Source organism: Monodelphis domestica, chromosome 1 (genome assembly GCF_027887165.1).
Source record: "Monodelphis domestica isolate mMonDom1 chromosome 1, mMonDom1.pri, whole genome shotgun sequence".
Lineage (NCBI taxonomy): Eukaryota > Metazoa > Chordata > Mammalia > Didelphimorphia > Didelphidae > Monodelphis > Monodelphis domestica.
The window spans coordinates 227,726,857-227,871,035 of NC_077227.1; the positions used below are offsets into that span (position 1 = coordinate 227,726,857).

The 144,179-nt window shown below is 40.1% G+C and overlaps 3 protein-coding genes, 1 long non-coding RNA gene and 1 pseudogene across 9 annotated transcripts in view; 3 read left to right on the forward strand and 2 right to left on the reverse strand.

Moving 5' to 3' along the window:
* CCDC197 (coiled-coil domain containing 197) overlaps positions 1-19,181 on the forward strand; it is a 42,178-nt gene extending 22,997 nt beyond the window's left edge. For 4 of the 5 annotated variants that reach the window (XM_056810505.1, XM_056810507.1, XM_056810506.1 and 1 more), the window contains 3 exons: positions 807-917; positions 2,336-2,452; positions 5,703-8,947. In XM_056810505.1, the coding sequence (XP_056666483.1) occupies positions 807-917; positions 2,336-2,452; positions 5,703-6,104 (630 nt within the window). In that variant the 3' untranslated portion in view covers positions 6,105-8,947. Of the gene's footprint in view, positions 1-806; positions 918-2,335; positions 2,453-5,702; positions 8,948-18,638 lie in introns of those variants that run through there. The other variant, XM_056810509.1, reaches the window with a different exon arrangement.
* A 5,072-nt stretch (positions 19,182-24,253) lies between these two features.
* On the forward strand, positions 24,254-25,211 carry LOC107650705 (60S ribosomal protein L36-like; annotated as a pseudogene).
* Positions 25,212-40,281: 15,070 nt separating this feature from the next.
* OTUB2 (OTU deubiquitinase, ubiquitin aldehyde binding 2) lies at positions 40,282-72,640 on the forward strand. Of its 2 annotated transcripts, XM_007472577.3 has the most exons (7): positions 40,291-40,491; positions 41,317-41,401; positions 57,982-58,077; positions 61,397-61,515; positions 66,457-66,541; positions 70,983-71,177; positions 72,381-72,640. In XM_007472577.3, the coding sequence occupies exons 2-7, from the start codon at positions 41,321-41,323 to the stop codon at positions 72,588-72,590; spliced, it is 786 nt and encodes a 261-aa protein (XP_007472639.1). In that variant the 5' UTR covers positions 40,291-40,491; positions 41,317-41,320; the 3' UTR covers positions 72,591-72,640. The 2 variants fall into 2 exon arrangements, with proteins under 2 accessions (XP_007472640.1, XP_007472639.1); XM_007472578.3 differs by lacking the exon at positions 41,317-41,401 and having other exon boundaries at positions 40,282-40,491.
* Positions 44,089-62,415, reverse strand: LOC130456295 (uncharacterized). Its single transcript, XR_008914930.1, has 3 exons — positions 62,087-62,415; positions 59,328-59,453; positions 44,089-51,404 (listed from the first exon to the last, which is right to left on the reverse strand). It is a non-coding gene; the product is annotated as an uncharacterized LOC130456295 (long non-coding RNA).
* Positions 72,641-79,365: 6,725 nt separating the features above from the next.
* Positions 79,366-116,173, reverse strand: DDX24 (DEAD-box helicase 24). The gene is made up of 9 exons (XM_007472581.3): positions 116,065-116,173; positions 109,237-109,956; positions 99,899-100,282; positions 92,735-92,888; positions 91,136-91,651; positions 89,246-89,321; positions 86,470-86,658; positions 84,903-85,032; positions 79,366-79,856 (listed from the first exon to the last, which is right to left on the reverse strand). The coding sequence occupies exons 1-9, from the start codon at positions 116,090-116,092 to the stop codon at positions 79,612-79,614; spliced, it is 2,442 nt and encodes an 813-aa protein (XP_007472643.1). The 5' UTR covers positions 116,093-116,173; the 3' UTR covers positions 79,366-79,611.
* Positions 116,174-144,179: the final 28,006 nt, after the last annotated feature.

A 144,179-nucleotide genomic window follows, 5' to 3' on the forward strand; every position in this document is an offset into this window, starting at 1 on the left:
GAGAGAGAGAGAGAGAGAGAGAGAGATGAATTAATGTGTGAATAGATAAATTAATAAATTAATAAATAGATTGATTAATTAATTGATGGTTAAATTAATTAATAGATGAGTAAATAGATGAATAGATGAACTAATTAGTAGATCAATGCATAGATAAATTAATTAATGGATAGATTAATTGATGAATTAATAGATGAACAAATGAATGTATTAGTTGATGGGTGAATTAATCAATTAATAGATAGATGAAGGAACAAATAGGTGAATAAATACATAGGTAGATAAATTGATAGATAGATAGGAAGAAAGGAACTTTAGAGGAATATAAGCAAAGAACAATGGAAATACAGAAATCACATGAAGGGCACTTATTGGTGTTCCAAGAGGGCAAAATTTGGTCCAATAGGAGGAAATTACAAGGACACAGATTTGAACTCAACATGAACAAAATTTCATATTTTACAATTAGAACCTTTCTACTGTAATCTATCTAAATATCTTCAGACAAAGGGTAAGTTATAATGCAGTGGATTTGTAGACAAGATTCCTGTTTGAATATTTGTTGGACTAAATTAACTCTGAGGTCCCTTCCAGTCCTGGAGCAATATGATTCTGTAGTATCTGACTGGAAAGGATCCAGAAAGGCTTAATGGGCATTAAAGCAATCAATCAACCTTGTTATAAAGCAGAAATTTAGTTCCCTCCTAGAGGAAGGAACTAAATATTTTTGTTGATGATGATGCTAAGCATCTTGTGTAACCTTTAGATGTCTTAGGAGTGAACCCATTTTCATCTGCATATTCTAGATCCTGACTACTGAGCTCTCAAAGTTGCAAAAGAAGTTGGACGACATTAAGATAAAAAACAAACAGTTGAAAGCAAGAGTTCAATGGAATAAAGATTTCCCAAAAGATGAAGTAAGTCTCTGGGATCTGTGGGTTACCCATAAAATAGATTGCATTTATAAAGAACTTTTCTCATAGTAATTCCATATGAGGTACAAACAACAGAGGCTCTATGGGTATTGCTAGAGGACCAGCACCTCTGGTGTGAGGACTTTCTGAACCATTTTCAGGGCTGCTCATCTGCCTTTGGTGTCCACCTCTCAGCTTTCACCTGAGGCTCCAAAAAGCTATAGTCTGTGCAGCAGCCTTGCTGTGGTAAAACCATCTTGTAAACAAGCTAAGTAAGGTTGATGGTAACTGACAGGTTTCAAATCTCTCAGTGAGTTCGGGGGATGTCTACCCCAGGCATATAGAGAAATGGGCAGACAAGAACAAGTTGTTCCAGTGGCCATAAAGCTGACAGAAAAGGCACTGTGGAGTGCTTAGAGCTTGGTTGGAAAAAGAAAATGCCACGGTCCTACACTGCATCCCAGGCCATCACCAGGCATCCTGAGTTGCCTTACCAATGGACTTGGATGATGCTGGAAGAGAGAGTGAGGCTGAGGACTTTGTGGAACTCTGACTCACTTAAATCCAATTTATCCATAAGACGAGAGAGTACAATCATGGTGCCATTTGGTCCACTTTGGGTATAAAGGATGAACAATGAATGGCAACACGGTATACATTTTATTCCCATTTTATAGAACAAAGTGAGCCTCAAAGAAACAGCACAATTTGTCCACAGCCACACAGATAGACTTCAAATGCTAGTCTCCTGTGCTGAACGCTGAAATATTCTCCACTACAACATTCTCCTTCCATATAGCCCCTTAAAATCCCTATCAGATTACCATTGCAAATTAAATAATAATCATCCTTACATTGTTAGCACCCTTAACTTTCCACAGCACCCTCATATCCGTTATTATGTTTTTTAAACCTCATAATAACTCTATAAGGAAGGCAGAGCAAAGATCAACAAAACTCTTGCCTCTTTATGAGAGCAGGAAGATGAGATATCAAGTGTTTATCGAAATGGCAGGGGAAACATGCTCTTTTTCTTTGGCATCTTCAAAAGATTTTCCTGGGGCAATGAAGACTCATTTGTGTAAAGGACAAGGGTACTCTGAATCACATCCACTCTTTTAGGGGAAGGAGAAAGAGCGCTGCATTTAGAGTTAGCAGTTACAGGTTCTAATCTTGGCCCTGTCTCTTACTCTGTAATAGTTGAGCAACCACCACTGTGGCCCCATTTTTCTCATCTATAAGATGAGAATGGACTAGATCACATCTGAGGTCCCTTCCTACTCAAATGCACTAAATTCTAATCCATGACGTTAATTGTGATGAGAGTTATAGATTATAATCTATAAAGTGCAAATGATTCTGCTATGATCATTTTAGCTACCCTTTGCACCCATTTCTCATGTTCCTTTTTCTCCCCACAGACTCAAGATCTAGGCTGTATGCTGACAGTCATTTCCCACCTGGCAGAACAGTGCAAAATTGAGCACTATGGCCCTATAAAGCAATTGGACTTGACCTGCAAAATGGATATGATTCAGGTGAGTGAGATACAATCTGCCTTGGGCAAAGTAGCATAGCAGAAAAGAGTAGATTCTGGATTCAAAATGCCTGAATGGCTTTGAATCCCATCTCTGATCACCTGGCTGGCTAACCATGGATAAGCCTCAGTTTCCTCATTTGTAAAATGGGGGTTAGAAGGTTCACATTGCTACTACACTGGTTTGTTTTGAGTAAAGCTTTAAAAGATTGATACATCTGAAAGGGCTTATATAAAGTTGAACTCGGCAACTGTCTTCAGACAGTGATAACCCTACAAAGTTCTCAAGATATACAAAAGTATCTGCCACCATCCATCATCAATCACATTGTACAGCCCCTTGTCAAGCCCCATCCTGTGTGCAACAGCCCAATCCTTGGGCACAGAAAACACATCTTATTTGTTTTCTTTGAATCCCCCTTAACCATGTCAACAGGGCTTTGTACATATAATGGGTTCTTCGAAAGGTCATGTTATACATTGGAAAAACCACAAATTCTGAAGAGACAGTTCAAACTCTGCCTCTGACCCATAGTATCTGGAAGGCCTTGGGCAAGTCAATGAACTTCCCTGGGTCTCAGTTTCCTCATTTGAGAAATGAGTAGAATTGGACCAGATGGCCTCTCAGGTCCCTTCTAGCCCTAGAGCTAGGATAATCTGATTAACAACTCATGCTTCCCACAATTATGTTTTTGCCCTCTGAGGAGACCAAAGGGAAGAATTTGTGGACTCATAGACCACAGAACATCATATCAAGAAAAACGCTGAGTACCTACAAGTCCTTCCTCATGGGGGAACTCTGAGCACCAAATGACTGAATGCTTTGTAATCCCAAAGCTCTACAGAGATGGAATTGTATTTTCTCTCTCTTCCCTCTGGTTGGTTCAACTTTGGCAACAGGCTCTGAGGACCCTGATCCCCACCCCACCTTCATCTCCTCTTCTTTCAACTCCATTTCAACTAAACATTTTTTACTGGATAGACACTTAATTTAATCCTGTAAGAGCCAGAAAGATTAAGAAGACTTGATCCCTACCCTGAAAAACCAAATAATCTTAAAAGGAAGCTAAAACATGGATACAAATAAGGTGTTCAGTCATTTTTCAGTCATGTATGACTCTTTGTGACTCTATTTGGGGTTTTCTTGGCAAAGATACCAGAGTAGTTTGCCATTTTCTTCTCTGGCTCATTTTACAGATGAGGAAATTGAGGCAAATGGGGTTAAGTGACTTGCCCAAGGTCACAAAGCTAGATAAGTGTGTGAAGCCAGCTGAGAACTCAGGTCTTCCTGATTTTAGGCCTGATGCTCTATCCCCTGTACCACCTTGCCCAGGGCAGAGAGAAGAAATGAAATGGAAGAGCAGGGCCCTCCAGCCAAAACAACTTAGGGGGAAATATTTGAGTGGAAAGAGAAGAGAAGTAGGGAAAGAATTTTATTTAATGATTTGAGTTGATATAAAAAATTGGGGCAGGATGTATATATACATCTACATGTGCTTGTGTGTATGTGTATGTGTGTGTATGTGTATGTATATGTGTGTGTGTGCATTAACAGAGGATTTAAGTCCCAGACAAGCCACATTGTACACTACCACAAGTCTTTCCCCCCCCAAAAAAAAAATTCCACCCATAACTTTTATTTGGATAAATGTTCATCATAATTAGGAAAGAAGTATTGTAGAGTAGAGTAACATAGAGTAATACCGAAAGAAACAGCTCAGGGAACCGACTGGTCCTGAACCGAAGGAGTGGTGGCTGCTAATGGTTTGCACCCTTCCTTACAACTTCCTTTGGCTGCCCTCCAAGTAGGGAAAATGGACAATACCTACCCAGTTAGTCATTTGCACGACAAACCTTTGCTACATGCCTACAAGGCCCTGTGTTTAGAGAAGAATAAAGACGATTATGGTTGTTAATAATAATTCATCTTTCAATAGCACTTTAAGGTTTGCAAAGTATTTTTCAATCAATAACTTTGTGAGGAAGGCAAGCGTATAATTATCCTCATTTTTACAGATGAGGAAACTGAGGCTTAGGGACATGAAGAAACTTATTTAAGGACATGCAGCTAATAAAATGTCATAGTCAGAATTGTTATCAATGTCACCACTTTTCAGGTCAGTGTTCTTCTCAGCACAACACATTGTCAACACAGAATAAGAGAGTATCTCTGCTCTTGAGAATGTGGTTTAGTCAGGAAAGATCAGATCAAAATGATATTACAAATGGGATGAGGCTGGATCTGTGATGTGACTGAAATAGAGAACTTACATATGAGGAAACTCTCTCTGGCAGGTAGATCAGCACCTTCTCTGCAGTTAGAGAGTGACCAGGAACTCTAAGAAGTGACTTGATCAGGGTTATATAGCCAGTATGATTCATAGATGGAACTTGAACTCAAGTCTTGTTGGCTCAAAGTCAACTCCACCCATTTTGCCACCTGCCGCACAACTTGTGTGTGAAGCACACAAGGATATGATGCCTTCCTTCAAGTTGGGCTCTCTTTCCACTATGACACACTAATATATAAGTTAGAATGTAATGAATGGAGGCAGCTAGACCTCTAAGCAGATGGAGAGCCAGGCCTGGAATTGGGAAATTCTGGATTCAAATTTGGCCTCAGACACTTCTTAGCTGTGTGACCCTGGGCAAGTCATTTAACCCTAATCACTTAGCCCTTATCATTCTTCTTCCTTGGAATCAATACTTAGCCTCAATTCTCAGACAGAAAAGAAGAATTTTTTTAAAAAAAGAAAGAAAAGTAATGAGTGGATGACTGGATAGAATGTGAAGACTAGACTAGTCTGATCCTAAGCCAATTAGAAATACATGGACAATGCAAGTTTGATGTTGTTTGGTCTTATCTGACTCTTCTTGATCACTTTTTGGGAGTGTTTTCTTGGCAAAGAAATAATTTTCCCTTTGTTTCCTCACCTGCAACGAACCAGGTCTGGACTAGATTATCTAGTTACAATTCTAACATCTTATGTCCTCTGTTCCAACTTTCTATATTGTAAAGTCACTTTCAACAATAATGTGCCAGGTTCTAATAGTGTGTGTTCTAAATTTCCTGCCATCCCTTAACAGTCTATCTCTTCCCCATCTAAAGTTTTATGTATTTTCTATAACTTTGTAATTCTAAGGGAAAGGAAGAACGGTGAGTATAGGCTAAAGTAACTAGGGAAGATTTCACAGAAGAAACTACACATAGATAAAATCCTATGAGAGAGATGTTTCTTTTTCACTCCCAGGAATTTATATTGGATAAAATGATGACCCAAAGATTAGCTGAATCTCGAATGTTATGGACTGGAGAAACAATAACTGATTACCGGCAGAAGATCCAAGGACAAAACAAAGGGAAACTAAGGGACAATTTTTCATATCAAGGTTCTTCTAGATCCTCTATAAGCAAAATAACTATTCCCCAAGAAAATGAAGTTATACTACCCATGTCACAACAAAGTCACTGCCTCAAGCCCCTGAACCTTCCCAAGAGCAAAGAGGTCCAAAATCCTGTTCTTTCCTTTCCTCGGGGCCATAGTTTAGGCTACCCAAAGCCTACTCCATGCCCTTCTAAAGTCTGCCCAATTGAACAGGTCAAGAAGCTTGAAGAAAGACTCCCAAAAACCAAAAGTAATCACCTTTTCTAGGTAATAATAAATTGGGGGCTCAGCCTTGGATCAAAATATCTTTCTGTTCGAGTGAAAGAAGTCAGAAAAACAATATAGGATAGAAGTGGAGACGATTTGGGAGGCCCAGGTTCTAGTCCTATCCACTTCCCCTAACCAGAACCCAAACAAATCTGACTCACTTAAATCCAATTCACACACATCATCACCCAGTAATGTCACTGGTCTTCTCCAAAAATGAAAAATGCACAACAACTTCCCCTAATAACAGTTAGTCAGTAGTCAGATTTGATAACCCCTAAGCTTCCTTCTATCTTGAGAACATTGAGAAGTAACTTGCCCAGTGTTACATAGCCAGGATGGTTCAAAGTAGAACTTGAACTTCTCAAGTCTTATTGGCTTGAAGTCAGCTCTTTACCCATTATACCACTTTCCTCCATACCTCCTAAGGTATAATTTTGCCTTCAAGAATGACTCTCTATCCCCTAGGTCACACTAAAATAGAAATTATAATGCAGATGTAAGAATTTATAGATAATGTATTATAACATATTGTAATATAGAAATTAAATATAAATTAGAATATAGTCCTAGTCAAGAATCTCATCCCTTAGAAGGCTGTCTTTGGGTTTTAATAAGTTTGCAAAATAATTAGAAGAGAAGTAACTTACCTGAGCCAGAGTGGTATAAGCCAGGGTGAATGGTGTTGATCAGATGTCCTATGAATCTGGCATGGGAGGACTTGGTCCTTCCTAGAGAAAGCTGACCTCTTGCAAAGGAGCCCCTAGTAATAGGGCTGCTGGTGAATGTCCTGTCATAGATACGGAGAGCTGCCTCAGAGTTTTTTTGACAGATGTATGGCTGATTGGGAATGTCCGACTGAGTCATGGGACCTCCCTTTTTCCACCCTTGGACAAAGATAATCCAAGTTGCCTCCTCCACAAGGGTCTGGCAGTAGAGAAGGGAGAAGAGGACCCAAAGAGACTACTCATCTGCAATTCAGAGAGTGGAGCATCAAATTAACTCTCCCCCCCCTCCCGTTCTGATAGTACCTGAAATACTAATCTCTCTCTTTCCAACTTTGTATCCTGAATGTTATTTCTAAGGTGTCCCTGAGAGTCAGCTGTGGAATGAAAAAATCACTGAGGAGCTGAGAATGAGAATGTCCTGGTTCTATACTAAACAACTGTGTAACCTTGAGCAGATCATTACTTCTCTGGGCCTCAGTTTCCTCTGGGGCTAGATAAATTATCTCTAAAGAGACCATTCCATCTATATCCCACAGGTATTCTTGATTCTGTGTTCTAAGGCTCCCCTCAAGCTCTGACATTGAATTATTGCAGGATTCTACAATTTTCCTGATTGTTTCTTAGGTGCTTTCCCAAACATCTTTGGGAGATTGGGGGAGGAATACTTCTGCCATACTTCATGCTTCCTTACACAAACTCCAATGGGGTTAAGAGCCAGACTAGAGGTTAACCAGTTGAGATGCAGTCCTATAGAAAGTTAGAGGGAGACATCATGTCTGATTGACAGGACTGGGGAGATAATAACTGAGCCAAGTTATGAAGGTGGTTTAGAATTTCAGCAAATAAAAATGAAATCAGTAGAGTTCAAAAGTCTTTCTGTTCAGTTACTTAGGATGCTTCTCCCGTCTTGTCACACTGTTCCTAACTGGCCACCAGAACTCCAAAACACACCGCATTTGGAGTCAGAGGACCTATGCTCAAATCTCTGCTCACCCACTTATTTCATATGTGAGTTTGGGAAGTCATTTAACTTGTCCAAGCCTTAGTCTCCCAGTCTGTAAAATTGAAGAGTTAGTTGGACAACTCAAAATCCATGATACTCCATTCTCTATCACATGATGACTGTCCCTGGAGAAAAATTGGGATATACCTAGAGATGAACGCTTTCATCTGGTGAGTAAATAGTACTAATACCACCCAGAAGAAACAAACATAAGGAAACACCAATCCCAAAGGGATGTCCAGTCTAGCAAGGGAGAGGAGAATTTTATGATACGACCAGTAAAGGGCAACATGCAGAAAAGAGAAATAAGAATAATGCTGTAGGAATTCAGAAGGAGACACAACTGAGGGGATTGGGGAGACAATAATATGGAGCTGAGTTGGAAAGGTGGCTTAGAATTTTGACAAATAAAATGAGAAGAACTTAGTTCAGCATAATAAAAGAAATAGAAACAAAGAGACCAGTTTGACTGATGCCAGAGGTGCATGTAGGAGAGACCAGTGGGAAATAAGGTTGAAAAAGCAGAATGAACCAAATCAAAGAGGGTTTTAAATGCCAGTTAAGGAGTCTGTACTTTATTGTGTTATCAGTAGGATACTCTAGAAGCCCAATTGTACAAATGAATGAATGAAAAATTATTAAAGACCTCACTGTATGACATACATTGTACTAAGCCCTGAGGATACAAATAGAAACTCTCTCTCTCTCTCTCTCTCTGTCTGTCTCTCTGTCTCTGTCTCTACTGTCTCTCTCTGTCTCTGTCTCTTTCTTTCTGTCTCTCTATGTCTCTCTGTCTCTCTGTCTCTCTCTATCTCTCTGTCTGTGTGTGTGTGTGTGTATCTCTCCCCTTTCTATTTCTTCTTGTCCCTTTATTTGTCTTTTCCACCACCTGTCTATGTTTGAGTACTTGAGTCACATGGAGAAAGTTCCCACACTGATGAAATCACAGGGTGTTTGATACTTCAACAGTTATCAGTAGAACAAGTTTTCTCTAACTCTTGTCTTGAAAAATTCCTTAACATATTTTTGCATTCAAGTCAATTGATTAAACATTTACCATGGGTCTACTATGTGCATGAAAGGTAGTGTTACACAGTGGATAGAGGATTGGGACGACCTGTGTTCAAGTCCTGTGTCCATCACATACTGGTTGTGTGAACCTAGGCAAACTACTAAACTCCTTATTGTCCTAGGCAACGCTGTCAAAATAAAAGGTGCTAGAAGGTTTCCTTACCTGGAATTTTCCAGTGCCAATGAAATCAATATGTCTTGTCCCTGCCCTTATTATATGCATGAAGGAGAAAGTACCTTGAATCACTAGGAATTTATATCAATTATTCTTGCTAATTAAGTACAAAGCTCAGTTGTTTCTATTTGGCAAAGAAGGAATATAAGTACTATTTTCACCCTCTAAATTATGGCATCCTAGAACAAAGCCCCATTGCCCTGCCTAATTATGACTCTGGCAGGCTCACATGGACATAAGAATAATGATAATTAGCATTTATCTGCTAGCTGAGGCAGCTAGGTGATAAAGAGGATAGAGTGCCAGACCTGGAGTCAAGAATATTCATCTTCTTGAGTTCAAATGTAGCTTCAAACACTTCTTAGCTGTTTGACCCTGGTCAAGTCACTTAACTCTATTTGCCTCAGTTTCTTCATCTGAAAAATAAGCTGGAGAAGGAAGTGTCACACCATTCCAGTATTTCTACCAAGGAAACCCCAAATGGGGTCAAAAAAGTGAGAACAACTGAAACAGCTGAACAAAAGCATAAGAATAATCTGAGATAACATACATAAAGTGTTTTCAAATCTTAAAGAGTTCTATTAGTGTTAGCTATTATTATTGTTATTATTATTCCAACTCAGATTCCTCTTCAAAGTCCTCAATAAGAGCAGGCCTAAATGAAGAGGTTTTGGCTAGGTGGCACAATTGATTGAGTGGTAGATCTGGAGTCTGGAAGAACTGAGTTCAAATGTGGGCAAATTTACCAGTCATGTGACCCTGGACAACTTGCTTAACCTCTGTCTTCCTCAGTTTTCTTATAAATAAAATGGAAATAATAAAAAACACCTACTTCCCAGCATTGTCATGAGTATCAAATGAAATAATAATTGCAAAATGCTTAGCATAGCTCTTGGTCCATGGTTACCAATGTATAAATGTTAACAACTACTATTATTATTACTATTACTATTACTACTATGCTGGGCAATTCATTTAACTTCTGTCTGCTCTTAGTTTCCTCAACTGTAAAATGGCAACCATAACAGCAATACCTCCTAATGATGTTGTGAGGATTTGATGAGATGGTTTTAAAGCACAAAGTACCTTGTTAGCATTTAAAAAACGTTTCTTTTTTTCCCTTCCATCAATGCATGACATGTAGTAGGATCTAAATAAATCCAATTTCTTCTTTTTCTTTCCTTCCTTTCTCCTCCTCTCTCTTTATTCTGTTATTTCTTTCTTCCATTCCTTCCTTTCTTTCTTCATCCTTTTCTTCCTTCCTTTCCTTTGGTAATTGATTGAAAATAGTCTTGAATAGAAAACATCAGGAAAGATCATTCTAGCTACAGCCATCAAAATCACTGGCTGAGCATTTTTCCTACCAGCCATCTCACTGCTCCTTTCCCTTTGAGGACCACATTGGGGTGCTGCATGTCAAGAATCTATTGGGTTTGCCTCTTGCTCTTCATGACCCCACTTGGGGGTTTTCTTGGCAAAAATAATAAAGTGTTTTGTTGCTTCCTTCTCTAGCTCATTTTATAGATGATGAAAATGAGGCAAATAGAGTTAAGTGACTTGCCCAGGGTAAAACAACTAGTAAGTGTTTGAAGTCAGATTTGAACTCAGGAAAACAAGTCTTCCTGATTCCAAGGTTGGTACTCTATCCACTGCACCACCTACCTGCCCACTTGTTACATTACTAGTCTTTTAAAGATGTACCACAACACCTGAAAAACCTGTGGCCATTGCTTTAAGTGCTTGGGCTGTAAATGTCAGACCTTAAGAGGAGTCTAGAAAATTGGGACATCAATGCATTGTTAGTGGAGTTATGAACTGATCCAATCTTTCTGGAAGGCAATTTGGAACTATGCCCAAAGGACTATAAAACTGTGAAAACCCTTTGATCTTGTAATATCACTACAAGTTCTGTATCCCAAAGAAATTATAAAAAGGGGGGAAAGTACAAAATATTTGTACAAAAGTATTTATATGAGCTTTTTTGTGGTGGCAAACAATCAGAAATTATGGGGATGTCCACCAAATGGGGAATGGCTAAACAAAATGTGGTATATGTTAGTGATGTAATCCTATTGTGATAAGCAAAATGATTTCAGAAAAAGCTGGGAAGATCTATATGAACTGATGCAAAGTGAAATAAGCAGAACCAAGAGAACATTATACATAGTAACAGCAATATTGTATAATGATTAACCATGAAAGACTCAGCTAATCACAGCAATACAATGATCTAGGATAATTCTAAAGGACCCATGACAAAGAATGCTATCCACCTCCAGAGAAAGAACTGTTGGAATCAGATACAAATCAAAGCCAACTGTCTTTCACATTAGCTTTTTTGTGGGGTTTGGGTTCTATATGAGTATTCTCTTACAACAATGACCAATATGGAAGTATGTTATGCATGATAATACAAGTAAAACACAGATCAAATCTTACCATCTCTAAGAGGAGGAAGGGAAGGTGAGGAGGGAGATATTTTGGATTTTATCATTTCAGAAAATATATGTTGAAAATTGTTATTACATGTAATTGGGAAAATAAAATATCTCTGAATAAAAGAAAAAGAAACTGCTAGAAAGAAGTAGCTAAAGTAAAGTCCTAAAATCTCTTCTAAGAATTGGTTCTAAGGCAGAAGATCAGTAAAGGCTAGGTGATTGGGGTAAGTGACTTGCCCTGGGTCAGACAGGTAGGAAATTTTTGAGGTCAGATTTCAACTCAGGAATATGAGTCTTCCTTGACTCCAGATCCAGCACTTTATTCACTGTGCCACCTAGTTGTTCCTGTGCACTTTTTTTTAAACCCTTACCTTCTATCTTGGAATCAAAACTAAGTAGTAAATATGAGAAATATAGATTTCTTTATGGGCCAGTCATAGGATTATTTACTCAGATAACTATGTGTTTCCAGAAGAGACTGGTGTTATTTGTGATCTCCTTTTTTCATGACAGCTTGTGTTTAAAAAGCACTTGTCTCTGATAGCAGAGTGTGCCCTATTATTATCGAAGTCGTAGTAAGTGTCCATGACAGGCAGGGTGCTACATGGGACAGAGATGCTGGCTAAGCTCAGGTTCAGACATGAAATGGTCTGATATCCCACAGCCTGACCCACCAGATCTAACAGCAATAGTTCCCATGTTGGAAGCATTCCTTTGTTTGCAAAGTATTTTCAAACCTATTGTCCCTGTGAGATGGGAAGAAGAAACTGAGACCAAGAGAAATGAAATGGCCTATCCAAAGTCACACAATAAATTGCAAAGACAATTTTTTAAACCTTTACCTTTGGTCCTAAAATCTCTTCTAAGAATTGGTTCTAAGGCAGAAGATCAGTAAAGGCTAGGTGATTGGGGTAAGTGACTTGCCCTGGGTCAGACAGGTAGGAAATTTTTGAGGTCAGATTTCAACTCAGGAATATGAGTCTTCCTTGACTCCAGATCCAGCACTTTATTCACTGTGCCACCTAGTTGTTCCTGTGCACTTTTTTTTAAACCCTTACCTTCTATCTTGGAATCAAAACTAAGTATCCCTTCCAAGGCAGAAAATTAGTAAGGACTAGACAATTGGTATCAAGTGACTTGCCCAGGGTCACAGAGCTAGGAAGAGTCTGAGATCAAATTTGAACCCAAGTCCCCCTGACTCCAGATCTGACTCTATCCACTGAGCCACTTAGCTGCTCCCATAGACAAAAGTTGATTGTAGATCTCCTGATTCAAAGTCTACTTTTATTTCTACAACATAAATGCAAAATACTCTCCTTGTTGGCATTAAAAGCGATTGGCATTAGAAGCTCTCTTCTCGACACTCATGTAACTTGGAAGGTAACCAAGTCTTTTAAGGTGGAAGTGGGTAAAGGAACAACAGCATACAAAGAAATAATGGTTCAAATTCTGTCTGTACATAATAACATCATAGGATGCTAGAATTGCAAAGAAACAGATTATCTAGTCTACCACACTTGTTTTGGAAATAAACTAATACCCTTAGTCCAATAAACTTGCCCAAAGTCACACAGAGAGTAACAATAGACTTAGGACTCAAATTCAAGTCCATAGACTTCAAATTCAATGTTCTTCCTACTAAAGTAGGTCAATTGCTAAGCATCGGGGTGGTACCATGGAAAGAGCATCAGGTCTTGAGTCAGGAAGACTCATCTTCCTGAATTCAAATCTGGTCTCAGATACTTACTGGCTATGACTCTGCAAGTCACTTAAACCTATTTGACTCAGTTTCCTCATCTGTAAAATTAGCCAGAGAAGGGAATGGCAAACCATTGCAGTATCTTTGCCAAGAACATCCCTCCACAAAGAGTCAGACGTGACGGAACAAGAAATACCAATTTCCTCCAGAAACGGGAAATTTGAGGATGTTCTTCATACTTCCCTTATAACAAAGCTGCTACCAGTCTTTCCAATAAAGATCAATTTCTGAATCTTCTCTATCAATTAACCAGTCAACAAACATATGTCACACTGTGCACTGGGGACATAAAAAGAGACAGAAGATAGTCCTTGCCCTCAAAGAGCTCACAGTCTAATAAGAGAGACAACAAGCAAAGAGATATGTACAAACAAGCTGTGAACAGATAAATGGGAAATAATTATGAGAGGGAAAGCACTAGAATTAAGAGGGGTTGAGAAAGGCTTCCTGGAGAAGATGGGATTTTAGTTGAGACTTAAAGAAAGCCTAGATGCAACTGGTAATAGCCACCTCTAATAAGGAGTTATAAGTAATCGTATCATCTAAAGAGTTTTTGATAGGTCAGTAATAACTGTCTCAATGGAAAGCGTTTCTGACCGATCAATTCCATGGGCTCAAGAACAAGAAGAGAAATGGGTCTAGCTTTTATATGGAAGATGACTAGTGCAAGGTGCCAGATTTAAAGGCTACCTTCCATCTCAGATTAGAGAGACTAGCTGGTGGCAAAGTGGACACATGGAATTTTGAAAAGCAGACAGCATTGTTTGGTGCAGAGGATGACAAACTTCATGCAATGATGTCCCCATCTTTTAGGGGGAAGTTGTGCACACTCCCAAACACACTTTTAATTCTTAATTTATGAAAGAAATTTTTTCTTGTTTTTATTCAGATAAAATTAAGAGATTATTACATCTTTATAGCAACATACAAATAATCTTAAATGTGCAATAAAATGATGTACTCTGTAGAGATATTTTTACTGATAAATCTTGAAAGGAAAAGAATTCCCAGATTCCCCTAGCAGGGGGCAATTAAGAATTCTGCACACTCTTTGAGTTTGTTGCTCAAGGGTAGATGGTTGGAGTTTCCTCTGGAAATCTTGCAAGAGTTGGTGACAGTTAGCCTGGGAAACATCTTGAGAGCTGAGAAGAATTGGAGAGAGATTAATCTGACAGAGTGAGAGAGAAGCTCGGGCTGTTCCCCGATTATAACAGAGGGAGCAGAAGAGAGCTTAACTTCTGTGAACCTGCAGTGCTGTGATCTTGTCACAGCTGGAGCTTAGAGACTGGAGAGAGAAACAGAGAAGGCTGAATTGAGTATTTGAAGACATAATATATACATACACATATAATTAATTTATCTCATACTTTCCCTTTCCCTTTCCTTTCCCTGAATTCTTAGAGTTATAATAAATAGAATTTTTCTATACCAGTCTCAAATGGATTTCCTCAACTGCCAAGTACAGTCATTTCTCCAACTGGCATCAACTGGATATTCTTAAACCTAATAGCCTACCAATATCTATCAACAACTACTGACAACTATTGATACCAATACCAATCAATATCAGGGTCAATATTCCCCATAACAATCCTTTAAAATGTTCATCGTCTAAACTTAAAAAATAAAGACCATAATGCTATGAATATGATAGATGATTGGGGGGGGGGGGGTTAAACCCTTACCTTCTATCTTGGAATCAATACTGTATGTTGGTTCCAAGACAGAAGAGTGGTAAGGTCTAGGCCTCCGGGGTTAAGTGACTTGCCCAGGGTCACACAGCTAGGAAGTTTCTGAGGTCAAATTTGAACCTAGGACCTCCCATCTCTAGGCCTGGCTCTGAGCCACCCAGCTGCCCCCTTAGATGATATTTTTAAAATATAGTATCAATCTACTATTCAAAATGCTGCTACTTAAAATTTTTTTCAATTATTAATCATGTTATATTTTGTCTTTACAATGACTGCAGCAAAAAAATTCCATTTCATGTAAAAAGCATTAAATCTTGTGTCATTTTGTATGATAAACCAGACAACTATCTAGTCACTTTCAATGTACTATCATAATTAACATGTCTATTAACCAACCCTTCTTGTTCAACTGGAGTAAGACCAGCTGTATCACATTTCCATCCATGGCAAGTGTGCTTCTTATATAATAATATTTAGAAATATCTAGATCTTTAAAATTAAAAAAAAAGAATTCCTTCTGCAGACTGGCCAAGTAATTAATGAATATGCCTTTCTTTCCTGTGATTTGATTTCCTAGGTGGATGATCTTAAATTAGGAAACATAAAAATACAATTTCATATAGTTATTATCTTTGATTCTCACAAATTCGGCCTTTTCTGGATCAGAATATGAATTTGAGATCTTTGCATTAATTTATCAAAATGCTCATTTTCAAAAAAAATACCCATCATATGCACAAGTTTCAGGAGGAAATTTTCATTAAAAATGAATATAAAATTCATATTCAGAATTATTACCAAGAAAAAAAAATAGTGTCATTTCCTTTTTTTAATTAAAACATCATTCAAAGCCCTTTGGTATGAGAAAGTCAGTATGTTTCACAATAGTATATAGGTGCCCTATGTTAGTCCCTCACAATATTTGCAAAGATATTTATTGTTCTTTAGATATTTATTTCTTTCTCTTTTTTTTAAACCCTTACCTTCCATCTTAGAATCAATACTGTGCATTGGCTCCAAGGCAGAAGAGTGGTAAGGGCTAGGCAATGGGGGTTAAGTGACTTGCTCAGGGTCACACAGCTGGGAAGTGTCTGAGGTCAAATTTGAACCCAGGACCTCTTGTCCCTAGGCCTAACTGAGCCACCCAACTGCCCCCTAGTGGGCTGTTTTTTAAAGTTAATTATTCTTGTAAATCAGCTTAGAAAATCATGTGAAGTGCCTCAATATTTCTCTGTTCAAGTACCTGTAATGCTTGTAAAACATCCAAATTGCACATAGGGCTCTATTTGTGTGTGTGTGTGTGTGTGTGTGTGTGTGTGTGTGTGTGTGTGTGTGTGTTTCATGGTCTGTTTATTATTTTAAAATCACAGTAGGAAGTTTTTTCCTCTCACTGTCAGTTTCTCACACAGGTAATGTGGACAAAGGGAGTGCAGGGGTGAAGGGAGAGTGGTGGGGTGGAGGGCAGAGTTATGACCAAACCCACCGGGAAAACAGGGGAATAATGCTTTGCTTGGGGAGCCTCTAGTCCTCCTGGGTAGGAATCCAGTGGCATAGTGTATGCCTGCTCCTGTGCCCCCTTCCAGGTATACCTTGCCAGGACAGGGGAGAGTTTGTGGACCAGGCCACAAAGGAATTCAAACCAAAGCAATTCAAAACCAAAACCAATGCCAAACATTTAAATGAAAATCCAAACGAGAGAGAGAGAGAGAGAGAGAGAGAGAGAGAGAGAGAGAGAGAGAGAGAATCCCACAAAGCTCGAGTTTTGACTTTTTTCTCACTTTGGAAAAATATTAAGTTTCAAGTCTACCCCCATCCCCTCCAAAAATAGTTACAAAACTCTAGGAATATGATGCTCACATCTGGACATGAGGTGTGGTTACAACATGGGAGTGGGGGGCCTCTAGACTGCAGGGGGGATGATCAGTGAAGTCCTGGCTTTCCCTACTGGGAGCAGGATTGAGGAGGGGACACAGATGGTAAAAGTGGGGAGCAGGCTATGGAGGGAAGAACAGAAAAGGCAGGGGGCTGACCCCAGACAGCTCCATCTATCTCTATAAAAAAATAAAAATGAAATAAAAATGAAATAAAATCCATTGAAACGGCCCCATGGAGAGGGAGCTTGGGAGGGAAGAGAAGCCTCCAACCCAATCCCACCCCACCCCTGTGCCCTCCAGCCCTGGCATCTATTTGTCCCCTAGGAGCTATGTGTGGCCACTGGGGTGGCAGCAGCAGCAAAGAGCTCAAGAGGGGAGAGGGCTCTGAGTGGTGTGTGGTGGTACTGGATAGGGCCATATTTTTAACCAGCACTTGTAGACCTGCACTTCATCTTGGCATTCTCTGAGTTCTTTCAATTCAAAGTCTGGTATAATTCTTCCATAAGAAATCATTTTCAATGAAAAAATCCATCAATTATAGTAAAATTTCTCTAGTGTTGCCATCAATACATTTGTAAAGTAACAAATTTTCCCTAGCTACAGTTTCAATAGCATATTATATATAATCAAATGAACTTCTTTAACTACTTTGATTTTCTCCCCTTGAATTGCAAAATAGGAAGATTTTAGTTTCTCTATTAATTAATTACAAAAGAACCACTTGAAGCTGCTTTGTATGATTCAGCTGCATTTCAACCACACCAGTAGCTATAGATAGCACCAGCATTTCTCCTATTGAATAAGGCTTTAAACCAGTGATGGCAAATGTTTTCGAGACTGAATGCCCAAACTACAACTCTCCAGCTGAATGTGAGTCCTTCCCCCCACCTTACCCCAGACAGGGGAGGGAGGAAGTGCTCCCATTAGGCTGCTGGGCAGAGGGGTGGGTCATGAGAGAAATGTGCTCAGGCACATGGAGAGGAGGAGGAGAGAAGCCTCCTCTGGCACACATCCCATAGGTTTGCCAACATGGCTTTATATACATAGCAGTTCTATAAGAAAAATGTATATGGTGCCAGTAGTCTTCTTGGTGTCACATTTTTTTAAATTTATTTTTCTTGTTGAAAGCACATCATTTTTCTCTTGAAAATTTCCATTATCTGCCAAAATATTCTGCAGATACATTTATTTACAACCTTAAACACAAAGATCTTTACTCTCCGTCAATGATATTATTTGTGGAGACAACTAGATGGCTCAGTGGATTCAAATCTGACCTCAAACACTTCCTAGTTGTGGAACCCTGGGCAAGTAACTTAATCCACATTGTCTTCGGCCTTAGAACCAATACACAGTATTGATTCTAAAATGGGAGGTAAGGGTTAAAAAAATAGTATTTGCAAATCATAATGATAAATATAATGGGTCATAATTTCTGAATTAGGGTCTTTTATTCTGTGTTTTAGGACACTGAGGAAGGGCAATGGATAGAGCACCAAGATTAGAATAAGGAACATTCATCTTCATGAGTACAAATCCAGCCTGAGACACTTACTAGCTATGACCTGGTCAAGTCACATCATTCTTTTTGCCTCAGTTTCCTCATCTGCTAAGTAAGCTGGAAAAAGGAAATGGCAAACCATTACACTATCTCTGCCAAGAAAACCCCAAATGGAATCACAAAAAGTCAAATACAGTTGAAGCAAATGAACAACAAAAACTTTGTTTTCTCTACTTAAAATATCCTATTTTCTTTATATTAAATTTATATTATATCTTTATGTTTATATTTCAGCTTCTCAAGCATATTTTTTCCTGACATCAGTTCTATATCTGTCTATCATCAAAGATGTTATCTCATTTTTAAATACTGGAGACAAAAATGAAGAAAATTAAATTATTGAAAGTTTCAGGGGCAGCTGGGTGGCTCTGTGGATTGAGAACCAGGCCTAGTGATGAGAGGTCCTAGGTTCAAATTTGATCTCAGACACTTCCCAGCTGTGTGACCCTGAGTCACTTGACCCCCACTGTCTAGCCTTTACCACTCTTCTGCCATGGAGCCAATACACAGTAATGAATCCAAGACAGAAAAAGGTAAGGGTTTAAAACAAAATGTTTCAGACAATTGTCTATAACCATTCTCAAGTTGTTTCCATTTTTCAAAGTTAAAGAATGTTTCTTTTTTAAACAGCACTTGTAGACCTGTACTTGATCCTGGCATTGGCTGAGTTCTTTCGGTTCAAAGCTTGGTAGGATTCTCCCATATGATATCATTTTCAATTAAAAATTGACACATGTAAAACCCAGAGGAATTGCACATCGACTACGGGAGGGGGGTCAGGGGAGGACTATGAATCCTGTAATCATGGAAAACTATTCTAAATTAATTAAGCAAAATTTTGAAAACATGGCATTTTTGCCAAAACCAAAGACATTTCAAACTCTAGACTCTATTAGGATACATTGAACTTCCACACAGATTATTTCATTATGAGTTCATCTACTTTGTGGTCAAATGTAACAAACACTGCTGCTACAACCCGTGTCTTCTGTGTCATGAGTCTAAGCTAACTGACAGCAACAGGGGCAGATTCATACCCATGTCAAGATTAGACATGGCCAAGTTGAGTGTGACTTCTTTTGCACATACTTTGTTAAGTAATCTCTGTGCCCTAGTTATTGTCCTTCAAAAAATTTCTCCACGTCAGTTTCGCTTTAAATAATTTTGAATTAAATTTCATTTTCACCAGAAAAAGCAAATGTATTTATAAAAGTGTGATACTCAAAATTATCCTATAAATTTGGCCATTGACTGGGACATACATCGCCCTCACCACTGCCACCACCACCATCCCCACCCCAAAGAGATTCTTTTCTAACCCAGGGAATTGCCCTACTCTATGGAAAACTGATTAGTGAAAGGGGGGAGGCGGGAGCTTAGGTGTGGGACCTGAACCTGTGATTCATCAGTATATGGGATTCCTGGGGAGGGAGCCAGGCTCCCTCCCCCAATGTAGATCAACAACTTCTCTATAATTTCTAACGCTGGAGATCTAAGGCACTGCAAGTTTAAATGAATTGGCTAGAACCACAAGCCTGATTTTGTCAGAAGCAAGATCTCAAGGCATCTTATCTTCAAGTTCAATTCCTTATTCATTACAAAAGACAGAGGGAGCCAATGATTGTGGTAGCGCCTCTTCTAATGTGATTATTAGACTAAACAATATTTGGGAAATTGTCCTTTGACAATCTGTCAACCCAGGAGCAAGAGATAGGATGAGGAGATTTGGAAATTCGCATAATACCAGGTATAGGCTTTCAGTTACTCCAGTGCTATACTTTAAAATAAACAAACAAAGGAACAAACAAGAAACTCTTTGGATTTCACTTCAGGAAATGCAAATTAATTAAAATCCCTATCTACTGAATTCTTTAGACCTCCACAGAAGAAGGGGCCCAAAACTGGGGACCTCTGGAGGAGAGGGAACAAATGAGCTCAGGGAATTCTGAGTTTTTATTGGAATATCTTTATCCCAAAACTAGAAATCTGGAATTCCATCAAGTCTCTAGGAGAGGAAGGTTGATGCAATGCATGAATTGCTACATCTTGCTCATATTTAAGCAAGAATTGAATTGGCAAAGTCCAAGCTTTGATCACCATCTGGTGGTCTATATAGATATAGCTCCCTCATTCAGTCCTGTCTGACTCTTCCTGTCCCTATCTGGGGTTTTCCTGGCAAAGATATTGCGGTGGTCTGCCTTCTTTCTCTAGCTCATAGTATAGATGAAGAAACTGGGGCAAACAGGATGAAGTGACTTGTCCAGAGTCATACAACTAATAGATGTCTGAGGCTGGATTTGAGTTCAAGAAGATGAGTCTTCCTGACTCCATATGAGTCTTGTGACTGTGCCACTTAGCTGCCTCACAGCTCTAAGCTGCTAGAAACCTTTCCCCTTCCCTCTTTGCCCCCATCATGATGCCCAACTTCCCAATACCCACCTTGGAATTTGTTTGCTTTTGCTATGGAGGACATTGTTTTCCATTGGTTTATAGTGGGTAAAGAAAGACTTTATTGAGTAAGTTTAATGTGAAGATATGTGTATAGTCCTCTAATTCCCATTCCAATGTTTTATCGTGGCATCGAGGTGATCCTAGTTTCTCAAAGGCTATTGAAATATCTTCACCCCATCCAGAAAATCAAAAGCTCTGGCAAGTTCTTTCATTCTGAAAAGACTTCGATTATCATCCCAGCAACAGACTAAGTCTGTTTCCTGAGAATAAGCCTTAGCTAAGTATAAATAATCCAGGAGGCTGGCCATTTTGGTGATGAATTCTTTGATCTTGGCTACTCATGAAACAAAGGAAAACCCAAGGTGACCCAGAGTCCATCCTGAGTGGACCTACTGCTATGTCTTCAGTGATGGTGGCAGAATATTAGAAAAGGGGAAGAGGGTGCTAAGAATCATCCGCAATTTTTAGATTACTTGTAAAATTTAACAGTCACTGGGTACGCTAAATATGAAATCATTGTCCAATCAATGAATGACCAAGTCTGGGGGGCAGCTGGGTGACAGCTGGGTGGCTAAGTGGTTGAGAGTCAGGCCTAGAGACAGTAGATCCTAGGTTCAAATCTGGCCTCAGACACTTCCTAGCTGTGTGACCCTGGGCAAGTCACTTAACCCCCATTGCCTAGCCCTTACCATTCTTCTGCCTTGGAGCCAATAGACAGTATTGATTCCAATATGGAAGGTAAGATTTAAAAAAAAAAATGAATGACCAAGACTGGAGGAACTAAATGGTATCAGTATTAACATTCTCACTATAATCAAAACTACAAAAAAAGTTGTTACTAATAGAAAGATGGTTCATAGATTCTTCTTGGACAGGCAAATAAAGGAAAGGAGTTGGCAGATTTGGTTTTATAATGCGCCCAAAGGCAGCAAGAGCAGCTGAGTGTTACTGGGTACAGAGTGGTGGGCCTGCAGTCAGGAAGACTCATCATCCAGAGTTCAAATCTGATCTCAGGCATTTCCTGGCTGTGTGACCCTGGGCAAATCACTTAACCCTGTTTGCCTCAGTTCCTCATCTGTAAAATGAGCTGGAAAAGGAAATGGCAAACCACTCTAGTATCTTTGCCAAGAAAACCCCAAATGAGGTCACGAAGAGTCAAATAAGACTGAAAAACAACTGAACAACAAAGATAACTCATGGGACATTTAGTTATCTTAAATTGTACTGCCTATGTACCAATATTTGTTTCAGAGGATGAAAAGGTAGACCAATTCCAGAGTTCACAAACTTTTTAGTCTTGGGATTCTTCACGCTCTTAAAAATTAATGAGGACCCCAAAGAGTATTATTCACCACATTAAAAATTAAAAGAAATACATTTAAATGTTTATTAATTTTAGCATAATAATTAATCTATTACCTTTTAACATCAAAAACATATTTTATGAAAAATATTTACCAAAACAGAAAAATTAAGTAAGAAGCATGACATTGTTTTACATATTTCTGTAAATCTCCTTAATGTCTGATTTAAGAGAAGACAGCTGGATGCTCACATCTGTTTCTGCATTCGATCTCTTGTGATATGCTGTTTTGGTTGAAGTATATGGCAAATCTGGCTTACCCACATGCGTACTTGGCAAAAGGAATATTTTAACAAGCAAATAATGTCTTAGCATTATGACAAAAATTGTTTTGAAGTCATGGACACTCAGTCTTAATATTAAACATAAACTTTATTATTCAAAATTCACAATTCACAAAACTAAATATAAAGGAAACTTAAATAATATTTTCAAATAATATCTTTTGAAATTTTCTGCCATTTATATATCTGAAGTTATTAAAGCTTAAAACTTTGCTTAAAAGCACCAAGACTTTCGAGACATCCTACAAAAAAGTGACTTTGGTGGGCCTTATGGTATTTTGGCAGGGAGACAACAAGGTCCAAAAGTCCTGCAAACCAAATGGCAAATACCTGAGGGTCCAGAGCAGAAGACAGTTTGCTTTGTTAGCAATTAAAAAAAATGTAGTAGACATTTCAAGTATATACATATTTACTTGTAAATTATATGTACATGTGACTATATTAATTGCAAAACATACACAAAAGAAATTTAAAAGAATGAGAAAGGCAAAATAAATATTATTAATAATTTGCAATTAATGAGTATATAAACAATAACATTTATTAGTTATATTTTAGTGAAATCAATGTAATTAAGGATGATTCTTTTTTTTAATCTTGGTTTAACATATAGTGATTCAAAAGCTAGGGTCTAAGTTTAATTTATTGCCATGCTTTATTTTAACAACTGTCATAGCTGGAACCTCACAAAAAATGTGGCTACAAAAGGGGAAAGTGCAAAAGTACATCGTTGGCCAAACATTAAATGATAACATTCATATTTAAATTTTTGGGTTGTTTCCAATTACATACAAAAACAATTTTAACATTCTAATGACTAGTATGCAAATATAAGCAAAAAAGAAAGACAGTCTCAGTCTTTAAGAAGGTAACATATAAAAGGAAACTTCAAAGGGAAAAAGGGGAAGACTTCTGTGGTGGAGTGATCTCCCAGGGTGAGAAGGCTGCTGCAGGATAATGGAAGAGTTGGAGAAGAAGTCAGGAATGGAGTCCAGACAGGAAGGAACAAGTGAATGTGCCTAATCTGGGTATTTTCCTTAAAGTGAAGATTACAGAAAGAAGAGACCAATCAGAGAAAAGGAGTTACAAGGATGGAGAGATGTTCCAAATTGAGAAAGATACTAGGACATGGTGAAGAAAGAAGACTGAAGAGTCAAAAGCAGAATCTAGAGAGGAAAGAGATATTTCTGACAAAGATCTACTTGGAAGATAAGAGAGGAAGACTCATTCTTATCAAATGGAGAGTTTCTGTGACTCCAGAGGTTAGCAGAGGAGTGCAAGGAAGAAAGCCAGTCCACAATCCCCATTATGACATTGAGTTACAGCTTAATACTGAGAAACCAAATGTCTCCAGGCAAGACAAGGGAGCTCTGGGGTAGCCTCTACAGCCATTATGGTGAATCTATGGTACTCATGCCAAAGATAGCAGAGTCCTCTTTGTGGGTTTGCACTCACTAGCCCACCAGTTAGTTACTAAAAAGGCAGAGGGACTCAAGTGGAGCTAGTCCCTTCCCCCTCTCCACCATGCCTTCCCACCTCTCTTCCCAACAGCCCAATGGAAGCACTTACTCCCTCCCCTGAGGAGAGCAGGGATCACTCCCCTCCCCCTCTCCTCAAGCACTTCTCCCTTCCCTGAGTGGAGCACTCAGGGCAGCACTTGGTCTGTTGGGGGGGGGGGGGGATGGCATGCAGTCTGAGGGGTGGGGAAAGGCACACAGTCTCTAAAAGTTTCCCCATCACTGCTCTACAACATGGGTACTTTTGAGGCAGGAAGGCTTTTATTCAGGTGTAACCCTCCCAAAACAGCTAAATAATTGGGAGGTGTGGCAACTACAGGAGTAACAATTGATGCCAACTGCCAGAGAACTGCAAGTAGAGTAAAATGCAAAAAATGTGCAACCAGCTGGAAATATGGAGTAGAATGCCAGTATGGAGCAACCATAGGTGCCTCTACTGGGTGCTGCAGAGAGACTCTCTAGGAAACATCCACTGCTTGAGATCATGTCTGCTAGGACATGATACTCAGGGAATGGCTCCAAATTGTTGAAGCTATTCAGGCCCCTGAAGAAGAGTTCCTCAAAGATGAGCCTTTTTGACTTTTTTTAGATCTACTAATAAACCTCTCTCTCCTCCTCCCCACCAGGTGGCACAGTGGATAGGATGCCAAGCCCAGAGGTTTTTTGTTGAATTCCTTTTCCTGAGCCCAAATTTGACCTCAGACACTTACTAGATAAGTAACCCTGGGCAAGTCACTAAACCCTATTTGCTTTGGATTCCTCATCTGTAAAATGAGCTGGAGAAAGAAATGCTTCAACATTCTCTCTTCCCTTCTGCTGTGGCTGCCACTGGAGATTCAGTTGAGCTGGATTCATAGCCACCTGCTACTTCATGGCCATGGGCCTCAATAAGGGCCACAAAATTACCAAGAACATTTTGAAGTGGCAACACTGGTGACCATGGGCATTTGACTCAGCACACCAAGTTTCTGAGAGGTATGATCCCAGAGTTTGCCCCCTGTAAGAGGCAGGTCATGGAGTTATTAAAGTTCTCCAAGAATAAAGGGGCTCTTAATTTTTTTTTTTAGGAGAAAAGGAATAGGAACTCACATCCAGGCTGGGAAAAAGAAAGTTCAGCAACATCCTAACTGCCATGGGATAAGCTGCTGCCAGAAAGGACCAAACTGGACCTTGTCTCTCTAAAGGCAAATAAAAGATTTGGCAAATAACTAAGTGACGTGAGGCAGGGAAGGGAGGAAGAAATAAGAGAGGAGAGAGAAGAGAGAGAGAGAAAGAGACAGAGACAGAGACAGAGACAGAGACAGAGACAGAGACAGAGAGAGACAGACAGAGAGAAGGAAATGGCAGACCACTCCAATATCTGTGCCAGGAAAACCGCTAATGGGGTCACAGTCAGATCTGACTGAAAAACAATGGAACAACAAATTTCTTCTTTCAATCTTTTGAACTATGCATTTACAAGGAGAGTTGATAATGACATGCTAGAGTGTGTCAGATAATAAAGATCTAAGAAATAGGGAAGTAGGGGAAGAGGGAAAGAGCCCTTTATGTCATGTATGAGCCTCTGACACAAGGGTTATGGTGAGAATGCCAATATCTGTCCTAGCCAAGTTACAGAGATTTTGTGGAGATTTAAAAAAGCAACTCTCCTATATTTAGTTTTACAAAACATTTTATTCTCAATAGTCTTGTGAGATAGTGAGATTACTATTATTCTTATTTCACAGATAAAGAAACTGAGGTTCAGAGAGGGGAAGCAACTTACTGAAAGTTACAAAAGAAACTTGTCAGGAGGCAGCTAGTGGCTCAGTGGATAAAGCACCAGATCTAGCAGGAGGACCTCGGTTGAAATCTGGCCGCAGATACTTCTTAGCTGTGTGACCCTAGGCAAGTCACTTAACCTTGATTGCCTAGCCCTTGCCATTCTGTCTTTTGTTACTAAAACAGAAAGTACAGGTTTAAAATAAGTAAATAATAAAAGTGATATAAAGTCCAGGTCCTTCATCTCCTAGCTCAATGTGAAAGCACTTTGCAAAGCTGGGGGAGGGAGGGAATCTACATAAATGGAAATGATTTTTAAAGAGGGAAAGAATGTTGAGAAATCATAATACTTTATACTTATGTAAGAGGAATGTCTTTTTCAGAGGTGGCCTTGGGGCATTTGGGTGGTATTTTTCCAGCTACTACTGTTCCTAAAAATGTTGCCAATAAAGCATCATCAGTGTTTGTGGGGCCTAAATAGGTTGGTTAGGCAGAGGACAGTGAAGGTGGCATCAAGGTTAAACTGTGGGAGCCAAGAAGAAACATAAAATGAGAAAAGTAAATGAATACAGGAAGCTAAGAGACTCCTGCCAACCGCATCATCTCTAGTCTCATCTTGAGAAGAGGGCAGATTTTCTGAGTCTCCTCTTTCTCCTGAACTAAAGTTTAGTGTTGGGAAGGTTTAAGATTGGGGCATACTGGGAACAGTCCAAGTTTCCAAGACCATAAAGGAAGAAGGGAAGAAAGCTAGTCTTTATGTCTTATTCACCCATTAGCTAAGCATGGGAGAATCTCTGAAAGTTCTGGAAGGCAACCCCAGCTCCTTTGTTTCCATCATACTATAAATGAATGAGATTCAATTAAATGAATATTTATTATTATTTGCCCCCTCCCACTACCATGGGAGACAGAACCTATAAAAGCAAAGAAAACCCTGATTTCTTCTCCTGACACCCAGGAGTTGTAGAAGGGCAAGTAAAAGGATCCCACATGGGACAAGGGAATGGAGGAGGGAAGAAATGGAAAAGATGACAATTTTTAATTAATGTGAAAGCTGAGAACAGAACTTTATGAGAAGTTATTTCAGTCATTTTTTTATTTGTATTCGACTCTCCATGATCCTACTTAGGGTTTTCTTGGCAAAGATACTGAAGAGGTTTGCCATTTCCTTCTCCAGCTCATTTTACAGATGGTGAAACTAAGGCAGAGTAAAGTGACTTGCCCAGGGTCATACAAGTAGTGAGTGTCTGAAGTCAGATTTGAACTCAGGAAATTGATCCTTCCTGACTCCAGGCCATGAGAAGTTGGGAACTATGGTAACTCTCATGGCAACTTTGGCCTTGGGAAAGGAATTATGCCTACTAGAAAGTATACTACTTTCATTGACATCTTGGCATTATAATGGTTTTCCTAGCTGAACTGTTTTACCTCACTACAATATGAGGTATATATGATTTGTTAATGGATGTATTAAATCTAAAAGACATAAAGGGACAAGGAGTGGGGGGCTAAGCCAAGAGTTAACTACCCCCTTGAAATAACAAGCAAGCAGTGCTACCAGAAGACTATATTTTATGGGTTTATTATTTATTTTAACCTTTACTTTATGTCTAAGAAGCAATACTAACCATTGGTTCAAAGGCAAAAGAGCAGTAAGGACTAGGTAAATGAGAGTAAGTGACTTGGCCAGAGTCACACAGCTATGAAGTGTCTGAAGCCAGATCTGAACCCAGGACCTACGGCCTATAAGTGTGGCTTTCTTAGTTTTTTGTTTTTGCTTTTGTTTTTTTATGGTACAATATGTACCGCTTTTGCAGTGATCAATTTATTGCTAGAATTTTATTTGGTTGTTAGAGAACTGATAGGGACAGGTATATAAAACAGGGTCATAGGCATGGCCAGGATGGGGCATCTCAAGCACCCAAGAGGGTTCAGGCTACTTTGAAATGGGGTTCCAAGAGCAGATCAAGTATTCCTCCTGGGCAATAGCAATGGCCAGAGGGGGATGCAGGGAAAGGAGCTGGCAGCCAGATGTCACTCACCCTGGCAGAGAAGGGCTTCAGCCTGTTCATTCATTGTTGAGCTTCACAAGCCTACAGAAAGTTATTATTAACCAGCTAAGTCCAGGATCATGCCAAAGGAACAGTAGATATCCGAGGAGGTACAAGGCTTTACTGCAAGGCTGCAAAGAGCTCAACACCAAGTTTCAGAGACATGTCCTGTAACCTAGAACAGCACTCCCCAAATAAGGGCACCAGTGATGAGCAAGGACGCTTCCTCCTCTGTGATCCAGAGACCACTTTTGGGAATGGCAGATGGGCAGGTCAAGAGAATATTCCTACCAGCACCAGACACATGTCATCTGCCCCACCTAGAAGGGCTGGGGAAGAAATGATATTGCACTTGCTAAGATTCAGGGGAATTCCAGCTTTCCTGTCTCATCAGACACTTCTGACATTTCACTCTTTGAACTTGCTGCCCACAGAAACTTCCCAGAAGGAGGCTCTGAGACCAGCTGGCAGCAGAGAAAAGGTCCAGGTGAGCAGGCTGAGACCAGCCTGTGTCCAGCCCATCTGCTGGAAGAGAGGATCTGGCCTAGCTGCTGCTACAGGTTTGGGAGGGGACAGGCAGGGCTGGGAGAGGAAGGCAACATCTCAGGAAGAGGAAGAGAATCTACACCATTCTTTCCTGTAATCGCTTTAGCTAAGCTCGTCAACCTGAAAGCATCCAGCAAGGTTGGGAGGGCACCCAGGGACCTTTTCTGACTCTGCTGGTCAGACCTGGGTGAGGGGGCAGGGTGATCGCTTAGGGAGTAAACCTGGGGGATTCAGCAGCTTTCTTACCCTCCCTTCTTCCTTTCTGGGCCATTGGGGAAGGGTCTGGACATGAATGGCTGATTCTAAACCATTTTCTCCCATCCCACCAATGTACATAATTCCCTGCTCAATGTCAACTACTGACAAATGCTTGGAAAAGGTCTCTTGGACAGAAAAGACAAGATTTTTCTGATTTTCTATAAAGTGCAGCTAATTTAAGGCAAATGTATGTAAAATAGAAAATAGGGGTTCCTCTCCCTATGTACCTCTTTCTCAGTTTAAAGACATGGTTGTTCCCCTCAAGAGGAACTGGAGAGGAAGGAGGGTTCCCTGGACTGGTGGTAGTTTTAAAAGTGACATTCTTATGGGTGCCCTGAAGGCACCTAGCTCCTGCTGAGCATCTGACCAGAGGGAAATAGTCTCCTCTTTAAAAAAAATAACCTTTATATAGAGTCTCCAAATGATGGGGGGAGGGGGGGGTGCTACACAGCTTTGAAGATGTGGGAGGGCTGAGGGAGGACTCACTTGTCAGGTGATGGCTGACTAGCAGGAGGCCTGTGCTGGGTTTCCAATACTAATTCTGTTCCATTTGCTCAATGCCTAAAGCCAATCTCAGTTCTGGGAAGGAGTATCTCCCATCTCTGTCCATATCCAACTCTGCCATGCTCTGGGCAGATGGGATGGCAGGGCCAAGCAGGTTCTGAAGATCCTGGTAGGACAGTTTTCCTTCAGGCCCCTGGCCCATCCTTTGAAACAAATCCAGGAGATCTGCCAGGCTGGAAATTCCTGGGATGGAGACAGGTCTCAGATCGGCAGCTTTCTCCACCTGGGCTCCAAGAGATCATGGGGAAAACTTTGGAGATGCTGATGGCTTTGATGCAGCACTCTGTGTTTTCCCACCATCACTGCTGATGCTACATCATGCAAGAAGAGAGGCTTTCTTAGTTTTTAAATGCCTTTGTAGACATATTATTTGCACTTCACAGTAATCCTGTGTGGTAGACAGGACAAGGATTGTTACACTCATTGAGGAAATGCTGAATGACTTTCTCTAGGTCATACAAGAAACAAGGAACAAAACACTTTCTAGCTTGGTAGATCCTCCAAGTCTTTGCTTTGATGGTGCAGTCTTTGACATTAATAATTATAGCATTTACATAGTACCTACTATGTGCCAGACACTATGCTGAGCACTTTAAAAATATTATCTCATTTGATCCTCACAACAACCCTGGGAGGTTGTTATTATTATCATTCCCATTTTACAGTTGAGGAAACTGAGGCAGGCAGTGGTTAAGCAGTTTATCCAAGATCACATGGCCAGTAATGTCTGCAGCCAGATTTGGATTCAGATCTTGAATCTAAGACCAGTACTCTATCCACAGTGCCACCCAGCTGCCATGTTCATCTCCATGCCTCCAAAGATAAGGGTGCTAATCCTGCCATCTTCCTTCTTGGTCAGACCACATATAGAGTTATCATTCCTGGGTTCCACATTCTAGGAAGAAAATTGACCAATTAGAGTTTGTCCAGAAGAGATGAACCAGGATAATAAGGGGAGTAGAAACCATATCCTACAAGTAATAGGAATTTGAAGCATTTCTATACATTCTGGGCTGACCTGCTGCTACATGGTTAAGAGCAGCCTTTTTTTTCCATAAGCTGCACAGCCAGAACTGTCTGCATCTTTAAAACTTCCTGACTAGACATTATCAGGGCTTCTTCCCTGTATTTACATCTGAAAATGAAGGAATACTTCATCCGTAGCTAATTATATCAGGCCAGGTTAGCATCAAGAAGATAAGAGCTAAGAGCTGCCTTTTCCCACCTCTGTAGCTCATGCGACCCTGAGAAAAGGACTTGGAGTTTTGGCCTTTTCCTTTAATCTTTTCAATTCTAGGAGCCTGGGAGCCAGAGCCATGGAGATCCAGGTGTTCAATAATCCAGTCAGTCCAACAGCAAAGGCCTGACCAGTAAGGGTCTAAGGCACTGCCCATTCAGACTTTAGACTCGGACTTGAACTAATACTTTGTAGGAACTTAACCTAAGCCATGAGCCTAATGCCCCTCCCCTCCTTAGAGAACCAATATAGCATTTGAGAGAGAAAAATTATGTCCCTGAGATATTGGGGAAAATATTTCTATGTATGTTCTTGCTGAATCTTTGAAGCAAATATCCCTTTGTAAAAGCTAATCTGATTTTAAGTGGCTAAGTGAAATAAGGTGTTCACATCTCTAGATTCCTAAAAATCAAGGGAACACAGACTGTGGGCACTTTAGCCAATTGAAAAAAAGAACTTCCAACTCCTGGGCCCCTGAGAATGAGACTAGATATAGTGATGGTGAACCTTTTAGAGACTGAGTGCCCAAACTGCCACCCTCATGCCACATGCAACCCCAACACCTTACCCTAGGCAGGGGAGGGATTAAGCACTCCCAATAGGTTGCTGGACAGAGAGAGAAGGAGGGGAGCAGCCCCCTCCAGCACACATGCCATGGGTTTACTAACACGGGACTAGAGCAATCCATGTCACCTATATTACATATGGGGTTTTGTCTGGGATAAAATTACACCCTTCATATTTTCAGGGATTCCTGGAGAGATTTCCATTCTTGAATTTTGCATTTTGAAGATTCTAGTTTGCAAAGTCCTAGAGAAATTGCCTCCCCAAAAAGTAGATTGATATGATACAATCAACTTTTTCCCCTAGTATATGTTCCCTTATGAGTCAGTTCCACTGAGGTTACTTTGCAAATTTTGCATTTATTAATGCTTGAATGTTTAGATATTGGCACTATATTAGCATAGATATTGAGTCTAAAGTAAAAAATATAGACTTTACATCACCGAGACACTACTACATAGTTGAGAAATTTTCTCTTTTTTCTTTTACATTTAAACAGACCTGAGATCTGCCTCCTTCCCTCCACTTTAAGCTGTATGGCCCCATGAAATGGGTCTGGAATTGTCCTTTCCCTTCATTCCTTCCATTCAAGGTGCACAGAATTGAGTCTCCATGCCAGGGGGATCCAGAAGTCCAAGAATCCAGGCCAAGTGGTACAGACTGCCTAGCAGCAAAACCCTAGAGATCAACACTCTAGGATAGGGCTGCAAACCTGATCCCACTGCCTGCCCTCTTATCCTGAGAGACAGAGGTAGTGGGGGAGGTAGAGGAATTATATCCCCCAAAGTGTTAAATGAAATATCTGTAGGCCTGCTTTTGCTATATCTTTGAAGTAAATATCCCTTTGTGAAGGTTAACTTAATGTGAAGTGGTTAAATGCAACTGGGGTACTAATTCCTTGGCTCCTAAAATGAGGGGAACCCAAATAGTGGGGCTCGAGCTGATGAAAGAGAAAAGAAAACCTCCAATCTCTTCAGTGTACTAGAGAAACCTAAGGCAAGATAACATGTATCACAGCTAGCCCTCTGAGAGTGGGGCCAATGCAACTATAGTACACAAATGTAACAGAAATGCAGGGTATGCTAATAAATGTTTAACAACATGCCCTCTGGAGGAAAAATGTGTGCCTGATACATTTTAAAGTTTAATCAGCATTATTAACATTTTTCTCCATCATTTTCTTAAGATTATACAATCTACAAAACAATAGATCAAGTCCTGACTGACTTGTGACATTTGCTGATTTGTGGGCTCATAATATTCAGTATACCCCTGCAGATATGTCTTCTAGGAAAAAGGATTACATTTCCCAGGATACCTGGACCCAGATGGCACAAGTGCTCATTTGAGAAATAATAATAAGAGCTCACATTTACCTAGAGATTTGAGGCTATCAGAGTACTTCAAATAAATGTTCTAATTTTATCCTCCCAACAACCCTTTGAACTATATGCTTTTATTATTCCCATTTTAGAAATGAGGAACCAAAGGCTGAGAGCCATCATTTAATGACTTGCCCAGGATTACACAGCTAGTACCTATATGAGAAAGGATTCATAATCAAGACCTCTTGGCACTATATCCAACACCCTATTCATTCCTCCATGCTAATTCTCAAAAGGACAAGAACTACACTTTCCATGAGGTCATTTGCCCATGGCACAGTTATTGATTGATAGAATGAAAAATTGTGGGAAATGAGAAAGTCAAAAACGTGTGGATCCAGATGGAACTTGGAGTTCCATCCCAAGGCCACAGAGCAAGAAGAGACATCCTTAACTTCAAAAGAGAACAAGGCAAGCTTATATCCAAGTAGAGTTGCTGAAGCTTCCTATATCCAACTCTGATTGCAGAGACAATTCACCCAATTTTTTTTCTGGCAGTCATATGTCTTTGGAGGCCCTAATATTACTTTAGGAAGAGAAAGATAGACTTTACACTAGAAGCAAGATAACTAGAGATGTTTACCAGGACTTTTAAATCTGGATAGAAGCATTAAGTAAGCCAGAGCGACTTTGAGCAAGCCAAAACATGAATCTCTCAAGTGGCTTAAGAGGAGATCCAGACCTTATGGGTTATTCCAAGATCTAAGGAGAAAACTGAAGAAGTTTGGCTTTGAGAGAAGAATAATGACAGACATCAAAACTTTGAGTTATTTGGAGACTTCTTATGTAAAGGAAGGATTCGATTTTTTCTACCTGACCCCAGAGAACAGATCTAGGCAATGGAGATAGAATGTTGTGAGATCCGATTTTGATTTAAAGTAGAGAAAGATTTTCTAGCATTGAAATTGCCTGAAGGTGTCCTGGGAGACTAATAGGAGGTCTGAAACTGGTGGTCAGAAAACAACTCATCAGGGATGACAGAGGAGATTTTTACTCAGGCAGATTATATTGCGGTCCCTTCCAACTCTGACACTCTATGATTCTACCCCAATTCATGTATTTCCTAGTCTAGTATTTTTTCTCTCCTTTGACCTAAAACAAAGGAATGAATCTCAAGTTAAGGATTTTACGAACCAATGGAAATCATAGAGGAGATAAATATTGGGAAGGGGGAGTCCTGTGGCTATAAAATCATTCACTATTCTGCTAGACAAAGGCAGACCCTGTCACCTCACCTCATGGTAACCTTGGTCTGTGTGGTTTTGCACTGGCTTTCTCCAGGCCTGGAATGCTGCCCCTACGTGTCCAAATCTTGGTTTCTTTGACTTCCTTCAGGACTCAGCCCAAGTCTCACCTTCTGCAGGAAGCTTTCCTCCCAAATGCTAGTCCTTTGACTTCTCAGATTGTTGTTGCTGAGTCCTTTCAGTTGTGTCCAACTCTTCATGGTCCCATTGGGGATTTTCTTGACAGATACTGGAATAGTTTGCAATTTTCTTCTCCAGCTCATTTTACAGATGAGGCAAATAAGGTTAGGTGGCTTGCCTAGGGCCATATAACCAGTTGGAATCTGAGGCCAGAAAGATGAGTCTTCCTGCTTGCAAGCCCAATGTTCTATCCACTGTGCCATCAAGCTGTCAGTTAGCTGCCCCCTTCTCAGATTACCATCCATCTACACCAAAGGTTCTTAACCTTTTTTGTGTCATGGAAGGTTTGCGTCCATGGAGGTCTGGTAAAGCCCATGTATCTCTTTCACAGTGTAACGTTTTTAAATATTTGAAGGAAATGCCAAATTTCAGTTAGAGGTTAGTAGAAAAAAATGTCATTTCTTCCCAAAAAATTTACAAGTGCCTTGACATTCACAGACTCCTCGGACCCTAGGTTAAAAAACACTTAAATTATCTGTATACTCTTGTATGAACCCAATTATTTATATGTTCTCTTCCCATTTAAACATATGCTCTTGGAGAGCAGAGACCTTGTTTTGCCTTTCTTATCTAAAAATTTAGTAAAGTACCTGGAACACAGGAAGCTCTTAATAAATACTTGTTCACAGGATACCTAGGATGCTCAGTGGCTAGAGCACAAGGCCCAGCGATGGGAGGTCCTGGATTCAAATTTGTCCTCAGACACTTCTTAGCTGTGTGACCCTGGGCAAGTTACTTAATCCCATTTGCCTGCCTCTTATCCTTTTATGTTAGAATTATTACTAGGACAGACAGTAAGGGTTCTAAATTTTTAACTTAATTTAATTTAAAAATACTTGTCAACTGACTGGCTCGCCTTGGACTGTTTGACCTCCATCCTGAGCATGCAGAGAAGATGATTCTAAGGCAAGATTTAAAATCTTCTACAGTTGCTCCTAGGGTCAGCTTTTCCAAACCCAGAAAGAGTTTTACAAGCTTCCTATGAGATTTATTTTGGAAAGATAATGATCTCCTACTCTCCGCAGGCTCATAAACCACAAAAATATTCAGACAATTTACTCTGAGCCCACTGCTGGGATTTCAGTTTGGAAATAGAAGAGTATCGTAGAGCCAAAGAGAAAGTCAGAGGTTAAGGCTCCATAGGCAACAATTCAGTCCTTTGAAACCAGTTACTGCCCATCACCTTAGTAGCATACAAAAATCTTCCTCTGAGAGCCAACAGATGAATGCCCTTCTCATGAGATTAAAAAAGAAAGAGCCAGGCTCAGGAAGCTGTGTGTTCAGGATGGCCTAGTTCAAAAGGCTTTCCAGGGGCAGTTTCAGGTTTGTTCCCTCTATTTCCAGCCACAAGGAGGAAAGTAAGGGGCACAAACCCCCTCCCCAATTCCATAGGCTACAACTGGCTCCACTTTTCAAGGTTAGAATGTATGGTTATACATTATTTTATACAGTGACTATCCCTTCTACTCCTGGAAGAATTCTCCAATTAGAAATATGTACAAAGAATTTGAGCTAGTTAAAAAAATCATTCTTCCAAGGGCAGTTAGGTAGCTTGGCAGACAGAGAGCCAGGCTTAGAGACAGGAGGTCCCGGGTTCAAATCTGGATTAAATACTTCCTATCCAGGTGACCCTGGACAAGTCACCTAACCCGAAGTGCCTAGCTTTTACCATTCTTCTGCCTTAACCAACACACAGTAATGATTCTAATATGGAAGTTATGGGGTTAAAAAAAATGAAATTATTAGAGCAAATTTACATATTCTTTCAGTGTGTTATTTAATTTCATCCTTGACAACCTTTAATCGACACAACTCTGTGAGCTATGTAGGGTATGTCTTATATCCCCCATCTTATAGAGAATGAGAGTGGGGCCTAGAAAGTTGAAATGACTTGTCTGTGTTGATGTAATAAATAAGTGGCTTAGGTAGTATTGAATCCCAACTCCTAGTTCAGCACTCCTTCCAGAAGACAAGAGCACAGGCTTTCACAAGAACTATTCAACAATGGGCCATATTTTTAGCATTTCACAATAGACAAAAGACATAGAAAATATAAGGTCCATTGTACTTTATATTTGTTGATTGTGAAAACAATCACTTGATTTATTAGTACAAAAAAGCACTTTGAAGGCTATATGACATTCATAAAACAAAAGCATGTAGCATCCTTGGGAAAAGGCTGAAGTAAAGGGACTAAATGTGCACTAGTAAAATTGGAGGACACCTTAAAACCATATAATGTTATAGCTGGAAGAAATCTTAGAGATCACCTATTATAACCTTTTTTTTTATTTTGTGAACAAGAAAACTGAGACCCAAAAAGTAGAAGAGATTTTTTCTATCATACTGGCTGGTAACAGAACCAAACTTTATTGTTGTTGTTATTGTTCAATCATGCCCATTGTGATACCTTATCAGATTTTCTTGGCATGGAGACTGGAGTGGTGTGCCATTTCCTTCTCCCATTCATTTTACAGGTGAGGAATCTGAGGTAAATAGGATGAAGTGACTTGGCCAGGGTCACACAGCTAGTAAGTGTCTGAAGTCAGATTTGAACTCGGGAAGATGAGTCTTCCTGACTCTATGCCCCATACTCTATCCACTGCACCCCTAGCTACCAACATTAGGACCTGGGAATTCCAGTTCCTAGGTCTATGTGCTTTCTACCATACCACACAACCTCTCCTCATATGAAAACAAATCAAATCTCTCTAGAGGACTAGAAAAGGGTGATATAGATGGGTAAAATCATTCATTCATTTAATGAAAATGTTCCAGATGCTATGCTAAGTGCTAGAGATACAAAGACAAAAGTGACATCAGCCCTACATTCAAGAAGTTTGAATTCTATAAGGGATTGGGAAATAATGACACCAGAAATACTACTTTATATAATAATATAATAATAATAATAAGCATTAATGTTTAAGGTTTGCAAAGCACTTTATACCTAATATCTCATTTGATCAAACAAATAAATTATCCTAAAATCATGCCAAAATCAATTTAGAGCTGTTTTGTTCATTTTGTTTGTTTGATTTGGCCTTTTTTTTTTGCTTTTACAGATATTTAATTTGAAAATATAGGAAAGAAAGAAATATAAACAATTCCCCCCAGTACCTTAGGGGAATACTCAATCCTGTACCACTTCTGTCTATATAGAGAACAAGCTCACTTTCTACAAAGAACTGGTTCTTCCAAGTTCATGTACAAATGCACCATTGTTGTTTGTATCCTTGTCTTAGCTACAGCTGAGCTGGGCTCCTGCAGATCACTCCATGGTCCTCTGGGAATTGATGCTGAGTTGGCTATAAAACCCAGATACTAGGACACTTGGAAGTTCCTCTCCTGATCTTTCAAAACTCATGAAATCAAAGTCTCCAATCCCTTTACCTAAAACAAGCAAACAAAACAAGCAAGCACTGAGGGAAATTACCAAAACCAGTTATGTGTAGGCTTCAGAGGGTCCAACTTCTCTCCTGGTCCTGCTTTTTTCACCATGCATCAGTTCATGTAAGGCTTTCTATGCTTCTCAATATTCTTCATATCTACTGTTTTAGTAAAAAAAAAAAATTGGACATTCATGTACCATAATTTTCTATCTCCATTTATTCAAGTTCCTTCCTTTCTTTTCCTTTTTAAAAATAGTATTTTATTTTCAGTTCCATATTCTCCTCACCACCTTTTACCCATTAAGAAGACAAGAAGAGAGCCTTCTGTATCACATGAAGAACAAGATCGAAGACCAGACATTTTCTCTGATCCCCAAGACCTCTCAAATCTCTCCAAAGCAGAAATTAAGATAGATTATGTATATACATATATCACTATGTATATATATATATGATAGATTAAGATAGAAAATGAAATAACAATTTTAACTTTCTCCGTGGTCTAGGAATCAAAAAAAAGGTTTTAAAAAAACTAAACCATGAACTGATGCTCAGTGACCCTGAGCTCACTCAGCATCCCTCCCTGACCTCCCACACTACCAGCCACAAAGCTGCACAAGCAGACCCAAGGACCTGACAAAGGCTTACAATGAAACCCACCCCCATATTACAGTATCTCCTTCTCTTTCCAGTGTCATAGAACCCCCAGTTCCAGTCTGCAGAAATTTGCCTCAGCCATAACAGACAACCAGAAGAGCTACAGATGTTCTGGAGCAAAAACGTTCAGGGGACGTCAAACCTAGAGGGCCAGTGCTGTACCACAAAGCTTTGAACCATCAGTTGCCACAGCAGACTTCCCCATAGTTCCAATGCAGGAGCAGTCTGAACTGCCAATGCCAGGTCAGAGAACTAAGGAAGAGTTGGTGAGACAGGACACCAGAACAGGACACTGCAAGAGAGAGGGGGAAGGACCCTGTGCGGGTAGCACACTCCACTAAGCCTAAGAGAAAGCAGAACATCCAACTGGAGGCAGTTTGGACCACTCAAAAGTCAATTAGATGGAAGAGCTAGGCGGCTCAGTGGATTGAGAAGCCAGGTCTACAGATGAGAGGACTTGGAATCAAATTTGACCTCAGATACTTCCTAGCTATATGACCCTGGGCAAGTCACTTAACCACAATTGCCTAGCCCTTACTTCTCTTTTGTCTTAGAACCAATATTTAGCAATTCTAAGACAGAAGATCTTTTAAAAAGAGTCTATTAGAGAGTGAGATGGAAAAGATAAAGGAGAGAAATAGGTAATGGCATAGATATTCCATGCCTTGTTGACAGATACCAATATCAGCAAAATGTTAGTAATGAAGAGATAGGCCTTTGCTTTCATGGGAAACTTGAGTTCATTAAAGGAGCTTTGCAATCAAGGTTTGCTTTCTTCCTTCTATTTAGTTCTGAACAAACTTGATTGTCCATCTATACTGTACCAGATATGGGCAGCTAGGTGCTGGACCTGGAGTCAGGAAGACTCATCTTCAAGTCTGACCTCAGACACTTACTAGCTGTGTGACCCTGGACAACTCTTGTCACCCTGTTTGCCTCAGTTTCCTCATCTGTAAAATGAACTGGAAAAGTATATGACAAACCATTCTAGTATCTTTGCCAAGAAAGCCCCAAATGGGATCACAAAGAGTCAGACAGGACTGAAATGATGGAATAACAACAATTGTGCCAGACACACATCCTGTTGGACAAGTTCTTTAATGCATCATTCCAATCCAGGCACTAGACACTCTTCATCCACTGGATGAATGAATAGGACAAACTACTTTGCAAGATTACAGATTGCTTTCCTTTCTTCTGCAGTGTTTAAAGGTTTGATTCAATCAGCACAATATCATCCACAAACAGGAGCATCTAGATAACCTCAACCCCACCCTGGATCATTTCCCAACAATCATAAAATACCTTCAGAGATCATATATCTGATAGTTATGATTATAACAGGGTCATTGAACAGGTTGTTTCTATTATATCTTTGTTACACATCTTTAAGAGGTATGGCTCTTTGGGCAACAGGGAAAGGATATATTTAGGAAGATGATGTAAAAACAAAATACACTCAATAAAAAAGTTTTCAAAAAATAAAAACAGCCATTGGTTTTCTTTTTTTGTGTGCAGTTAGTTCTTTCCATTTACATTGTTGTAGTCATTGCATATGAGCAGTGATCTGTTCCAAGACTGATATGCTTTCCACTATTCCAACAAAGAAAAACACTCCAAAATCATATTGCAATGTAAAAAAAATAATAATTTGAGATTGGAGTCTAGAGACCCGAGCTCATTTTTTTTATCACTATCAGTAACCAATGAGCACATAGAACCTATCCTAGAGGAGGTCCTCAATAAATGTCTGTTGAAACATTCTTTAGTACACTGACCCGGAGTCAAGATTGTCCTGGGTTTGAATCCTGTCACTAACACTGCTTTATAAACATAATCAAGTCACTTAACATCCCCGAGCCTCAGTTTCCCAATCTGTAAAATAGGGGAAATTATTTCTGTTATCATTATTCAATTTCATAAGAATACATGTGAAACCTTGTGCAAAGCTTGAAAGACTGTATAAATGACTTATTATTGAATGAACATAGATTAATAGCAATTCATGAGACAGGAAAAGAAACTATAATTTGGGAATAACACAAAGCTAAATACTAGCTAGATAGCCAGGACACTAAATACTATTAGGCAAGCTAAGTTCCTGGTCTTCTGATCTTGAGTAAACACTATTTATTTAAACCTGTTGTTCACTGAGAAATTCAGAGGGCAAGGAAGTATTAACGAATGTTATATAAAATAAACTACAGAGAACATCATTTACATTTTATTTTAAAAAACACACAAGTTCATTCAGTCTTTCAAAATGGGACCAGTCCTTTGAGATTACCTCTTCTAGTTGAGGTTTCTGTCTTTTTAAAAGAGGGTGGCATTCAGTTACTGAAGGCCTAAACATAGGCTAAAGGCAACTGAAATCCCGCCCTCTATCTGTGACGTATATGCTTCCCGGCTTCTGATTGCATCCTTTAGGCGTCAACCCCAGGGTGTGTATCTTACTGGGACACTGTGGAGATCTCACCTCTTGTTTGCTGAGCGGTCGGGTGTATTGCTCTACACGCCGCACCCCCAGGGGCCCCCGACCGGTCTGAACTGGAGATATCTTTCTGTGGCGCCCTCCCGCGCCGGATCTCCTTCTCCCTGGGGCGGGACGATTTCCAGAGTCTCCGGTCACTATGGTCAGTGCAATGGGTGGGAGCGGAGGGGATATGGGGTTCCCAAGCCCGGGGCGCATGTGCACACTCGGGAAAGGGGGCGAGACATAATAGAGGGGGTGGAGAGGGGGCTGCAGAACTCCTCGTCCATCTCTACTCCAAGCCCTTCTACTTGAGATCCCTTTTTGCATCCAGGGCCCTCCTTCCCATCCCCCAAATTCGGCTCACCCGTACCCCTACTCCTCGGACCCAGGAATTTCTAAGAGAGGAAGTCCAGGGGACTCAGACTGTGCACCGCCCATGCTTGAACCGGGGCGCTAGGAGCGGGATGAAGGTGCCAGGGATGGATTTTGGTAGTGAATGGGAGGGCGAAGGTGGCCGAGCTGGGGGGAGAAAGAAGACCCAAACCGGGAAACTCATTACCTCCTTTACCACATCGGCCTCCCAGAGTGCCCCGCCTCCCCTCCCCTTTCCGTCGTCCCCTAGAAAATTTGGTTGACCCTACCAGAACCCTCTTGGGAAAGAGCCCTGAATCTGCTGGAAAAACTGGAGCACCTGGACTCGAAAGGAGACCTGTGTGTTTACTTCCTGCATGACCTTGGGCAAGTCGTATGACCCCTCAATCTGAGTTCCCTCATCTGTTAAAAAAGGGGGGGGGGGCGTTTGAACTATTTAGATTCTATGGTTTCTTTGAGCTCTAAATCCGATCCTATGAATGAATCAATTCGGGTATAGCTATAACAGGAGCCTACTGTGTGCCAGGCATGAGCTCTCAGTCCTAGAAATACCCTCAAAAATCGACCTCGCCCAATCAGGTTTGAATTAATGCCTTCTTTATTTCGTGTTCAGGCACATGCCCCACCAGTTCTTTGGGGGCAAGAACAAGACGCCAACCCCTTCCTCCTTGCCATCGAGACACAAGTACCAGGGCTTGGTGCGTTGAAGCCAGGGGAGGGGATTGAAGGGCTGGGGAAGGGGTTACCCCTATCCCAGACACTCTCCACTAGAGTCTGGGTGGTTGATCGGGGAGGCATTTATCACTCGGGCCAGTCCGGCTGCATTTCTTTTCTCTTTGCTGAACACTTTCGAGACGGGAGCCCTCCCCTCTCCACCCCTCCTCCGAGGGGTCTGCAGCTGCGACGGGATTGGGTTACTCTCGTGAGGTTCACACCCAGGGCACGAGTGTAGTAGGAGGCTACTGAGAGCCGAGTGTAGCGTTAGGGGTGGACTGGGAGAATTAGGGGAGACTCCGATTGCCTTCCCCCTCCTCATCTACAGTGGGGAGAAGAAAAGAGCACTCCCGGTACTTTGAATCGGGAGAATCGTGACTGAAATGGACCCTCCTGTGGGACTGTAGCCAAGTCCCTTTACCTGGATGAGAATCATTTTCTTCCTCGGTGAAATGGAGAGGTCTGGCTATTTCCGAGGGACCCTTCCAGCCCTAAATCTTAGTCTATGAACGGGTCAGTTCAGAACAAGTACTTAACTGTGCCTGGGAGGTCGCCCCTAGCCAGACTCTCTAGCCTTGAGGTATGTGAGGGTCAGGTTCAGCTGTGGCGCATTCCAAGCTCTGCCCTGGCGTGGATCTGAGTAATAGCGTGCCCAAAGAGTCAGTCACCCAAGCTGTCCAGGACTTGGGGTACCGCCTGGGGCTTGACTAGCCAGGCTGTTCCTTACCACAGCTTGCCGTGTGCTTGTCTAGGAACTTTCAGGGAGGCTTGCTGGGCGTCTCCTGATCAACCTGAGTCAGAGGGCAGGGATTAAACACTATTTCCTTTGCTTACCGAGATACTAGGGTACTGGGGAAGTGGCCCCTTTGGGTATCCATTCACTTGAATGGAAAATGAGGAAAAATAAGCCAGGTGATGAGAAGTCAGGCGTTGGATCTTCTAGCACCATCTAGTGTTTCTCTGAACTTAAGGACTGGACCTGGGATTTCACTGGTAGAATAAGAACCTCATCTTGATTCAGCCAGAGTTGAAGTTACTTGTCCAGCTGGGGTCACACAGCCACAATTAATCAAAAGGGGGGTTTCACCCCAGGTCTTTCTGACTTCAGGGGTCCGCTTTCTATCCACCATACCAATTGCCTTTCCTAACATTAGCATCAGAAAAAAGCCATCCGAGGCAGTTTTCTGCAGCCCCTTTACTGCATCCCATATCATAGCCACTGATCCTACCTCTGGAGAGAAGGGAAGAGAAAGTAGAGCAAGGAACACAGGAAAAGGACTTGCTTTAGGGGCAACATAAATAACAATTATATTAGAGGGAATGATAAGTAACACAAGAAGGAGGCTGCATCTTCTGCCTATTCTGTATAGCCCACCTAGAGGAGGTAGGATCCCAGACAATCACAGAATTATAGAACTGGGAAAGATGGTATACACTTTCTTTTCCAACTCCCTCATTACATAGAGAAGAAATAAGACCTGGAGAAATTAAGTGACTTACTCAAGGTCAGACAGCCCTGAAGTAGCAGAGTCTGAACTAGGTCCTTTGAATCTCCAAAGCCAATGTAGTTTGTTTGGTTTTTTCCTTAAACTCTACAGATGGCCGGTAGCTCTTAGTAAACATGAATTGTCAAGTAGAAGGCAGGTGTACTTATTCAGGTTTTCAGTTAGACAATTGTCCATTATGTGTGAAGCTTTGTGTGGGGCGAGAGTAAATAAGTTTAGTGAAGAGAGAATCAGTGTCCTTTGGGAACTTAAAGTCAAGTGAGGAGCAATCAGTTCCAGTCACAAATTAAAAACATATTAAATAAGTAGAACAGAGAAGTGCTAACATCTATTTGAAGGCCAACTTCTTACCAATAGGGGACTTCCTGGAAGGAATGGTATTTGAGTTCCAGTTTAAAAAATGAATAGGAATTGAAGATGCAAAAAGGAAAAGGGAGTCAGAGAAAGAGAAAGACATGGAGCAGGAAAGCACAGAAACTGCCCCAGGGAAAGAAGTAGTCTACTTTGACTGAACTCTATCCACAATGAAGCTCTTACTCTGCTAAGTACTGGTATAATATGAAGTAAAGTCAGAAATCTGCTGGTTACTAGATTGTGGAAGGCCTTGAATTCTAGGTAACAGGGAAAGGAGGAAAAGCAAAAAAGAAAATAAACATTTATATAGCACCTACTATATATCAGGCTCTGTACTAAGTGTCTTTTTATAAATATTTCATTTGATCCTCACCTTAGCTCTGGGAAGGTTGATACTGTTATCCCTTTTTTATAGTTGAGGAAACTGAGGCAACCAAAAGTTAAGTGATTTTTCCCAGGGCCACACAACCAGTAAGTATATGACGTCAAATTTTAACTCAGGTCTTCCTAATTGCAACCCCAAACCATACCTACTGCACCCTCAGCTGCCTCTAACAGAGGCAGAAACAGACTTTTAAAAAAAACCTTACCTTATCTTAGAATCAACACTACATATCAATTCCAAGGCAAAAGTGTAGCAAAGGCTAAGCAATTAAGAGTAAAATGCTTTGCCCAGGGTCAAATAGCTAGTTAGTATCTAAAGTCAGATTTGAACCTAGACTTGATCCACTCAGTCGCCTAGCTGCCCCAGAAACACATTTTCTTTTTTTTTTTTTATAATGCATATTTATTATCTTAGAATTTAAGAATAGTAAAAAAGTGCATGGTTCAAACCAAATAAAATTGTAATTAGTAAATGAGAAACAGATTTTCTAATGTAATCATTAAGCAGTAGGGAATCACTGAAGATTTTTGGATAGATGAAAGAGTGACTTCTGGGATAATTTCATTAAGCTTTGAATGCTGTGTTTTAGAAGTGTGATCCAAACAAGAACAATCAGAATAATGAGAAAACTCAAAACATAAAATACCAAGAAATAGGCATTGTCTTAGGAGAAAGAAGAAGTGAAAGCATCAAGTAATTTAAAAAGAAAAATTAAAAATCGCCCTCATCCTCTCATCCCTAATTTGGTAGTAAAGTGTGTCTGTATATAAAGGAGAAATAGACATCTGGCTGGGGTATTCGCCGTATATTAGGCTACTGGAAGGACTGGAGAGAGGATCTGGCTTTGGAATAAGAAAAAACTTGAGTTTAAACTCTGCCTCTGATGTATTTGAGCAATATGAATATAGGCAAGTTGCTTAACCTTTCAATGTTTCCGGTCAGTCTTTTAAGACAGTAAGTTATTTATCTATCAATGGAAGGAGTTTTCACACTAAGAATTCTCCACACCAATAAAAGCACTCACTAATGAGGATGATGCAGCAGAGTGGAGAAATGGGAACCAAAACTTAAAGGCTGTCATATATATTAGACTATTATGGTTATATTATTATAATTTGAATTGTACTTGGGGCATAGATATGAGTTGGGCCCCATTCTAATCCCTTTAATCGCTCACTATGTTATAATCATGTTAATCAGGTAGCATGCTGTTGTGGAAAGAATGCTACACTTTGGGTCATGAGAACCTGAGCTGGGATTCCAGCTTTGATATTAATTTGCTGTGTGACCTAAGGCAAATTACTCAACCTCCCTGAACTTCAAAATGAACTCATCTGTAAAATGTAGGGAATAATACTGATCCTCCCTCCCTCACGAGGTTGTTGGGAAAATATTTTGTAAACCTCAACTACTATGAGTGTGACCTATTATTATTCTACCAGGCTGTGTCCTCAGTATTGGATCTGACCTAGCCAGTCACTGATCCCCTTAATTAATTAACAGAAAGACAACTGACACTCCTGAAAACTGAAGCTGCTCTCGCCATGAGTCACCAAGCTCATTAGATGGGCATCCGGGATGGAAACCCAGAATTCCACATTCCAGCACACTTCTGTCTTCTTAGAAAAGATACTGGCAGTTTTAGAGGCTTTTAGAAATCCTTTTGGGAAATGGCTCCAAGCCTTTGGGACTTAAAGATAGGGAGTCATTGACTCAGATCCAAACTCTATACTTTCAAGCGGTCAGATAGGTGGATGAAAGGACCCACATCTTAATAGAGGAAACATAGGAGATCACCCACAGGTAGGACAAAGATTCAGGACCAGAAATCAGCCGTAGTTATGGCTCCTGAGAAGAAGGTAATACAAAGACTTTGGAACCAAGTTCACAAGACTGACTCAAGAGCTTGTGATGACTTGCTGAGCCAAGGAAGATACAAGGAGTGCTATGGCCAGAAAAAAAGTACAGGTCAGCTCAGTTTTTCAGACATACAATATCTGAAAATGCAGATTTACAAAACTGAGAAATCAAGGGGATGTTTGAATGACCAGAAAATCTTTTCATCTAATAGCTAGGAGTAGCTAGCATTGAAATAGCATTGAAAATTGAAATAAAAGTCTTTAAGACTTTTTAAATGCTTTCTATACTCTGTCTCATTTGGTCCTCATAAAAGCTCTATGAGGTATGTGCTTTTATCATCTCCCAGAATCAATACTATGTATTGGTTTCACTGCAGAAGAGCGGTAAGGGCTAGGCAATGGGGGTGAAGCGACTTGCCAGGGTCACACAGCTGGGAAGTGTCTGAGGTCAGATTTGAACCCATGACCTCCAGTCTCTAGGCTTGCCTCCCAATCCACTGAACCACTCAGCTTCCCTCTATTATATCCATTTTATAGAAAAGGAAACTATGGCTGAGGGAGTATTTGTGACTTGTCCAGGATTACACAGTTAACAATTGTTTGGAGGGCAGCTGGGTGACTCAATGGATTGAGAGCCAGGCCTAGAGATAGGAGGTCCTGGGTTCAAATATGGCCTCAGAGACTTCTTAGCTGTGTAACCCTGGGCAAGTCACTTAACCCCATTGCCTAAAGCTTTTCTGCCTTAGAACCAATACCAATATTGATTCTAAGGGAAGGTAAGGATTTTATTTGCTTGTTTGAGGCAGAATTTGAACTCAGATCTTCCTAAAGCTAAGACCAACATTCTATCTACTGTACCACCTAGCTGCCTCAGGATTCACCCAAAGAAGTTTTAATAAGTAAGCAAAGGTTCAAAACCTAAAGAACTTAAGTGGATAGCATTAGAGATTGCTGACAATTGAAAATTCATTCATTGGAAAATGAAAAACATCTTAGAGAGTATTGTATAATGTGTCCCAAAAGTCTTTGTGTAGTGTTTAAACTATTAAAGGCTTCAGCTTTTAGCTATCAATATTTTAAGCTATTTAAAGCTTAAAACTATGCTAAGACTTTGGAGACACTGTATATGTCAATGGGGAAAAAATGACTCAGCCTACCAAAAGACCATTTTCTTGAATATATGCAACCTCTCTGGAAAATACCAGATGCAAACAGCAAATGAGAACACTATTAATATAAGGGATTGAGTTAGCTTGATGTCTAGAAATGTGGGAAGGAAGATATAAAATGTTGCTATATATCTTTGAGTTATCAGTGTATTATAGCAACGTAAAGAGGCAAACTTGACCTTGGATCACATTGAGGGAGGCAGAATGTCTAGGATGTAGGAGGAGGTGATGTTAGTCTTGAGGCTTTTTCCCCCAGTCAGATCACATCTGTGCTCAGATCTGAATGCCACAGTGGGAAGGACATTGACTAGTCCTCAATGAGGACAACTAGAGGCGGAGGTACAGGAGGATACCCAGGATGACTAATGGACTGAAGATTGTGCCCTATGAGGATTGAATGAAGGGAGTGGTGCCATTTAGCCTTGAAAAGAAAGGACTTAGTCAAGACACAAGAGCTGTATTCAAATGTATAAAGAGCTATCATGTAAAGGATTTTTAGTTCGTACCAAAAGGCAAAACTAAGAACAATGAGTGGAAGTTAAGAGGTAGATTTTGTTTCGGGGAGGAGAAGCATCCTTACAACTTAGAGCTGGCCAAAAGTGAAATGGATGGTCATCTCAAGGAAGTAGTGGGTGCCCCATCACTATAAGACTTCAAGGGGAAGGTGCACAACCCCTTCTAGAAGGGATTCATCTCTAAGCTTTAGTTTCGGTTGTACTAATTGATTTCTAAAATCCTTTCCAGCCCAGGTTCTGATTCTATAATTGAAAATTATACATTGATTGAATTAGAAATATTTATACATTGGTTGTTTGGAATGTAGAAAATATCTCATAAAACACAGTATGATGCATCGTAATTAGTTTCCTAATTTAGCCCCCAACATTGTTTTACCCAGAGTAAATGAATGAACAAAATGTTTGCTATGTGCCAAGCTCTAAGGATATAAAGACAGGCCCTGCTCTCAAGGAATTTACAGAAGACAACATATAGAGGACAGTGGTAGCCATGGAGGGGAATTTTGTTTTGGAAAATTATAGGGATGATGAGTAGAGTCACAAGGTAGTAGCCTTAACTCTTTCCAGGACCAACCGAGAGAATTTATTTGATCCTCTTTCTACTGAATCCTTGGAGGGTGGGAGAGAGGAGGATACTCATGAAGGTGTGGCAGCAATTGAGAAAATAACCAGGAAGAGGGAAGTGAAGCATAACTAGAGCTAGGCCTAGATAGAGTAGGAGACTGAGGCAATCATCTACCCAGACACTGGGGAATAAGTTCCAGGGTTTAAAGATTTAAGCCCTTTGGTTAGCATAGTCGCTGTTGAGGAGATAACTTAAGAAGTGATGATATATGTGGGGGCAGTGAGGTGGCTCAGTGGATTGAAATCCAGGCCTAGAGACTAAGAGGTCCTGGGTTCTAATGTGGCCTCAGACACTTCCTAGCTGTGTGACCCTAGACAAGTCACTTACCCCCACTGTCTAGCCCTTACTCCTCTTCTGTCCTGGAACCAATACTGATTCTAAGATGGAAGGTAAGGATTTTTTTTTTTTAAGTGATATATGCTAGAGCTGGACCTAAATGTGTTTGTTGAGCAACCAAGGCAACCAGCCCCAATGGGAAAGGGAGGTACAAAACTGTACTAATAATACTATTAAAATTATATCAAGAAATATAAGGAGCTCATTTATTGAAGAAGTCTCCTATCTTTTTCCCTGCCTGTCTCCCTCAGGGGCCCCTCTGAACATTTGAGGAACATTTCTAAAGTGGGAAAAGCAAAGGGAAGAAGGGACAGGATCTCTAGCATATGGAACCAATGAGGAAGGAGAAGGATCTCCAGTAGCTTCCAGGGGGCACAGATCTTTTGCTGAGATTGATCCAGCAGAAAAAAGGGTGGATGCCTGGGTTTGGAAGGGGCTGGAGAGGTGTTGAGAATGAATGGACAGTGGCTAACTGTTGATATAGATCAGTGATAGTGAACCTTTTAGAGACAGAGTGCCAGGCCCTACCCTGACCTCACCCCCAAAACTGCGCCACCCTCAGAGACCTTATGCTGTTCCCCTCCTCCCAATCAAGTGCTAGGCACAACCACCCCCTTACCCCACATAGGGCAAGGAGGAAGCACTCCCATTGGGCTGCTGAGTGGAGGGGTGGGTAAAGTGAGGAATGTCCTTAGCACAAATGAAGAGAGTGACCTGAACACTCTGCTCCCCTCCAGCTCTGCTGCCTGTGCACTCCCATTGGGCTGCTGGACAGAAGAGTGAGAATGTGAAAAAATGTCATCAGACTCAGTGGAGAGGGGGAGAGGAACAGCTCCACCCAAGTCCCTCTGCCTTTCTAGTAAAGCATTCTGTGTGCCATTTTTGGCACCCGTTCCATAGGTTCACCTTCACTGATATAGATTGTTCAGAAATTGTGGTAGATGAATAAGGACCTCCTAAATTTCACTTTGGGTTGAAAAAGTTAATAACAAGGGTATTCATGGCCAGTAATATGTTCCTAAGAGCTGCCATCTCCAACCTTCCCACCTGCCTTCATAACCACAATCCCTTTGGGTCATGACCTTCCATACTCTCTATCCATATATCCCTGTCTTTGGGACCTGATTCAGAGTGTTTCTCATCAGCCCTTCCATGCCATCACCATTGGTATGTTTTGTGTCTGTATTATTACCCTTCAATTCTCTGTCATCATACATGTTATAATTGTTGGGTTTTTCTTAATGGAGCTCTTTTTATCATTTCTTCTTGGATGTTATTGTTACACAAAAATGCTAATGATTTGGTGGGGATTTATTGTCCTACTCTCTTTGTGATTTTGGACAAATCAAAGTTTTCATTTATTTTGCTCTCCTAACGTCTGTCCCTTACTAGTCTATTCTGAACTCCCATTCATGGAATATATTACCTATAATTAACTTCTTTATTTTATTTATGGCCCTTAGGAAAAATTGTGTATCTAGGGTAGCAAATTTAAGCACTTTCCACTGTCTCCCATTTCTGTATTACTGTATTTCTAGTTTTTGCTTCAGCTTCCCTTACATGAAGATATATATATGTGTGTGTGTGTATATATCTTATTTTTTGTTTTTGGAGAATCTTTTTCTGCCATACTTCATTCCTAAAAATATAAGTTTATGAAGGAAGCCATGCTAAATGGTAAAGATAGCTTTGTATCCTGAGGCCCAGTTTGATCCCTTATTCTCACTGCTTCTAAGGCCAGATTATCTACCCTTTGGTTTGATCTTTGTTCCCTACATCCTGATTGCCTTCAGGAAGGCACATGATCTCCTCCTAGGGTAAGATACAATCCTGTGAATTACAATATTTGTTTAGAGAAGATAGTATTGGTTCCAAGGCAGAAGAGTGGCACAAGTTAGGCAATTAGAGCTAAGTGACTTGCCCAGGATCACACAACTAGAAAGTGTCTGAGGCCAGATTTGAACCCAGGACTTCCTGTCTGTAAGCCTGACTTTCTATCCATTGATCTACCTAGCTGCCCCTTATGGCATTATTCTTTAATGGAACTCTTCCATTTCCTCTTCTAGAGTGAGACTATCTTCTTATCCCTCACCTCAATTGCTTTTTTCTTACTTGCCCAAAATTTTCCCCACTATTCTTTGTGAGGAATCTGGGTAGGCCTCATGGAAGAAGCAGCATATAAACCAGACCTTGCCTTAAGGCAGCATGGTAAGAGTATTTGGGCTCAAAGTCAAAGAACCTAAGTTTTGATCCTGGCTCTTTCTCTATCTCTATGACCTTGGACAACTCACCAGATTCCAGATCTGCAAAAATTGGGAGAGTAAATAGAAGCATGATGTAACTAGGCAATAAATTGATTAATCTTATTTATTGAGCACCAACTATGTGCCAAGCTCTGTGCTAAGACAGATTTCAGACAGATTTAAGTGTATGTGTAGGATACAGGGAGTTAGCAGGAGGAATGGGGAAAAATATCTATGGACAGAACTGTTTCCAATCTGATTTTAACTCATACATTTCTTAATAAACCTTTCCCTTCATATGGCCACTGACTTGGCACTTTGAGGTGATAAGCCTCCTGGAAGTTTGCCCTTAGAGCATCATTTTTAAAATATTTTTTTATTTTCCCAATTACATGTAATAACAATTTTCAAAATGTTTTCCAAAATTTATAAGATCCAAATTTTCTCCTTCCCTACTTTCCTTCCTCTCTCCCGGAGATGGTAAGCAATTTGATCTGGATTATATATGTATTATCAAAGGATCATACTCATTGGAAGATGTTGGTACCTGGAACGAGACCAGAAATCACCAAAGTGCTCTTTCAGGCTTGAGGGATGCAAGGTGATGGAAGCATCTTTTAGCGTGGGCTTTGGGCCATATTTGGGTAGCTTCCAGAGCGGTTCCTGGCAGCTGTCAAAGCAAAAAACTTTCATTCTCAAGAGAGCTAAACTCCCTGCTAATTGGTTCTGTGTAAACCCAACTCAGGCCTTTATACTTAACTGGCACTGAAACCCTGGGATCATTTCACCTCTTTTACCTCACAGTTGTCTAATCTGTTAAATGGGAAAAATAATATTTGTACTACCAACCCCACAGGGTTGTTTAAAGCATTTTGTAAACCTCAAAAGATTATAAAACAATGTTTATTATTATTATTTTTTACCTCCATCACTCTGCAAACAAGCCCTGCTTGATTTAACCTTCTTGCCTCTTCCTCTGTTCAGTGGTATTTCCTGATAAATAAGCATGATTAACAGTCACTTGAATAACCTGGTCCCTATCTACTTTTCCATATCATAATAATAATAATGATAATAATCATATTGAACTTTAGAGTTTACAAAATGCTGAACCTATGTTAACTCACTTGATCTTCATAACAACTTTGGGAGCGAGGTACTATTATTATTTCCATTTTTACAGATGAGGAAACGAAGGCACAGAGGTTAAATGAAATACTCAGAATCACATAACTAGTACATATGAGACAGAAGTTGAACTCAGTTCTTTCTGACTTTAAGCTCTATCCATTGTACCACTTAGCTGCCCCTAGAGTTTGGGGTCCAGGATTTGTTGAAGGGAGGATTAAAGAGCTAGAAGGGACCTAAGCATCAGAAAACTACTTCTGCTCAACCCTTTATGCCAGTTTATCCCAGAGCCCCTTCTGCTCTCCTAAGTAAGTCCAAGCCCCTCATTTTATAGTTGAGAAAAGAGGTCCACAGAAGAGAAGTGATTTGCCCAAGGTAATATAGCTAGTTAGTGGCCACACTAGGATTCAAACTCAGACCTTCTCATTCCAAATCCATTTCCTCTAAGACTCATGGTACTGAACTATAGTTTAGACTATTCCAAAAGGTAAACACACCTTGGAGCTGCTATACAAACCATCCCCTTCCCATATCCTGGACCATCCAATTAATGCAGTGCTTTGCTCTCCAAGTAAGATGTTTTCCAAGAACTATATTGGTGATCCCCTTCTTTCTCCAAGGAGAATGCTGAATTAGGAAATCTTCACTCTCTAGAATATTTAATCCCTGAACCCTCAAATTTGGGGACTGTTGACTTTGGGCCAAGGAGGCATGCACATTCTTGATTTTCAGGGTAGTCCAGAGACTCCAGAGGGGTACCTGCAATCCTTTGGAAACCTGCTTTTGCAGGGGATCAAAATTGATTTAATAATAATACTAAGGCATCATAATTTCTAATATGGTAAATATCAGTAGATATAATCCACATAAACAAAAGTCTTTTGGAGGGTCCTCAGTGATTTTTAAGAAAGGGTCTTGAGACCAAAAAGTTTGAGAACCATTGTTCTAGAAGAACTCCCTCAGTACCCAATTGCTATGGTCTATTAAGTTTGGAAAATCTTTGACTTTCAAGATCTCTGTTCTTCAACCATATGTAAGCACATGTCTACCTCTGCCATGTGCTTTTGCCATGAGTCACCATCAACTGCACCCAGGAGGAGGAAATTGTACATGGAAACAGACTTTCTTCCCCTTTCCCACCCAATAAAGGACTCCTCTATCATACATTGGCTTATCTTCTCAAGTCCAAGAGGAAGAAGGGATGGAACTGTTCTCACTGCTCAGTTTTTAGGATGGTGAGGAGAAGAACTTATCCCCAAGTTTGTCATCCCACCATCATGACTTTCAGCAAAGTGCCAATGGGCATGCTCTTATTCCAGGGATACTCCTTAAATGAAAAAGGCCATGCTTTGTAATCTCATCAAGTTCATTGGCATCCTCATCCAATTGACCATGATTTCCCAGACCGACCCCTAAATATCAATGTTCCCCTCCCTACCAATTAACTTTGTATTTACTCTTTATCTCTTCTCTATGTACTTCCCTAGGTATGTGTGTCCATGTTGTTCCCTTCCACTCCCCAGCAGAATGTATATTTCCTGAAAGCAAGCTCTATTCCATGTTTAGCTTTGTAACTCCAAAATCTATCACAGTAATTATGTGCCACAACCTGACATATAAATGCACAATAAATTTTCTCTGTAAAATTGAAGTGAATAGCCAAAAATGCATGTTAAATTCCTTTCAAACATGGCAAAGTAGATTTAAAATTCCCCTTTTTCGTCTTTTTTGCTTTGCTTAGCAGCTCCTTTATAAATAGTAAAGGTAAACCAAAACCCTTCCCAGGTCAGAGTTCATCACCAAATCTGAGTTAGGGGAGACCCAAGGGGACCCTACAAATTATTCATGTTACCCTGTGTTAAAGGTTCTCTAGGTTTCAAGCCTTCATTTGTAATAGATCTGACTTAATTCAGTCCTAAAGACCAGCTCGGGCTGGGCTGGTGGTTCTTTATCGAGATTGAAATGAAATGATCCACTCATGGACCAACTAGTAGTTAACAAAAAGAAGTTTACTTAGCCATTATGTGGAAAATATATTCAGCAAGGATATGGCACCAGTTTAGGTAGATGTAGCCCCCTTGGCTCCATATGTATTGTTTTGGATCAGATGGGTATCATGACTTGATGAATATCTACTAGTTCTAAGGGCACCACTTCTTTATGGGCTGGCCTTTTTATGCTCCAGCCAACTGGAAAGCCACAATAGCTTGAACCATACCTTCCTATATTAAGTTTCATGAAGAGCTACTTATCCTGCCTTTTTGGGGGGAAAAAACTAACCTAGCCTACATGGCAGGGATTTGGATAGATATTGTTCTTACTACCCTTAACTGACAAGGTTCTACAGATATTCCAGAGGACCTGCCACTTCTTAAATAGCTTTGGGACTCTTACTTGACAGATCTGACCTTTAGTTTGTAAGAAGCCTGGCTTGAGCAGCCCTAGATGAAGAGTTTATTTAAGGTAAAAGAAAAACAAAAAAGACAAGAAAAAAGTAAACACAAACACTAAAGGAGTATGACTGCATATGGAGAACAAAGACCTGAAATCCCAGCCTTCATCTCCCTGCTTCAGAAAGTCCCAAGTCCAGAAGCAGCTAGGTGTCTCAGTGAGCTGAGAGCCAAGCCTAGAGATGGGAGGTCCAGGTTCAAATCTGGCCTTAGATACTTCCTAGCTGTGTGATCCTGAGCAAGTCACTTACCCTCATTGCCTAGCCCTTACTGCCCTTCTGCCTTAGAACCAACTCACTGTATTGATTCTAGGTTAGAGGTGAGGTCTTAAAATTAAAAAAAAAAAGTCCAAGTCCTAGGTCTGTGATACAATAGTGCATCTCTAGGTGAAAAGCACCAATGATGATTAGAATATCAAGGCAATAAAGCAGATGATGTTCTAATCCCAGCACACTTACTGATGCTCATCAACATGGCAGGGTCATCTCCAGTAAGGTAGCTAAGAGACCATTACTATCTTGTATTTAGTCTGTCTAGGTGCCAGCATTTGCCCAGTATCACCACTTTTCCTAAGGTGATGCTGATTCATCAAGGGCATGGCTTCTCAGAGGTGGAGCACCTGACCCAGTCAGGAACAGAATGACAAAGAGATTGTTTCACAGGGACAAACTTGACACTGAGATGGGGAAAGGGTGGATTTCCAAGTTGGAGGCAAGTTGATGACTATTCAGAATAGACTGGCATAAAGAGCCCCTTGGGGAAGGCCTAGCCACCTACCTCATCTGGAATGAGAGGGATCATATGGTCCCAAGCCTTCTAGAGCATAACATCATGGGACCCATGTCTAGATTGGTGGTGAACCCAATCCCCATTCTCTGCTCCTCTCATAAAAGCATCAATCTAGTTGTTTAGTTTAGCAAAGAACACATATCTCTAATGAGTATCACATGCTTACAGTCAGCATCGTAGAATTGTATTAGCTAATTGTAAAGGCATTGTAAAATTCCTCCACTGATCCTCGCCCGAATGGATAGAGCCTTTTTGATTGTCCAGTCCTTTTGTTTCCAGGCTACAGATCCCCTTAATCAGACTCATAGCCACTTTCTACCAAAGGGCCCTCACTAGCCATGCAGCTCATAACTCAGCCCACTGGGAGAACATTCCAGAATCCCCATCCCTTAAGGTATCCCCCTTTACTGAATTAATGGCCACAAATGTCCACTTTCACATGCTTCTTGAAGCCATTGGAGAATGAAGCAAAGTGATATTCCTCAGGAGTCAAGTCATCATAGGGACCCACTGGGATAGGAGGCAGGATGTCAGATCTAGGACTGGTGGTCTCAGCCTCTGGCAGAATTGCAACTTGTTCATAAGGGATGTGAATGCCCAAGGGAGGGGTCATGAAGAGCATGACCTTGAATGTGCCATTTTCATTTAATTATAGAGACTTCTTGTGCCCTACTCATAAAAGGAACCCCATTTTAGGTGCTCCAGTGCTGTAACCTATTTGGTGCTACCAGTCAAAATAGGCAGGCTTGTAGGTCACTCAAGCATACCCAGGTGGGGAATGTTGGTTCTCTGAAATTCAGAGTCCATTTAGCTTCAGAGTTTCCTTTTTATTTTTAGACTGTGGAGAAGCAAGCACCATTAGTTTGTTCTAGACTGTTTCTAGAGTCATCTAGAATCCCTTCTTCCATAATATTCCAATATATCTTGATTGAGCAGGCTAGACTCTGGATTTTCTCATAGTTGATCTCCCATCCATTGCCCCTCATATGGGTCACCATCAGATCTAGGGACTTTGTCACCATGGCCTTGTCTTGCCTGGTCAACATTAAGTCATAAATATAGTGGTGGTCATCAATGTCCTCAGTACTCGAGATCCCTTTCTGCCTATCACATCACAGTTTGAGGAAGAGTTCAGGTAGTCCTAAGGATGCTAAAGGTAGAATGGACTCCTTTCTAGGTAGAAGAAAACCACTCCTAACAAGTCTCAGACACAGGAATTAAAAAATAATAATAATTAGTGAATTTAGTGATCCCATACTACCCCCAAGGGATCTTGGTTATCTGATACCATTAATGAGGTCGTCAGGAATAGCCTCAGCAAGTAATGTAAAAACTCTGAGTGTGCTCCCTGTAGCCCATAATGATCCTACCAGGTGCCACTTGTCTTCTCCACTGGTCTTACAGGGCAATCATAAGAGAGAAGTGGCATATCAAAAGGACTCTGACATCCTTCATCTGCATTACAAGAGGAGAAATACCTTTTACTCCTTCCCTTGACAGGACCTATAATTATGTGGGGATTTTTTAACCCTTACCTTCCATCTTAGAATCAATACTATATATTGGTTCCAGGACAGAAGAGCAAAAAGAGCAATGTGTACCCCAGGGGCGCACAGCTAGGAAGTGTCTGAGGTCACATTCGAACCCAGGGCCTGGCTCTCCATCCACTGAGCCACCTCCCTGCCCCCATTTGGTATTAATAAGCAAGATGGCTCAAGTAAATCCAAAAGTCTCCCTACTTGGCCATACCCTTAATAACTGGGATAGAGGCTACTACTATAAGCACTCAACTGTAGGTATTAATTTCCCAAAAATCATTCTATCGATTTCCCTCAGTGGTCTGAAATCCTACCTTCCTGTTGGAAACTATAGTACCCTTATGGACTTGTCAGAGGTTTCCTGATAGTAACCTGACTGCCAATGTCCAGCAATTCCAAGTAGGGATGGGTTGGGGCTTTAAAGAAAGCTTTAGGGCGGAGGTGGTGGTAGAAGGGCTCTTACTATACCAGCGCTGAACACTTTTACAAGCAACCCCATAGATTAATGATCAGTTCCTTCCTTATCAACCCTATGTTTCAGAAACAAGCCAAGGTGCATTTTATCAGCCATACTCAGAATTCCTATTTGCAGCAGCAGCCACATTTGCCCAAGTAGCAACTGCGACTGTTCCTCTCTTGTGCAAATTTCACCAGTTAGTCTGTCCACCTCTGTCTGGTGGTACAACATGGGAGGCCCACAGCTAAAGCTTGAAGCCATTGAGGTAGGACACCACCCATAAGGCAGAGTCTAATTTCCTTCCCTCCTCCAAACAGATTGGTCATAGGACATGCAGGGCCTCAGGTGCCTGGATGTGGCTGGGGGATGGGGAATGCCAACCCCTTCTCTTTTAGGAATTTTGCCACCTCCTTGCTTGGCCCATGGCCTTTCTGTTCCTAGCCCAAACAGCATCACTCCTTCACCCCTTAGTCTTCAGGGCACAGGTCTTAAAATATAAGATCTCTGCTTGCTTCTAGTTGCTGAATGGGCATGGACAGTTTACCCTAACTTTCCTTATTTATGCTAGTGCCCCAGCTTTTCTAAGGTTAGAAATAACCAAGGAATATTATTTTTATCCTCTGTGTATACTTCAACATCTGCTGGTATAATCTCTTCAGGTCAATGGAGTTTTAATCTCTGTCCCATTGACTGAGTTTGCTCTCATAGCTGCAGTTCCAGCCTCCTGTGTGGATCAAATTCTAATTCTTTTATTTGCTACCTGTGTGGCGTTGAGCTTGTCCCTTAACCTCACTTGGTTGCAGATTCCTCCTCTCTAACATGAGTGGGATAGACTAGACCCCTGAGATCCATACTAGATCTCAGTTGATTACATAAGTAATGTTATAGTGGATATTCCTTTTGGGGATGAGTTGGGTTGGATGGCTTCTGAGGAGCATTTTTTCCCATCATTTCCCACTGCCTCTCAATGAGAAAGTTCCTCATGTTGAAGGCTTCAGATTCTATAAAATGAATCGAGATTCCAATTTTATCCGTTTTTCAAGGTGAGGATTTACAAAATGAGCTTTTCTTTTAAATTAAAGATATTCTCTATTGCCTGTCATGACTAAGGAAAAATGGAATGCATTTAACTTCCCAGGAGGATGTGATGAAATGTGACCAATCCTTTTCAGAGTTCTTCTATTTACCTCTCTGTCTTCATCTTTCAGAGTGAATCATCCTTTAACTTAATATCTGAGAAATGTGACATCTTATCGATTCTTTGTGACCATCCAGAAAATAGGATTTACCAGAGGAAAATTCAGGTAAGGCCAAGGGTATTTAAAATAAATAAGGAGAGGAAGATTTATGTGGTTTTCTGTTTTGGTCACGACTTGGGATTTCATCCTATGGGAACTCCCAATGTGAAAATTTCCTCTGTACACTCAAAATGACATCTCCCAGTCTTGGAGAGTTGCTGGGATTGCTGTGAGGTTAATTTACTTGCCTGTAGCCCCATAGTTAGTATATGTCAGAGGGAGGACTTGAACCAGGTCTTCATGATTCCACGGCCATCCCTCAAGTCACTATATATGTATTCCCACCCCTCACGCTTTCTTCCTTTTTCTCTTATTCTCTCTTTCTTAAACACACACACATCCCTTCTCTCTCTGATAAGCACATTCAACATACACACACTTTTTCTTTCTTTTATACATATACTCACACACTTTCTCCCTTTCTTTTAAACCACACATATATATTCTCCCAAACACATACACTTTCTCCCTCTCTCTTACATACATGCACACACTTTCTCCCTTACACACTTTTTCTAATATACACACTTGCTTTCTCCCTTTCCCTCTTACATACATGTGTACATACTTTCTCTTACAAACATTCTCTCATATCCATACTTTTTCCCTCTCTCTGACACAAATACACTTTCTCCCCCTCTTTTTCTTGCATACACTTGCCCATGTTTTCTCTTACACACATACTCTCATACACACACTTTCTCCTTCTCACTTACACACACATTTTCTCCCTCTCTGTCTTACTGTATATTTTTATTACTGCACACTGATTTTGATTTTTATATTACATACATGGACACATTTTCTCTCACATATACTTTTTCTAATATATACACTTTTACTTTCTCCCTCCCTCTTACACACACACTTTCTCCCTCTCTCTTTTTCTTACAAATACATGCACACACTTTCTCATACACATGTACTCTCATACACACTTTCTCCCTTACACACCTATATATACACTCTCACATATATCCACATACACACATATGACTTTTTTTCTTACACACTCATTCTCTTACTCTTTCTCTCTGTATATATACATATATACATTCAGGTTCACATGCATGTTTCCATTGTGTATGTACTATGTATATATAGGATACAGTATTTATGTGTGTATATTTTTGTTCAGATCTGTGATTTCATCCATATAGCATCTCATCTGTAATTTATGGCCTTGGGAGTTTCCTGAAGTATTGAAGAGACTAAGTAATGTGTCCATCAAATATGAGACTTATTCTTATACTCACACTTTTTTCAAGCTTGTAGTTTGGGGGAGGATGAGGGGAAAAGAAAGTCCCCAGGTTCAGTTGCAGACAGTATCCAGAGATTAGAATAAGTTCCTCACGAAGACTAGATTGATTTTCTTTTTGTGCCTGCCCAGTGAAAATGATGTCAATAACATTTCTGCCAAATCTAAAGTGGTGGTTTTTAAATGCCATATTTCTTTAGTGCTTTATAGCTACAAAGTACTATATATAAGCTTTATCTCATCTGATCCTCACTAGGAGGACTCTAGGGGATAGATAGTATGAGAATTATTCCCATTTTATACATAAAGAAACTGAGGTTCAAAAAAGTTAACTCACTTCTTTAAGATCACATAAGTGATTGTAGGTGGCACAGCCAAGATTCGAGCTTCAAATTGCCACACTAGCACTGTTGCCTTTCAAGTGCAAAACAGCAAATCACCTACCCCTTTTAAGAGTGGTCTCTGCTATTAGGCCAATGAGTCTGGTCAAAGAAAGAAAAGGAAGGAAAGAGGGAGAGGGTGGGAAAAGAGAGAGAGAGAGAGAGAGAGAGAGAGAGAGAGAGAGAGAGAGAGAGAGAGAGAGAGACAAAAAGAGAGAGGGGGGGGAGAGGGAGACAGAGAGAGAGAAGGGAGGGGAAGGAGGGAAAGGAAGAAAGGAAGGAGAGAGAGAGAGAGGAAAAGAAAGGAAGGAAGAAGTGGAAGGAAGAAAATAAAAGAATTTGGGGGTGGGTTAGCTGCTTGGCATAGTGGATACAGCTCCAGACCTGCAGTCAGGAGGACCTGGGTTCCAATGTGGCCTTAGAAACCTCCTGTGTGACCCTGAGCAAGTCACTTAACCCCAATTGCCTAGCCCTTGCAACTCTTCTGTCTGAAAATTGATTCTGAAACAGAAGGTAAGGGCTTAAAAAAGAAAAAAGAATCTATCTCTGCTTAATACCACCAATTCTTATAGTTTCAGGTGATCCCATAACCATCCTGGTTCTCCTCCTTCCTCTCTTAACTCCTCTTCCTCTGTCTCCTTAACTGATTCTTTTTCCTTAACAATGTTCCCCAAGATTCTGTTCTCTGCCCTTTCCTCTCCTTTCTCTAGACTCTCCCTTTGGCAGTCTCCTCCATGACTATGGCTCTGGCCATCGCTTCTTCTCGGATGATTAAAAAACTATCTATTTCTGACTCTCTCCTGAACTCTAGACCTGCCTCCCCACCTGGATATGTCTCACAAGAACTTCAAACTCAGCCTGTCTAGAGCTAAGCTTTTGATCTTTCCCTCCTAACCTCCTTCATCTGACTTCCTTGTAGTTCTCTCAGTTGGTCGACCACATATGAAAGAAGCTTTGGTTTGTTTTCTTTGATTCTTCCCTCTCTTTCACTTCTTATCTAATGATGAAGATGAAGAAGAAGATGATAGCTAGCATTTATAGAGCTCTTTCAAGTTTACCATTATTACCTCATTTGATCCTCACAACCACCCTGGGACGCAGGTGCTGTTATTTCACAGATTTTACAGAGGAGGAAACCGAAGCAGACAAAGGATAAGCCAGTCACAAAGCCAGTGTCTCAGGCTGAATTTTGAACTCGGATGTTTTCAGGTGCCTCCTCACTGCCATATCAAATCAGTTATCCAATTCATAAGATCCCTCTTTCATTTATACTGATTGCCTTTTCTCAACTGAAACTACCAACACAATTGCAACTGTTGTTCAGTCATTTCAAGTTGCCTCTGACTCTTTCCCCACATGTCAAAGCCCCCATTGAGGTCCCTGGTCCTCTTTGAAGACGAAGGACAAACACCAACAATGGGTTGGGGGGGGGGGCAAAGATACTGGAGTGGTTTGCCATTTCCTTCTCCAGCTCATTTTACAGGTGAGGAAATTGAGGCAATTAGAGTTAACTGATTTGCTCAGGGTCACACAGCTAGTGAATGTCTGAGGCTAGATTTGAACTCAGGTCTTCCTAACTCCAGATCCAGAGCTCTATCTTTTGCACCACCTAACTGCCTTATTATTTTCATTATCATTATCATCATCATTACTTTACTATCTAAAGCTATGTTTTTCTTTTCCCCAGGAACTCAGCAAAAGATTTTCTGCTCTACGAAAAACAAAAGGGGATGGGAATTGCTTTTACCGAGCCTTGGGTTATTCCTACTTAGAATCACTTATTGGAAACAGCAGAGAAATTCTCAGGTAAATGACTGTATAGATATTTCTTTATTTACACATTATATCCTCTATTTAGAATGTAAGCTCCTTGAGGGCAGGAATTGTTATTTGTTTTGTCTTTGTCTCCTCTTAATTTAATCCTTCACATACATTAGTTTTTTTTAATTGGATTGTATTGGAATATTAAATAATATATTTGATCATACCAAAAGCCCTAGGCTCTAAACTCAGCTGTTTCAGCCCATATGTAGAAAGTAATAAAAGGAGTGTGCTGGAGCCAGCTCAATTTTGGAGAATTGATTGCTACATTTTCATTGTGAGCATTTACACGAAAGCTACAGACCTGGGCTTGCTTTATTGTTTTATTGGCTGTCTAGACTTTATAAAGTGATGGAGAAACAGTTAATGATACAAAATAGACTTAAAAACGTGTCCTATGTGCATGTTTCCCCCCAAAGTGCTGATTATTAAAAATTTACTAGCATATACCACTGGTTAGAATCTTTGAAGATATCTTCTAATGGCAAATAATAATAAACAATGGAACAAGAGACTAAGAACTTGAGCTCTCATCCAAATTCAGCCACTGGCTTACCTGCATTTCTTTGAGCAAGTCTCGACTTTGCTGAGCCTTAGTTTCCTCCTCTATAAGATGATCTCTAATGAACCTTCCCCCTCTAACATTCTCTATTCTTTTTCATATTGTGTGCTGCCTACCTTCCAGTTCTTACATTCTATGTTCTAGGTTTCTTTTTTGTTCTTACGCCCTATGATTTCATATGTCTATGGAATCACCTTTCCTGGTGGGCTTGAAATAGAATTATTTGCTCCCCTCAGATAATAGGATGGTCCTTGAAGGCAGGAAGACTTCCCCAAAGTATCTTCCCCAGATTCCCCAACTGATTAACTGCCAAGTCCAAACTATCAAAAATAAATTGTTTTAGAAGAGTTAATCAAATAAGTCAAGCCAAAACAAAAACTAAAAAAAAAAAAACCCTCCTAGTGGCAGGAAGTTCTCAAGCAAAAGTAGGTTGATCATTTGTTGGGTAATTATAGAAATCCCATCTCTCTTCATCGATATAGTGGATAGAGTCAGGAAGACTCCAGTTCCCAGCCTCAGACAACACTAGCTGTGAGACCCTAGGCAAGTCATTTAAACTCTGTCTGCTTCAGCTGTAAAGTGGAAATAATAATAGCACCTACCTTCCAGCCTTATTATGGGGATAGAAGTAAATAATCTTTGTAAACTACTTTGCAAACCTAAAAGTACTATATAATAATAATTATTATTATTGTTATTGGCTTTATTTATATTACCTGGATAGCATTCAAAGGCCATCTAGTCCAACCTGCTTATTTTTTACATTTGAAGAACTAGACCAGGAAGGTTAAGTTACTTGCCCAAGGTCATACCAGTATGGAATGGCACTGCCCTTCCTTGAACTGAATTCCTCTGATTCTGCTTCCAAACTTGTCTCCTCCTGTATGCGAGTGTCTTGGCTCCTCTCCAAACCAAAAGTCATGGGGGGAGGGAGGGGAGAGGTGGGAAGGCTAAAAAGACTAGGAGTTTCCTGGACATATTTTTGGAGGAAGGTCAGTGCCTGGAGAGGGGTGAGAATGTGGAAGGGCTGATTTTGTTAGCCTGGATCTCATTTGCCATACTTGGATTCATAGAATCACAGTGTTGGAAGGGAACTCAGTCCAAGCCCCATCCAAAATATGAATCTTCTCTATAATGTCCCTGACAAATGATCATTCCGACCTCCCTTAAAGACTAAGTATTAGGTAATTCACTAATTCTTAAAGTTGGTTTTTGTTTAGGCATTTCTGACATTTCAACTTTTTATGACCCCATTTGGGGTTTTCTTGACCAGGATACTGGAGTCAACTGAAGTCCATAAGAACAAATTGCCCTATTATCTTCTACCAGTCTTTCCTTTTTTGTGCTAAATATTCTCAATTACTTCAGTGGAGAAGATGGTTTTGTTCCCCCTTTCTCTGAAGACAATACAGTGTTTTAATACCTTCCTCAGAAGACATTACAGTGTTTCAATATTCTTCCTAAAACACTGAGAATTGAACAGAAGATTCCAGATAGAGTTTGACCAGATCAGTGATGATACTGCCACCTCCCCAGTCCTAGACACTATTCTTCTCTTAATGTAACCTGAGTCCCATTTGCTTTTTTTTTTTTTTTTGATTGCCATTTGTAAAAGACCTATGACTTAATTGTAGGGAGAGGACACAGTACCATAGATTGTTACATCAGGAGGAAATGACCCTGGAGGATCCCTGTTCCATAGAAAATTTACTTAAGCTTGTATCCACTAAAACTTTTAGCTCTTTCTTTAAAACTGTATCTCTTCCATCGCATAGTTGTGTGATTGATTTTTTGACCCTGTGTGCAGTACTTTACATTTATCTCTAATTCAGTTTATATCCTCCTAGCTTCAGCCCACAACTCTCAATTCTTGAGATATTTTTGGATCCTGTGTTTGTAGTCCATTGTATTAGTTTCCACTCTTGAATTTGTATTTTCCACAGATTTGGCGAATGTCGCCTTAAGCCAAATCACTAATAAAAATGTTAACCTGGACAGGATGAAGGACAGATTTTTCCAGGAAAGAAGGAGCTCAGTGGGGCCTAGAAATATGTAGGTTTTTTTTTCCTAAAACATACCACTAGAGGGCATGATCCTCCTTCATATTTGGCAACCCTGGAACTAACTGTTTATTCTGTTCTATGACTTCTGAAAAGAAAAAGAACACAAAAACACCCCAAACAACCTGCTCAAAGTGATTATAAACCAAACCTGGAAAACCTGCTTTCAGATTGGCCTATTTAAGATCCAGGAGAATACAATGAAATCTTAGTTTTCCCAAAGGAGAGGTAGTGGGGTTTGAAAGGAAAGAGCACATAAAAAAAAAATCCTAACCCTTTTATTTTGGGGTTTTGGATATGTATGCTTGTGTTCTTACAACAATGACCAATATGGATGTGTTTTTCATGACGATAGAAAATTGAAAAAAAAAATCCTAACTGGAAATGACTTTCTGTTAAAGATTCCAGAAGGGATTTGGAGTGTTTTTAGAGGTAGTACACCATATGCTCCATAGACTTGTCCTAAGATCCCTTTTATTATTTTGGGGAGAAGGAAAAGCTGTAAGATTGAGTCAGAGGATAAGAAAAGATTGGGGAAACATGGGTCTATCAACTAACTCATTATAGGAAAATGGGCAACACTCTCAATTTCATTACCCTTATTTGCAAAATGGGAATTTAATATATATAAAGATTTCGCACTCCCTATCTCATAGAGATGTAAGGAAAGTATATTTGTGGGGAAGCTAGGAGCATCAGATAATGGTTAGAGCACCAGGCCCAGAGTCAGGAAAACTTGGATCCAAATCTGGTCACAGATGCTCTTTAGGTGAGTGACACTGGGCAAGTCATTTAACCCCCATTGCCTAGCCCTTGCTGCTCTTCTATTTTAGCATTAATACTAAAACAGAAGGTAAGAAATTTTAAAAGTAGAAAATAGAAAGTATATTGAACTAAATCTGGCTTCAGACACTTCCTCCTGTGAGCACCTGAACAAATAACTTGACCTCCATTGCCTGGCCCTTCCTACTCTTCTGTCTTGGAACCAATTCATAGTACTGATTCTAAAATGGAAATTGAGGGTTTAAAGAAGAAAAAAAAAAGAAAGTATATTGGAGAGCTTAAATAGTATAGAATGTAGATTATTGTTAATTATCATACCATAATAAGTGTCCCAGTGGATACAACACCAGGCCTGGAGTTGGGAGAATCTGAGTTCACATATGACCTCAGATATTTCCAAAGCTATGTGACCCTGAGTAAGTCACTTAACCCCAATTGCCTAACCCGTACCACATTTCTGCCTTGGAACTGATTCTTAGGATCACTTCTAAGACTGAAGTAAAGGATTATATTTATTATTATATTATATTATATTATATTATATTATATTATATTATATTATATTATATTGTGTTATATTGTGTTATATTATATTGTATTATATTGTATTGTATTATATTGTATTATGTTATATTATATTGTATTATATTGTATTGTATTATATTATATTATGTTATATTATATTGTATTATATTGTATTATATTGTATTGTATTGTATTATTTCATAGCATAGCATAGCATATCACATCACATTATATTGTATTGTATTATATAATTTTGTATTTTATATTTTTATATATTATTTGTGTTATTGTATTAGTTGTTATAATGTTATATTTTATATAAAACATAAAAAATAATTATATACATATATACATATAAAATCACATCCCATAATTGCTCCCTATAGGGGCTATCTGTGCGGTTGAGAGCATAGGCTGCCTTTGGGGACAGTAGCCCCTGTCCTGACTTCCTTTTATAGAAATAAGAGAGATGAGTAGCAGTAGGGATGTTGTGAGCCTCCAATGCGCTAATGGCTGGAGAGCATGTTGCAGCCCTTTAAGCTCTAGACAAATGTCCGTACTTCTATTGCAGTTGTTGTGTTTATCAGCATCCCACTGAGCAGGACTCCACTCCGGTGATCACTCCATTCCCTGAGCCTCTCTGGAGCTCAAACATTGTTTCCAGAGTAATAAGGAGTGCGCTGGCAAATGTGTAACCGCCCAACTCTCCAGAAGAAAGAAGGGTTATACACTCCGACACTTTGTTTACATTATTAACACTTTCTTACGTCTAGATAATCAACAGTACAACCAGTCTAGCCTTGATGCGTGCGTGTATCTTTGCCGGTTTCCCCTGGGTAAATGTTCGCTCTGAAATTGAGCAGTCTGGTCAGAGCTGGCTCCGGCACTTCATGGATAATTAATAGCAGCGCTCAAGATGTTAGAGAAACTGTACGCAGAGGGAGCTCCTGATACTTTATTCACCACCCTCTAATGTTTAGGTTCAATCCCTTTCAGGTTTAAAGAACGCGTGCTACAAACGCCAAAAGACCTTTTAGCTGCTGGCTTTGAAGAACACAAGTTCAGAAACTTCTTTAATGCTGTAAGTAGCCTATGAACCGATAGCCTAAATGTCTAGATGAAAATACAAATGGGAAGAGGACGGTGGCACTAAGAGGGCGCAAAGGCAAGAGCTGTGTAATGGTGGTCCATTAATTCAATTCTCTGAGCACACACACACACACAAGGGCATCTCCCACCAAGAGACTGTCTGCAGGCAGTAGATAGCCTTCACCCTCTGGGCTGTTGTTTCTAAACTGGCTCTTCTAAAATGGTTGTAGAACCCATTGTGTGAGGGGCAGGCAGAGCTAGGGAACTTCCTATCCAAGCCGAGTAGCTGGGGGAGGTTAGCACTTGACAACAAGCAGGCTAGCAGTGGATAGACAGCTGGCCTGCAAGTCCAGAAGACATGGGTTCAGGCCCACCTTTGACACATATTGGCCGTGGCACATGACCGTATGCCCTTAGTCTCTCGGTGTCCCAGCCAACTATATACATTGCAGAGAAGGTAGAGAACATGTGTCACTGGGAACACCTTAACCCAAGGGAATCACAAATCCAATCTAAAAAAGAAGCTGATGTTTGACTTTGTAATGCCCTTCGTGTCCGTCCTCTTCCCCCATGTTTAGCAAGTCCTCTGACCCAGTGCTGTTGCTAGGTCATGTATCTGTTGTTGTCATTCAGTCATTTTAGTCATGTCCAACTCTTCCTGACTCTCTTTGGGGGGGAGGAGGTTGGCAAAGATGCTGGACTGGTTTGTCATTTTCTACTCCAGCTCATTTTACAAATGAGTAAACTGAGGCAAACAGGGTTAAGTGACTTGCCCAGGGTTACCCACCTAATAAGTGGGTGAATCCAGATTTGAACCCAGGTCTTCCTGACTACAGACCATCTAGGTACCCCTATCATATATATGTGCCTACGCTCTATGTTGATAAATCAGTGGTGCTTCCATGAATGAGAGAGCTAGGGAAAACGTGGAGCGTATTTAAAGCCAAAATGGCCATATATTAACATTCTAATGTAGGAGAATGATAAAGTGCTGAGCTCTGACCCAGGCCAGCTTGAGACTCTACCATACATAGCCAAGTTTCATTTCCCTTATGGTTTGGAAAGAAGCAAATGATCCAAAAATGGAAAAAATGCTATTGCTGGAATGTAGATTAGATCCTGAAGGCGTACGAGTTGCCATGACCCACATTCAAATTCTGCCACTGCTATTTATTGTGTGTATGTGACTTTGGTCAAATAGGTTCTCTTTCTGTGACCTCCATTTCTTCAGTTATAAGATGAGGCGGTTTTAGGAGGGCTAAATGATCTCTGCAGTCTAGTTCTAAATTTGCCATCCTGTGATCCTGGATCTGAAACTCAGGCCGACACACAAGCCATTTGTCCCCCTTTCACCCTCTCTTTTCTGACCTAAAGCTTATTTGCCCCCACGTACGTTACCACTGTCTCCAGACCAAGTGAGCCACAGAGTGGAGGTCCCAAGTCATGAGAGTTAGAACTATGGAAATCTGGAGCTAGAAGAGACCTTAAAACAAATAGAAAATAGAAAAGGGGGCTACTAAACATAAGGCACATCTTGACTTAGAAAACCACGTGTTAACATTACCTCTTTTGTGTTGTATTTTTATCTACTTTGTTAAATATTTCTGGATTATATTTTTAATCTGGTCTAGGTCACACTCAGGAGTGTTGTGGTGATAGGCTGTGGGCTTGACAAAACTACTTTAATATATCAAACATCTGAGCCTTAAGACTTAGTAATATTGGAGGCAGCTGGATGACTCAAGTGGAGTGAGAGCCAGGACTAGAAATGGGAGGTCTTGGGTTCAAATTTGGCCTCAGACACTTATAATCAATACACAATATTGATTCTAAGACAAAAGTTAAGAGTTAAAAAAGAAAAAAGAAAAGACTTAGTGATATCTATTCTCATGTTTCACAACTATTAGTATTTAAAAATAAGTTTTGGGGTTTTGTTTTGTTTTTTACAAATCTGCAAAGCATTCACTATGAAAGTTATTCTTATTGCCCATTAACTTTATTTATTTTTTTAAACCATTACCTTCTGTCTTAGAATCGATACACTGTGTATTGGTTCCAAGGCAGAACAGCAGTAAGGGACAGGCAATTGGGTACTTGCCCAGGATCACACAGCAGCTAGGAAGTGTCTGAAGCCAGATTTGAACCTTCTGTCCCTAGGCTGGGCTCTCAAACCACTTAGCCACCCAGCCGCCCTGCCCATTTACTTTAAAAAACTGACTTTTCCTTCTCCTTGTGTCCTGCTCCTCTCTCCCACCCCCACCCCCAACCTCCCTTGGCCAACGACCCCCAAGCCTTTCCAAATCACCCTACTGTATGTAGTGTCCAGATTTTAACCAGTAAAGAATATGGGACCTTTTTTCCAAGAATAACATTGTTTATTAAAGGGGCATGCAATTCCCATTAACAAAGAATGGCTCCATTTGGCCCACTTCCTTCCAAAACAGAGTAAATGAGTCCTGCCTCTTGGTTATAAAAGAAGTTGTTTCCTCTTTCTAATTGGTCAGACAGTTCAACCTTTGGACCTCTCCTGACATTCCCCGTCAGTGGATATTTTTGAGAGAGGAGGATTTAGAGACCTTAACTCCTCCCTCATTACTTCATCACAGAGAAGACCAGTTCAAAGATGGCGGAACCTCCAGCCATGTGGCTGGCCTAGTATACTTTTTAAATGGATCAGAGTTCATCATGGTTACTCAGCCCTTCCTATAATCCTTGAAAAGTCTTAACAAAAGAAAGAAGGTCCACCTAGAGGGAGGAACCCGAAGCTTGGAGGCAGACTGTTTCGGCCCGACCTTGGAGGAGCTAAGAGGAAAATGATTTCACATAAATATCACAATTCAATATTAATTTTCCTCACCACACAGGTTGTGGGGGGCTGACTAGTGCCAGTAATTAATATGGGCATCTTGTGCTCCTCAGCTTTGTAGGTTATATGAAATGTTGATTCATTCACTACCTCAAAGTTCAATTCTCTGCTTTGCTGCCTCAGGTTTTACAGTTTTCAGTGTCCAAAATATTCACCCTCCGTCTTTCTGCCTTTTGACTTCCTGCCCATTCTTTAAATGCTAGCAGTTTCATGAAGCATTCTCTGATTTTCTTCCTCTGAGCCCCTATCAGTAACATCTTTTCTCTATTCAGATCCCAGATAACACATCTGCTTGAACCTAATGTCTTTGTCACAGAATGGAGTGTGTGTGTGTGTGTGTGTGTGTGTGCATGCATGTATATATGAGTGTAAATAATCAAAGGGCTTAGGCTGTCAGGGAATGTGGAGCTCACTTTTTATAGATGACTAAACTGAGGTCCACAGAAAGGAATATAAACTCCAGGAAGGCAGGAACTATTATCTAAATTATATTCATAAAGGCATTTGATCACAGAGTGTAGCATGTAGTAAACAACAAATGTCTGTTAGAATTTTAACATTTTTAATCCCAAGGAAGTGGACCTTTTCTAGAAAAACACCATAATCTAGTTTTCTAAAGTGATTATGACTTCTCAGGGGGAAAAAATGAGTCATCATTTTATACTGGAAAGAAAACTAGGCTGAAAATTAGGACCCCAGGTTGCCATTGACTTTGCCACATACTAACTCTGGGAAACAATTATAATAGCACCAATATATGACTTTAAGGTTTACAAGATTCTTTTTACATAAGATCTCATCCAATCCTTACAATAACCCTATGAAGAAAGATATTACCAACCTTATTTTACAGATAAGGAAACAATTTGAATGACTTGCTCAGAGTCATATGTCTCATAAATGTCAGAGGTAGGATCTGAATCCAGGTCCCTTGACTTCTCAAGTCTTGTTTTCAGTCATGTCAAACTCTTTGTGATCCTATTTGGGGTTTTCTTGAAAAAGATACTGGCGTGATTTGTCACCAAAGTCTCCTTCTCCAGCTCATTTGACTGAAGGAGGAAACTGAAGCAAAGAGGGTTAAGGGACTTTCCCAGGGAGATATCATAGCTAGTAAGTGTCTGAGGCCAGTTTTGAACTTAGGAAGATGGATGAGTCTTCCAGACTCCAGCCCTGGCACACTCTATTCAATGTACCACTGAGCCACCCCTGACTCCAAAGCTTAGCAGCATTCCTTTCATTATACCAAACTGCCTCTTGACTGCCCCAAGGCCTGTTTCCTCATCTGTAATTTGTGATGGTTTCTACAGTTTCTAGTGTCCTTTCCTATTCCAACATTTCTGTATCCAAAGTTTCCTTTCCATCTCAACTTCCAGGAAAGCCAGTGAGTTCCTAATTAATGAACAAATATCTAACTAGAATCAAATTTCTCCAGAACCCGGGGCTTTCTGACCATCTGGGGAATGGTTTATTCTAATTCACCATCTTGGGGACCTGAAGGAGAAAGGCCCCAGTTCAGGAATAATATGCTCTCATGTTTTCTATTTGGTCTTAACTGCCCTGGTCTTAGTTTTACAGCTTGGTCGAAATGGTGGAGAAAGATGGCTCTGTTTCCAACTTACTGAAGGTTTTCAATGACCAGAGTTTTTCAGATCGAATCGTCCAGTTCCTTAGGCTTCTCACGTCTGCCTTCATCAAGAACCGGGCAGATTTCTTCAGGCATTTCATTGATGAGGAGATGGACGTCAAAGACTTCTGTGCTCAGGTAGGTTTACCTCTCTAATAGCCATCCAGGGAGTCTCAGATCCAGCTACGTTCAGTCCCAGGCAGACCTGGGAGGATTTTAAGCTCCTTCCCCGAGCCCTCAGGACTTAAGTTCCTATCTGAGTCAGGGAGCCTGGATTTGAGTCCTGGATCAGACGCTGCCTCACTGTGCAAGCTCAAGTGGGACACTTTGTCTCTGACGATATTTAAGGTCCCTTCAAGTTCTAATATTCTCTAATAGAGATGAGAGGGCAAGAATTATCTTATTTAGACTATCTGGCACAGCGATGCAATACAAAATGCTGCATGCAGCTAAAAAATAATACCTAGAGGGCAACTGGGTGGCTCAGTGGATTGAGCGCCAGGCCTAGAGACAGGAGGTGTCCTGGGTTCAAATTTGGCTTCAGACACTTCCCAGCTGTGTGACCCTGGGCAAGTCACTTAACCCCCATTGCCTAGCCCTTACTGCTCTTCTGCCTTGGAATCAATCCACAGTATCGATTCTAAGATGGAAGGTAAGGGTTTGAAAAGGGCAAGTCATCTAACCCTTTTTGCTTCATTTTCCTCATCTGTAAAATGAGTGGGAGAAGAAAGTGGCAAACCACTCCAGTTTCTTAGCCAAAAATAACCCAAAAGGGGTCATGAAAGGTCAGATACGACTGAAATGACTAAACAACATTTATATGTCACTTACTGTGGAAATCATTATCTTGCAATAATCCTATGAGGTAGGTGCTATAATTATATACCTCACTCAAATTCAATTCATACATGAATCAAAATATTGCCCTGCCATGTCATTGGTCCTCGTGAAGGAAGAACAACAATAAATTACAGATGAGGAAACTGAAATAAACAAAGGTTAAGTGACTTGCCCAGGACCACAGAGCTAGTAATTTTGAATTCAGGTCTTCCTGACTCTAGCCCAGTACGCTATTCACTAGTATCCCTCTTTTCTGTAAAAATCAGTCCATAAAACTCTCAACTGGTTATTTCTCCCTCTCTTAGCTAGGTTTTGGCAATCCACTCTTATATTCTTACAGGGCATTAAATTCTCTCCTATGACTGGGTGGCCCTGTATTATCCGTGGAATAAAGCAAAGATAATTAATTTACCAGGAGAAACAAACCCTCAAACCCATTCCCTACTTGATGGTCTCTTGTCCTGTCTTTCTGAAAGCTGTTCTTTTCTTTGGTCCTCCCAGGAAGTGGAACCCATGGCCACGGAGTGTGACCATGTTCAAATCACTGCTCTGTCTCAGGCACTGAACATCCCTCTCCAAGTTGAGTATGTGGACGAAATGGACACCGCGCTGAACCACCATGTATTTTCCGAGGCTGCCTGCCCTTCAGTTTATCTACTTTATAAAACATCACACTACAACATACTTTATGCAGCCGATAAAGTGGGTTAATTTTAGGCCCTCCGGTGTAGAGTGTCAAACGACAGGACTACATTCTTATAGAGCTTTCTGGTTATTTTTTTTTTTATTTAGATATTTCATTAGCTAGAAGAAAATGTACAGCCTTTGGGGGCACATCACTTACAAGGTGTTCCCAGGATCTTTGTTGGGTGACATCGATTAACCAGCAGAAAAGGCTGCTTTTTACCTCATCCAGATCACCTGTCATTGACTGACTGATAACTTTAATAGTGTTTGTTTTGGCTATGGACCAAATGTTTTCCACTTCCGACTCAATTAATGGTGTCATAAAGAGAGCTTGACCAGCAGTCAGGAGACCTGGGTCTGAATCCTGGCTCTGCCCTCACTAGGAAGAATGGTCTTTTAACAAGTCATTGGCTTTCTGGAGCTCAGTATCTGCCTCTGTGAAATGGGACAGGGTGGTTGAGTAAGCAGATGGTGAAAAATCTCATTTTTCCATTTCTTGATCTTGTGTGGACTACAACTGTTCACCAAAGGCCACCCTTGCCAAGGAGACCGGGAAAATTGTTTCCCTATACAATGTGTTGAATATGAAGAGCCCCCATCGGAGCCAAACTAGTTTGAGGATCATCAGATTTAACATGGAAAGAAGGGTCACCTACCTGAGTTCTTATCCTGGGGGCTGTAAATAGATCGCAGGGAGTTTGTGAAATTTTGAAGGAGAAAGAATTTTACATCTTTTTTTTTACCAGTTTCTTACTGATATTTAGCATTTTCTTCAATTACTCTTATTCAGAGAACAGGCCTGTGAGATCTGCTAGACTTCTAAAATTATCCATTTAACAAACAAAAAAAAGATTTAGAATCCCCACACTTGTTCAAGTCTCTCATGTTATAGGTGAGAAAACTGAGGCCCAGAAAAGGGAAATGACTTGCCCAGGGTAAAAAGAGCAGAGCCAGAATGTGAACTCAGCTGGGTCTCAACTCCAAAGCCAGAGATCTTCCCACAGACTGGTGGATGGTCTGACATTACCTTTTATTTGAAGTAAATGACCAGCTGAATCAGGAGGGTCCAAGCATGCAGATACCATAGTTATGTACAAACAGAAGAAACTGGGCTTATGGTGGAATCTGCCAAACTAGACTTCCTTCCCTCTTCAAAATTGAACATATTTTGCTTTGAAAATCAGCTTTGGAGGGGGCAGCTGGGTGGCTCAGTGGATTGAGAGCCAGGCCTAGAGACAGGAGGTCCTGGGTTCAAATCTGGCCTCAGACACTTCCTAGCTGTGTGACCCTTGGCAAGCCACTTAGCCCCCATTGCCTAGCCATTAACACTCTAATGCCTTGGAACCAATACCAGTATTGATTCTAATATGGAAAGTAAGGATTTTTTTTTAAATCAGCTTTAGAATACAGTGAAGGGCTATGTTCTCACTGGGCTTCCAAAAGGCAAAGGAATCGAGTCCCCCTACTTCTATAGCCTCATCCTGAGACCTAATTAGGTTTGTTTTTAAAACCTACTTATTAGCATAATTATGGATCTTGTAGAGGCCATTCCATCCATCCCTCTTATTTTGAGGGGTTTAAACAGAAATTAAGTGACTTTTGCTCAGGGTCACACCAATAGTGTCTAGGTCATGATTTGAACCCAGGTTTTCTTAATTCTCAGTCCAGTGCCCTACATCTTTCACTATGAAACCTCTGAAATATAACCATCATTCCCAGGCAATCTTCTATCCAAGTACTAACCAGGACTAGCCCTCTTAGCTTCTGAGAAAGGAAGGAATCAGGCATATTCTTCTGGTTCTTTGTCTCTTCTTGACCAGCCTCCTTATGATTTCTGGCTTAGGAAACTGAAACAAACCAGTGAAAAGTGAAGATAAAGCAACAGATAGAGAGCTGAGCCTAAAATCAAGATCTGACTTCAAATCCATCCTCAGATACTTACTAGCTTGTGTGATCTTAGGCAAGTCACTTAACCCCTGTCTGCCTCAGTTTTCTTCAACTATAAAATGAGGATCATAATAGCACCTGCTTTCCAGGATTGTACAAATGAGAAAAATTTGTAAAATTAGCAGGTGCTAAAATAAATGCTAGTTTAAAAAGAAAAAAAAAACTTGTCAGGGTGGGTAAGAAGGAGATCAATCAACAAACCCTCCCAGAGGAGAAAGGCTGGCAATTGCATGTCTCTCAAGTTTCCTATAAATTGCAGGTAGCCCTTAGGAAAACATTGATTTGGGTTTACAGCCCCCAAGGTCAGTACAAAGAATACTAAATATGGAAGTCAGAGGCACTGAGTTCAAATTCTGACTCCTACTTTTATATCTTTAGGCCAATCACTTCCCCTCGAGACCTGTTTTCTCATCTATAAGATGAAAGGATTACACACTAGAATCTCACAGGGTTGTTACTGGTTGTTTTTTGTTTCTAATTTTACATCATATGAAATAATAATTATCAAGTTTTCTTATTCCAATCCTACTTTTTAAACTGCCAAGAAGAAAACTAGGCTGGGGGAGGTGGGAGGGTTGGTGGGGAGAGAATGGGGAACAAAGAATGAACTTGAAGACTTCAGATAGCATCAAAGGACAATTCTACACTAATTCTTAAATTTTCAGGCCTTCCTCTCTCAGGTTCCAATTCTAAAGGGATTTTCGGGATCTGTTGGTGCTATTGTTTCTGTCACTGCTTAAAAAACAAATTTACTGTTTACAAGTGTGGTGCCAAGGCTTGAATTCTTGTTTGAAAACAATGTTCTACTTTCATTAAAGACATTAGGCTTCTTAAGTAAATGAAAACGTGTTTGGATTTCACCTGGGGAGCTCAGGTTCAGTCGACATTTGCGAAATCATGACACAGGAGCTGAAATGATTGCTCTTCACAGTGAACAGGACTCTGATCCATGAATTATAAATGAAGTGCTCTACCCTGTTTTCTGGACACCCGTGCTTTGATCTGTACGTTAAAATGTTGTGGTAATGGAAGAAAACATCCTTTGATGGACTCACAGTGCCTAGCACATAGTACACTGCTTAATAAATGTTTATTACTAGCAACTGTTACTAACAAGATTCTCCAACATTATTTTTCACTGCCACAGACGAGCATTGTGTTCTGTCACCCCAGCCAAATGGAGCCAAATGATCTGGTTTATCCAATAAATACTTAATTTGCTGAAGTATTTCAAAACTCTGAACATCATTCTAATGGTTCCTTGCTTAGTCTGCGTCATCAGAAGATCTCAAAGTAGGATGATTTTCTTTTAACCTCTCACCTTCCATCTTAGAATCAATACTGTGTATTGCCTTCCAAGGCAGAAGAGCTGTAAGAGCTAGGCAATGGGGGTTAAGTGACTTGCCCAACAAGGAAGTGTCTAAGGTCAAATTTGAACCCAGGACCTCCCATCTCTAGGCCTGGCTCTCAATCCACTGAGCCACTTAGCTGCCCCTATAATTTTTTTTTAATAATGTTAGCATGTATTGGATGCAAGTTCTGTTAGAAGTTACGCTGTAAATTTAGATACAAAATCTGCATGTCACCCCTAAGGGAATGGTTGTATAGGCAGGAATAAGAGGAAAAAAAGTAGTTTTTATGTGCTTTGTCCTAGGCAGGATCATATATAAATGGTGTTCTCCCCAAAAACTTGGATGGTCTATATTTTGGAGAGCAATGTCATCTATTTGATCCTTTTTTTTTTATTCCCCAAAACATAGGAGAGAAAAAAAAAACAACCTTTTACTGCAAGTTTTATTCTTGCTTCTTAAAAATTCTTTTCTAATCCAAAGGGCTATATCTAAGTGAGAAAACAAGCTTTAGGGTTAAACAAACAAACAAAAATCAATAGCCTTAAAGGATATTTAAGCAGTTAGGTAGCATAGGTCTTCCAGCTCCTAGGTTCAAATCTGGCCTCAGACACTTCCTAACTGTGTGACCCTGGGCAAGTTACTTAACCCCCATTACCTAGCCCTCACTCTGCCTTGGAACCAATACATAGTATTGCTTCTAAGGCAGAAAGTAAGGGTTAAAAAAAGATAACAAAATTTAGGTCTTCCAACTCCCAATCCAATGCACCACTTTACCCAGCAGATGCCATTTGGGATTCTCCCAGTCTATCGCTTCTCCTCCAACACTGGCTCAGACAGATGGACTCATGCACCACATTCCATGTGATTCTGCAAAATTCTACATCCAGGTAAAATAACGTTTTCCCCTTGATTACCCCTGGGCAACAACACCCTTGCAGGTTCTCTGGTTGGTCAGTAAAAAGCTTTTTTTGGTGAGCATTCGCATTCGTCCTCATAACATTTGTCAGCAAATTGGCTATTTCTCTGTCGGGCACAGACCAGTCCTTCTGGCCTACCACATTCTCTGGACTGTTGAGGGGAATGTTGTTGACCCAGCAGCTGTTGGGTAAGGCTTGAGTTACCTGTTTGCTTCAGATCAGATAGCCTCATCATTTCATAAGCTATGTGATCAATAAATAGCCCTGGCCAGGCTTGGAGCAATCTCAAACCTCAGGGTTGCAGAGGATGTGGCCTCAGTCCAGATGGATGAAAACATGCCACTTTGGGTAAACATCTCCCCAGCTGGTAAGCAGGCTTAGAACTGCATTTGCCACACGTCGTGAGGCCCGCACCTAGCCTCGTAGGGGGTAAGTTGATTTTTGAATGCCTGTCCCCATTTTTCCGTGTCTGAATAATGCTACTGGGCTGCCTAGTGAATCATTTGTGTGTTAGAGAAAGCATCAGATGCTCACTACTTATACAACGAGCCCACACCAGGAAACAATCTGGGTCATTTACAGTCTCTCAGTAAGGGTCTAGCTTAGTATCCTAGGGTAACAGGGCCATGAATCAAGAGGCATCTGAGTCTGGGCTCTATCACTTGCTCACTGGCTCTGTGACCTTCAGAAAATCACTTCACCATTCTGGGCCTGTTTATAAAAGCTCCATCATTGTTGCTAAGGTCACCATCATAGCGACTGTTTCTAAGGCTTGGCTAGACAATGCTACTCTCACTCCGATGAATGCATGGTACCAGAGTCACTGGCAAAAGGCACCATGGAAAAGGAGAAAGGATGCTGGACTTGTAATCAGAAACCTCAGGGTCTAATCTGAACACCACTAATTATTGGTTGTGGGACCTCTGGCAGGGTGATGGCTTCATTACTTATCTCAATAGGCTATTACAAGGATCTTGTAAGGTAAAGGATGGGAAAAGGTTTATGAAGATGCCTTTATATGTCAAAATACCTACACCAGAAGCCCTTCCTCTTCAGTTCCCTCAAGGAACTTGCCATCTAATAGAATGACAATGCATTCAAAGACACTAGGGGGGAAGGGGGGAAGGCTTGGGGGAATGATGCAATCCTGCAGCCAAGTGGGGAAAGGATGAGATCAGCTGCCCAGGGACCGCCTTAAATGGAGGATCCACCCTTTAAAAAAAAAAAACCCTTATCTTTTGTCTTAATAAATTCTAAGACAAAAGAATAGCAAAAGCTAGCTAATTGGGGTCAAGTGAGTTGCCCAGGGTCACCCAAAAGTGTCTTGAGGCCATATTTTAACCAGGGAACTCCCCCTCCAGGCCTGGCTCTCCATTTACTGAGCCACCAAGCTGCCCACACACTTAGTCTTTATTTTTTTAAACCCTTACCTTCCATCTTAGAATCAATATTGTGTATTGGTTCGAAGCCAGAAGAGAAGAAAGAGCTAGGCAATGAGGGTTAGGTGACTTGCCCAGGATCATATGCCTAGGACGTGTAATATGTCTGAGACTACATTTGAACACAGGACCTCCCAACTGCAGGTCTGGCACTCAATCCACTGTGCCATGTAGCTGCCCCCTCCACTCTCTCTTAATCAGTGGAATGAAGGGGTCCTGGGGCAGGGATTACTGACAAGGTGTGAGTGTCAAGTCAAAGTAATCTCAAAGAAGATGATTTTCTGGAGACTAATGAAATCCAGGAGAGAAGCAGGTGGGAAATGATGCGATGGTCCCCTGGGTTGCAGGGTAAAAGCACTTTGTAAACTATAAAGGGCTATATAAATTTGGATTACTGTGTTGTAGTGGAAGACCTGGATTTGAGTTCCATCTTTGGAGCCATGCTGGCCACATCTTGGCATGTCCATTAATTTCTCAGTGTCGAAGCCAACTCTAAGAAGGCAAGTTGCAAAAGTTATTGTTCTACAATAACATTAGAACTTTCCTGGCAGGCAGCCAGATGGCTCAGGGAATTGAGAGCCAGGCCTGGAGATCTTCTACCTTGAAACCAATACACAGTATTGATTCTAAGATGGAAAATAAAGCTTTCATTTATTTATTTATTTAAAATTTCCTGGCTGGAAGTTCCCTCCACCAGTGAAATCATCGGTTTAGATGAAAAAACCCTCACTTTCTATCAGTAACAGCCCTTAAGACAACAGAGTAAGGGCTAGAAGTGTCTGGTGCTAGATATGAACCCAAGACCTCCTAACTCCAGGCCTGGCACTCTATCCACAGTGCCACCTACATGCCCCTAATTTTCTTTTTAATAAGGAATTATGGATTTAGAATCAAAGGACCTTCATTCAAATCACTGTTTTGCTACTTACATCTACTTTGCTACTTACATAACTTTCGACACATCACCTAACTCCTCTGGGCCTTGGTCTTTTTATCTGTAAAACGAGGAAGGAGGACTCTAAGGTTCCTTCTAGCTCTAAAACTACAAGCCTAAGAGATCCTGGTATTAATAAAGTCCACCCAATCTTGGATCCTTGCAATTGTCCTATTTCAACTTCCAGCTAAAAAATTCATGACAACAATCTCCATTAAGGCCAGGGTTTTTAATTTTTTTAAAAACCTCCCCATACATGTTAAAGATGCAATAGCATCAGGATAATGAGGGCAAGGAGCAACTTATGCTAGATGCTCTAACTGCATGCTGGATTGTTTTTCCTGTAGTGAGAAGAGGTGAGGGGGACATTGCTATCCCCACAAGCATAATGGTGAAGAAGAGAGATGCACAAAGGCACCACGCTATTGTCACCAACAAGCCTTGGTCTGTCCAAAGTTAATTTGTACTCATGATTAGTTGTTTCTTCTTTCTCTTCTTCTTCTGTTTGGATACGGTGCTCAGAGCAGATTCAGCAGTGTGTACAGGCATCTCGGGTAGCGTCAGCTTTCCAAACTGTGTCGGATACTTGGTCTTCATGAGGTTTTTAAATACAGGTTGGGAAAGCAGATGTTTTAACTGTTTTTTCATGCCCTTCATCATCCTTTGTTTCTGACTCTCTTCTTGTTCACTATGCCTTCCTCCTTGGAAAACAACACATTAAATAGGGTTATTTATCTATTAATGGGAATTTTTAGAAATCTTCCCCCTACACCCCCTTCCCACAAGGATATTTTCACAAATTTGGCACTCTTTTGGGTGGCAGAGTACAAAAGAAGCTTAGTATTATCCTTGTGTGCTTGATGGGAAAAACAAAGGTTTGCTGACTACTTGGCTAAAAATCCCTCCAGAGAGATGATGCTTTGAATGTTAGTCCAACAACCAAACGCCTGTTTCTATACACAGATCAAGTATGCTCAACTTATACCGCACAAACGAAAAGGAGGAGGCAAGCAGAATGCTTCAGAGAAACATCTTAGGGCTAGTTTCTCCAAGTCACACAAGCAATCAGAGTTACATCCATCTGTTTCTAATCATTCTCTAACCTAAGAGCCTCCCACATACCCGCTAATGTGGGGGCCTTCCATGTCCACACTAGTACATATATTAAAAACCGGGCTGGTGGATTAAACTATATATGACCCTTATGGCTCATTCTGGTTCTAAAATTTCATAGTTTAAGGCTCCTTTGAGCTCTAATATCCTACATTCTAACTGTCTGTGTTTTAAGGTCCTTTCCCACTTAACCTGTAACTTGGGGCAGTTGGGTATCTCAGTGGATTGAGAGCTAGACCTAGAGATGGAAGGTCCTAGGTTCAAATCTGGCCTCAGACACTTCCTAGCTGTGTGACCCTGGGCAAGTCACTTGACCCCCATTGCCTAGCCCTTACCACTCTTCTGCCTTAGAGTCAATGCACAGTATTGATTCTAAGGTGGAAACTATGAGTTAAAAACAAAAACAACCCTATAACTCAATGGACCCAGTCCAAGCAAAGTCTTTAATGAATGTATAGATGCTTTCCTTTATGATAATATTTCATTTCTAACAGAGGCCCATAGGAAAGGCTCTGAGAAGAGTGCTATCACTCACTTTTAGTGAAATGTCTTACTAAACTGAAGGAGCTTGAATGAGGATTGAAAAATACCATTTTTCACTTCATTTCATCATGGGCTTTTATTGTTGTGATGTGTCTTCTTCCACAACATGACAAGTATGGAAATGTGTTTTCAATGAAAGCACATATATAATCTATATCAAAAATGCTTACCATTTCAGGGAGGGGGGTGATGAAGGGGAGGGAATTTGGAACTCAAAATTATAGAAAACAAATCTTAAAAACTATTTTTATATGTAATTGACAAAAAATATTACTGAATTTAAAAAATATCTCTTAAGGAAAGAAGTCCTGGTCTACACAAAACCTTTCCTGATCCCCAATTTATTTGCCTTTATTTTTATGTATGAGTTGTCTCCACAATAGAATGTAAGCTCCCTGAAAACAAGACCCTTTTCATTCTTTTTGTCCTCAGAACCCAATAGTATGCAGCATATGATGCTCACTTAATATTTATTGACTGCCCGACAGTGATAAAACTGACAAAACAGAACTGACAAGACTCAATGACTGGTCAGAGCCAGGAGCTGATTAAGAGGAGAGTGACTGAAGTTTCCAACTTGGGCAACTTGGAGGATGGGAATGCCCTCCACAAAAAGTGAGGAGTCTGGAGGAGGGGCAGGTTGGGAAAGAAAAAGAGTTCCGTTTTGGCTACATGGCATTAACATGAGAGGATAGTTTGGTAAGACACCCTTGGCAATCTGTGCACTGGGATCTGTTGACTCATCATGCGAAAGAGACAACACACACCCGCTAACTTTCCACTGAGATGTTTCACAAAAGGTAAAGGGAGGCTACAGGCTACATCATACCGCTGTCCTCATACCTTACTATCCTTCACTAAGTGTACCCATCATTCCATGCTTAAGCACAATGGCTTGGAAATAGTGATTAATAAATGTCTGTTGCCTTGCTTAAATATAGATTCTTGGAAGAAATTTGTCTAAAAATGGTCACCCACGGGGTAGATAAGATTGGTAAGAAAAGTATATAGAAGAAACATCTAATTATAAAGAGAGGTTAGGATGATTGCTTCAGAAATGGCAAGGCCACATGGACAATAGAAGGATGGAAGGGACTTGGGTTGTGGGTAGCAGCAGGGAAGGAGCCAGTTGATTAAGGAGAAATTTAAGATGAAAGATAATCAAAGAGGCAGGCTCATAAGGGGAAAGGACGGGACAGATAACTAGTAAAGGAGATGTCCCTGGGGCCACTGGATGGCTCAGTGGATTTAGAACTGGGCCTAGAGACTAGAGCTGGGAGGGCCTGGATTCAGATCTGGCCTCAGACAATTCCTAGCTGTGTGACCCTGGGCAAGTCACTTAATGTCAACTACCACACCCTTAATGTTCTTCTGCCTTGGAACCAAAACACAGTATTAATCTCTAAGAGATGGTATGGGTTTATTTTTTTATTTTTTATTAATTTTTATTTTTAAATATTTTTAAATAGTTAAATATTTTTCCTTCTTTACATGATTCATTTTCTTTCCTTCTCCTCTTCCCTCCTCCCTCCCAGAGCCAAAAAGCAATTCCACTGGGTTGTACAAATTATTTCTTGATACCTATTTCCATATTATTCTTTTTTGCTATAGAGCCATCTTTTAAATGTCACATGCCCATATATATTCCTGAGTTATACATTTATTATCACTCAAATCCTATTTCCATATTATTCATTTTCATAGTAATCTTTTAAAACCACAACCCCAACTTGAACATAAAGAAGGAAACTATAAGTAAATTATGTGAAAACAGAATAGTATACATGTCAGACCTTTGGGAAAGGAAAGATTTTTAAACCAAGCAAGACTTAGAAAGTCACAAAATGTAAAATAAATAATTTTGATTACATCAAATTAAAAAGGTTTTGTACAAACAAAACCAATGTAACCAAAATTAGAAGGGAAGTAACAAACTGGGAAACAATCTTCATAACAAAAACCTCTGACAAAGGTCTAATTACTCAAATTTACAAAGAGCTAAATCAATTATACAAAAAAATCAAGCCATTCTCCAATTGATAAATGGGCAAGGGACATGAATAGGCAATTTTCAGTCAAAGAAATCAAAACTATTAATAAGCACATGAAAAAGTGTTCTAAATCTCTTATAATCAGAGATGCAAATCAAAATAACTCTGAGGTATCACCTCACACTTAGCAGATTGGCTAATATGACAGCAACAGAAAGTAATGAATGCTGGAGGGGATGTGGCAAAGTAGGGACATTAAGGCATTGCTGGTGGGGTTGTGAATTGATCCAACCATTCTGGAGGGCAATTTGGAACTATGCCCAAAGGGCAATAAAAGACTGTCTGCCCTTTGATCCAGCCATAGCACTGCTGGGTTTATACCCCAAAGAGATAATAAGGAAAAAGACTTGTACAAGAATATTCATAGCTGCACTCTTTGTGGTGACAAAAAATTGGAAAATGAGGGGATGCCCTTCAATTAGGGAATGGCTGAACAAATTGTGGTATCTATTGGTGATGGAATACTATTGTGCTCAAAGGAATAATAAAGTGGAAAAATTCCATGGGGACTGGAACAACCTCCAGGAAGTGATACAGAGCAAAAGCAGAACCCGGAGAACATTGCACACAGAGACTGATACACAGTGGTACAATCGAATGTAATGGACTTCTCCATTAGTGGCAATGAATGCAGTGATCCAGAACAACTCAGAGGGATTTATGATAAAGAACATTATCCACATTCAGAGGAAAAACTGGGGGAGTAGAAACAGAAGAAAAACAACTGCTTGATTACATGGATCGAGGGGATATGGTTGGGGATGTAGACTCTAAATGAATATCCTAGTGCAAACACCAACAACATGGAAATGGGTTCTGATCAAGGACACATGTAATACCCAGTGGAATTGCACATCGACCACGGGAGGGGCGGGGGGAGGGGAGGAAAAGAATATGATTCTTGTGACCAAGGAATAATGTTTGAAATTGACCAAATAAAATTTTTTTTTAATTTTTTTTAAATTTTAAAAAATTTAAAAAAAAATTAAGTGAAACACTGTGGACCAATCAAATGCAATAGGCTCTGCTATTAATAGCAATGCAATGATCAAGAACAATCCAGAGGGACTTTTAAGAAAGAACGCTATCCACATCCAGAGGAAGAACTGTGGGAGTAGAAATGCAAAAGAAAAAACATATGATTGATTTATCAAGCAGTTCAATGAACAGATGATGGGGGAGGGGGTTGATTTTAAAAGATCACTCTATTACAAATATGAATAATATAGAAATAGGGTTTGAGTAATAATACATGTATAACCCAGTGGAATTACTTGTCAGCTCCAAGAGGGAGGGAACATGAAACATAACCATGGAAAAATATTCTAAATAAATAAATTTTAAAAAAATAAAAAATAAAAGCACAACCCCACATCCTATATTCATACAAACACGTGATAAGTCGGATTTTTCTTCTGTGCTTCTATACCCAGTTCTTTCTCTAGATGTGGAAAGCATTCTTTCTCACAGGTGCCTCAGAGTTGTCCAGGATCACTGCATTGCTTTTAGTAACAAAGTCAATCCCATTTGATCACCCCACAATGTTTCAATTACTGTGTACAAGTTCTCCTGTGAACCCACATCTTTTAGACTCTACACCCAACACTCTATCCACTGCCCCAGCAAACCTTATGCTGAGCTCTAGAAAACCCAGATTCTAGTCTCAGTCCTGAAGAGTTGCTGTGTCACCTTGGATTCATCACTTCCCTTTGCGGGGCCCTCCCTTTTCAATTTTTCCTTTGTAAAATAAAGAGGTTATATCTAAAAAGTGCTTCCTGCTGGCACCATGTTTTGGTGCTCTATTACCTGACCATCTTCCACTCGTGCTAGAACTAAGCTGCTCTGGGCCATCAGCCTGACCTTTTCCATCCCTCTCCCCAACAAGCATTTCTGAGATTTCACATTCTCTTCTTGTTTTAGCCCAGACATAGCTGCAAAGAAAGGCAGCCACCGAGTCCCTTTATGTTTACCTTCCCTCCTCATCTAGCCAGGCCCTACCAGACAAAAGTCTCATCATGCACCCCAAGGCCCTCCACTTGCCTATGAAGACATCATCGTCCAGGTCTATTTCAAGAGCGTCGGCAGCTTGCTGGAACCAGGCATTGTGCTGCTTTGCTCGGCTATTGTAGTATTCCTCCTTCTCAATCTGGCGTGCTAAATTTACTCGTTCCTGCAATAAAGCACAGGCAATTTTCACACTGGCACCAAATACTTGGTTTATTATGCAGCACATCTTGCTGGCCTCGCACTTTCAAAAGCTTTCAGAAGCAGTGGTCAGCCAAGGGCATCTCAGGACGCATCAAAGGGCATCTTAAGTTAAGCAAAGCCAGAACAAAGTAGCACAGAGGCGGAAGGCAGGCAGGCACACACACCTATAGAACATGAAAGCTACAAGGGAATGACAACATAGAATGCACATATAGGTTTATTTGGCATATGCTTATAGTCTGTTTTCTCAATGTGATTCAAGGGACAGAGCAGAGCACTGGACCTGGAGTCAGGAAGACTCCAAATTCAAATAGAGTCTCCAACCTTACTAGCTCTGTGACCCTGGGTAAGCCACTTAACTTCTGCCTAGGTTTCCTCATCTGTAAAATGGGGATAATAACAATACCTTCTTTTCAGGATTGCTGTGAAGATCATGTGAGATAATACTTGTAAAGCAGTTACCACACTGCCTGGCACATAGTAAGTACTATATATAAATGTTAGCTAGTAGTGATGGTGGTGGTATTGGTAGTCATAGTGGTAGTTGTAGTAATAGTAGTAGTAGTAGTAGTAGTAGTAGTAGTAGTAGTAGTAGTAGTAGTAGTAGTAATAGGAGGAGGAGGAGGAGTAATAGTAGGAGTAGCAATAGTAGTAGTAATAATAGTAGTTATATAGTAATAATAGTAGTGGTAATAATAATAGTAGTAGTAATTGTAATAATAGTATTAGTAACTGTAATAATAGTAGTAATAGTAGTAGTAATAATATTATGAGTATATGAAAAACCCTACATAGCAATAGTAGTAGTAATAATAATATTGTGAGTACATTAAAGTCCTAAGTAGTAATAACATCAGTATATGAAAGTCCTGTGTGGGTGCAGCTGGGTCACTCAGTGGATCTAGATTCAAATCTGATGACTACTACATGACCCTTACAGCTCTTCTGCCTTAGAACTGATACATGTATTGATTCTCAGATGAAAGGTAAGGGTTTAAAAAAAGGCCTATGTAGTAGTAGTAACAATAATCATAAAGATAATAATGGCTAACATTTACATGGCCCTTGCTATGTGCCGGGCACTGTGCTAAGTGCTTCATAATTGTCTCATTTGACCCTCATGACAACCCTGGGAGGTGGGAGCTGATTATCCTCACTTTGCAAATAAAGAAAACGACTTGAGCTGCTGTAATTAGTAAACATTAGAACATATTGCTTCTCTGTTAGCTACCCATAACTGAAGGAACTGCTATCTAATCTCTAACTTAATGACAGAAACCAATAATATAAGGAAAAAGTTGTATTTTAAGCAGAGGAATATTTCAGTCTAAGATTTTCTTGGTTTAGTGTTTGAGGGTTTTGGGGGGGGGGGTAGGATGATCCTTTTATTTTTTTTTACCTTGATTGCTTTCATGCATTTTATTTCAATGGGGAATAACGGAATCTCCTCATTCTTCTCCAGGGTCTTGTAAATCTTCTTGAAATTGATCATATCATCTGGTCCAATTAGGAGCAAACTAAGACCTTCCTTAGCCGCTCGAGCCGTTCGGCCACTCCGATGGACATATATCTCTGAGGTTCGAGGGACCTTCAAAACAGATCAACATTCAAGACACTTAGGAGTGGGATCAGAAGATGCTTCTATGAAGGAGAGCAGTGATCTTGGGAAGGTGGAGTACTTAAGACTCTTCTGGTGAAAAATATACAGTCTGGGAAAAGTCTTTGCTACAGTCAAAGATAAGACAGCAAAATAACAGCTTCTGTTTGTACATTATATATGGTACAAGAAGCACCACAGTGAAGGGAGAGAGTGCACCAAGGACTGGATCCAGGTCCCACTTTTGATCCATGCCCTGAGCAAGACACTCACCTCTCAACAGTCTAAGAAGTTGCAGAGAATGTGCTGCCCTGCATTGGGAAAGGCAGCTCCGTCCCCTGAAAGGTCTAGCCCCATCCCTATATTTGTATTATGCTTTTTATGGTTTCTGTCACTAAAGCTCTTCTCTGATGCCTTCTTGAGGCTCTGAGGTGACTCTGAGCTCCTGCAGTACCTCTCACATTCTGACAAGTACATAGCATGGTGGGCAGGCCCAGTAGCAGACTGTGTCCATTGTCTGAATTATCAGCCTAGTAATAATAGAGGAAGCAGCTAAGTGGTGCAGTGGATAGAGCTGGGCCTGAAATCAAGAAGAACTGAGTTCAAATCCAGCCTCAGATACTTATTATGTGACCCCAGCCAAGTCAGTTAACCCTGTTTGCTTCAGTTTCTTCATTTGTAAAACAGGCTGGAGAAGGAAATGGCAAACTGCTCCAATGTCTTTTCCAAGAAAACGCCAACTAGTGTCCCAAAGAGTGGGACATGACTGAACTACAATTATGAAAAGACTATCAGCCCCCACAAGATGAGGAATTTTCAGCCACGACTCTCCAAGCCCACCTACCATGGCATAAGAGATGGGAACAGGTAGAAAGAGTCACCACAATTACAAAATCCTAGATCCCTGAAGTCTCTATGCAACTTATCTGCATGGTGAATGACTCTTACACATATGGTATCTCTTATCCTCTGAGGGGTGGGAGAGAGGGATGTCCCCCCCTTTTTTTTGGCCAAGTTTTACTTTATTCAAAAGATGAAACACTCTTCAGTCTTTTTTTGGAGGGCCCCTTCCATTACCAAACCCTGCTTGATGCTTGTAATGCCATTTCACTGCTGGACAAGCTTTTCTTAACAGAAAGCCAAGACTCATGTGACCCTGAGAACAGAGGCAGGCTGGTGGCTCAGCCCCACTGGTTCCTGTCACGCACTTCCAACCACTGAGGAGGAAACAGAAGGAAGTACCTCTTCCAGGAGAGAGAGCTGGACTCAAACCCAGGTTTTCTGACACTCGCTTTGCCCTGCAGTGCATTGTCTTGAACCACAGTGTACTGATCTAAATGAATGTGAGGCTATGGAAGGTTTTTTTTTTTAAATAATCTATTTAAGCTCTTAAGAGTCCTGGAGCTGATCTCACTTCTACAGTTACTGGAATTGTATAGCCACAAGAGCACTAAAATGTTTTGCCCTACAGATATATTCTTTGATATTAGCAAAGTTCAGACTAAAGAAGAAAAGAAGAAAAAAATCTGTCCCTTGCTGTAGTTAGTTACTGTGTGGCCATGGACAAGCCCCAAGGTTTCAATGTCCTCCCAGAATCAGATAATAAATCATCATCCTTTCTACATCACAGGAACTCAGGTTAACAATTAACATGTTAATAAAGTTAACAAAGTTCCTTCTATCACTAAAAGTCTGTCGTCAGAGGAAGTGAATACAGAAATATATTCTTGGAGCTGCAATAGACCTTAAAGATCATTTCTTTCAATCTCATCATTTTAAAGATGAAGATGACAATAGGAAGAAACCTGAAGGATGACTCCATTCAACCTTCTGCATAGGGAAAGAAATCCTCTCAACAGCAGGTATGGGAAGTCATTGTCTCTACTCAACACCTCCAGCAACAGAGAACTCACTAAGAGTGGCTGACTCCCTGGAGCTCAAGCTGCTCCCCCAGATGCCCAACCTCATTGGCATTACAAATGTCTCCACTGGTGGTGGTGACAATGATGATGGTAATGGTGGTGGTGGTGGTGGTGGTTTTATGGTGATAGTAGTGATAGTGGTAGTAGTAATAACAGTGATAATTGCAGTAATAGTGAAAATAACAGTAGTAACTGGTGGTGGTGATAAAGTAGTGGTAGTGATAATAGTTTTGATAGTAGAGTAATAGATGTGATAGTAGTAGTGATGGTAGTAGTAGTACTAGTAATGACAGTGGTGGTAGTAGTAGTGATGATAGAACAATTATAGTACTGAGGATGGGCCTTTTATTTCCCTAATGCAGGGTTGGGAATCACCATCCCACAAATGCCCCAAAGTATTATTTGTTTAGTCATTTCAGTCACAGACACCACTTCATGACCCCAGTTGGGGCCTTCTTGGCAAAGATACTGGAGGTTTGCCATTTCCTTCTCCAGCTCATTTTTACAGGATGAGGAAACTGAGTCAAATCGGGTAAAGTGGCTTCCCCAGGGTCAGCCAGCTAGCAAGCATCTGAAATCAGCAAGATGAGTCTTTTGACTCTAAGTCCAGCCCTCTGTCTCCTGCCACCCTCCCAGCCTTCCCCAAATACACACACCTGATAATGGATGACGTGCTGAACATCTGGAATATCCAAGCCCCGCGCAGCCACATCTGTTGATAGGAGAACAGCACTGTGGGGGAAAGAGCAGTCATTCAGAACTGCTGAGAATGAACACTCCCTCCTGCTGGGAGGTCCCTGGGAGAGAAACAGTCCTGTGTGTGCTTCAGGATGTGGTATGGCATCTGAGGCCACAGGAGGACCCAGAGAAGGGCCCTTCTTAAGGGTTAGACTAGCTTCTCTCATCTCCTCAGCTGCAGAGGAGACCACCCAGCTCTACAGTTCTCTCCCACATGAGCATTCAGACCAATACTGGCACAAATGTGTGCCATTCTGAAAGTCGTTCCCACTTCTGGGTCAAAGACCATGCTGAGGGTAGACTCGTCTAACATCTTACACTCTTAACCTCCCTCTGGGCTCTAATGCACCATGTTTTTATTTATGAATGAATAAACTATTTGCCACAAAGAGCCATCCACTGATCCAGTGTCCCCCCTGCCCCCAGGAACGACACAGGCTGTTCTGAGCCCTTTCTTTGGAGCCAAGGGCTGGGAATCTGAGGCTCTGTAGGTTACTCCTGTCCTTCCCCATCCCTCGCCAGGCCCACAGCGCCCTACTACTAGGGAGGAATCTGCCAGGCATCATAGCCATGACAGACACATTCTAGTGCCCATGGACTCAATGCCACTCCACAGGCTGTAGATATGAAGTCAACCCCAACGCCATGAGAGCTCGACTAGACTGAAAAGCATTCTCTCTATGTGCTGGATAAACCCTCACAATGAGTCAATCCTTGTTCAGTCAGGTTACAAGGGCTGAAAGGTCACTGAAGGGGTGGCTAGATGGCTCAATGGATTGAGAGCCAGGCCCAGACATGGGGAAGTCCTGGGTTCAAATCTAGCCTCAGATGCTTCCTAGCTGGGTGACCACGGACAAGGCCCTTACCCTCCACTGCCCAGCCCTTACCAAGCTTCTGCCTTGGAACTGTAATATATGGTTGTTAGAGGATGGAATTCGATATTATAATGTAGGGTCAATATCAGAAGACTAACTATTGAGAAGGCCAGCTGTGGCTGACAGGCCCAGTCCAAGCAGAGCCTGTCCTGAGGTAACAAAAACAGACTACTATATAACTGGGACAGATTGTTGGATTTGTTATTCTACAGAAGGTGAAAAAGGGATATGGATAAATCTAAACTATGAACAACTACCTAAAACTCCTCCAGATCTTAATATCCTATAACCAGGAGTCTTCTTGGATTCAAACTACTCTGAACTGCCCAGCTGTGTAAAGACCCAGATCCTAATGTAAATAGACCTTCACTAACCAAAACCAACCCCCCTTTTGGTGATATTAGAGGTAGTGAATTTGGCAGTTAGGCAGGACAAGACCCAGGAATAGGTCCTGGATCCAAAAGAATCCCAGACAAAATCTCACAGACAGATGGCCCAGAGAGTAGTTTTCAATCCAGCCAGCAGGGAAGCAGGTAAGTTGGAGAAGCCCAGATAGAAAACAGCCAACAAGGAAAGGCAGCTAGTCCCCTCCAGGTAAACCAGAGAGAAAAGAGCCAGCACAAGCCCCAATTGTTCCTTAACAACAGCTTAACTCCCTTTGTAGAATTCCAGAATTCTTACTCTGCTGTCCCATGCCTCTGTCCTCTGCAGATATACACTTTCCTCCTAAACTTTAACTTTTCCTTATAACAGAATCAATACACAATACTGAATCTAAGAGGGAAGGTCTTTAAAATAAAAGGCTATTGGGGTAAGGAGACGGGGAGGGGGGCAAGAGCAGCAGGTACTACCCCACCTGCCCCAAAAGCAGAGAGATACTTCTGTTTCCCCTCTTGGGTAAGGAGTCTGAGTCTGCCTCCACCATCAGCTTACTTGTCTCGTTCAGCAAAGCGCTCCAGGTTCTTTAGTCTTTGTTTCTGGTGCATGTTTGCATGCAAAGGAAGCGGATCTCGGTCCAGTATGGAGAGCAGTGCCGTGAGGCGTTTGATGCAGTCGATGCTATTGGCAAAGACCATGGTTCTCCCCAGGTACTGCAATAGAAAGTAATAGAGGTAGAAGTCCTTCTCTTCTTTGTCACAATGGATTTTGGTCTCCGTCAGGGTCTCCACTGTGGCCTCCTTTCTCGTTAAGTCTATCACCTTTGGTTTTCCCCTCATCCCAATCTTCTGCATCAGCATGTCCAGCTTGCCTGTCTTGTCTATTTTCTTGGCGTTTTTCTTTTGAAACACTCTGGCAGGTGCCTGGTGGACCAAAGTCAGTGTGGCAGAAAATACAAATGTCTGTCTTTCAGGATTATACTGACTGTCGTTCAGCATTTCCAGCAACTGGGAGAGTTCAACGAAGTGACCTTTTTCCACCATTCTGTCTGCCTCATCAATCACAAGGCACCTATCCAAGCGAAACACATCTGTTAACTGGGGGGCAGTGAGGGGAGCGTATGCCCATCCTCCATGCCTCAGGCCCCCCAAAGACACCCCACATAATCTCCAAAAGCTACCCCCCCCAACCCCTTGGCCTCTGCTTGCTAGATGCCCAGACTAAGAGACCTCAGAGACAGAAAGGATCCTGGGGCACCCAAGCAAGAATCCCCTCTGCTCTGTCCTTTGTATTATGAAGGACATCTGACATAAAATATAGGATTCATAAACTGGTGACCCAGCCTATGACTCCAGCTATTAGGAAGTTTCCCCTTATAGGAATCTCTGAAGTGAGACAGACAAGAGTGCAGGGCCTGGAGTCAGGAAGGCTTGAGTTCAAATGTAGCCTGTGTAACTCCAAGCAAGTCACTGAATCTCTACCTCAGTTTATCTATAAAATGAGGCTAAGGATCACACCTCACTCCCAGGGATTGTTGGGAGATCATACTTCTCAGGCTATTGCCATGGCGCCTAGCACACAAAAGGTACTTCAGAAATCCCTCCAGGCCAAGCAGAAGGACATTCTGTCCTCTTTGGGACAGCTCTGAAAATGGATGGCTGGTTGCCACAGTCCCATTTCAACTTTCTCTCCAGGTTAACATCCTTAAGCCCATTACAATTCTATTCCAAGCCTCCTCATCCCCGACTATACTGAGTAGGGTCTCCCTAGGGCAGGGTACCAAAGCATGTATCCTCATCACCTACGATCACATAAACAGTACTAGCTGCATTGTGCTGCTAACTCATGGTAAGTCTGTGGGCCACTAGGAGGCCCGGGTCTTTCCCAAATGAATCTAATCACTCCCTTCCCTATACTATATTCTTAGAATTGATCATATGAACCAATTCCTTTTTTTAACCTAAAACTCTGAGGCTAGCAGACCTTGTACACTTTAGAGAATGTCAGGAGAGCTCCAGTAGAGCCCTCTGGGACAGAAATGAGGCTTACCATCCAGGCCATGTTACTAAATTCCTGGGAAAAAAAACCAGGTCACCTAATTAGGAACAGGCCAGATAAAGGGGAAGAAGACAGAGTTCACAAAGGCTCTTTTACCTGAGCTGCTTGAGATCGGAGAGGTGCTGATGTTGCTCTTTAATCAGCTCCCACAGGCGCCCAGGGGTGGCGATCACAATTTCGGGCCGGCGAGTGAGCATCCTTTGTTGCTTCTGTGGAGCCATTCCCCCAACCAGGAGAGCAGTTCTGATACCTAGGGAGCGAGACAGAATATCTCCAAGCATAATGCAGTTTCTCCTTCCTGCATGCCCAATGAGAGGGGCAAGGCAGCACCATAGGGAGATGAGCCCCTGACCCATACCAGCCAAGCAGCCCTCAGCAAGTTCCTGCCAATGTGCCAGGCAGCTCTAAGACTTTTAAACTGCTGAGAAGGAACATTGGTAGAGTTCCCCAAGGGGCTCCCCATACCAACAAAATCACCAACTCAGTCCCTCTACCAATTGTCCCTAAGAAGCTGGACAGCCAGTAGATACCCAGAGAGGGCAGCTGTCCCTGGGCACAAAGCACACAGCAATTAGCCCTGGGGAACCTACTATCTCCCAAGAGGGTCTGTTTTACTTTTGGAGAGCTCTCATTTTTCAGAAGGTTTTCCTGACATTGAACATAATTGTTTTTTCTTTTGCAATTTCTTCCTTTTTTTTCTTTTTTGCAAGTTCTTTCCTCTGGATCCAAAGAGAATGGCAAACCTGAAGACTTCAAATTCAATCTCAGACACTGGCTGACTGTGTAACACTGGGCAAGTCAGAGAAGCTGATTATTCCTGTTTCCCCAACTGTAAAATGGAAATAAGCACCTACTTCACAGGGTTGTTGTGAAGATCAAATGAGATAATTGTAAAAGGACTTAGCACAGTGCTTGGCACACAGTAGGCACTACATATACATATTCCCAGCCATCTCAAAAAAAAAAAAAGTCTAATCTCTCTCCCACATAACAGCCTTCCAAATGTATAAAAACAGCTGGCACATTCCTCTGAGTCTTCTCTTCCCCCAAAGCAAATTGATCCTTCAACCAATTTTTAAATGACACTGACTTTAGACATTCTACCATTCTTACTGCCTTCTTCTATAACTGACCATAGTGCTAGAGAGATGGTTGAACTAGGACAAATTAGCCCAATATCATATGAGCTTTCCTGGCAGCCACATCACAGGGCTGACTCATGCTGAGCCTAAGAATTCATGCAAACCCCCAGATAACAAGATGTTTCTTTGAATCCTGGCTCTGCCATCCTGGCTGTTGATCAACCCTCTCAGTCCTGTATTATCTGTCAGTTTTATTAAGATGCTATCTTTGCTTTTATCCAAGTCGCTGCTACAAATGATAAATGATAAAAGCCGAGACCCAGATCCTTGGGGCCCTCATCTGGAGACTGCCTTCCAAGCAAACACAGAACCATTAACCACTATTCTTTCTTTGGGTCTGGATGTTCAAATGGCTCGATTTCACTATCTCATCTGCCCCACATCTCTTAGAAAGGAAAAGGGCTGTCAGGCGAGACCCCAAGGTTATCCAACTGGGAGAAACGTCCATGAGCAAAAGAAAAGGATCAGGAAATATGTTCAAAGAACAACTAATAGTACAGATTGGCATGAATGTCAAGTGTAAAAGAGTAAAATGATATTGATTCATTTTTCTGGTATTTACTAGAATCAGAGGGGGAAAGGCACTAGGTAACTCTGGATTGACAGCAGGCCTAAAGAGAAGAGGACTTGAGTTCAAAACTGACCTCAGACACTTCTTAGCTATGTGACCCTGGGCAAGTCACTTAGCTTATTGCTTAGCCCTTGCAGCTCTTCTGACTCTGAACCAATATACAGTATTGATTCAAAGATGGGAGGTAAGGGTTTAAAAAAAAAAGAATCACAAGGAATCTCAAAGGTCATCTACTAAAATTTTACTTACAGATAAGAAAATGGATACTCAAAGAGATGTAACATTCAAAGTCACACAGCTACTGAGTAGCAGAAAACCCTCAAAATCCCAACCCTCTCCCGTTATAGAACTTCTTTCATGACATCACTGAATTTAGCATTTACTGAGTGTCTCAAGAGTATAGAATACAGTGCTAAGTTCTGAGAGAGACACAGAGCTTAGGTAAGACACCAGTGATTTCTGTACACAATGTGGTAAGAAATTAGCATGATGAGGTACATATCATGGGGCAGCTAGGTAGCAGAGTAGATAGAGCACCAGGCCTGGAATCAGGAGGTCCTAAACTCCAATCTAGCTTCAGACACGCCTGAGCTGTGTGACCCTGGGCAAGTCACTTAACCCCTATCACCTGGCCCTCACTGATCTTCTGCATTATTGGAATGAATACTAAGTATTGCTTTTAAGGCAAAAAGTAAGGGTTTAAAATAAAACAACAGGTTCAACAATCAATGAATAAGCATTTCTAAGTGCCTTATATGCTGGGCACTAAGATATAGATACAATGACTCAACCAATTCCTGCCAACTACATTCTAAGGTGAGGGCAAAAGATACAGACTTAAGAGAGCGTAAAATGAAGCTATGAGAGTGAAGGAAAGAGCTGAGACAGCATGGCTAACATTTATTAATAGTGGCTAACATTAATGGAACACTTTAGGGGTTGCAAAGTGCTTTATCTATATAGAGAAAGGTGGGCCAAGAACAGTCGCTAGAGACAATCTGCCTGAAGGGATGCTAGGATGTAGAACAAGAGAAAGACAGCAAGGGGAAAGAAAAGGGGAAGGAAGGGGGAGAAGGGGCAGGAGCCAAGAGAGAAGACAGGGAGGAAGGCGAGAGGAAGAAACTGGGAAGGGGAAAGAGTGAGAGAGGAAGGGGGTGAAGGAAGAGGGAAAGGAGGGTAAGAGTAAGGATAAGAGAGAGTGGGAGGGGAGAAAGTGAGGAGGAAGGAGAAAGGAAGGAGAGGGAGCAGGGAAAAGGGGGAGGAGAAAAAAGAAAAGGGGAGGGGAAAGGGAAAAGAGGGAGAGGAAAAAGGAAGGGGGAGAGAGAAAATGGGGTAGTAAGAAGTGAGGGGAAGAATTGGAGAGAAAGAAGACAGAGGGAGAAGGAAAGAGAGGGAGGAACAGAGACAGAGAATTTCATCCTATTTATCCAGTCTCATTTACCACCATTTCCCCAAAACCGAGCCTCCATTACAGTCATTAATGAAAGGAAGAGAAGGCTAGAGCCAAATCTGTGAAGAGCATCCAATACCAGGGCAAGCAACGTGGATGATGAGGGAAACTCTGCCCACCTTGTGCACTTAATAAGACAGCTTTCAGTACCTGCACAGAACAAGAAGTGTCTAGTCTTCCTTCCTGGGGCCCAAAGGGACCAGAGAGGGCTGGGCCTTTAAAGCAGACAAGGGCCTTGATCAAATCAGAACCTGGAAGTAGCCCAACGGAGCCAACTGAGGGCTCTCCACATGGCAAATGTGAGATTCTGGAGGACAGGATGGGACTAACCTTGCCCACCCACACATTGCCTGAGTTACCAAACAAGTGGCAGGAATCGAAGAGCCACCAGTAATAAAAAAATACAAAATAAAAACCCACAGGGAAATGGAAAAGGTTGATATCTTTCTCAAGTCTTTCAAGAGACTGCCTTGAGGATAAGACGGAATGGTGAAAATCCCCTTAGAGTTAGTTTTCCTTACATGCAGGTCTGAACATGTTACTTCTCCCTGTTCAATCAATTCCAACAGCTCCCTATAGTCTCTAGGACAAAATGTAAACTCTACCCATTAGTTGTTTTTTTTAAACTCTTACTTTCTGTCTGGACCCAATACTGCATATTGGTTCCAAGGTAGAAAAGCTGTAAGGGCTAGGCAATGGGGGTTAAGTGACTTGCCCAGGGTCACACAGCTGGGGGGGGGGGGGGTGTCTGAGGTCACATTTGAACCCAGGACCTCCTGTCTCTAGGCCTGGCTCTCTATCCAGTAAGCCATCTGGCTTGCCCCCTCCACCCATTAGTTTTTAAAACCCTATCCAAGCTGGCACCTCACTAGATCTGGTCCTGATAAACGTTCCCCAATTCTGCAATCTAGTCAAGCTGCCCTTCTCTCTGTTCCTCAACTCAATACATTCCACTTCCAGCTCCAAGTCTTTGTATTCACCATCCCCCTCCTTGGAATGCCTTCTCTTTGTCCCTCTACCTCACAGAGGTCCTCTCTTTTAAGATGCAGCTCAAGGGGTAGCTGGGTGGGTCACTGGATAGAGAACCAGGCCTAGAGACAGGATGTCCTGGGTTCAAACACTTGACTCCTGGCCTCAGACACTTCTCAGCTGTGTGACCCTGAGCAAGTCACTTAACCTTCATTGTCTAGCCTTTATTGTTCTTTTGCCTTAGAACTGATACTCAGTATTGATTCTAAGACAGTAAATAAGGGTTAAAAAATTAATGAAACAAAAAAAATGCAGCTCAAAGCAGCAGCATCTACATAAAAGCTTTTCTGGATCCCGACAACTACCCAAACCCTCCCTCCCAAATACTATTTTGTATCTGACCACTCTGAATACGTTTTTACTTATTAGCTTTATGTTTATGGTGCATCCATTTTTACATGTACTTGTCTTCTCAAACTTCAAAAGGGAAACTGACCAGGAATAAGGATCGTTTCATTGTTTTGTACTTACATCCTCAATGCCTAGGATGGTGCCTATAAATCCTTAATAAACAGAATATCAAGCCCAGAATCATGAAGACCTGAATTCAAAATCCAGCCTCACACACTTACTAACTGTGCAACCCTGGGCAAGTTACTTAGCCTTGGGTGGCCTCAGTTTCCCGTATCTATAAAATGTAGCCTGCCTAGAGTATCTGCAAAATGGAGATAATCACAGTTCCTACCTCCCAGGATTGTAGTAGGACCAAATGAGAGAATAATTATAAGGCATTAAGCACAGGATCTGGCCCAAAGCAAGGACTTAGTGAACATCAGCTATCATCACTATCGTCCTGGTAGATTGATTGACAGAAGGGACCTAAGGCCATCTAGTATAACCTCTTCATTTTACCGACAGGGAAGCTAAGACTAGGGAGATTACAGCTTGCCCAAAGTCCCATAGCTAGTAAACTGTGAAAATTAAACACTGATACTATGTTTTATATTCTGTAATTGCATCTCCTCTATACCCTTATTCTGTATTTTATATATCAATCTAAGCCTTTTTTTGTCCCTGAGTAAAGAAGCTCATGAATTCAAAAGCTCCTCTCTCAAATTAGATGCAGAAGTGCAGTTTTCCAGCAATTACTTTTTTTTAAAACCCATACCTTCCATCTTAGAATCATCACTGTGTATTGGTTCTAAGAAAGAAGAGCGGTAAGGTCAGGCAATGGGGGGGTCAAGTGACTTGCCCAGGGTCACACAACTAGGAAGTGTCAGAGGCCAGATCTGAACCCAGGACCTCCCATCTTTAGGCCTGGCTCTTGATCCACTGAGTCACCTACTTGTCCTCAGCAATCACTTTTAATTAAAGAAAAACTGAACTAATTTAGAGGTTCAAAACTCTCATAAAACACTGGTTCTAAGGGAGCTGTTATCTTAGCACTACCTATAAATCATGTCATGCCAAAGAAACTTGTTATCCCTCCTCACTTTGTCTCCTAATAAATTCCATCACATTTATTTATTACCCTTGAGAACATGCAAACTGATCTGGCCCCATCTCTGCTTATCCTTGACCAATAAAAGGTGATCTTATCTCATTCTCAGGTGCCAAAGAGCTTATGATCCTTGGTCTGCTTTCACTGGGCCCCACAAATGCAGAAAGCGTTCCTCAGGGTACTCTTGGTTGTAACCAATCATTAATTCCTTACTCCCATGATGCTGCCAATCCTACAGTCAATTGTATTGTGTCCTTAACATTCTATGCTTATTAAAAAAGTTGCATCTGAGGGTAGTGAAGAGAGCTCCAAGCCTTGAGTCAGGAGGACCTAGGTTCAAATCTGACCTCAGACACTTCCTAGCTGTGTGGCCCTGGGCAAATGACAACTGACCTCATTTATCTAGTCCTTGCCCTTCTGTCTTAAAGATGTTACTAAGACAGAAAGTAAGGGTTTAAAAAAAAAAGGAAGTTGTATCTCTAAGTCTTGGTCTTGGGCTCACTGAAGCAGTCACTAGACTTATTTTATCAACAAGTCCATGCCCTAATAAATTGCTCTCTAGCTCAGAGAATACAAAGCACAAATAAATGAGATATGAACCCAAATCCCCTGGCTCTAATCAGTTCTCTTTCTCCTGTGCCACCTGGTAGCTATTCATATTGTGTTTAAATAAATTATATTAGTCAGTAAGCAGCAAGGACTCCAAACCAGATCAGGAGCCCTGACGAGCTATGCAATTCTGGACAAATTTTTTCTTGCTGGCCCTCAATTTTCTGATCTGTAAAATGAGAACACTCTCCACTGTGACTCTATAAGATTGTTGTGAGGATCGAATAAGATAATGTGAGAAAGTGCTCTATCTCCAGTAACAGAAAAGGGTAATTATTGTAATTGTCACATTCAGTGTAGGGCCTGGAGTCAGGAAGACCTGAGTTTAGACCAGCCTCAGACACTTACTAGCTGTGTGATCCTGGACAAATCATTTAACCTTATTTGCCTCCATTTCCTCATCTGTAAAATGACCTGGAGAAGGAAAAGCAAAGCAAACCATTCCAGTCTCTCTGCCAAGAAAACCCCAAATGGGATCCTGAAGAGCTGGATAAAATTGAACAACAATAAAGACGAGTTGGAAAATTTCATCTCTTGTGAATACAGTGGCTATTTTGCCTTCAGAATAAGGCAAAGGCTACACATCCATGTTTTTCTTTAAAATAAAAGAGGCTCAGCTTGATTTAATACCTAATTTAATTTATTTAAACACAATATGAATAGCTACCAGGTATCATGGGAGAAAGAGAATTGATTGGAGCCAGGGGATTTTAAAGAAAAGATAAAAATTAATTAATTCAAATGCAGTTAGATGGCACAGTATATAGTGCACCAGGCCTGGAGATGGAGGTCTTGGGTTCAAATAGCCTTGGGACACTTCCTAGCCATGTAACCCTGGGCAACATCATTTAGCCACCCTTGACTAGTCCTTGCCCTTCTATCTTAGAGTTGTTACTAAGAAAGTAAGAGTTTAAAAAAATTTAATTTGCCATGAAGTCGGAGCCTACCAGGGGGTGGGGGTGGGGGGTGGGGGAAGTGCAGGTAACCATAACAGAAGGCCACATGGGGAGAATTTTACCTGTAAACTTGGCTACAGCATCAATATGGTGTTTGACTTGGACAGCCAGTTCCCTAGTGGGTGTCAGAACAAGTCCAAGCAAAGGGTTACTACGATTTCTATGACCAGCAGCCTTTTCATACTCAAACTCCAGCTTGATGTCGCCTGACTCCTCTTTGTCACTCGGACTGTGAGATGGGTTTTCATCCCTCTCTTCTTCCCTTTCCATTGGCAGAGGATTCAATATTTCGTTACTGTCATCAGAAGAATCGTCCGCATCTCCTAGTGACTCTCCATCTGCAGAATGAAGTCCAGCCTGCCCATGGTGGGTCTCTTTCTGTTCATCCTGCCAGCGTAACACTGAATGAATCATTGGAATGGCAAAAGCAAGGGTCTTCCCGCTTCCTTGGGAGGAGAAAGAGAGTGAGCAGATAAATACAAGAGGTTAGAGACTGGTTTATTGCTTTTCCTTTGTTTTGAGTTCACAGGTAGCCTTAGCAGTGATAGCAAAACTTTTAAGAAATCTAGTGGCCAAACTACGACCCTCATGCTGCATGAGAGGCACCCCCTTACCCCACACAGGGGACAGAGGAAGCACTCCCAATGGGCTGCTTCGTAGATGGGCAGGTCATATGAGGAATGTCCTCAGGCATGTGGAGAGAGGGAGGGAAGCAGCCCCCTCTAGCCCATGTGTCATAGGTTTGCCAACATGGCCTGAGAGTTACACAGCTAGACATAGTCACAGTACTAGTGAGAAGCAGTGGGAGTAGACAGCTAGCCTCCAGGGCATAAAGACTTGCCACCTCTGACATATACTGGTTATGCAATTCTAGACACAGTGCTTATCCTCTCAATAACCTCTTCCTGATGATTCTCTAAGGCTATAAATTATGGAACAAGTGCCAATCCGCATTAATACAGGCAGTTTCTTCCCTGGGAACTATTTGTACCAATGAAATTGTTACTATTGTAAATAAATATATAATAAATGGTTACTGTTGTAATGAAGATGATGATGATGGGCAGTGATGGTAGCCACAAAAACAGCAACTCACATTTCTATAGTGTTTTATGGTTTACAAAACATTTTTCTCATGACCTTATGAAATACAGAGTGCAAACAGTTTCTTTTCTATGGGAAATATCTGGGGAAAGACAGCTAAATGATAGGGTAGATAGAAAATGGGGTCTAGCATCAGGAAGATATAAGTTCAAATGTGGCCTCAAGTACTACTAATTGTGTGACCCTGGGCAAGTCATTTAACTTGTCTACCTCAGTTTCCTCATCTGTAAAATGAGGATAATAACAGCAAGTACCTCCCAGGTTTTATAGTGAGGATGAAATGAGAGAATATTTATAAAGTGCTTTCTAAATCTAAAAATGATATATAAATATGATATCATCATCATCAATAATAGCATCATATTTATCTTATTATCAATAATAACTGGGATGTAGGATTTGAACCCCATGCTATTAATGGCTTTATAATATAAAAAAGGCTATTCAATTCAACAAATATTAAGTGCTTATTCTATGCAAAGGAATGGTGTCATTAAAGAAACAGTCAAGACTTTTTCTTTTATTTAAGCCCTTACTTTCTGTTCCAGTAGCAATTCTAAGACAGAAGGACAAAGATTAGCCAATTGGGATTAAGGGATCTGCCCAGGGTCACACAGATAGGAAGTATCTGAGGACAAATTTGAATCTGGGTTCTCCTGACTCCAGGCCTGCCACTCTGGCTGTTGTGCTAACCAGTGGCCAAAAGCCACCATTTTCTACAGACTTTGTCCTGGCTTAGAAGTTCAATGCAAGAGTTAGTGTCCCCACTTTACAGATGAAGACATTAAGAATTATAAACTCTACTCATCCACCCACCCACCCACCCACCCACAGAACACACCCCCAACACACATAAAATCTGGTAGAAAGTTACAGAGCCTGGATTTAAATCCTGGTTATCTGATTAATGACCAGTGCTCATTCTGCCACCCCTCCCTCTCCCTGTACCTCTTGGTGAATCCTGACTTTGTTCTCACTAATAGGTTGCCAATATGCCTATTATCATTAGGCCCATTTTAAAGATGACAAAATGGATACAGAGGCAGACACAAAAGTGAATATGACACAGTCTCTATCATCAAATGATTCGTGTCCATGACCTCACAGTCTCAAATATTTATACACAAATGCTTAAGAGCAATAATGGGCATTTATAAAGTGCAAAGAATCTTGCACAAAAGAGTCCTCACAAAAACCAGGTAAAGCAGCTGCTGTTATTTATTACCATTTTATAGATCTAGAAATGGAGGCTGGGACAGGTTGTGTAAGATCACAAAACTAGTTAAGTGTTTGATGAGACAAGATCTGAACCCAGGTATTCCTAACTCTAAGCTTGGCACCTAGCCACCATATTGTGCTGTATGGAGGCAAATGTGGTGGGAGGAATCACAGAGACTTGGTGAGATTTTCAAAAAGAATGAGATTAAAAGGACAATGGTATGTGGGTGGGGAGAAGTATGATACAGAGAAGTACACAGAATAATATACTAATGATGAGCCCCATGTACCAGAAGAGAATTCACAGAATAACATTACTTTAGTATTGGAAAGAATCCTATACATGACAAGTGGTTATCTAATAATTATAAAGGTTAACACTTATATAGCCCCTACCCAATCCTCACAACCACTATGGGAGAGAGATGCTATAAAAGGTTAGGTGATTTGTTCATGGTCACACAGCTTTAAACTCAGGTCTTGCTGACTCCACCTCTCCCCAAAAACCCTGAATGAGGGGAAGCCTTCTGCAGCAGACAGCAGCCCTCACAACTCCATCAGGAAGTTTCTCCTAATGCCATGCCTACATGTGGTTCCATGATACAATGGAAAAAATACCCAATTTAGCCGAGACTTCAGCTCCAGTCCCAGCTTGACAACTTACTGCTTCTGGGACCTTGTGCCCATCACTCTGCTTATCACCTCTAAAACGAGGGACAGGAACCAGAGGGCCTCTAAGGCCCATTAGAGCTCCTAATCTAATAACAAGGAACCCACAATTTCTGGTTCTACCTTTTGGGGCCAAGCTAATTCCCCTTTCACATCCATCAATCAATGGGCATTTATTAAGCAAATACTATGACAGGTAAGGGCAATTAGGTGGCACTGTGGGCCTGGAGTCAGGACCATTCATCTTACTGAGTTCAAATCTGGCCTCAGACAGTTAAGCCTGGGCAAGTCACTTCACTTTGTTTGCCTTGATTTCCTCATTTGTAAAATGCACTGGAAGTAAAATGGCAAACCATTCCTGTATCTTTGCTAAGAAAATGCCAAATGGAGTCATAAAGAGTCAGACACAAAACAGAACAACAAACAAAAATGGCAGGTACTACAGATACAAAGGCACATAAAAAACAGTCATGCCCTCAAGGAGCTTATCAAGGGAGACAACATGTGCATATTTGTGACTACAAAGAATAGATAAAAAATAAATACTAGCTTAGAGATAAAGGACACCAGAAGCTAAAGAGATTAGGAAAGACTCCAAGAAGAGGTAGAGCTGTAGGATAGAGTCAGGCCTAGAGACAGGAGGTCATGGGTTCAAAATTAACCTGGGACACTTTCTAGCTATGTGATTTAACCCCAATTGCCTAGTCCTTGCCACTCTTCTGCCTTGTAATTAATATTGATTCTAAGATAAAAGATAAAGATTTTTTTTTAAAGGAAAGCTAGAGTTGAATATAGAAAGAAAGGAATTCTAAGAGGCAGCAGAGGTGGAAGACGAGTACACACTCTAGGAAAATGAGATGGACAGTACAAAAGGCAGAGGTGAGAGATGGGACTTCATGTGTGAGGAACAGCATGAAGGCCAATTTGGATAGACCAAAGGGAGCAGAAAAAGGAATAGTGAGTTATAAAGCTGAAAAAGGTAGATTGGGGTCAACTTATAAAAGACATTAAATGTCAAGCAGAGAAGTTTATATTTATCCTTGAGGTAACAAGAACCTTAGGGTTTATTGAGGAAGTTAGTGACATAGTTAGATTCTCACAGTAAGAAAATCACTTTGGTGGCTAGGTGGAGGATGGATTAAAGTGAAGGGAGAGAGCCTTGGGGCAGACAGAACAATTAGGAAGCAATTAAACTAGTCAGGCCCCAATTAGTTAGAATGATGGATCCATGAAGAAACTGAATTCTTGGAATTCACAACACATATTTCAATTGGGCTAGAACCCAAATTTTACATAATTATAACTTCAAATTTGAATACATACTAACATCACAGTTTGATTGTTTGCCATAATCAGGGCCTAGACATAATATAACAAACAGATATGGGGGCCTGAACTAAAGGGAGGGGGTCACAGATGTCAGATATTGGAAGTTGACTTTGATTACAGGCAGAATTCTAGAACATATTATTAAAGGGATATTGTATGAGTACTTAGAAAGGGAATGGTAATCACCAAAAGAGAACATAATCTCATCAAGAATGTTGTTGTTCAGTCATTTTTCAGTTATGTCCAACTATTCATGATCCCATTTGGGTTTTCTTTTTTTTTCCTAACCATTCCTTTCTATCTTAGAATTGATAACAAAATATCTGTTCAAAGGCAGAAAAGAACCAAAGGCTAGGTTGCTGGAGTTAGGTGACTTGCCCAGGATCAACCAACTACAAAAGTATTTGAGGCCAGATCTGAAGCCAGGGTCTCTTGTTTCCAGGACTGCTTCTCTATCCACTGAGCCACCTAGCTCCCAACCCATTAAGCATAGAATATGCCAAACTGAAATAATTTTTAATAGATTACTAGACTACAAGAGCAAGAAATTGCAATAGAGATCATTGCAAACTCATATTTCAGCAAACCATTGCCAAAATCTCTTGCAGACAAGGAGGCATATGGGCTAGATGACAGTATGGTTAGGTGGATTCATAGCTAGTAGAAAGACTAGACCAAAAGAGTACTTCTAGATCATTCAATGTCAGCTAAGAATGTGGTCTCTAATAGAATGCTTCAGGGATCTGTCCTAGTACTCATGCTGTTTAAGGTTTTTCCATCAGTGACTTGAAAAAAGGAACCAATAACAAGTTTGTCACAGTAGGGAGTGACAAGGTACTAAGAGGGGAAAAGATGATAGTCAAGATCTCAATGGACTACAATTATGGTCCAATTCCAGAAAGGGTAAATTAAATAGAGATAAATGGAAAGTCTTATTCTTGTGTTAAAAAAATCAACTTCATAAGTACAGAAGAGGTATAACTAGCTAAAAAGTCTATATGTATATATGCATATATACACAGACCAGACACACACATATATACATACACATACACACACACAAATAAAACCAAGGTTTTAGTAAGCACACTCAGTTTATTTAGGAAGCTCGATACAAATCAACAGCCATAAGAGTTAAGGAAATCTTAGGCTATGTAAAGAGAAGAGTATCCAGAGTATGATAGCTATATGCTCATTAGATCACAGTCACTGTACTATGTTCTATTTGGGGCAAAATGTTAATAGGCTAATGACACCTTCGAGAGCTTCTAGAACAAGGCAATCAAGACGGTGAAGAGACTAGAGCACACTCTACAAGGATCAAGTGAAAGGGGCAAGAATGTTTGGCCAGGAAAAGACTCAAGGAGGACATAATAGCTGTATTCAACTTTAAAAGAGAATACTTATTCTACTTGGCAAAACCAAAGTAATGGACATTTTAGAAAATGCAGAGGCAGATTTAGACCCACTATAAAAAGGAAAACATTCTAACAATTATAGCTATCCAAAAGAGAAATAGGCGAGATGCAAATCAAAACAACTCTGAGCTATCACCTCACAGCTAGCAGATTGGCTAACATAGCAGCAAAGGAAAGTAATGAATGCTGGAGGGGATGTGGCAAAGTTGGGACATTAATGCATTGCTGGTGGAGTTGTGAATTGATCCAACCATTCTGGAGGGCAATTTGGAACTATGCCCAAAGGGTAATAAAAGACTGTCTGCCCTTTGATCCAGCCATAGCATTGCTGGGTTTGTACCCCAAAGAGATAATAAGGAAAAAGACTTGTACAAGAATATTCATAGCTGCGCACTTTGTGGTGACAAAAAATTGGAAAATGAGGGGATGCCCTTCAATTGGGGAATGGCTGAACAAATTGTGGTATATGTTGGTGATGGAATACTATTGTGCTCAAAGGAATAATAAAGTGGAGGAATTCCCTGTGAATTGGAATGACCTCCAGGAATTGATGCAGAGCGAAAAGAGCAGAACCAGGAGAACATTGTACACAGAGACCAATACACTGTGGTACAATCGAATGTAATGGACTTCTTCATTAGTGGCAATGCAATGTCCCTGAACAATCTGCAGGGATATAGGAGAAAAAGCACTATCCATAAGCAGAGGACAAACTGTGGGAGTAGAAACCCAGGAAAAAAAACAACTCCTTGATTACATAGGTCGAGGGGATATGGCTGGGGATGAAGACTCTAAATGAACATCCTAATGCAAACACCAACAACATGGAAATGGGTTCTGATCAAGGGCACTTGTAATACCCAGTGTAATTAAGTGTCAGCTACGGGGAATGGTAGGGGAAGGGAAGGAATATGATTCTTTTAACCAAGGAATAATGTTCTAAATTGACTTAATTAATTAATTTTTTGAAAAAGTGAGAAATGGGCTTTCTCAAGAGGGAGATACTAGTGTTCCTCACTTGAGGACTTCAAACAAAGGCCAGTTGGAACGGAAGGTGGAGGGAGTTAAGAGTGGAATGCAATGGAAGTTTCTATGTAGGTAAAGGCTGGATTCGATGGTCTTTCCAAACTCTAAGATGGGTACATCTTTTTAAAAAAATCCCAAAGATCTACATGAACTGATACAGAGTGAAATAAGCAGAACCAGAAGAACATTGTACAGAGTTACTGAAATGCTGTGGGATGATCAAATGTAATAGACTTTGCTACTAAAAGCAATACAATGATCCAGGACAATTCTGAGGGACTTATGAAAAAGAATGCTATTCACATTGAGAGAAAGAACTACGGGAGTAGAATTGCAGAAGAAAACCATATGATTTACACTTGTTTATGTGGATATAGGATTTGGGGTTTTGGTTTTAAAAGATTACTCTATTACAAAAAAATGAATAATACAGAAATGGGTTTTGAGTGATAATACATGTATAACCCAGCAGAATTGCTTGTCAACTCTGGAAGGGGAGAGGGAAAAGGGGAGGGAGACAACATGAATCATGTAACCACGGAAAAAATTTAAATTAAAAGATCCAAAAAAAAGTTCAAGAAATAGCCATACAGGTCACATAATACAATCCCTTCATTTTACCACTGAGGTTCAAAATGAAGTCATGATTTGTACAAACTCACACATTAAGTGCAGAGATGTGATTAAAAACCCAGATCCTCTGATTCCCTGGCCATTTACAGCTTTCACACCACAACATACTATCTTACTGCTAATAGACATAGTCTTATAAATTCTTTCAGGACCAAGTCAGCTAGGTGGCATAACAGATAAAGCAACAGGCCTAGAGTCAGGAGGACATAGGTTAAAATCTGACTAGATACTTCCTAATTGCGTGACCCTGAGCAAGTCCCTCAACTCTGATTGCCTAGTCTTTGCCCTTCTGTCTCAGAATTGATACTAAGAAGGTATGGGTTTAAAAAAAATTTTTTTCCAAGGCTGAAATGATCCCTTACAGTAACTTTTAATATAATTACTCTATCTATAATCTTTCTTTGACTATCACTTGCCAACAACCCAAATCTTATTGTCTTCATTTCCGAATGTCCAAGTCTGACTGTAATATCTTTGACACTGGTTACAAAGGGGAAGTTATGACAAGGACAATGTTTTTCTGTCTGCTTTTGACCAGCAATCACAGACATTTACGATCATAAGACTGTAGAAATGGAGGGGAGCTTTAATCAAGTCACTGATAAAAAAAAAGTAAACAGCAAACGGCCAAGACAAGGATTCCTCCACTAGAAACCTGCCACACTGACATTAAAACATTAATGACTATTCTAAGCCCAGCCATCCAACTGGATCTGAATAAATGTATTATTGCCTAGTCCAAATTGCTCCACCTTCTCCATGATAAGGCACTATCAAAAACCTGTAAAACAAAAGGTAACAGAAAAAAAGGAGATATTTTTTAAAAGTTATAGGTTAGGGAGAAGCTACGTGGCTCAGTGGATAAAGCCAGGCCTAGAGATAGGAGGTCCTAGGTTCAGATCTGGTCTCAGATACTTCTTAGCTGTGTGACCCTAGGAAAGTCACTTAACCTCCATTGCCTGACCCTTACTACTACTCTTCTGCCTTGGAACTATTATACAGTATTGATTCTAAGATGGAAAGTAAAGGCTTAAAAAACATTTTTTAAAGCTATGGGTTGGATTTATATATTAAGAAAAGCAAGCTATTTAGAAGATCCACGATTTTATGTACAATTCTTTTTCTGTTCTACTATACAAACAGAAATGCTCCTTTTATTAAACTAAATAAAGCTCAGAATGAATATAATTTTTTTAATAAAGAAGACAACAAATGGAAAAGGACAATTTGAATGATACTCTTCAATAACGGAGATTTATACATTAGATATTTCCTTTGTTAATCTAAAGTAATTTTTCCTTTGCATGTTCCAATCCGACACACTAAAAAATTCTAAAGATTGAGAAGTGGGAGAGGGGTGGGGAAGCTTGCTAAAATCTAGGCAAACTATATCTACAGCATTCCTCTCTCAGCTACCAATTTAGTAATTGTTCAAAAAAATGAAATAAAGTTCATGACTTGAAATTGTACCAGCTCTCTGGCATCACTGCTTCCCTTTCTAGATATTCACCAACCATCCCTTTGATAATCCTTTCTAGAATTTTTCCAGGAATTAAATCAAGCTCATAACCCTAATTTGGTTTAGACTATTCTCTTCCTTTTGTTGAAAACTGGCAAAAACATCTGTCCCAAAGGGGACAGCTGGGTAGTTCAGTGGATTGAGAGCCAGGCCTAGAGATGGGAGGTCCTGGGTTCAAATCCGGCCTCAGACACTTCCCAGCTGTGTGACCCTGGGCAAGTCACTTAACCCCCATTGCCTAGCCCTTACCACTCTTCTGCCTTGGAGCCAATACACAGTATTGACTCCAAGATGGAAGGTAAGGGTTTAAAAAAAAAAAATCTGTCCCAGGCCTAACAGTATGATACCTTTTCTCATTTATCACAATCTAACATATAAGCAGAGCTATTATATCTGACAAGCCAGGATTTAAACCTTGGTTTTAATGACCCAAATCCCAGATTTTCCCACTACTTTTCTGCCTAAAAATAAGGGAAGGGCTCACCTGTTTCTGCAGCACCAAGGATATCCAGATTATCTCGGATGGCAGGGGCCAAAGCCAAAGCTTGAATAGGAGTTGGAGCACTGAAACCCATAGAGCTCAATGCCTGCAGGACTGGCTCAGGCACAAAAAGGTCCTTCCAGGCAGAGACATCAGCCTTCTGATCATCCAACTTGGTTGTCCAAGTCTTTACTTTATGGGGAGCTTTTGAAGGAGCAGCCTGAGAAGGTTGTGCTTTTTTTCCTGACTTTTTCTTCTTTTTCTGCATGGTTTTGGGAGATTTTATAGTCTCTACAGTCTTGTCTTCTTGGGGACTATCCTCACCATCTGTGACAAGTACATCATGGAGAACAACTTCCTGGGAAGTTAGGTCTTCATCTGCCACTGAAGAATTTTTGTTCTTTATGGTTGTCTCAGTTCCCTGGTCTTTGTTCTTCTTCCTCTTCTTTTTGGGCTGAAAAGTCGTTTCTTCTTCTACCTCCTCCTCAGATGCTACAGCCTTCGATCTTCTCTTTTTTGGTTTTTGTGTCGATGAAAGTTTTGAGGCACCTACCAATTTATAATCATGAAGTTCTTCAAAACACACTAAGTCTTCAAGCTGCCCATCAGCAAACACATGAGGGTCAATTTTCACAGGTTTCCATTTTCCAACAACTTTTATTCCCTTTTTCCTAAACCTAGCAGAGGGTAGAAATTTTCTCCCTTTCTTGAATTTTGTGATTCCTTTAAAAAAAAAAGGCAAACACTTAGATCAGAGTAGAACATACATATTTTCCCTTTCCAAAACTGGTTCAATAAGAGGTAATTGAAGACTTGGGGAATGGAAGGAACAGGAGTCAGGAAACCAAGAAGGCTAATGCTTGGTATTCCACACTTAGCTCTCTTGACACCATATTCTCCTATTTGATAGGGTTTAGAATAAGAAGGAAACTTCAAAATCATTTTGTACAACTCATTCTTTGAAAATTTAGGTCCTAAAGGATCAATAACTTCCCACGGTCACAAAATATTAATTTGAAGTGCCAGAATTTTAACCTAGATCCTTGGTCACAAAATATTAATTTGAAGTGCCAGAATTTTAACCTAGATCCTTTGACTCTGCTCTAGCACCTTCCTATTCCCTTAGTCTCCTTTGCTGGTTTATCATCCTCCTCCTACCCCATCTACAAATATATGAATTCTCAGAATTCCACCCTGCTTTCTTTCTCTTCTTTCTATATTCTCTTCCTCAGTCATCTCATATAACCTCAAGGCTTCAACAATTATCTCTATGCAGTGAGCATCCAGATCTTTACCTCCAGACCTGATCTCTGTCCTAATAATAATTATAAAATATTATTTATAAAAATAAGAAATATTTTAAAAATTATCTATCCTAATAATAATAATAATAGCTAGCATGTTCTTACACAGTTGTTTCAGTCATGTCCTATTTGGAGTTTTCTTAGCAAAGATATTAGAATGGTTTGCCATTTTCTTCTCCAGGTCATTTTTCAGATGAGGAAATAAGAGGCAAATAAAGTTAAATAACTTGCCCAGGGTCACATAGCTAGTGTCTGAGGCTAGATTTGAATTCAGGTCTTTCTTACTCCAGGCCCAGAGCTCTATTCGTTACACACCTTGCTGCCCAGCTAGCATTTATTTATTTATTTGTTTGTTTGTTCATTTATTTATTTATTTTTAGGCCCTTACCTTCCATCTTGGAGTCAATATCTGTGTATTGGCTCCAAGGCAGAAGAGTGGTAAGGGCTAGGCAATGGGGGTTAAGTGACTTACCCAGGGTCACACAGCTGGGAAGTATCTAAGGCCAGATTTGAACCTAGGAGCTCCTGTCTCTAGGCCTGGCTCTCAATCCACTGAGCTACCCAGTGTGGCGGCTGCTGCAAGCTGCAAGCTGCAAGCTGCCCCACCCCCCTACCCCCCCACTAGCATTTAGACATCACTTTAAGGTTTGCATTTCAAATATTTCCTCGTTTTATTCTCATAATGACCCTAGGATATAGATGACGAAATTGATCCCATTTTATAGATAGGGAAATCGAGGCAGGCAGTGGTTAAGTGACTTGCCGTTGTCACACAGCTGGTAAGTGAGGCCAGATTTTGATTCAGGTCTTTCTGATCTCAGGTTCAGTGCTCTAGCTGCCAAGCCACCCACTGCCTCAAAATCTGTCCCAAGCTCCAATCAAGCCATCTACTCCTCACTCCTTCCAGAACCTTATAATCAATATGTTCCAAACTGAACTCTCTCCCCCTTAAACCTATTCCTCCTTCTGACTTCCCAATCTCTGTCCTCTCAAGGACTCCTCTTTTAACCCACCTTTTTCCTAGCTTCTCATCAGTTATCACATCCTATCAGTACCACCTCTGTCATTCTCTGACCACCACTCCCTTTGTCCAACACTTCATCACAACCTACCAGTATCACTGCAATAGCCTCCCAAAAGGTCTTACACCTCCATTCTTCCACAATCCACCCTCCCTACATAGCCACAATGATCTTCCTCAAGCATCGCCCTGATTTTGTGTCTTCTCTGCTCAAAATCCTTCGAGGGATGCCCACTAAATACCAAAACTATCCCAAACTTTTCAGATCACACGTTTAGAGCCAGAAAGGGCTACCTAAATCATCTAATCCAATCCTCTTTCTTTTATATTTAAGGAAACTGAAACTCAATTAATTTATCCAAGAATACATCAGTAATGAGTAGCAAAGGGAGCATCTGAACCAAGACCCTCTGATCTGAATCTGGTATTCTTTGCACTGCCCCATCCCCAACTTTACCCACCTTGCCATACTTATCTACTTGATTCCTGGATTTGTTAGCTTGGTATTGTAGGCTTTTCATAATATTAACACAAAGGCACCAAGATCACTGTCTGGTGTTACCTCTTACCCCTTTTAGAGGCTCTACATTTCAGTCAAACTTCACTTTTTATCATCCCTCAGAAGCATGCTATGATTTCTCCCAAGACTTTATTCAATGCTCTTCTCTATATCTGGAATGCCACTTCCTACCTCCAATCTCAACTCCACTTGTTAAAATGCTACCCATCCTTTAAGCCCCAATTCAAATTCAGAGTCCTCTATGGGCTGGACATGATCTATTCTTCCTCACAGCTCTCAAGGAATCCTGCTTACATCTTTCTTATCCTTTCTATACTGTTTTCTTTAATATTAATAGTTATTTATGTTTTCATTCTATCCTTCTAACCCAATCCACCCTCTCTGCCTCCCCAACATAAAATATCTTTATCTTTATATGCAAAGAAAAGGTTCCTAATTGTTTGGGAATTTTTCAAACTCATCTGTCTTTTGCCTCAACCAATTTTTAATAACAATAACTAACAAAAATGCTAAGCATTTTATGATAATCATCTCATCTGATCTTTACAACAACCCTAGGAGGTAGGTGCTGTTATTGTCGCCATTTTATAGAGGAGGAAACTAAGGCAAACAGGGATTAAATTGACTGGCCCAGGATCAGACAATTAGTAGGGTATCTAAGGCAAGTCTGGACTTCCTGACTGCAAGATCAGAACTTTATCCACTGAACCACTAATAAGGAAGGCCCTCATCTCATCCAATATGCTGGTTTCCTATTTTGTAGATGAGGAAACTGAGGCTGAAAGAGACTCTATTATGTGGTCAAACAGCTAGTAAGTGGTAGAGCTGGAACTCAAACCTATCCTGACACTCAATCCAGTGCTCTTTACAATATATCAAATACTGAGACCTTAATAAGCCTATAGACAAAATTTAAAACCCACACAAGATGTTAGGGGATTAGATGTGCTTTCGATGTTGCCATTAACTTGCATTCTAGTTCTATCTCTGTCCCTTAATGTGCCCAAAGTCACAGGATATTTTACTTCTCAGTTTATTCATTCATAAAATGAAGATAATACCAACTCTACCTAACATGGTTGTAAGTCACCCACTTACCTATGTGACCTTTGCCAAGTCCCTTCAGCTTCTAAGTCTTTGTTTCCACATCTATAAAATGAGGACACTGAACTTCCTACCTGTATGACCATTCCCCAGGATCACAGAATGTTACAAGCTAGAAAAAATCTGGGAAGATCTGAGTACAAGGTCACCATTTTACAAATAAGGAAACAGACCAAGTGAGTTATTTTTGTTTACAAAGCAATTTAAGGTTTATAAAACACTTGCATCATAACCCTGCAAGTTAAGGAGAATAAATATTATTGATGACTGATGGTAGGTGGCTAGTGGCTAGAGTACTTGGGCCTGGAGTCAGGAAGATTCATCTTACTATATTCAAATGTATCCTCAGATCCTTACAAGCTGTGTCACCCTGGGCAAGTCACTTAACCCTTGTTGGTCTCATCTGTAAGATGAGCTGGAAAGAGAAACTGCAAACCACTCCAGGATCTTTGCCAAGAAAATCATAAAAGGGGTCACAAAGAGTCAGACTCAAATGAAAAATGACTAAATTATTAGACTCATTTTATAAAGAAACTAGGGTTCTGAGAATTTAAAGAGATTTGCCTCAGAATCACATAGCTAGTAAAGGTAGGAATTGGGATTCAAACCTAGTCTTCTAACTCTTTCATGGCATTTTTTTTTAAACCCTTACCTTCCATCTTGGAGTCAATACTGTGTATTGGCTCCAAGGCAGAAGAGTGGTAAGGGCTAGGCAACGGGGGTCAAGTGACTTGCCCAGGGTCACACAGCTGGGAAGTGTCTGAGCTTAGATTTGAACCTAGGACCTCCCATCTCTAGGCTGGCTCTCAATCCACTGAGCTACCCAGCTGCTCCCTCATGGCATTTTTTTTAAACCCTTACTTTCTGTCTTGGCAACAACTCTAAGGCAGAAGAGCTAGAGCTAGGCAAACAGGGTTAAATGACTTATACAGGTTGGAAGTGTCTGAGGCCACATTTGAACTCAAGAAGATAATCAGTCCTGACTCCAGGCCCAGGATGATATCCACTGGATCAGAAGATCAGAATTCAAATTCTGGCTCCTTCACTAAAATACCTGTGAGACAGAAGGCAAGACATAATGTCTTGTAAACTGAATGTCTTCATGTATCCATGATGGGATTGGACCTTCAAACACTAAATCCTATGATTAACTCTTACAAGTAGCCTGGACAGAAGAAGTAGACTGAAGCAAAATATGGCTGGAAAACTTAAAGTAAGTTTTGAGATTCAGAAGGCATCCTAGAAGAAATCTAAGTGAAAGACCACAAGAGTGGCAGCTTAGGACATCACAGACATTATTTTAGAGTTTTGTATCATGGACCTCTTTGGCAGTCTGGTAAAGCTATGGATCCCTACTTAAAATGTTTTTAAATGCACAAAATAAAGCATATAAATGCATCCAATACAATCCACCAGAGAAGGAAATAACAAACTACTCCAGTATCTTTGCAAAAAAAAAAAACAAACCAAATAACACACGGGGCACAAAGAGTAGGATACAACTGAAAGACTGAATAATAACAGCATTTTTTAAAGTTAGTTTAAACAATAGCATTCATAAAACATTTTAAGGTTTGCAAAATGCTATAGTCAATAGTCAATTTCTTTAGCACATGCCAACCACTGTCCTAAGTGCTGGGGATATAAATGTGAAAAAGAGGGTCTCTGCCTTCTAAGAGCTCACAATTTAATGTTTTTCTGGGGGGTTTTAATATATATTTCCTGTTATCCTCACAATCAACCTGGGAGACAGGTAATATTGTCTCCATTTTATAGATCAGAAAACGGAGGCTAACAGAGGTTAAAAAACTTACAGCTTAAAAACTGGGGCAAAATCTGAATGATGAGTCTTTCCTATTCAAAGCCCAACTCACTAACCACTTACCAGTTTAAATGACACCTTCTCAGAAAGTTCTTAAATGTATAAAAGATAGAATTAAAAAGAAAACTAATTAAATTTAAATATAGTTATCAACATTTTTTTAAAGTTCATCTCTGGGTGAGACTGCAGTATAATTTTTTTACTTTATTATTATTACTTTTTAGCAACATGACTGATATGGAAATGTTTTGCATGATTTCAAAGGTATGACTGATATTATATTTCTTGTCATCTCAAAGAGTTGGGAAGGGACTGGAGGGAGAGAATTCAAATTCGAAATCTTTAAAAAACGAATGTTAAAAAATAAGTAATAATTTAGGGGCTGCAAGGTGGTGCAATGGATAGTGTCAGGCCTCTTCCTGAGTTCAAATACAGCCTCCAATACTAGCTGTATGATCCTGGGCAAATAATTCAACTCTCTTTGCCTTAAAAAAGAAAATTGTTTTTAAAGTATTAATTTAAAAAGAAAACAAATGCATACTTCTTGAAGGCACGGGCTGTCTTTTGCCTCTTTTTGTATCCCCAACATTTATCACGGTGCCTGGCACAAAGAAGGTATTAAATAACTGTTTATTGATTGATTGGCACGTAGTGGGGCACTTACTAAAAGTTTCCTAACTGAATCAGAACTAGACACAGTTACTTTCCTCGGCTCGGTTACTTTAGATAATTCATTTTCTCCTCACAGTGCCTCAGTTTCTCCATAGGCAAAATGGAGTTGGGGGAGAGGGGAGGAGTAGATGACAAGAAGTAGAGGGTTGGTCTATAACTGATCTCAAAAATCCTGTCCAGATCCTGAGTAGATTGCAGGTTGGAGACGTGACTCTCCAACCACGCAGGAAGAAGAGACAGTTCGGGGAAGTACCGCTCGGTGTTTCTTTCCTTTCCTCCTCCTTCCCCATCTGTTTTCCATCTTCCAGCTCCTCTAATGTAGCTCGCCTCGTCTCAGACCAGACTTAAAGGGGAGGGGGTGAGGAGATTCGAGGATCCGGGAACTCACCACGCTGAGGTGCCGAAGTCGCCGCCATTGCTTCTGCCGCCGCCGCCTCTTCCTCAAGCTTACACCACGTGGGTGTCTCTAATAGGGGCGGCCATGACAGCCTGAAGCCACGCCCTCATTCAAAACCGGCGCAACTTTATTGACAGCTGGTGCTGTTCCTTTCCAAGGTTCTGTTTTTGGCTAAAACTTCACTAATCTGGGACAAGAATTCCAGACTGCGAGCTGGCAGGGATCTTAGAGGTCGCCTGCCACCCCTTCACCCTTCCCTCCCAAAGACCCAGGGGTCTACTCGGCTTTCAGAATTTCGTAGAATCAAGTCAGTAAACAAACATTAATTGAGCATCTTTACTATAAGCTCCAAGTACCATGCTAGAGGTCAAGTGACTTGCCCACACAACTAGTGAGTGTCAGGCCATATTTGAACTCAGATCTTCTTGATTCCAGAACCAATATTCATGTCTCCAGTATGTATTATGTGTGTGCCTGTGTATATATACATATATACCCATACACATATGTTTGTTTTGAGAACTGCAAGGGCCCTCTGAGGCAATGAGTTCAAACCTCTCGTTTTTGTTGTTGTTGTAGTTCAGTCCTGTCCTGCTCTTTGTTCTCATTTGGAGTTTTCTTGGCAAAGATATAGGTTTGCCATTTCTTCCTCCAGCTCATTTTTACAGATGAGGAAATTAAAGGATTTGGACTCATGAAAATGAATCTTCCTGATTCCAACCTCATTGCTTTGGACTACCTTCTCCTTTATCAGATGATAAAACAGGATCCCAGAAAAATGAAGCTAATAGCTCAAAAAATCCACTGTTTAACAGTGAGTGCCCTATTTCTCTAAAGGACCAAAAACTGTACAGGCTACTTAGTGGTTTGTTTCCATGTGTGACCAAGAAAACCAATTGCCTCATTTTCCTCCCTTCCTCTGGTTGACTAGTTCAGTTCTATATATTATTCTTCTCTGCAATACCCTGTTTCTTTCTCCAAGCGTATTTCCTCTTCCTAAACCCTAATTCCATATTACTATCCATAATTACTATCCATGTCACTAACTGATCTCCCCTGATCCTACTATACTGCAGTTAAGGTGAAGGATAACTCAGGTGGGCTGGACAAAAATGTGTTATCTAATTTCATTTAGGCCTTTACTGATGCAATCATCTATTCTCTCCAAATTCATTTTCTATCCCATTCATCAGAGCTGCCATTCTAAACCTGCTTCTCCCTCCTCTACCCTTCTCAACTGAGGACTTTAGCTGTCACTTTATTGAGAAAAGAAGAAAGAAGAGGGAGGAGGAGGAAGAGGAAGAGGAAGAGGAAGAAGAAGAATCAGCATACCTTACCGTGACCTCCAAGTATCGTCCTATACAAAGATCGCTATATTCAAAGCTATGGGTTTTTTAGTAGCAATGTATGATTGAGAGTTAAAGACTATAAGGAAAGTTGAGTGTTGCAGAATCAACATTTTCAAATTGTGGTTATGGAAAAGATTTTTGAGAGTCCCTAAGACAGTAAGGAGACTCAATAAATAAATACTTAAAGCAATTAATTCAAACTATTCACTGGAAAGTCAGATATTAAAGATGAAGCTTAAATACTTAGGCAACATAATGAGAAGACAAGATTCATTGGAAAAGGCCCTGATGTTGGGAAAGATTGAAGGCAAAAAGAGAAGGGGATGGAAGAGGATGAGATGGATAGACTGTCATGGAAACAATGAACAAGGATTTGGATATACTGGAGAGATGGTAAAGGATAAAAGGGGCTGTGTGTTATGGTTCAAAGACCAGGGTCACAAAGAATCAGATATGACTGAACATCTGAACCAACAACAAAGTAGTCCTATACCTCTCCTTTCTTTCTAAGCCAAACTCTTGAGAAAAATATGCCTAGAGGAATTACCCATTTCTTGTCTTCTCATTCCCAAAGTCATTACCTTAGTTCATATCATTGTCAACTCATGGGGGAAATAACCCAATAATCTCCTAATTACTCTTCCTGCCTCAAGTTTCTCCCTCATTCCAATCTATCCTTCACACAGCTGCCAATATGATTAGCCTATAATAGAGGTTCTCAAACTTTTTGGTCTCAGAGCTTCTTTATACTCCGAAAAATTATTGAAGCTTTTGTTTTACATGGATTATATCTAGGAAGTATGCTAGTAGGTGTTTAAGAACTGGCTCTCTGAAAAATATACAGATGATACATTTTTAAGTTAAGCATCCTAGTGGACAGAGTAACCAGGTCTGAAATCAGGAAGACCTGAGTTTAAATTCTGACTCATCACTAGCTGTGTGACCCTGGACAAGTTACTTAACCCTGTTTGTCTCAGTTTCCTTATCTAAAAAATGAACTGGAGAAGGAAATGGCAAACCACTCCAATATCTTAGCCAAGAAAACCCCAAATGGAGTCTCAAAGAATCTTACATGACTGAAACAACTAGATAGCAACAAAGTTTTTATTATTAATTCTAAATTAACATTTTTCTCTATCACTTTTTTAAGTCTAGAAATCTACAAAACAATGAGTCAGGCCCTGATTTATAGTATTTTTCAATACCATAGGTATAAATGTTCACACTGAAAACTTAAACAATTGGTTCTGTGGCGCCTGAATGAGCTCACTCTAGGACACCACTGGCCCTTATCCATATTTACTTTATTAGAAATTTAAACTGATATATATTTAAAATATGTATTGATTCATTTTTAAATAGTAATAGCAAGTCCATTACATGATAACATAAATAACATTTTGATGAAAACTTTTCCAAAACAAAAATTTTAGTGAAAAAAACCAACATTGTTTTGCATATTTTTGTGACTCTCTTTGTCTGGCTTAATAGACAACAATTGTATTCTCATTCTGCATTCAATATGTCACAATATGTTATTTTGGTTGAAATAGATGAAGAAAATTCAGCCACATGAATATGCAATTGGAAAAAGGAGTAATATTTTAATAGACAAATAATATTTTAATATTATTATGAAAATAAGTTTGCTCTCATGCTAAAAGTCTGGGGGCCCCAAAATATCTTGGGGACCCTTAAGGGTCCAGAGACCACACTTTGGGAACCATTGTCTTAAAGTCTTTCCTTCAAAACTGTTCAAGTGACAACTTTCCTCACCTCTTCCTCTACCTAATACTGCCCTCCTCAATATATAAAATAACTTATTATATATATATATATATTTATATATATATATTTATATATATATATTTATATATATTATCTCCTCTGATAGAAAATGTTTCCTAAGTTCAGGAACTATATCCCTAGTTCCTAGCATAGTGTCTGGTGCATATATTTTATAAGTACTTGTTGATTGATTGATTGGAGAAGACTTTGACTAGATAAGTAATGAGAGCTTACATCAACAAAATCTGTCCAGGTCCAAGTCTTCTGGCAAGCCAAACCAAGGCTTAGATTTATTCTCCTATTGATGGGCATCTCCTCTAAGAAACATCATAGTGTATGTAGAGAAAGCAAGTCCTGCAACCAACATCAGTTGTATCCTTTATTTCCTACTCTTATGTGAATATTGGAGATGACTGTGACCCCTGTTAGCTTCAAAAGGTCAGAAAACCAAGCCGCCAATAGGTCCTAGAATTAGAATCCATTCCAAAGTTTGCTTGAAGGCAAAGGAGACCAATCTGACCCCTTGTATAGTCTGCCAAGATGCCATGTTCCACAAGGAATGAATGGCTCATCAAACATCTGTGCCACATTCAGAAGTTCGCTAAGAGGGCTAAATGCTTTGTGGCAATTGATTTACATTTGAACCCACTCTCTTTAGGGACTAAGGTGGGAGAATGTGCCCCCTGGTCTTAGGGGAAATGTTTTCTATTTCTGTTCTTGCTGTAACTTCTCAGTAAATTTTCTTGTTAGACTAATACACTGTGGTATAATTGAACGTAATGGACTTCTCCATTAGTGGCGGTGTAATGTCCCTGAACAATTTGCAGGGATCCAGGAGAAAAAAACACCATTCATAAGCAAAGGATAAACTATGGGAGTGGAAACACCGAGGAAAAGCAACTGCCTGAATACAGAGGTTGAGGGGACATGACAGAGGAGAGACTCTAAATGAACACTCTAATGCAAATACTATCAACAAAGCAATGGGTTCAAATCAAGAAAACATCTAATGCCCAGTGGACTTACGCGTCGGCTCTGGGGGGTGGGGGGGAGGAAAAGAAAATGATCTATGTCTTTAACGAATAAAGCTTGGAAATGATCAAATAAAATATATTTAAAAAAAAAAGAAAAGAAAATTTTCTTGTTCAGTCACTATAGTCATGTCCTCCTTTTTGTGACCCCATTTGGTGTTTTCTTGGCAAAGGTACTGGAGGGGTTTGCCATTTTCTTCTCCAGGTCATTTTAACATCTCTTTGTAATAGCTAAAAAACTGAAACAGAAACAAAAGCTAAAAGAACATGGTGGAACTGACTTTTTTTCCCAAGAAGAAAAGATAGCACCATGGCTAATGATTCCAGGTGGCATTAGAGGTTAAAAATGCACTATCAAACAATTTAAAGTTTATACAATCAAAGAAAAAAAAAAGCATTAATGGATACTCAAGAGCTATACGTTTTGACCATTTAAGTCAATTTTTGTAAAATATTCTCAAAATAAAAAATATCAGTTAAGGCTTTACAATATGGCTAATGTAGAAATTTTTCATGACTTCATATGTATAACAGGTATCATATTTCTTGCCTTCTCAATAGTAGAAGTAGGAATAGAAGGGAAATAATCTGTAACAGTAAATAAAAATAAAAAGACTGTGTGAATTACTACTACTACTGAGTACCAATAAGAACATTCTTTCCAGATAATCATATGACTTTTATGTCCTATCATGTTGTCTTCTGCACTAACTAAAAAAGTAACATTGAAGAGAATGTATTTCTTTGTTTTAGTCTTTCAACAATCATTTTATTACTCATCTACTATCTTAATCCAGTAGGGCATTTCTTCTTTTGAAATTTGCTTGTAACCTTTCACCACTAATTTTCTTGAAAGTTGTATATTTATTTCTTCATGGGCCTATCAATTTTGCATTTTATTTTAAACTATCTTTTTTAAATTTAATATATGTAAGTATGGTTTGAATATTATTTGGCTTCAGTTACTTCTTTTTCAAGCACCTAGTCACCATGGTCATGATATTTGTCCTTAGTAAGGAGAATATATGTTCAATAAGAGTATATCAGCCCACATTTATACAGTGCTTTATGCAAAGTACTTTTCTTAAGTGAAATACATGCAATTTGGTTGAGAAAAATGCATCTTACATATTTATATACTAATTTTCTCTCAGATCATGGTCTTGTAGCAATGATATTTTCAGAAAAGAATATGTAAGATCAGAAAACAAACTGGTCTTTGATCCTTAGATTTAACCCCTGAGGATAATTCTTAATAGAAAAAAAAAACCTGACTTTGTAAAATGCATCTTGTGATCTAGACAGGAATAGCATAAGTCAATTGAACACAGATTTTGTTCTTTAGCATTTCTGAATTACTCTTAGATTTTTATTTCAGGATTGAACAATGATGTTTTTATTCCTTAGTGTAAATATAGAAGCAAATTTGTGTAATGGAAAGACCCCTCACTCTAGAGAGATCAGACTCTCATTTATTCAAGGTGAATTTCTCCTAATTCTCTATCTGGAAATTAGGGACATGTTGAGGTATTATTAGCTCTTTTGCATGTCCACTTCTTCCCAAAGTCTTTCTCTCCCTCCAGGAAGAGGGTACTCTCTGAAGAAAGCCTGGAAATTCATATATCCTCTCTTAAGACCTGAGATCAGGGAGTAGCTGGGTAGCTGGGTAGCTCAATGGATTGAGAGCCAGGCCTAGAGACAGACGGTCCTGGGTTCAAATGTGGTCTCAGATATTTCCTAGCTGTGGGACCCTGGGCAAGTCACATAACCCCCTTACTTAATTAACCCTTACTACTCTTCTGGCTTGGAACCAATACTTAGTATTGATTCTAAGATGAAAGGTAAGGGTTAAATAAATAAATACAATTTAAAAGACCTGAGAACAGAAAAAGAAAATGTCTTCTTTCCCCAGTTTTTGCCAACTTTACCTTTCATGCAGGCCCAGTGCTTTAAGTGATCATTCTCTCTACCAATAAGAAGTCATATACAAATGTACCAGGAATGGACTCTGGGTTACACACCAATAAACATATACAAGATAATTTGAGTAGGGAGAGAGCACAAGTTAAACAAGTTATGAGGTAGAGTCAGAAAAACCTTCCTATAGGAAATGGCACCTGAGTTGAGCTAAGGAAGCTAAGGATTCAGAAAGGCAGCAATGAGAAGAAAGTACGTTCCAGGCTACTAAAAAAAAAAAAGACAAACAAACAAAAAACCTCCCTCTAAAAGGTTTTGTATCAGCCATGTGTGTCTGGACCTAGCATTCCATCATTCTATTCCATCATTCTGTCTTGAAACTTTTATTAGCAAATCCATTAGTGTGATATCTCTGCTGTAATCAAAGATGAAGGTTTTTGAGCTCAGAGAAGGTATCTCATTTTTCTTTCCAATTATTCAGGGAACCCTGGGAAAGGTTCAAAATTCATAAATTATTGAAAATAATTGACTTGAACAATAGCACTGTTGTTGTTGATTCACCACCGTTGTGTGCAAGTCTTTGTGATTCCATTTGGGGTTTTCTTGGCAAAGATACTGGAATGGTTTGCCATTTCCTTCTCCAGTTCATTTTACAGATGAGGAAACTGAGGCAAGCAAAGTTAAGTGACTTGCCCAGGGACACAGAACTAGTAAGTGTTTGAGGCTGAGGCCAGACTTGAATTCTGGTCTTCCTGACTCCAGACCTGGAACTCTATCCACTGTGTCACCTAGCTATTAACAATTCCTATTTTTGCCTTGCTCTAAAGTTTATAAAGTATTTTCCTCACAAGACCAGGCAATGTGGTATGGGGCAGCACCATGGACTCAATCTGGAGTCAGAAAACTTCAGTTTGAATTCCCAATCTGTTCTTTTTGGCAAGTCACTAGTTATCTCCTTTATTTTTATTCAGCTCCAAAATAAAGATTTTGTACTCATAGATGACTTACCACATTCCTTCCAGGTCTAAGTTTTATGACCCTTTGAACTGCATAAGACAGTTGTTATGAGACTCGTTTTATTGAAGAAAATTTTGAGCCTTATCTACACTAAGTAATTCACCTTACCATCACAATGTAACTCAAATTCCAAAGCTCATTGATGTGGGCTCTCTTCTCATTGGTGATGGATGGCCAAGGCCACTGTGAGGGGTGAGCTGTGGAGTGGGAGAGAGAACTTCCATCCCTTCAGTCTTTTCAGTCTCTTCAGTAAATATCAGAGTTGGGACTTGATCCCAAGTCTTTTGACTTAAAATCCAGTTTTCTTTACCACTATATACCAGGCTGCTCTAAATAAACTATGTTCCATCTACCATGGTGCCATGTACTTACTCAGGAAACAATTCTGTTCCAGCCTCAGGTTTGGTTTGGTTTTTTCATCTGAAAAATGGAATAACTTTTGTACTAGCAGCTCCACAAGGTTGTTGTAAAGGAAACATTTTTAAACCGAAAAACATTGCAGAAATGTGAGCTATTTTATAAGCATGTAATATTTATTTTTCTTAATAAAGAATCCACATTTTTAATAACATTTCCATACCCAAAGAGGGAAGGATGGTTCCCTAAAGGATAACTCTGAGATGATGCTATAGTATATGTAAAGTACAGAATGAAGGAAAGAGGAAGAGATAAAGAAATTAGCTTCTGTAAGAACATCCATTTACTCCACAGTTATTTCTTGTTTATTCAAGCTCCTTCATTTTTATTTTGTGAAGCATCTTTCTTCTAAAAAGTTGGGCAGTTAGGTAGCTCAGTGGATTGAGAGCTAGGTCAAGAGATGGGAAGTCCCAGTACAAATCTGGCCTCAGATACTTCCTAGGACATGTCACTTGACCCCCATTGCCTAGCCCCTGCCATTCTTCTGCCTTGGAACCAATACACAGTATTGATTCCAAGATGGAAGATAAAGGGTTAAAAAAAAAAATATATATATATATATATATTTATATTTATATTTATATTTATATATATCCATAGGTGGAAAGCTTATTGTGGAGGTCAGAGGGACATATTTTTAAGAGTCTTCTTTGGAAGTACTTCTTGGCAATGGAAAAGGTATATATAAATTATACATCGAAATAATAGAAGTACTTTTCACTCTGCTTGAAGACTCAGTATCTGGGAACTAGGTGAGCTGCTTTTACATGGAATCTTTTAAACTGTCAGAGACAGTGGCCTGGGACAAGAACAAAGAGCTTTAAATGAAGAGTTCAGGGCCAGTGATTGAGTCACTGGGCTTGATGACAAAATAACAATGGGTTTCTGTGTTACAGAGGCTTGTTGGGAAGAGAGCACAATGAGGAGTTTTCAGAGTATCTTCACCAAGAAAAAAATAATGAAAACACGATCTGTTGACTCAATTATGGTTTTAATTTCAGGGAATCATTGAGTGTTCAAGCAGGAAGAGACATTGGAAACCATTCAGCCCAGCTCCTTCAGTTTTGCAGATAAAGGACCTGGAAGCCCAAGAAATTAGTGTGCTGTCCAAGACAATATATCTAGTGAAAGGCAATTGTAAAGTTAGAACCCAGCTCTCCTGACTCCCCAGTCCACTGTATCATTATGTTTCTTTGTTGGCCTCATATTATTGTTGAATTTCCTTTCAAAAGAATGAAAAGGCCAGGGCTGCATATTGTTGTGAAGAGAATGCTGGATATGGAGTCAGCAGATCAGCCTTTAAATCTGAATTCTGCTACATAATAGTCCAGGAAACCCAAACAAGTTATAAACTGTCCCAGCCCCAGGTTTTGTTTTATTTTGTTTTGTTTTTAATCTGTAAAATTGGAATAATTTTTGTACTAGCAGCTCCACAAGGTTGTTGTGAAGGAAGCAATTTTTTAACCTGAAAACATTGCAGAAAAATGAGTTATTTTATAAGCACGTAACATTATTTTTCTTAATAAAGAATTCACATTTTATAACATTTCCATACCCAAACAGACAAGGGTGATTTCCTAGAGGATAACTGAGATAATGCTATTGTATATGAAGGAAAGAGGAAGAGATAAAGAAAGAGACTGCGATGAGAAAAGGCATGAAATTTTGGATGTCTTACAGGAGCCTCTGGGTTTCCAGGCATATGAAGAAAGCTGGGCCCCCAATTTCTTTCTTTCTTTTTTTTAAAAATAAAATCCTTACCTTCTGTCTTGTGTATTGACTCCAAGGCAGAAGAGTGGTAAGGGCTAGGCAATGGGGGTCAAGTGACTTGCCCAGGGTCACACAGCTGGGAAGTGGCTGAGGCCAGATTTGAACCTAGGACCTCCTATCTCTAGGCCTGGCTCTCAATCCACTGAGCTACCCAGCTGCCCCCAGGGCCCCCAATTTCTTCAGAAAAAAAAAAACAACATATGATTTATCACTTGTATATATGGGTGATTTGGAGTTTAGGTTTTAAAAGATAACTCTATTACAATAATTAATAATATGGAAACAGGTTGTGAGTGATAATACACTCAGCAGAGTTGTTTATTAGCTTCAGGAGTGGGGAGGGGAAAAGGAAGGAGAGAATATGAATCATGTAACCATAGGAAAATATTTTTTAAATAAATAAATAAAATTTTTTTTTAATAAATTTATTTCTTAGGGGTAGCTAAGCAGGCCAAGAGTAAGCTGTTATCCTTACTTTTAGCATGACCAGAGAAAGTAGTTTTTACCTTGAATCCCTAAAGGATCATTGTAAACCTAGATTTCAAATATCTCATGGATAGATATTATTATAGTCCAATAATCTTAATGATAAGCAAATAGAGGAGTGAGTGCCTAGCTATGATCCTCCTTTTGCTCTGCCCAAAGATGAAACTCTTTAGGGTAGCCTAAATTCAAGATATATATATATATAGGTAGGAATCCAGATTTGCAAAATGTTGAGGAGTGGGGGAAGCTAGGTAGCTCAGTGGATTGAGAGCCAGGCCTAGAGATGGGAGGTCCTGGGTTCAAATCTGGCCTCAGCCAATTCTCAGCTGTGTGACCCTGGGCAAGTCACTTGACCACCATTGCCTAGCTCTTACCACTCTTCTGCCTTGGAGCCAATATACAGTATTGACTCCAAGATGGAAGGTAAGGGTTTAAAATTAAAAAACAAAACAAAAAAAAAACAAAAAAACACGTTGAGAAGTAAGTGAGAAGAGAGGAAATGGAGACACCAAACATAGGCAGCTTTATCAAAGAACTTAGTCACCAAGGGAGGAGAGATATAGAACAATAGCTACGAGGGAAGATAGGGTCAAATGATATTTTTAAGAATAGAAGAGATGCAGGTGTGTTTGTAGGCAGCAGGGAAAGAGTCAAAGGCAAGCAGAGAGGTGAAGATAGAAGCGAGAGAGAATGGGGATGATAGTGGGGTCAACCTGCTGAAGAAGGGAAAGAATACAGGATCAAGGATATAGGTACTGGTGCATCTGGATGGCTCAGTGGATAGAGAGCTCAACCTGGAGTCAGGAGGATTTGGGTTCAAATGTGGCCTCAGATACTTCCTAGTTATGTGACCCTGGGCAAGTCATTTAGCCCTAATTGTCTAGCCCTTTACTGCTCTTCCACCTTGGAACTGATATTTAGTATTGATTCTAAGACCGAAGGTAACCGTGGGTTGTTTTTATTTTTAAAGGATGCTTGCATTTGGGTTCCACTGATCACTTCTTGACTAAGCACAAGTTGCATATAAGAAACTTTGCTGGTCAAGTTCTAACAGCGGATATTATTACATTTAAAGCTAAAAGAGATCCTTTTTTACCTTGGTTTTTTTTTTAAATAAAGTTTTTTACAAATTCCCTGCTTCCTATAGCCATTTGCTATTTTTTATATGAGAAAGGGCATCTTGGTGGTATGGTAGATAGAGCATTAGGCCCGAAGTCAGGAAGATGTGAGTTTAAAACCTGAGCTCAGACACTTACTAGCTATGTGACCCTGATCAAGTCACATAACCCCTATTAGCCACCATTCCATAACTATAAAATGAGGAAGGAAACACCAAATCACTCCAGTATCTTCACTAAGAAGACCTCAAATGGGATCACAGAGAGTCAGACACTACTGAAAAAAAACAACTGAATGACAAAAACCACTACCCCTATGTTTAATCAAATCTTCTCATCTCTTACTTGACCTGCCTCTGTATTACTCAACCACTGGTCATGTAGGAGCAAACAGTCCTCAACCTCCATCTCCTGTCCTCTCAGCCCTATCCTCTTCAATTCTACCCAATTCAGGTCTCCTCCAATCCTTCCTATTCTCTCACTGTGCCCTCTGGAATTCCTCTTTATTCTGGACCTCTCCCTTCCACCTTCTTGTTCTTATTGAGATCCAGTTTTCCCCAGATGATACTATATTCCTGGCCATCCTCAACAAAATGACTGAACTATCACTCACTTCATTCTTGGGCTTCTCGTGTTGTGCTAAATATAATCCCGTTTATTTCCATTTTCAGCCCTGGTTCTTGGTTTGGAATTATGTGCTTGGGCCTGTCCCCTCTTGGTCTCTTGGGTTCAGTCCTGCACCCTCTGTATCTAGATGCCAGATGGAATAGAACCACTATCTAGCAAGATTCTCTGCTCACTAGGTTTGTTGTTGTTGTTGTTGTTAGGGTTTGGTCTAGTTTTTTTTTTTTGCCTAAAAGCTGACAAAACTTTCCTCAGGACTTGTTAGTCCTGAAACATTATACTCTAGACAGAGCATCTTCCCAGTAATATCTGGCCATAATGAGATGCCTTCCTGGTAACCTACGGGGATAAAAAGGCTTTATATAGTCATCCTGAGAGCATGCCAATGGCCACACTCTGCCCTGCTGATCAGATTCATTTCCTTAAGAAATGACACACTCTACCCCAGCTAAGTACTAATGTATCCTTATCAAATTATTCTAGTACTGCTAAGTAAACCTCCTTTTGCTAACTGTCAGACTAGGAATGTCTTATTTCAACCTAACATCAAATCTGAACTAATAGGATGCCAGCCCCCTAACGCCAATACTGCTGCCATCGCCGCTCTGGATGGGGTGCCAATGTGAAGTCCTACTCTCTGCCTCAGTCCCTAGCTTCTGTCTCAGTTTCCTGATGGTTCACTGGGCTCTGGGCTCTTCTCCTGTCACCACCCCCAGGGATGAATTGTTTTTTTTTCCCCTGCCATGGCCTATTATATTACAAATCATACCGGACTTAATCTTCCTGTTCAATTCTCCCTGGAACTGGTTTCTACATACTGAATTCTCCTGACTGTCTCCTGTCATAGCAATTAATGCTTTAAGGAGTGCCCAGCCAGGTCCTGTCTTCCTACACAGGTGCCTATAGAGATCAGCATTTTCCTTTGCTTCTCTTCTGACAAACTAGGATCAGGATCTGATTTCCTGATAGAAAACATAAAAGACTAAGTGAATACACAGTCATACCAATTCCTTTTCCTTTTCTTTCCCCAGGGACTTACCTTGTCCTCTCAACTTATATTATTACTATGGATGTCCTCTACCTTCCAGCAAAAGGAAGACACTTGGGGAATTAACACCAATTCTGGTGGATCTCTGCCTCCAAGGATACAAAAAAAGGCTCCCAAATTATAATACCACCATGGAACAGTCTCTTCCCACAAGAAGAAAACTTACCCTTGCAACTATCCCTGTGACGAACTCTACTTTTTCCAGGGGCCTATATAATTACTTCAGACCAATAGAACTAACACTGTTTCTAATAGCACTAACCTGGGGTTCAGACTCGCCCCCCCCCAATAGGAAAAGAATTTAACCTTATTAAAGAGTCAATTATCTCTCCTCTAAACATAAATAGCCCATAAGGAGTAACTAGGCAACTCCATTTTGGAACATATACCCTAAAGTCATGTTGCCCTGACTGGTTAGGGCTCACTATATTTAGCTGACATCAAGCCTGACTGTACTTCACCCTCATCATATGTTTTTCATCTTCTCTGCTTTCATGAAGATATATTCTCCATATTCCCATTCCTCCAGGAACAGTGATCAAATTAATATTATCCTTACTTATGTCAATTAACTGCCTTATTTGCCTATTTTCCATCTCCTATGACTTCCCAGGGTACAGAATACTCTTCCCTGGCAACTAGCCCCCTAAATGTGTTGTCTCCCCCTCCTAGAATGTCAGCATCTTGAAGTCAGGGACTCTACTAATTTATATTTCTATCCTCAGTGCTCAGCAAAGGGCCTGGCACATAGTAAACTTTTAATAACTGTCAGTCAGTCCACAACCATTAACTAAGGGCTTACTATGTTCCATTAAGTCTTGGATATACGAAAAGAAGCAGAAGGAAAGATAGCATCTGCCCTTAATGGAGGAAGATGATAAAGAAAAAGGAATTGGAAAGGTTTAGAGAGAAGGGAATGGTGGTAAGGGATGCTACTGGACACATGAGGGAAAATTCCAGAGAATAAAAATTGACTGAGCCCTTCTCCAAAATGGTGGTTCCAGGAAGAACACAATAAAGGAAAATGGTACCACGGTGGCAGGAGAAGACAGCTGAAGCATGGGGGGGAAATCTGTATTTCACATTCATTTTTAGAAATTTATAGCTACAATGTAAAACAAGGATTAGGGACAGCAAGGCTCAGTGGATAGAGACCAAGAACTGGAGGTGGGAGGTCCTGGGTTCAAAGCTGTTCTCAGATATTTCCTAGCTATGTGACCCTGGGCAAGTCATTTAACCTCAACTGCAAAACCCTTACCACTCTTCTGCCTTGGAACCAACATTTAGTTTCAATTCTAAGATAGAAGGTAAGGATTATTTAAAAGAAGAAGGAGGAGGAGGAGGAGGAGGAGAAGAATGGATGAAAAGATGAAAGGGAAAGAAAGAAAGAAAGAAAGAAAGAAAGAAAGAAAGAAGAAAGAAAGAAAGAAAGAAAGAAAGAAAGAAAGAAAGAAAGAAAGAAAGAAAGAAAGAAAGAAAGAAGAAGAAAGAAAGAAAGAAAGAAAGAAAGAAAGAAAGAAAGAAAGAAAGAAAGAAAGAAAGAAAGAAAGAAAGAAAGAAAGAAAGAAAGAAAGAAAGAAAGAAAGAAAGAAAGAAAGAAAGGAAGGAAGCAAGGAAGGAAGCAAGGAAGGAAGGAAGGAAGCAAGGAAGGAAGCAAGGAAGGAAGGAAGGAAGCAAGGAAGGAAGGAAGCAAGGAAGAAAGAAGAAAGAAAGAAAGAAAGGAAGAAAGAAAGAAAGAAAGAAAGAAAGAAAGAAAGAAAGAAAGAAAGAAAGAAAGAAAGAAAGAAAGAAAGAAAGAAAGAAAGAAAGAAAGAAAGAAAGAAAGAAAGAAAGAAAGAAAGAAAGAAAGAAAGAAAGAAAGAAAGAAAGAAAGAAAGAAAGAAAGAAAGAAAGAAAGAAAGAAAGAAAGAAAGAGCTCTTTGTCTTGCTTGTTCCTCTATTCTACTTCCTACAGTTCTTGACTTGGTCCAGGTAATCCTCCATTGCTCCTTTGTGGTTGCCTTCTTTTCTTGCAGCCTCTGACCTGGTTCAGGAACTTTTCAGACCTATACAGGCCTTTCTCCAGCAAATTGAGTCCCTGTATTTAAACCCATCTCTCTTCTCTGTCCAAACTCCTTTCTATATAGCCCCATTAAGTCTATGCATAACCCTTTTTTGAAGGGCAAGATGAAGGGCATAACTTAAGTGTAAACTGGTTGTGACCTTTCATCATTGACCAGAACAAAGGTTGCATTTGTCTTGGGTCATCATCATCAGATGATCATCATTAGAACAACTACCACATTGGACTGACTTCTAAGAGGATTATGGAACAAGTGATATAGATGAGGCCACTCCTTTCTAAAAGCTTGGAGTTTATGATAGACCACACTGAATATAAACATAGACACAGATAGACAGCAATACAAAGGTTGGACAAATGCTTTCTAAGCTAAAATAAAATATTTACTTATGTCTGAACAATGGCAGCAAGTTTTGTGTGGTAAGAAGGGAGTGGTTGAATCATAAGAGTTGCATGTTCAGACAGGATTGGGATAAAAGATAAATCGGTCTTATGTTCAGCTACCTACACTGTAATGGAGATGGTGGTAAGTCTAATATACTCTAAAACAGGAGGTAGGTTTTTATAATGCTATACTGCAAGAAGACTACAGCTTATTCTTTGATAGGCAATATTGACACTCAAGAAGTATTTATTGAATATTATTTTGTATGCAGAACATGGTCAGGAACTTTAAGAAAAGTTTTTAAAACTTAGAGGATATTGTTTTTGCTTTTGAAGAATGGAAAATTTATTTTGGGGAGACAATTTATTCTTCTACTAAAGTCTTTCTCCAATATTTCACCACGGTATGAAAGTAAGCAAGGAAGGGCAGATGAAAGGAAAGAAGGAAGGATGGAGAGAGGGAGGAAGGGAAGGAAGAAGAAAGGAAAGCTGAAAGGATGAAAAAAACATTTAATATAGAGTCAGAAGACATAGATTCAAATTCTGACTCTTCCATTTACTTAATGGGTGACTTTGGGTGAAGCATTTAACTTCTCTGGGCCTCATTTACATCATCTGTAAAATGAAAGGGTTGCATTAGATGGCTTCCAAGGTCTCTTCCAGTCAGAGGAATGATAGAGCCAGCTTGTGAGAATCAATTATTAAATTTTTTATGTGAACATTTATATCATAGAAATTGGCAAACACTACAAATCAGGGCTTGGTTATTTTGTTGATTGTATAACTTAAGTGTTGGAGAAGCTGTTAATCGTCCAGATTAAACTTAAAAGTCATCATATGGAAAGAAAAGTGTGTCATTTTCTCCCCCACTGACTCAGTTGTTAAACATTTACAAGCACATCACTGCTTCCAACTTTAAATCTATAAAGCTGTGACCTTATGTTGTTGAGACTATTAAATGTGCAATCTTTCTCCAAGTTAATGAGTTGAAGCAGAAATGGAGTAGCTCAAATACATGTCATAATGACAGGTAGCCTATGAATGAAACCAAAACACATGAAAAACATGCCAGCAAAGGCTCAGAGTCCTTGACATGGAGGATTGTATAATCTGATTCAGGAGATAAGGCATACACAGATAAAACAGTCAGGCCCCCAACTCTGCCTAGTAAGTCTCATACTTTCTGAAGGACTTAGCCTAAATTTAACCTCCTTATAAAGACTGGAAAAGATGATAGAGAAGAACCTGAACAGCACAGTTTTCTCATGCAAACAGTGCAGGAAATTTCAAGGAAGAGTACCAGATTAAGTGGCGATCAAGAAATCCAGAGAAACTACAATGGATACTTTTCCAAGTTGGCAAAGGGAAATAGCCAGTCATATGCAGATAATAGGAAGGTTTCCACCCAAGAAGGTCAAATAGAAATTTTCTGGGATGCAGACTAGGGCTTAGTTCAACAGTGTGTCCTGAGCAGAGGAAACTTGGATCAGGGAGGAATGAGCTTTAGTTTTGTTGCTCTGAACCAGTGGAACTTTCCAGTATGCTGACAGGGGCTGGGACCAGCAACTATCTACTGGCACTTTACCAGGGATGAACCTCCAATTATGTGCCCAGATCCCAAACTACAGTTTTAACTTTGCAAATCTGGGAGGGAAATTTTAAAAGTATGTCCTAGATCACACCACTAAGTTGCTAAACGTTCACAGCTTCCTCACCTCATCTGCCTGAGATTATTGAAAAACATAGCACTCAATAAGAAGCATCACAAGGATCCCATATTATACAGATTAGGTAAAAACAAGGCCCCAATGCTCCCTTTAAAAGTGTACAGAGTCTTTGTGACTTCCGTTTATGGTTTCTTGGCAAAGATACTTGAGTGGTTTGCCATTTTCTTCTCCAGATCATTTTACAGATGACAAAACAGCCAAGCAGGGTAAAATGACTTGCCCAGGGTCACACAGCTAGTAAATGTGAGGATAGATTTGAATTCAAGTCTTGCTAACTCCAGGCCTGGTGTTTTCTCCCCTGTCCCACCCATATCCTCTATAGGAAGATATGATTCAACCAAAGACTCTATCAACTCACCATGGAATTCCTCTAATCAATGTTTTACATCTGTATTGTGTCTCTGATTCCCAGCATTGTGTCTTGCATATAGTAGGGACTATGAAGATGGTTCATAAATATACATATAGGAGAAGGACTGGTGTTTATCTGGAACCCCTGATTTACTATATCCCTTCAACCCACTTTATGAAATTACAGAATTTTAGAGGAACAGAGACAATTGCTTCTTCAGATTTTGAGTGATTCTGTTCATTGTTTTAAAATATTTTTTTTTCCAAAATAAACTTTTGAATGGCTTTCACCTTGAGTGATATTCATGAATTTCAAAAGGCCTTAACATGAGAGTGGTCTATTTGTACCTTGTGAATGGTTTATATCTTTCAGCTTTGGAGTTTAAACAAAACTGTACTGAGAAAAAAGGAAGGTGAAAGATGAGATAAATCTAATGCTCGGGGTTTATACGATGATAACTGATGAGTGGAAGGAAGAAAGAACTAGTGAACTCTTAATGTAGATTTTGCTTTCTCTGGACTATGGTCTCCAAGGGTTGGAGTGGATAGATAGGAAGTACAGGGAAAGTCTAGAATGCCTGGGTCTACACTGACAAGGAGAATGATTAGCCTGGGAAGGAAAAAATACAGGCTAATAAGGAGCTAATACCCAAGGTAAGAAGGAGAATGTATAAGAGCACTTGGATGAACCATTGCATTATTGGTGGAGCTGTCAACTGGTCCAGCAATTTTGGAAAGTGATTCAGAACTATGCCCCCAAAGTTACTATACATAGGCTTTGATCCACTCTCCAAAGAGATCAGAGAAAGAGAAAAAGAATACATATGTGCAAAAATATTTATAGCAGCACTTTTTTTGATAGTAGAGAAATGGAAACTAAGGAGTGCTCATTGAGAAGTAAGAGAAAACTTGAATAAACTGATACAGAGGGAAGTGAGCAAAGAAAATAATTTATAAAACAACATTGTAAAGAAAATCAACTCTGAAAGATTTAAGGCCCCTGATACAACAAAACCTGACACCCACCTCTTAAAAAAGAGGTAGCAGACTAAGGATCTAGACTAAGACATTTTTTGGACATGGCCAGTTGGGAATTTGCTTTGCTTGACTATACATATTTGTAATGAGAGTTTTGTTTTTCTTCCTTTGTTCACTAGTGATAGGGAAGAGAGAATTTGGGAAAGAAAGAGAACAGATTTTTATTCATTAAAATTTTTTTAAAAAGACAGGTAATGCCAAATATTTCATTTCTTTCTTGGTAATTACTATACTGGTGATTAGAAAAATGCTATGAATATATCAACTTAGATTTCAGAAAAGTGGTTCACAAAATCTCTCCTACTCTGTGGATGAATAAAAGAGATTAGAGGTTAAGAAATGGTATAATTAACTTGATTGAGAAGTGGTTGAATGCCCAAGCCAAAAGAGATTTGTTAATTTATTTTTAAACCCTTACCTTTTGTCTTGGAATCAATACTGTGTATTGGTTCTAAGGCAGAAGAGTGGTAAGGGTTAGGCAATGGGGGTGAAGTGACTTGCCCAGGGTCACACAGCCGGGAAGTGTCTGAGGCCAGATTTGAACCTAGGACCTCCCATCTCTGGGCCTGGTTCTCAATCCACTGAATCAACCAGCTGCCTCCCCTCCCCCCAAAGAGATTTAAATTGGAGTGCCTCAAGGTTCTACATTTGACTCTGTACATTGAACTCTACTGATTGGATAAGATAGAAGAGGGGAGATATTGTAGAGCTCCTTCCTGATCCTCCATCATAGAAAGGAATTTACCTCATTGTTTCCTGCCTAGCTACTTTCATGGACTTCATGTTCTCCAGAAATTAATCATTCTGCAAATTGAAAACAAACCTGAAATTCTCATCTCCTCGGATCATCTCTTTCTCTAGCTACAGGACTTTGTCATGCCCCTGAGTGCAGTATCCTTCCCTTTACCCCTTTCAGATGCTTTATATGCATTGTCTTCCCTTATTAGAGTGTGAGCTTCTTTAAGTCAGGGATGTCTTAAATCTTTCTTTAGTCCCTGGCATATAGAAGGTGCTTAATAATTGTTGATTGCCTCTGACTGACTGTTTTAACACTTTTATCAAAGATTTCATCAAAAGCCGATGATGAACTTGGAAAGACAAGTTGGATCCAACTAATAGGTTGTTTGATGGAGTCAACATTTTAAAAATATTTCGATAGGCTAGAACACTGGGCTATATTTAAGAATATATTCAATATAAGAATATTCAAAAAAAAGGGGGGATAAGAGAGAAAGTAATTTTAAGAACATTTTATACCATTTTTATATCATTTTAGTCCTATTGAGCAACTGATTTGATGCTCTCACTTTATTTTCTCTGAATATTTTGATCATACTATGTTGTTTTCATTTTTCTCATATTTTGAAGTATATTTCAAGTACTTTTAACACTCTAATCCTAAGCAATGAAGGTGCAAATTTTTCTCTTCATATGCACCCAACAGAATGAGATTATAAGAACATGACAGCATTTGTTAAGTTGCAGGTGACTATACTAGGAAACCATCACTGATTGCATAAAAAGGGAATACAGAGGACACCTCAATGGGCCGGATAGCCAAAAAGCCACCCACACACAGACATATATTCCATAAGAGATGGATATATGTGGGCTGCTGAGGTTGGAGGTACTGGGACACAGTGTTTGACACCCTCATTCACAGGTGGCTTGGGTATCAAAGTCCAACCATATTGCCATGTGGCAGGCATCTAGGCTGAGATATCCCTGATATGCATAATCAGTACAAGGGAGAAGAAGGAAATTCCCCTCCATATCCAGATGCAGTCATCTTTTCGTTTGCTATGAAAGCTCTGGCAACTTCTTATAATCCTAACTGTGTGTGGGTGATAAGCTAATGCATCTGTCCTATGTTCTATGGGACTACTACCTCAATAATTCAGGATAATTAGAGTGAAAACTATTTTCTTATTGCTTTTGTCATTTTTAATCTTTTATGAAACTTTTATCTTTGATTTTGATTGTTTAGTATTAAGATCACATTTTATTTTTGCTATATTATTGAGCAAAAAGAAGATTTTATTATTGTTGATAATCACACTTACTTTTTCAGCCAAGGCTTTGGCAATATATATTGAATGTCTATTTTTAATCACTTGAAGCATCAATTGGTGATGCTACATGATTTTTATATTTTTAGTTTTAGTCACAAACTTTGTTACATTTTTATATTACTTACCCTTCACTTCATTTTATTTTTAAAACAAAAAGGGGGATATGTAGCATTCCAAGCATATTCACATCTATGAAATATAAATAATTGTATGGTTACCGTGTCTCCAAGCATAAGGTTATACCAATGAGGCTTGTGAATGTAACCTTGAACTGGCCATGCGGCCCTTGGCTAGGACAAACTAATTAACATGTGCGGAGTACTCTCTTGAGAAAGCTTGGGTTGTAATCTACACGCCCAAAGGTGTTCCCTCTACCTTACCACCCAATCATGATTGTTTAAGCTCTCTGATGTAATCGCCACTAATTGGAAACTACTCCCCACCTACTCAGCAATAAAAGCAGAAGGCGGAGCCCATGAAGCTCTCTTGGAACTTTCTCTCCCCTCTCTCGGACTTCCTCTCTCCCTTCGTGGAGCTCTGCTCCGATCCTTAATCCTACTCTGCTCCTTAATCCTATCTCCCTCTTTCTCTCTCCTTTCTGAATCTCTTCCTCCACGAGGCTCCAGCCCCTGTTGGCTTGCATTCTTTACCTTAATCTCCTCCTCTACCTCGTATTCCACTGATCCTCATATTTTCCTTCTGAGGAGATACCATAGGGTTGCCTGCCTATTTAAACACTGACTTGTCCGTGTCTGTCATTCTTCACCCTAGTTCTCGGTTCCCTATCTCTCCTCGGGTCCCATCACAAAGGTGAGCCCCTTCCCTTGTAGGACGGGGCTGGTCAGGGAAATCCTTAAGGAACACCCCCACATACTTAATAGCAATAAATATAAAGTCTTACTCAAATTGGAAAAATTAACTTTACAAGTACAAGTTGGGGGAGATACGGCTTTAGGGAAGTTCATTTGAATGAGATCTGGGGGCTAGTAGACTGCAAACTCAGTATAGTGTCATTGAGCAACCAGCGACAACAACAAAAGGTGGTAGGAAAATAGGTTGCTTTAGTAGAGAATTTGGTTAGGATACTGATTATCCAGGCTATAGAAGAGACTGGAATATGTTTCTATAGCCTTCTTGGTTGGGTTATGCTCCAGTCTAAAGAAGGAAACAAGTCCAACTCATCAAAGCTGAATTAGGAGAAATTGACTTTAAAGTCTGGAGAAACTGGCTTTACATCCCATCTATATCCCTTTTTAAATCTTAATTTTCCCACTAAAGAGCTCTACTTCACTATCTAGGTCCAATAACATGGTATCTTCTTCTTTCAGAACAAGAAACCTGTCTTTGCCACTCTTTCTTTTTGAAGTGGAATTGTTAATACATTATGATGTATACATATTTATTAGATAACAACTGTGTGCAAGAGTCTGTATGAAGCATTATTAGAGATACAAAGCAGCATGAGATATGGTCCCTGTCCTACAGGTTACTCCTTGGCAAATCACTTGACCCTTCCAAGTCTCAATTTCTTTTTTATTCCATGGTAATATTGAATAGTTAATAAATATTCTTTGGGTCTGGTTATTCAGTCAATTCTGAACTCCTCTAATTCCCTTATATGATGGAGGATCAGGAAGGAGCTCTACAATATCTCCCCTCCTCTATCTTATCCAATCAGTAGAGTTCAATGTACAGAGTCAAATGTAGAACCTTGAGGCACCCCATTTGAGATCTCTTTTGGTTTGGTCATTCAACCACTTCTCAATCAACTTAATTATACTATTTCCTAACCTTAATCTCTTATTTATCTTCAAGTAGAGTATAAGAGACTGTTAAATGCTTTGCTGAAATCTAGGTAGATGGTATCTGCAACATTTCCCTAAACAGAGGAGATGAATTTTGCTTTGAGGGGACTAGTCCAGATGACTTCCAAGGTTCCTTACAGCTTTGACATTCTGATTCCTAATTCCTCAGAGAGTAATTAATTCATGCATAACCTCATTTTATCCTCCAACAAGTCTATAAAGCAGATAGTAAAATACTCTTCTTATTTTGAAGATGAGGAAACTGAAACTGACAAAGTTTAATTGATTTGCTTTATATCTCACAAATACAGCCAAGACAAGAACTCTTATTTCATGACTCCAAGACTAGTGTTTTCACTGTACTATACATGTGGACTCCAAATCTGAGGAAAACTCTGCTTTCCCCATTTACTAACAGTATCACTCTCCCTGCTACAGGCCTCCTTAGTACTAAGACTGCTTCAAATTCAAGCTGTATCTGGCAGTCTGCTGGAGACTAATGCCCCCACTGAGTAGAATGAATTTTCTCAGAATTCAAACAGAATAAGGCAGCTAAGTGACACAGTGGACACAGCATTGGACCTGGAAGCCAGAAAGATCTGAGTTCAAAACCAGCCTCAGACAACCTACTAGCTGTGTGACACCAGGAAAGCCAATTAATTTCTGTCTGGATCAGTATGAATTTTCTTGAATTTGAACAGGATAAAACTATACTGTTACTGTGTTATTTCTCATTATTCAACCCTGAAATGGTGTAAACCTTAAAATTTCTTAGACTTATGAATGTTGGAAATTTCCCCATTGGGAAATTTCATACTTGAAAAAATTTCCTACTGATAGTAAAAACTCTATTGGAATATGAAACTCCTTGGCATGGAAGGATCCTTCTCCTCCCTACTTAAGACTACTTTAGGACAGAAACCTTTTGCTAAACAATGGAAAGGGCTTTGACCTATGCTTAAGCATAGAACAGGAAGTTTTTTGAGTCATGATTGATTTTAGAATTGATACAATAGAGATACTTGGAATGACAGAACCAAGTCTTGGAAACTACAATCTCCACCCTACTCAGAGTAACAGGGTTTAGGAAGGGCTGCAGCAAGGATCAAGATTTAATTATTTGAGAATATGACCTTCAAAAGACATGTGCAAAGGAGACAGACCTCTGGGCGGTCCAGGGTTAAGCTAGAGCCACCATTGGCACAGGGGAGACATCGACAGTAATTGGTAGATGTGAGAACTGAGGGGAGGGAACTTAGATTGTTGGCTTAAAGATAGCGGGGGTCTGAGGACTGGGGAGAAGGTTTTTTGCTCTGAAGGAGGTCTGAGAGGAGAGAGGTCCTGGAGGGAGAGCTCCTGGAGAGGTCTTGAAGGAGGCTGTGGAAGGAGAACTCAGGAGGAGTCAGGAGGAGAATTCTCTGGAAACATTTCTTGAAAGGAGGCTCTCTTGAAGGTGGAGCCTGAGGTTGGCATGAGAAGCCTTACCTAGAAAGATCTTGGGTGAATGATAAAACCAACTGACTGATTTATCTCTTAGGACTGAGGTCTAGGCCTTATTGGCTTGAGGTCCTTCATTCTTATTCCTTTCTTACTTTCTCTCTTTTTCTATTGATTGATCAGTGTATTATAAATTAAATTTCTCTATAAAACCCAGTTGGCTTGGGCATATTCATAAATTGGGAATATATTCCCTGGCGACCATCTTATATTTATATAAAACCAAGACACAGTAGAAAACATATTTCAGCGGTCATAATTGATATATATATTTCCCTTGCTCCCAAACATTTTAATTATCACAGTTTATGGCTCCTACTCTCTTATCTACAACTATTTAATGCTCAAAACTATTTTAAATCTAACAATGGAAAGACCTAACCACATCCCAGCCGATTCCATGTTTCTATAACTTTCTTTCCATTTCCAAAATATACCAATGTCAAATTCTTTGTCCTCTACCATCTACATCTTTATTTATTTTCTTAGATTCATATTTAAGCCATTTGTGGATATTCTCTCCATTGATGCACACCACAAGTGCATTGCAAATTAGTAGAGGGTTTAATGAATAGCTGTAGAAAATAATAATTAATCAGTCAATCACTAGATATTGTAAACCTTAAAATTCCTTAGACTTATAAATGTTGGAAATTTCACCATTGGGAAATTTCATACTTGGAAAATTTCTTACTGATAGTCTATTGGAATGTGAACCCCATTGGCATGGGAGGTTCCTCCTCCTCCCTTCTTAAGATTACTTTAGGACAGAAACCTTTTGCTGAACAATGGAAAGGACTTTGACCTATGCTTAAGCACAGAACAGGAATTTCTTTGAGTCATGATTGATTTTAGAATTGATACAATGGAGATACATGGAATCAATCTCCACCCTACTCAGTCCTAACAGGATTGAGGAAGGGCTGCAGCATAGATCAAAATTTAATTATTCCAATCTCTACCCTACTCAGGTTAACAGGATTTAGGAAGGGCTGTAGCAAAGGATCAAAGATTTAATTATTTGAAAATATGACCTTCAACAGACATGTGCAAAGCCAGAGACCTCTGGGCGGTCCTGGGTTAAGCTAGAGCCTCCATTGGCACAGGGAAATTGAAGAACAGTGATTGGTAGATGTGAGAACTGAGGGCTTGGATGGTTTCCTTAAAAAGGGGGGTGGTTGAGGAGTTTGTCTGAGTGGTTGGAGTGTGCTCTGAGAAGCTTGCTCTGAAGGAAGCTGAAGGTGGGGGCCTCTGAGACTTTTTCTCCATTTTGGTCACGTGAGTAATAGGGACTGATCTCTTTTCTTTGCCCCAGCTATCTAAGGGCTTGGGCCTTTTGGCCCAGCCTAAACAGAAGGGGTATTTAAGCCCTATTCCCTTCTCTCCCTTTTCTCTCTCTCTATCTCTAATTCCTTTCTTCCTCCTGTTGTAATTAAACTCCATAAAAGGTTGACTGCTGACTTGAGTTTTCATTTAGGAATTACATAGCTGAATTCCTTGGCGACCTTAAATTAATATATATCAGTCTTTTAAAGTGATTTCCTTGTCACAATATCCAAGCTCTTTCATGAAAGACCTCTTCAAATTTAGCTGGAATGGTTCTTGGAGAATAAACATACAACCTGTCATTAGGCCTGTACTCAAAATTTTCCCAGTTTTTCAAAATGCTCTAGAATTTGTACTCTTTTGCCATAGCCTTCAAAGTTCAAAAGTTATCTCTAGGACAAAGTAAAAAAGCATTAATGGAGGATCATGATTTCATATTTAGTAATTGCTCATGATGCCTTCTCACTGATAATTCCATTTGCTTCCTCCTAACAACCAGTGTGCAAGTATCATTATAATACCCATTTTACAGAGGAAGAACCAGGAGCTCAAATGGAGGAACTGCCTTCCCTCATGTCATACAGAGAGTAAACGATGGAGCTGAATCTAGAATCCAGATGTGATGACAAAGACCAGAGTTCTTCCTACCACATTATGATGCCTCTTGTCCATGCTTCTTTTTCTATTTTTTTGGTCTAAATAATAAAGAACTGGTTTTTCCAAAGAAACAGGTCAAATTAGTTTTAATCTTTCTTGAGATGGTAAAATAACTTCCTAGGTGTGAGGACCTAGTTTGGTTTCTAGGAAATGACGATCAAAATGGTGGCCTCATCCTCTCAAAGGAATGGTGTCAAATTCAAATAAAAACAGGGGCCACTAATCTTACATAAGGATCCTGTGAGACGCATATTGACTTAGTTTTAAATGTTAATATTATCCCTGTTTCATTGTATTTTTATTTATTTTGTCAGATATTTCTCAATTGCATGTTAATCTGGTTTGGGCAGCAATCAGGAGTATTGTAGGCTGCAGGGGGCATGTTTGACACCTGTCTTAAAGAATTAACCTCATAACATCCACATGGATGTTGTAATTTTAGAAAGCTAGTAAGGAACAGCCTCTTATGACTCCAACAATAAGACCCATGTGACTTGATCTCTGCTAAAAGCAAAATGAAGCCTAGGAGAGGAGTCAAAAACTGCAAATGGCAACAAGCCTTTGGGAAATGGGGACAAGCGTGCATTGTCTTCCATGATTCACAGGGGGAAATCCCAGCAGGTTCCTAGTAGCCTTTGCCTTCTCAGAATGGGCTAATGCAGAGGTGGGGAATGTTTTATTCATCAACAAGCATCATAGGATATGATAGGCAGGTTTATTATAGGGGTATGGAAAGCCATACTTGAGGGCAAAAAAAGACCTGGATTCAAATCTGTCTCTGAAACATACTAGCTATGAGATCATGGTGAAGGCACTTAACTTTTTAGGTACTCCAAGTAACTCTTTTTAAAAAATCCTTACCCTTTGTCTTGGAGGTTCAAAAACTTCATCAAATTGCCAAAGGGCTCTGTGATACAAAAAAAAAGGTTAAAAATCCCTACTCTAAAACTGTTCTCAAATTGCTTATCTGTTATCTGCAGGGATGGAGAGAGTTCCCACACTAGAAGTTTCCCAAATTTATATAATCTCAGTTCCAGACCAAAACCCCAAACCAAACAAACAAAAAGACCATTTCCATCTAATGACTTCAGAGAAGGCAACTACAACATAGAGGCCAGGTGGGAGAACATTTGTAAGCTCCAGTGCTGGGGAGACATCCCCCATGGATCTTGGACTCAGGGTGTTAAAGTTGTAAGGGACCTCGGAAATCACCTTGTCCAAACCCTTCCCAGAAGCCTGAATCCTTCATTCAATGTCCTACAATGTAGGATGTCCTTCATCCTACCCTCTGCTTGAACACCTCTGGTGATGGGAAACCCATTCCACTAAAGGCAATCCATTCCTCATTGCTGGACAGCTCTCATTTCTGAGAAGTTATGCTTCCTTGTACTTTGATACACTAATCCTAGTTTTGTTCTCTGCATCCAAATGGAATAAAGCCAATCATGCTATATACAGAGAGCCCTTTCAGTAGGCAAAGACATTATGATGTCCTTCCCAAGCTAAATGGTTATACTATCTATTGCTGCCCTCATGTTTAGTTAGAGTATCAGTCCTTTTCATTGTGATCAGACATGTAAAACAAGACTCGCCTTTGAAAGGGAAAATGATCTCTGCTAAAAAACTAAAAAAAAAAAAATAACATAATTAGTGGGGAACTGCCTTGAATGAAGACTATTGATATTTTCATTTCTTTCTAACTTAATTTATTTCTTGACCTTTGTTTCTTTATCTTAATTCATAAAATATTCTCAGGGCTCATTAACAATTGTCCAACTGTACAGGTGATGACAAACAAAATCACATGCTTCATTCTTTGCTATTAAGCTCATTCTAATTATGTTGGTATAATAGGTTGACACAAGAGAAAGAATAGGCGCAGAAACATATCATGAAGTTGTGGTTTCTTAGCAACAAACGGGAAACTGTGTTAAGTAGTTCTCATTTTAAAAAAGAAAAGAAATCTTGGCTCATGTGTTTTAGACATTACTGAATTATATGAATGCTTTAAACCACTGGATGCACATAGTACTTCCATTCAGGGAGCCTCCCTCTCCAATATTTAATACAAAACCACTGTTATTTAGAAACCTAAATAATAGGAAGTTCAGTGTAAGAAGAACAGGGGACCCAGGAACAAACTGAGTTTTAAATGACCTCTGAGCTTCCTTTCAACAGTGAGGACCTATTGTTACGCATTACTCAATTAAAAAAAAACTCTGAGTACTATATTATCATGGGATCATAGATTTAGAGCTAGAAAGAACCTTGTTCAGTCATTTTCATTTCTGTCTGACTCTCTGTGACTGTGTGGGGTATGCTAGGCAGCAATACTGGAGTTATTTGCTATTTCCTTCTCTACTTCATTTTACAGATGAGGAAACTGAGACAAACAGGGTTAAGTGACTTTCTTAGAGACACACAGCTAGTAAATGCCTGAGACCAGTTTTGAACTTAAGAAACTGAATCTTCCTGATTCCAGACCTAGTAGTCTATCCACTGTATCACCTTACCTACACAGAAAGAACCTTAGGGGCCATCCAGTCCAATCTCCTTATTTTACAGCCCAAGAAAATGAGACTGGTTGAGGTTAAGTGACTTATCTAGGGTCACACAAGGTGA

Bases quoted from the DNA above. Each gene is read 5' to 3' on its own strand.
- OTUB2 (XM_007472577.3), top strand. From the start codon at position 41,321: ATGCCCCACCAGTTCTTTGGGGGCAAGAACAAGACGCCAACCCCTTCC. The intron at 58,078-61,396 runs GTAAGGCCAAGG...TCTTTTCCCCAG, and splicing joins TTTACCAGAGGAAAATTCAG to GAACTCAGCAAAAGATTTTC. The intron at 71,178-72,380 runs GTAGGTTTACCT...TGGTCCTCCCAG, and splicing joins TCAAAGACTTCTGTGCTCAG to GAAGTGGAACCCATGGCCAC.
- DDX24 (XM_007472581.3), bottom strand. From the start codon at position 116,092: ATGGCGGCGACTTCGGCACCTCAGCGTG. The intron at 91,652-92,734 runs GTAAAAGAGCCT...TCGCTTGGATAG, and splicing joins TCCGATCTCAAGCAGCTCAG to GTGCCTTGTGATTGATGAGG. The intron at 86,659-89,245 runs GTGTGTGTATTT...TCTGTTTTGAAG, and splicing joins AGCACGTCATCCATTATCAG to GTCCCTCGAACCTCAGAGAT.